This window comes from Diabrotica virgifera, chromosome 10 (assembly GCF_917563875.1).
Source record: "Diabrotica virgifera virgifera chromosome 10, PGI_DIABVI_V3a".
NCBI classification, from domain to species: Eukaryota; Metazoa; Arthropoda; class Insecta; order Coleoptera; family Chrysomelidae; genus Diabrotica; species Diabrotica virgifera.
The window spans coordinates 113,704,785-113,848,963 of record NC_065452.1 but is presented as its reverse complement, the minus strand read 5'-3'; the positions used below and the strand labels follow the sequence as shown (position 1 = coordinate 113,848,963).

General features: G+C 33.3%; 2 protein-coding genes across 2 annotated transcripts; one reads left to right on the top strand and one right to left on the bottom strand.

Annotated features, from left to right (window-relative positions):
- Positions 1-15,151: 15,151 nt before the first annotated feature.
- LOC126893342 (uncharacterized) lies at positions 15,152-17,049 on the bottom strand. Its single transcript, XM_050663404.1, has one exon. The coding sequence runs from the start codon at positions 16,787-16,789 to the stop codon at positions 15,869-15,871; it is 921 nt and encodes a 306-aa protein (XP_050519361.1). The 5' UTR covers positions 16,790-17,049; the 3' UTR covers positions 15,152-15,868.
- Positions 17,050-33,945: 16,896 nt separating this feature from the next.
- LOC114333290 (leucine-rich repeat-containing protein 1) lies at positions 33,946-101,917 on the top strand. Its single transcript, XM_028283149.2, has 7 exons — positions 33,946-34,608; positions 40,439-40,574; positions 43,273-43,562; positions 55,400-55,820; positions 80,509-80,969; positions 87,268-87,783; positions 100,355-101,917. Exons 1-7 carry the CDS (start codon positions 34,462-34,464, stop codon positions 100,538-100,540), a joined length of 2,157 nt encoding a protein of 718 aa, XP_028138950.1. The 5' UTR covers positions 33,946-34,461; the 3' UTR covers positions 100,541-101,917.
- Positions 101,918-144,179: the final 42,262 nt, after the last annotated feature.

Genomic DNA, 144,179 nt, shown 5'->3' with positions numbered 1-144,179 from the left:
TTTTCCGGCAGTAATTCCACTGCATTATCTGTAACGTCAACGTCCATTTCAACGAAATTATTTTGAAATTCTTGCAGTTGACGTTCGTTGTTTTCTGCAGAAGTAGATGGCGGTTCAATAGCTGTTATCCTCCTAGGACATTCTTGAGGTTGGATCTGGATGATTCCCCCAGAAGTAGAAGGTGATTCAGTATCTGTTTTCTCTGTAGCATATTCTTGAGGTAGGAGCTGGTTGGTTTTTCCAGAGGTGGAAGGTGATTCATTATAACTTTCCTCCCTAAGAGTTGTGTCATTTGGTTTAATTAAATATTTTTCAAAAGACCCTTTAGCTTTTTTTGCTGACTCCTCTCTTTCCTGTCTTCTTTTCTTAAACCAAGAGCCCGAGTGTTTTCCTGACATCATATCTGGAAAGAAAACAATGATTGGATTAAGCTAACTTCATTTTGAAAAAATGAAAAAATTTTGAATGTCTTTACTCAAGATATGAAATTAGGATTACACCCCCAAGAAGCAAGGACTTCTCTTAAATAAAATTACATTAATAGCCTATTATTTTAATATTATTTATAAATACATTTAAAGTAGGCCTAATTTTGAAATCAATTTGATAGAAATTAGAAGTTAAAAAATTTTACAAAAAAATCCAATGGTCATTCTTGCTTAAAAAGTCAAGTTATACTGTTTTCAACAAAAAATAATTTGTTTTGATAAATATTTGGAAGCAAAATTAGAAATGTCCAGGTGGATTTCAAAACTAATAATTCATTCAACATTCATATTGTGTAATATTAAATAAATTAAACAACCACTCAGTTCGCCCAAATCCCAGAACAGCAGCCAGCATGACCAGCACTCAGCAGCCAGTTCCTAATCAATCACATCGGCATCGTAGGCGAAACAGAGGCAAGTGTTCACAAGGGGTTTTCTTTAAGTTATGATAATTAAACAATCTCAATTTTGATTTGATTTAGGCCTATATACAACAACAATATGACAATGGCCTATATGATATGATGACTGAAAAAAATTATAAATATGAAGAGTATAAGCTACTTACTTGTTAATTCAAACTTCCTTTTGCAGTTTTGTTATCGTAAATTAACAACTACTACTACTGTCAATCAATGCACAAACAAAGTCAACAACACTGCACTACTACACTAAACTGAAAAGTGAAAATGCATAACACGCAGCGCCCTAATGACAGACTAGTACTCTTATTCTGTTCACGCTATGACTGCTGGCTTGACTGAAGTGAAGAGTGTGGGGTTGCCGCGACCACTGCGCCACTAAGTAGGCTTACGCTCAGCGAGGTTGCCAAAACGAGTAATTAATGTTAACGTTAAGTTATAGTTTTGCGTTTTCTTATTTTATAAGACAACTAAAATAAAATATCCTTCACCTTTCATTACCCAGTGATTTTTCTGTCTCTGCGAGTTACACAACTACTACATGAGAAAGTACTACGTCCCTAATTTTGCGCCCTAGGCGGATTTTGCGCCCTAGGCGGCCGCCTAGTTCGCCTATATGGACGGGCCGGCCCTGCCACAAATACATCCCTTTTTGTATATGGCAGAAAACAAAACAATTAAATTGATTCAATTGTCCTATCTTACACTGAAGCAATATATTTATAGCATAGAGAGAGATGAAAATGAAGACAATTTTGAAAATGAATTGCTAAGTATAGACCAGAAATAAGCTAAATTATTGAATTTACTGAAGTTAAGATGTTTGATAACCTTATAAAAATTTTTGTGTTAAGCTTGTCACGCACAGGGAGCTATACTATTTAGTACTATAGTAATGAGTGAAGCTGCATACACGGAACTATAATGTATATTATGGTTCCGTTTATGCAGGCTCACTCATTATTATAGTGAGCAATATGAGATGTAATATATCTATTATAGTATACCTCCTGGTCAGTAACAAGCTTTATGGGGAAATAGAAGGATCATTAATATACATGTATCACTTTTTTATTCTTTATTTAATTGTCCTTTGTATAATTTAATTTTTAAATTTAATAAATCAATGAATTTTTGTGTCTCGCTTCTGCCCTTTAATTTTCTCTGGCACGCTTGTGTTGTACCCTTTCCTCCTCTTTTTCTATCTGAAGCAATTGGGCGATGTTGAGTATTAGCGTTGTTCTTTCTTGTAATACATTCCCTAGTTTATTATTGGTAGCTTACATCTGCAACTAGATTTTTTCTTTAAGAACGCAGGATTCCATCTTCTAGATGTTTGTAATATCTGTAACTAATTTTTTTATTTAGAAAAGTGAAAGGTATCTACTAACAAATATTAAAATTAGGTTTTATTCTTGTTATTGGGATTCTTCAATTTACCATGTAAATTATCCAATCTTTAAAAATATTATGTTTTGGTATACATAGTTGGTTTATCCCTAGTTTACTATTCAATATACCAGTTGGATGGATTATAAATCTGTAGCGTTTTGACAATCATTGATATGTACATCTAGCCTAATTTTTCAGAAGAGCATTTTGAAAGTTTGAATCATGTTTTGCCAAACCGTTCTGGCCTACCTAATACAGTAGAACCCCGATTATCCGTGCTCCTCGGGACTGAAGGTGGCACTGATAATTAAAAAGCACGGATAATCCGAACATGTATTTCTTATGTATAATACATATGTATACACATACACATATGTACCTACCTACCATAAAAAGATAACAGAAAAAATAAATCTTTCATTATGAGTCTCTCTTTCGTCATATAGAGTTTCCGTCAAGTGATTTACGATATAGAAAATCATAGCACGGATAATCCCCTTCCAGATAATTGGGGTTCTACTGTAAGTTAAAAGGGGACATATCTTTTATACAAAAGATATGTGGAACCAAAGGGGGTTTTACCTTTATCACACACATACCAAACTCTACCAACTTGAAGAAATGTTACTAAATAGCATATCAAGCAAATAATCTCATTTTGGCTAAAATCAGACATAATATCAAGTTTTGCCATACCACTACAGAAATATAGTATTGAATTTAAATAAAAGTTTTCCCCACATTAACAAATTTTTACAGCATTGAACAGTTAATAGATATTAATAATTATGTATGTACATATAATAATTATGTAAACATTTTGTAGAGAAATATACCACAATTGCTAGGTATGATCGTCCAAACTCAGCTCATGGAGGCACCCTAATTCTTTCTGCAAACAATGATTTTTCTCTGGTAACAAAATATGACTTTTTGTTGAATGAAGCCTTCTTTGAATTTTCCTTAGTTTTTAATAAAAATCTTCATCTTTACATTATTTGCATCTATAGATCACCTGACTCTTCCGTGGAACTATTTTTTCAGAACCTGCTAAATTTGTTAGATGACTTGCCTCACAAAAGCAGAAAAATTCTATGCGGAGACTTCAACATAAATTATGCTGCTGCTTGTGCTACCCAAATGTTCTTGGTCAACATATTTGAATCATATGGTCGCTCAATGCACGTTAATTCTCCTACAAGGATTACAAAAACTACATCTACCATAATTGATTATATTGTCTCCGATTTCTCACCCCTTGATGTCTGCTCTACAGTTATTAATGCGGAACTATCGGATCATGAAGCAGTATATACAAAATTTAACATCTTCAGCAAACGCTCCTCGAAAACCCGACGTTTAGGTAGGATTTTTTCCGCTCGGAATTTTCATAAATTCCAAAATTTATGTTTAACTTCTGACTGGCATTTTCCTTCTACGGACGTGGACTATAATTTCAGTGATTTTTTGGAGAAGCTTGTCTGTATCTTCAATAAGGCATTTCCTTTAATTACGATTAAGCCAAAACGTCGCAAACCCTGGACTACCAAAGGTATCCGCATATCAGCAAAAATATATCACTCAATATATCACCAATTACAGAGTCACATACCTAAAACTCATCAAATCAGCTAAAAAAGCCTACTATCAAAATCGTCTGGGAAGCTCCAAAAGTGTTGCAAAAGAAACTTGGTCCATAATAAACGATCTTAGAAATAAAACCCACGCAGCTCAAACATTTGCCCTTCCAAACCCTGAAAATCTAAACGAATACTTCATTAACGTGAGTAAAAATATAACATCAACTATTCAGTCTCAACAAGATCCCATTTCCTATCTCCCTAATTCAGAAATTGTCTCGAATTCATTCTTTATAAGACCAATCTATAAATCTGAATTGATCCAAACGATCAATAGTATCAAAAGCAAATCATCTTGTAGTACTGATGGACTATCCATAAAAATCTTCTCAAATCTCACAGATAATGTGTTAGAACTCCTCGTGTCACTAATTAATGATTCCTTTGAAAACGGTAAATTTCCAGAGTGCCTAAAGACAGCCAGTATTATTCCTCTTCATAAAGGTGGCGAAAAATCTAATGCCTGCAACTATAGACCTATTGCCCTACTACCGGTACTCTCCAAAATTATTGAGAGGCTCATAAAAACACCCGTGTTGAGCTGGCCCCCCCACTTGCAAAAATTAAAAAACAAATAGCCCTGATTTATGAGCTATTTATGAGCTCTCATATTCCGCAAACTAAAAATTTTGAGCTCGTTCCACTGAGCAGGAATTTAATACCCTAGTGGGGGGGGCTGAGTCAGCCCCCCCCCCCCACTACTTAAAAATAGGAATATTGAATCGGTTTTTGCGGCAGAATTACGAGCTATTTATGAGCTCTTGAAATTATATAGTTTCGATTTTTGAGCTCATCTCCTTCACCCCCAAACAACCCTTTAATTGATTTAACTTAAGAGAAAGATGCTGAGAAAACTTAAAATATATCGTATTGCGGATATAATTCATATAGCTTATATACTCTAAGAATAAACTATTAAATCAAGAGCATTTCGATTATTGAGCTACAACCCCTTCGCAAGAAAACCACCCTATCTTCCCGGCTTAAGAGAAAGTTGTACTTAAAATGCATTAAACTAATTATTTGGCGACTACATATCATTTAATAATTTATAAGCTTCCAAATTACGCGCATTTAGATCAGTAGATTGCAATTTATTTTGTATAGTGCAGTCACTGAAGGTAAAAATCAACGATTACCTTCAATTTCGGTGAACCTTCATCGATTTTCACGAAAATTGGTCAGTAGTTAGAGGATACGTCAAGAAACAAAGGTGACATGGTACCACCTTGCGCCTTTACCCTGAGGGTGGATACCGCCCCTTCTCGGGGGTGAAAATTATTTTATAAAAAATAAATGCACAAATCAATAAAAGAACAAATTAAAAGCAAAATTTATTATATAAAGTTAATAAAATAAGTCAATACTTTTTAAGTTATTAAAGATCAAAGATTTTAATTATTTGTGAAAAAAATGCATGTTTTGAAAAGGTTTTTTGTAAATCACTGAAAAACTTTAAGTTTTTACAAAAAAGGTAATAGTAGTTTAATTCGTATAGCTTATATTCTAAGAATAAACTCTTAAATCACGCGTCTTTCGATTATAGAGCTACAACCCCTTCGCAAGAAAACGACCCCATATTCCCGGCTTAAGAGAGAGTTGTTCTTAAAATAATTTAAATTAATTATTTGGCGACTACATATCGTTTAATAATTTATGAGCTTGCAAAATATACGCATCTCAATTATTGAATTGCCATTTTCTTTCTATAGTGCAGTCACTGAAGGTAAAAATCAACTAGTACCTTCGATTTCGGTAAATCTCCATTTATTTTCACGAATTGACAATAACAACTTGGGGTTTTAGCCTGGGGTATATGTCACCCCTTCTCGGGAGTGAAAATTACTTTATTAAAAATAACCCCACAAATCGAGAGAGGGACAAAGTGTAAGCAAAATTTGTTATATAATGTGATTAAAATAAATCAATACTTTTTGAGTTATTAAAGATCAAATATTTTAATTTTTGGAAAGAAAATGCATGCTTTAGAGCGATTTTTCATAAATGACTCAAAAACTGTAAGTTTTTACAAAAAAGTTTTCATCACTAAAATTGAAGCTAATAAAAAATATAATAAATTGCTTACTTGAAAAACCCTTTAATGTTAATTTAAAGTAAGTTATTGGTAATTAAATGTATATTTTTTCCGCGACTGTTAAAATCTAAGGGTTCAAGCTTAAATAACGGGAAAGAGATGCATTTTATAACACTTAGGTACTAAATACTTGTCAAAGTACTTAGAAATACCTATGAAAAATAAGATGCAGAAAAAGTTGATAGTATCAAAATCCGCTCACCAATTTTCGTGAAAATGAATGGAGATTTACCGAAATCGAAGGTACTAGTTGATTTTTACCTTCAGTGACTGCACTATAGAAAGAAAATGGCAATTCAATAATTGAGATGCGTATATTTTGCAAGCTCATAAATTATTAAACGATATGTAGTCGCCAAATAATTAATTTAAATTATTTTAAGAACAACTCTCTCTTAAGCCGGGAATATGGGGTCGTTTTCTTGCGAAGGGGTTGTAGCTCTATAATCGAAAGACGCGTGATTTAAGAGTTTATTCTTAGAATATAAGCTATACGAATTAAACTACTATTAACTTTTTTGTAAAAACTTAAAGTTTTTCAGTGATTTACAAAAAACCTTTTCAAAACATGCATTTTTTTCACAAATAATTAAAATCTTTGATCTTTAATAACTTAAAAAGTATTGACTTATTTTATTAACTTTATATAATAAATTTTGCTTTTAATTTGTTCTTTTATTGATTTGTGCATTTATTTTTTATAAAATAATTTTCACCCCCGAGAAGGGGCGGTATCCACCCTCAGGGTAAAGGCGCAAGGTGGTACCATGTCACCTTTGTTTCTTGACGTATCCTCTAACCACTGACCAATTTTCGTGAAAATCGATGAAGGTTCACCGAAATTGAAGGTAATCGTTGATTTTTACCTTCAGTGACTGCACTATACAAAATAAATTGCAATTTACTGATCTAAATGCGCGTAATTTGGAAGCTTATAAATTATTAAATGATATGTAGTCGCCAAATAATTAGTTTAACGCATTTTAAATACAACTTTCTCTTAAGCCGGGAAGATAGGGTGGTTTTCTGGCGAAGGGGTTGTAGCTCAATAATCGAAATGCTCTTGATTTAATAGTTTATTTTTAGAGTATATAAGCTATAGGAATTATATTTGCAATACGATATATTTTAAGTTTTCTCAGCATCTTTCTCTTAAGTTAAATCAATTAAAGGGTTGTTTGGGGGTGAAGGGGATGAGCTCAAAAATCGAAACTATATAATTTCAAGAGCTCATAAATAGCTCGTAATTCTGCCGCAAAGACCGATTCAATATTCCTATTTTTAAGTAGTGGGGGGGCTGACTCAGCCCCCCCCACTAGGGTATTAAATTCCTGCTCAGTGGAACGAGCTCAAAATTTTTAGTTTGCGGAATATGAGAGCTCATAAATAGCTCATAAATCAGGGCTATTTGTTTTTTAATTTTTGCAAGTGGGGGGGGGGCAGCTCAACACGGGTCATAAAAACCCGACTTATGTCCTTTCTCTTTTATAACAATATTTTATCACAAAATCAGTTCGGCTTCTTAACTAATAAATGTACAACTGATGCCATGTTTTCTGTACTTCACGAGGTTTACCAAGCACTAAACAATAATCTTTATACTGCCACTGTTTTCTGTGACTATTCCAACGCTTTTGATTGTGTAAATCACAACATTTTGATTAAAAAACTTAATTTCTATGGAATTCGAGGTATTTCTTTGAATTGGTTCAAATCTTACTTAGATAATAGGAAACAACTGGTTAGAGCAAATGATACTGACTCTAGTCTCAAAAACATTGTATGTGGAGTACCACAAGGTTCAGTATTGGGTCCTCTACTTTTCCTTATCTTTATAAATGACATCACTAATTTAAAATGGAAAAATTTTTCTTTTTGCTGATGATACCAGTATCACTTGGAGCAACTCAACTATTGCAACTCTTCATGCAACTATAACTTCTGATCTTCTTACGATAAAAACCTGGTCTGACTCTAATTTACTCTCCTTTAACGTAGATAAAACGGTAGCATTATCATATAAAGGTGCTCTTCAACCCCTGCTTGTGAATAGCAGCCAGATCTCTACCGTTGATTCTTAAAAATTTCTTGGTATTCTTTTAGACAGCAACCTCAAATGGTCCCTTCATATCGATTTGTTAAGTAAGAAACTCGCCTCAGCCTGCTATGCCATAAGATCTGTTTCGAAGGAACTCAATTTAGCATCTTCTAAAATAACATATTTTTCTTTATTCGAGTCTCATCTTCGATATGGTCTTCCTTTTTGGGGGTCTAGTACAGCTGCCCAATTTGATGTTATTTTCAAATTACAAAAAAGAGCAATAAGATATCTGTTTGGCCTCAGAAGAACAACCCATTGCAGAAGTTACTTTAAAGATCACGAAATTTTAACCCTTCCATCTTTGTATATTTTAGAAACTGTTTGCTTAATTCGTAAACACATGCGTGTCTTTCTAGCAAGGCCTCATCATGACTACTCCACCAGAAATTCAACTTTTGATGTCTATTTACCGATCCCGTCTTCTGAGTTAGTAAAGAAATCTATACTATATTCCGCAAAAAAACTATACAACCATCTCCCTTTACAACTCAAATCTGCAACATCCTTTCTCAAGTTCCGTAAAATGACAAAAGCTCATTTATCTAAAAGACCATATTATTCAGTAGAAGAGTTTCTTAATGACTAACTAAGAAATCACAGTAATGTACAAGTAACTAAAGCGTATTTATCTATATTTGGGTGTCACATACAGCAGCTTAAACTTATTAGTTTCTTTGTTTGTGTTTTATTATATTATGTTGTATGTTCAATTTTGCAATTTATAGTAATTTTGCAATATATTGGTTTTTGCTTTTTTACTTCACTTTTTTAACTTGTTTATATTTTTTTATTGACGATTTATCTAATTTTATAAAATTGTATTTGTTATTGTTATGTATATCTTTTTCGTGACTCTATGTTAAGCTTTGTCCATAAAATTGTATAATTTTCAGTGACAATAAAGCATATTTCTTCTAACAAAATTACCACTGCATCTGTTTCATTAGCTAGCTTGTCTTTAGTTAAACTTGTCTTTATCTTCTTTACATACAAATCAACAGTTTTCCACTAATTTAAAATTGATTTACCTCTTGTCCAAGCTCTCCAGTAAACTTTTTCACCATAATCAATGTCCTCTTTCTAAAACAATATTGTTGTCTGATTAAAATATGGAAATGTATTTCTAAACCTTATGACTTTATATACTTATTTTTTAAGCTTTAATTCTTTGATTTACTTACATTTCTTTCTTCCAAAATGGAAATAAAATCACCTTGATAATGTGAATCTAATTATGTAAGGTTAGGTGTTAGGTTAAAGCAGTGATGTGGGAGAGAGGGGATATGACATAAGAGATGCTCTCGTGTTTACTAAATGGGACCACTTGATTTGACACTTTTGGGAAAGGCAATATGGCGGCGGGCAGGTTTTTTGTTATACGTGGAATATATGTTGCTAATTAATTATTAAAATTATTAATTATATATATATATATATATATATATATATATATATATATATATATATATATATATATATATATATATATATATATAATTTATTGTAGTGGTGTATCGGGTATGCGGTCTGTTATTTGAAAAAAAACTCTTTTTTTCTTTTATATCTCTATATTTCGCTGATTTTTTGTCAGCTTCATCAGGAGACAACTAAAATATGAATAAAATTTTGTATGACTATAAGATGAGAATAAACAATGAATTACTTACAGATTTAGAGTTAAAAATATTTAAAAAGGTTCTTGTACATAATATGTTCAAAACAGTACTAACAATATTAGTTAAAAGCAACTAGATCATTAGTAATGAAATATAAAAAGCAAAAATAAAAACAACTAAGAAACAATTAAAACACAATAAAATTACACATTAAAAATATACAGGATGATTTAAAATGTAATTGTAAACAGAAAAATTATTTTAACATACTAAGAATATTACAGTAGATATTGCTCAACTGTCCCGTGTCTGCCTTGTAATTTACTGCATATTTTTCTTTATTAATATGACACATTTCTAAGAACAACCTTTTCTTGTAATTATTCTCTTGCTGTAGAACCCTGACATTTGAGTAGTCAAATTGATGCCCAGTCTTTAAGTAATGGTCAACTGCTGCACATGTATTCTTCTTTTTTGTACAGTCACTTTTGTGCTGTGTAACCCTTTGTTTTAGCCATTGAGAAGTTTGGCCAACATAACAGCTCTGGCAATCCAAACAAGGCAGTTTGTAGATAACATTAGTTTTATTCACAGTTGGTGTCTTGTCTTTTACTTTAGAAAACAGTTGTCGGTTTTCTAACAAATTATATTGAACAATTTTGATGTTGGTAAATTGTTTAAATAAACTAGTCACGGAAGGGGTTAAATGTTTTATTAATGGTAGTTTTTTATATCGGATTGTTTGTACTGCACCGATATCAGAGGGACCGTCAAAAATGTCTGAGTTAAATATCAATTTTTTAAGGATATGTTTCGGGTATCCATTATTTTCGAAGATGTTTAACAGCAAATTTAAGTTTCTGTTTATGAATTTATCATCACTAATATGCCTTACCCTATTCTTCATTGCAATCACTGTATTAAACTTTTGATGAGTAGGATGATTTGAAAAAAAGTTTAAATGTCTTCCAGAGTGTGTTGGCTTTTGATACCAATCTATCAATATTTTGTTTTGTTCAGTTCTTATTAATTTTGTGTCCAGAAATGATATCGAACAATCATTTTCAATATCTAAAGTAAATTGGATATGTTTGTTAAAATTATTGAAAATGTTCAGGGTATTTTGAATTTGAGAAGTAGGAACAGAACAAATAAGATCGTCTACAAATTTTTTAATGAAGGGTAAAGGGAAAGGTAATTGTGGAATAATGTCATCCAGCAAATGGTCCAAAATTATGGTTGCTATTATGGGGCTCAGTGGACTACCCATAGGTGCTCCAAATATTTGTCGATAGAATTTATCATTAAAACTAAAATAGGTGTTCTCAAAAACATAATTCAGAAGTAATAAAAAACTATCCTTAGAAATTGTTGTATAATTTTGAATGAGATTCCATTTTGACTGTATTATATTACTGACCAGAGCTATTGGTATATTAGTAAATAACGATATGACATCCAATGAAACTAAAACATAATCCTTCGGTAGAATCAACTCTCTGATATCATTAACAAATGAAAATGTATCCTTTGCATTATAGGTGTTCACTTCGTCAAAAGCATCTTTAAGAATGTTAGCAAGAAATTTGGATAAGTCATAAGTTACCGAATTTATAGAACTTACAATAGGTCTAAGTGGTATACCTTCTTTATGGATTTTTGGTAAGCAATAAAGTTTCGGACAAGATGCATTGTATATAGTCAGTTTTTTGGCAAATTCTTGATTTATTTCTAAGTTATTCCTCATAGCTTTAATAAGTTCATTATAAGAAAATTGGATAGTAATAGCCCTAATAGCACAAGGACGTCCAATGGACGTCCATTGGACGTCCTTCACGGACTTTAGGGACGTCCTTTGGACGTCCGTTTTCGTCCGAGGAACGTCCTTTATACGTCCTATTTTGGTCCAAATGTCGCGCTACCGAACGTCCATTGGACGTCCATCTAAGGTCCGAGGGGACGTATATTGGAACTTAATCGGACGCAAATTGGACCTTAATCGGACGTCCTAGGGGACGTAAATTGGACCTTAATCGGACGTAAATTGGACCTTAATCGGACATAAATTGGACCTTAATCGGACGTCCTAGGGGACGTAAATTGGACCTTAATCGGACGTAAATTGGACCTTAATCGGACGTAAATTGGACCTTAATCGGACATAAATTGGACCTTAATAGGACGTAAATTTGACCTTAATCGGACGTAAATTGGACCTTAATCGGACGTAAATTGGACCTTAATCGGACGTAAATTGGACCTTAATCGGACGTAAATTGGACTTTAATCGGACGTAAATGGGACCTTAAGCGGACGTAAATTGTACCTTAATCGGACGTAAATTGGACCTTAATCGGACGTCCTAGGGGACGTGAATTGGACCTTAATCGGACGTCCTAGGGGACGTGAATTGGACCTTAACAGGACGTCCAATTTTGGTCCAAAGGCCAAGTTGTTAAACGTCCAATGGAGGTCCACCTAACGTCGGAGGGGACGTTCGGTGGACGTCATTTGGGCATTCATAGGATGTCCCAGTTTGGTCCAATGTCTTGCTGCTGAACATCCATCTAACGTCCTGGAAGGTCATTCGGTGGACGTCTAGCGACGATATTTAGACCTGTGGAGAATGTATTGTGGGAAATAAAAAATATATTTTTTAAGGAACTTATATTTCATCTTATATCAAATTACAATTATTGGATATTACAGTATTTACATTAAATTACAATACACTTCTCCAAGAAATTAACGCACCACCTTAAATATGGGGTATATTTGATGTCTCGTATTTCCTAAACCTGTTGTCCCATCTAAGTGATGTTTTTATAATATTATAGCCTAGGCTATAGGTTACCTCCTTAAGCTTGTCATGCTGTAATATATGTATATTATATCATATCGCTCTCTATAGTAATGTGATATAATATATATTACAGTATAGCTCCCTGTGCATGACAAGCATAAGGAGGTAACATATTCTAGGGCCTAGGCTAGAATATTATAAAAAAAATCACTTAGATGCAACAACAGGTTTAGGAAATTCGAGACATCAAAAATGCCCAATTTTTAAGGTGGTGCGTAATGGGCTGTATATACAGGGTGTAACAAAAATACAGGTCATAAATTAAATCACATTATTCTGGGACCAAAAATAGTTCAAATGAACCTAACTTACCTTGTACAAATATGCACATAAAAAGTTACAGCCCTTTGAAATTACAAAATGAAAATGGATTTTTTCGATTATATCGAAAACTATTAGCGATTTTTTATTGAAAATGGACATGTGACATGTGGCATTATTATGGCAGGAATATCTTAAAGAAAAATTATGGTGAAATTTGTGCACCCCATAAAAATTTTATGGGGGTTTTGATCCCTTAAATCCTCCCAAACTTTTGTGTATGTTCCAATTCAATTTTATTATTGTGGTACCATTAGTTAAATTCAATATTTTTGTTTCTTAGTATTTTTCAGATAAGGCAGTTTTTATCGAGTTGCGACTTCTTTTTTAATATGTCCACATAAAAATTTTATGGGGGTTTTGTTCCTTTAAACCCCCCAAATGTTGTATGTTCCAATTAAACTATTACTGAGGTACCATTAGTTAAACAGAGTGTTTTCAAAACTTTTTTGCCTCTTTGTATTTTTTCGATAAGGCACGTTTTATCGAGTCTGGCTTCTTTTTTAATATGGTTCAAAATATACCTAAAAATGTAAAGCATAAATAAGTTTGCATATTATTACCAAGTCTCCATAATCATACTTAACCATATACAAATATGTGGTGGATTTGACAAATATTCACAATATTTCGATAAAAATTGACTTTTCGAAAAAGCAATAAGAGGCAAAAAAGTTTTTAAAACGTTGTTTAAATGGTAGGTACTACAATAATAATTAAATTGAAACGTGCACAAAAGCACATTGTTTTCGATACATTGGAAAAAATCACTTTTCATTTTGTAACTTCAAATGAGTGATAAAGGCACAGAGACTTAGATCACGAGGTCACATTGAAAGGATGCCAAAAACGAGGACTCCGAAAAGGGTACTAAACTACACTATAGCTTCAAGAAAGAGAAGAGGAAGACCGGAAAATAGATGGAAGCAAGAGGTCGAAAAAGATTTGGAAAGAATGGTGTTACAGGGTCAGAAAAGAAAAATGAATAAGAGGAAGGAATGGAGAAAAATCACATATCAAGCCAGAGAAGATCTCAGTACATAAAGAAACGTGAAAATGAAGAAAAAACAAACTTTTCAAGCCATGGGCCTCTAAGGCCCTTGGTGCTATTAATATATAACTTCAAAGGGCTGTAACTTTTCTTTTGTGCACATTTGTACTAAGGTAAGTTAGGTCCAATCAAACTATTTTTGGTCCCAGGATATGTGATTAAATTTATGACCTGTATTTTTGTTACACCCTGTATATATATAAAGGTTATATTTGGTTCTTGGGACATCAAAGTATATTTTTTAGACATTCCCTGGATATAGTCACTGATGTGACATACCTCCGATTTGTTTTTTCATGAGTTTTGTAAGAGAGACTAAAAACTTTTTTATGGTTACCTCCTGTTTTCATATATTTTTTGACATGTTTTGTAGTAAATTCAACTATCTATTTACTACAAGACATGTCAAAATTTACATGTGAAAGCAGGAGATGATCCTAAAAATGGTTTTTCGTCTCCTACAAAATTCATGAAAAATCAGATAGGAGAATTTGTACATTACAATTCTCTGATGTTTGGGAAAAAGGGCTTAAGTCAGAAATGCACATCGATAATGTTTTGATGATTTCTGGACCAGAAAAATCGGCTCTTTTTATTGGTACATACAGTTTACGTCTACAACAGTTTTTTGCTGGTCCAGAAATCATCAAAACATTAGCAATGTGCAATTCTGACTTGCGCCCTTTTTGCCAAACATAAAAAAAGCAATCTGGTCATAACTGACCAATGAGCAATTTTAATTTAACCTAAATTACTAATGTTTCTTAAAATGAAGAGCTTACCCGATAGCGTCTCTTATCTAATCTAACAAGATCGTGCACTATTCTAACATACACAGCCACATCACGCACTATGCTCTGCTTTTCACTATCACCTATCACTCAAACTAGTTCAAAAGGCTTTGTCCTCTTCAATCTTCTAGTTTGCCCAGTAGTATCGAGGAGGATTTCCTCAATATTCTTGTACTTATTTAAGTTGTTTGTCGGGATTCCTGCTATCTTCTTGATGATTATATCCAGGTTCCATTCCTAGGTATTAATATTTGTTTATAAAGTAATAACTTATTATGCATGGACAATGTTGTTTCTTCCAATTAGCCAATACACTTTTTATATCTTTATTTTGGTTATATCTGGTTTTTTGTAGACCACTTTCAGCTGATTCTAAAAAAAATTAAGGTAAAAATTTGATATAAACGGATTTGCCGAAAATGGCCTATTTTTTTGGACTTAGCCTAAAAACCCAAAAAAAGGACAAATTTTAATGTTTTTGATGTGGCAAATTATAAAAAATGCATAAAAAGTATGAAAAAGACACAAAAAAATTAAAAACTGTAAATTATCTTAAAACGAGAATACAAACAACTAATAATATAGTAAATTATTTGAATAATATTTAATGTAATCGAACTATTGTAATTATCAACAGGTTTTTGATGTTATTTATTTATATTCATTAAGATGCACATCAGAAAATTACCAAAATTACAGTTATGCCCAGTACTCAAGTTGTTGTAGATATGCGCACTGTTGCCACATTTAAAATTTATTTTTACGGAACAAAGATGCAATCGCATATTTTTTGTGTCTTTTTCATACTTTTTATGCACTTTATATAATTTGCCACATAAAAATCATTAAAATTTGGCCTCTTTTTGGGTTTTTAGGCTAAGTCCAAAAAAATTACCATAAAATGACAGTACAAACAACAAATAAAATAGTGCACATCGGAAAATTACCAAAATTACAGTTATGCACAGTAGTTGAGTTGGTGTAGGTATGCGCACTGTTGCCACATTTAAAATTGATTTTTTCGGAACAAAGATGTATATCGTTAAATCAAAATAAATCAAATTCTAATATATGATAATCAACCTACCTTAGTATGCCGGCGGGTAAAGCTCCGAAGCCGCTTTGAAAAAGTGGTGCATCCTCTCCAGGCGTTTGGGATATCTCCTCTTGAAGTAAAATTCGGCAAGATATCCAACAAAGTGAGCTTCCTTGACGCCATATTTGGGGATATTACTGCGAACTTCGCGCCATAACCTCTCGATGTGATTGGTGTGTGTTCCAGTTTCGGGATCGACAAAATGTTTGGAATGATTCACAGTTTGATGATGGAATCCTTCATGGGCCAAACAATTGTAGGCTTTCCAGCAGTCGCTATATATAGTTGTACCAGGAAGGATCCAATCGCGAATTATTCCAAGCAAAGTATCGGCATCCCTTCTTTCGACAGGAATAACGAAAAAGTTCCCAGTGCTTCGCTCATATCCTCCGAAAATCCATTGGCCCCGGAAAAGTCTGCCTTTGTTAAATTTTCGCTTACCGAATTTGGCCTCATCGATTTCAATGATCGAACCAGGACCCCCTAGTTTTGTAGAGTTGTTAATAGCGAAGCTAATAAACACTTCTCTACAATAACTGTACCAGTCGACCATCGTAGTAGAAGATATCCCAAGCTCTTCTAAAGCGGCTTCCTGACGCGGTGGCCTCCAGTTCAACAAAAGGTTCACGAGAAGAAAGATTTTGTCTATCGCCAATTTGGAGTTCTCGAGAAAAGTACCCTTCCTCGCCGATATACAAAATCCGCACTTTTTAGGAGCACGTTTCTTCCTTAAGACCATTTTGTTGCACCTGAAAGTCATCTTTCCGTCCATTTTAAGGGTATTTCCGCACCGACACACTATCACGTCCTTCAACACCCCGTGATTAATGAAAAACTTTAGCACCTCGCCCTTGGTTTTCGCCATGTAGCCAGCCTCAAACACGCCGATGCTACATGGTTCAACACACGCCATTTTTGATGCTTAGTACACAAACACGGTATGAACAAGAAAGAACGAAAAGGACGCGTTGGTTAGCGTCGGTAACGCTAAGCCAACCCCCTTCTACCTCCTTAGTTAAGGGATGAAACCATCGTTGCCAAGTTTAAAATTTTCGCAGAATTATTTCCATACCATATTATTTTTGTATACCCCATATTATAAATGCAAATGCAGAAAGATGTTAAAACCAACTACAAAAAACTACATAGTGTAGTGTTTATTTTATAATTAATATTTATTGTATTAAATAAATAAATTATTATTAATGTAATATTAATTATTAATAAAATTAAAAAATTAATATATTATATATTATACAGTACAATTTTCAAAGGAGGAAGACCTAACCCTTCGGTAGTACAATTTTCAAAGGAGGAAGACCTAACCCTTCGGTCCAAACCTAACTTTCGGGTATTAGAGTGTAGAGTGTTTTGTTAATTATTAATAAAATTAAAAAAAAAATAAAGCACCTTCCGTCTTTGCACAAGAAATTATAAAAAATTTTAAATTAGGCAACATTGCAGAAATAAACTCATCAATCCATACGTAAGCGATCTGCGCATACTGTAATGGCGGCCATAATTTGAAATTGATGTGAAAATTTCACATTTTTAAATGAGATAAATACAAAAATTAAAGCCGAGCGCAGTTAATTGTTAATTTTAAAATGATAAGAAGGTAAGGCAGATACCATATATACAGTTGTCAGACTTGTGGGAGCTGTGAGTCAACACTAAATAATTACCAAAATTAAAATGAACGGTAATTTTTCTATTCTTTACAATTAAAAATCAAAATATTTACAGGTAATACATGCATAAATGATTCGTTTCATAAAGAAAATTGAAAACGGATTTTATAATACTTACATAATTGTTTAAGAGATCCAGCCATAGCCAAAACTAGCATACTAAACAGTACAGTTGAGTACAGCAAAAAAAGCCACTAATTTCCATTTTTCACCCCCTTATCGATGCATTTTTTTCCAATCAAAATTTTTACTAAATTTTTAGGTTATCTTATGATGAAAATGAAATAATTGATGACTTGATGACCAATGACCACGCGACGCTACATAGATACTCGCGCGGCAAATTTGAAAATGAACGCAAATTGAATAGTAAATGGCCTCTCTTTAGAGTATGGAAAATTTTACCCCTCCAGGAGGACATTGTACTCTTTTCATAGAATATCTTGTGGTAACTTTCCAGCCATAATTTAATCAGATGTTCACGGAATAGAACTTTGATAGTAGAATTCCTGGAATGTTTTGTTGTTAGGGGAAACTTTTATTTTATTTATTCTTGAATATTTCCTGTTGTTAAACATTGTAACCAATAATTTACAAATAAGATTTTCATTACATTACATGAAATCAAAACATGTTTTAGATATTAAACTATATAGTTTTATAATTGTAATAATTTAATATACAATTTTGAATTAAGATTTAATCTTTCGATCTAATCGATTTAAACTACAGTAAAACTTGTGTTACCGGCCCCCTGCCAACACCGGCCACCTGTACTAACGGCCAGTTTAAAAATTCCCCACACTAATTACAGTAAAACCTGTCAGTAACGGCCGCTAAAAATGAAAAAGCTATTGGCCGATATAGAAAGGTGACCGGTATTGCCAGTTTTTGTAGTCTAGATATAATTGGTTTGGGGAATTTTTAAACTGGCCGTTAGTACAGGTGGCCAGTAACACAGGTTGTACTGTATATCTAGGCTACAAAAACTGGCAATAACGACCACTTTTCTATATCGGCCAATAGTTCTTTCATTTTAGTGGCCGTTAGTGACAGGTTTGACTGTATTTCATTAACGTAAAGTTAACGCAAGTTAATATTTTATTGAATTATTTTGCTATTTGATCTCGTAATTGGTATAATGTGTCCAATATAAGCGTTCATAAAACGTCCGTATTTCGTCCAGTATGGACGTCCAAAGTCGGACGTCCAAAGGACGTCCATATTTATTCCGTCCGAAGGACGTCCATATTTATTCCTTCCGAAGGACGTCCAACATGGGACGTCCGTTTATAGTCCATGGACGTTAGGACCAAAAATGGACCTATTTTGGACGTCCAAATGACGTCGTGTGCTATTAGGGAATTGTCCGTATTTCGTCCAGTATATATACGTCCATATTTGTTCCATCCGAAGGACGTCCAACGTCGGACGTCCATTTTTATTCCGTCCGAAGAATGTCCAACGTCGGACGTCCAAAGGACGTCCATATTTATTCCTTCCGAAGGACGTCCAACGTCGGACGTCCATATTTATTCCTTCCGAAGGACGTCCAACGTCGGACGTCCAAAGGACGTCCATTTTTATTCCGTCCGAAGGACGTCCAACGTCGGACGTCCAAAGGACGTCCATATTTATTCCTTCCGAAGGACGTCCAACGTCGGACGTCCAAAGGACGTCCATTTTTATTCCGTCCGAAGGACGTCCAACGTCGGACGTCCAAAGGACGTCCATATTTATTCCTTCCGAAGGACGTCCAACATGGGACGTCCAAAGGACGTCCATTTATAGTCCATGGACGTTAGGACCAAAAATGGACCTATTTTGGACGTCCATTGGACGTCGTGTGCTATTAGGGAGTTGGATCTCTTTTCAGCTGAAGATATGTGATTTTATCATTTAATAAGCCTTCTGTTTTTTCAATATATTCGGTTTTGTCCATTGCTACTGTACACCCTCCCTTATCTGATTGTAAAATATAAAGATCTGGATGCGATTTTAAGAATTGTTGAGTTTCTTTAAATATTTTATTTAAAACACTGGAATGTTCTTTTTTGGAATGATTTAAGTAGTTCGTAACGACATTAGTAACTTTTGCTCTTAATAAGTCTTTAGATGTATCCGGTATTTCATCTATTATATTTTCTATATCACCCAAAAAACTTATGACGGTAACTTATGACTTATCCAAATTTCTTGCTAACATTCTTAAAGATGCTTTTGACGAAGTGAACACCTATAATGCAAAGGATACATTTTCATTTGTTAATGATATCAGAGAGTTGATTCTACCGAAGGATTATGTTTTAGTTTCATTGGATGTCATATCGTTATTTACTAATATACCAATAGCTCTGGTCAGTAATATAATACAGTCAAAATGGAATCTCATTCAAAATTATACAACAATTTCTAAGGATAGTTTTTTATTACTTCTGAATTATGTTTTTGAGAACACCTATTTTAGTTTTAATGATAAATTATATCGACAAATATTTGGAGCACCTATGGGTAGTCCACTGAGCCCCATAATAGCAACCATAATTTTGGACCATTTGCTGGATGACATTATTCCACAATTACCTTTCCCTTTACCCTTCATTAAAAAATTTGTAGACGATCTTATTTGTTCTGTTCCTACTTCTCAAATTCAAAATACCCTGAACATTTTCAATAATTTTAACAAACATATCCAATTTACTTTAGAGATTGAAAATGATTGTTCGATATCATTTCTGGACACAAAATTAATAAGAACTGAACAAAACAAAATATTGATAGATTGGTATCAAAAGCCAACACACTCTGGAAGACATTTAAACTTTTTTTCAAATCATCCTACTCATCAAAAGTTTAATACAGTGATTGCAATGAAGAATAGGGTAAGGCATATTAGTGATGATAAATTCATAAACAGAAACTTAAATTTGCTGTTAAACATCTTCGAAAATAATGGATACCCGAAACATATCCTTAAAAAATTGATATTTAACTCAGACATTTTTGACGGTCCCTCTGATATCGGTGCAGTACAAACAATCCGATATAAAAAACTACCATTAATAAAACATTTAACCCCTTCCGTGACTAGTTTATTTAAACAATTTACCAACATCAAAATTGTTCAATATAATTTGTTAGAAAACCGACAACTGTTTTCTAAAGTAAAAGACAAGACACCAACTGTGAATAAAACTAATGTTATCTACAAACTGCCTTGTTTGGATTGCCAGAGCTGTTATGTTGGCCAAACTTCTCAATGGCTAAAACAAAGGGTTACACAGCACAAAAGTGACTGTACAAAAAAGAAGAATACATGTGCAGCAGTTGACCATTACTTAAAGACTGGGCATCAATTTGACTACTCAAATGTCAGGGTTCTACAGCAAGAGAATAATTACAAGAAAAGGTTGTTCTTAGAAATGTGTCATATTAATAAAGAAAAATATGCAGTAAATTACAAGGCAGACACGGGACAGTTGAGCAATATCTACTGTAATATTCTTAGTATGTTAAAATAATTTTTCTGTTTACAATTACATTTTAAATCATCCTGTATATTTTTAATGTGTAATTTTATTGTGTTTTAATTGTTTCTTAGTTGTTTTTATTTTTGCTTTTTATATTTCATTACTAATGATCTAGTTGCTTTTAACTAATATTGTTAGTACTGTTTTGAACATATTATGTACAAGAACCTTTTTAAATATTTTTAACTCTAAATCTGTAAGTAATTCATTGTTTATTCTCATCTTATAGTCATACAAAATTTTATTCATATTTTAGTTGTCTCCTGATGAAGCTGACAAAAAATCAGCGAAATATAGAGATATAAAAGAAAAAAAGAGTTTTTTTTCAAATAACAGACCGCATACCCGATACACCACTACAATAAATTGTTATTTACTTTTCGGTCGATAATCCTACCAGTTATATATATATATATATATATATATATATATATATATATATATATATATATATTGTTATATTTCTATTTGATATGAAAATTAAATTTTGATAATTATAAACAAAATTCAATTTAATATAAACTATTTTCAATTTTCTCAACCACGGGCATATAAATTTAGAACAACCTGTATACAACAAATTGTTATATTTAATTTTAAGAAGTGATTAAACGAAACTCGGGACAATGCGCTTAAAATAAAACTCAAGTGAAATCGATAATAGGTCATTATCGTTGTTCGCGGAAGGTTTGATCATTAGCCGATGCTAAATAAGACTTAGTGGAAGTAGATAATAGATCATTAAATTTTGTAATTAGTAGAAAGTAATTTTAGAATGGGAATTAACTATTTTTCTTTTGAAATCCATTAAGCATATTTAGAAAGATTAAAAAATGGGTTTTGAGGAATACTGCGAATGAGAGTTGGTGGTGGAAGTTTGATTTGTTAATCTGGAAGGGATATTTAGAAAGTAGGGGAATGAATGACAAATAGAGATCAGAATGTTTTGAGCTGACATTCTCAGTTCACCAGAAAAAGGTCAGTCTCATTTGTTTGGACATGAATGTATGGGTTTTTAGTATTAAATACCACATTTAAAATTGAAGAAACATAATCAATAATATCAGAAAAGCTTCATCAAACTTAAATAGAATTGTTGCTAATAAATCATAATAGTTAAATGTTAATAAAAACTTTCAATTGAAAACCAAAAGGAAATAAGATTCCCATGTGTAAATGTTATGTTTAAGAATAATAAGATATAGCAAATATTAAGCAGTGATTGCCAGTTAAATAAAATAAACAATATTTTGATTACAATTGTAACCCTTATGTGTTATTATTTTACTCTTTTCTTTCCTATCCCGATTAGGAACCATTAAGAAATACTTAGAAGCCACGAGAGTAAGTAATTAATTTTATAATTCGCCCTGAGATTGAAAACATATTGATATGTGATCTGGTAAATTAATTAGATTATGATTAATGCATGGATTAAATTAAATGACATATAAGAATATTATCTCATATCAATAATCAAGATCACAACAACTGTCGTCCAACGTGGAGGGCATTGTAAAGTATTTCTAGTGGCAAATTTGAAGGATAGAAAGAGTAAAGCCGGTATTTGAAAATTTATATGCCTGTGGTAAAAAGTGAGATACTTACATTTGATAACATAAAATTTTAGATCTCTTTAGGTACAAATTTTACATAACTGATTTAATATTTTATTTTTACGATATTTACATTTCATATATTTATTGACAATTTATAATATTTGGGTGAGAAAAAGTCGTCTTGGTAACATACTAGTAAAATTTCATATTTGGCGGGGATAGTACTTCTTGAAAACAAATGTCTGTGACAAGAAGCCAAAGCAAAGACAACAAAAAACAAAAAGAACATTCAGACCAAGAAGATATTTTAGACACGACAATCATGGCATCAGAACAGCAAGAATTATCAGGAATAGATAAACTATTACAACTGATGCAACTCCAGTCACAAAAAATGGATGAAGCAAAAAGGACAATGGATAAAAATCAGGAAGAAACATCAAAGAAAATGGATAAAGTGGATCAAAAAATGGATGAAACACAGCAAAAAATGGATGAATCACAACAAAAAATGGAACAGAAAATGGATAAAGTGGAGCAAAAAATGGATGACAATCAACAGGAAACAAAACAAGCGATAGAAGAGAACAATAAGAAAATAGAGGAACGCATAGAAAAGTATGAAATGAAAATTAAAGATCACATGCAAAAACAAGAAATGAGAATGAAGGACCACATGAAAGAACAAGAAATGAAAATTCAAAATAAAATGAAGGAGTTAACGAATTGCCAGAAAAAAGAAATGGAAAGTTTGGAAAACAAGTTTGAAAACGCTATTCAAGCAATCAGAGAAGAAATGGAAAGAAAGATTGCGGAAATCAATATTCAACAAAATGTAGGAGAAAGAAGAGAAATGGTTATACATAGCACAGATGACGTGAAGATAAGGTTTGGCGGGGATGTAAGAAGAATACACCCAGTGCCGTTCATAAATAGCCTGAAAAAGAAAATACAACACATCGGAAATTTCGAAACAGCAAAAGAAACTATCAGAAACCATCTAAAATATGAAGCAAGCCTATGGTTCGATTGCAAAGAAGAAGAATTTGACAGTTGGCAACAATTTGAACAAAAATTTTTGAATTATTTCTGGGGAAAAGTCCAACAATTGGAAATTAACAAGGAATTGCAAAATGGGAAATACAATGATAGGATGGGTATATCAGAAAGGACATATGCATTACAAATTTACTATAACGCAAAACATTTACAATATAATTACTCATCGGAACAATTAGTCGAACTGATTGCAAGACATTTCGAAGAAACGCTGGAAGACCATATCACATTGCAAAACTACAAAGACATAGATAGTTTATGCCAATTCCTACAAATAAGAGAATCACGTTTAAGAGAAAGAAAATCAAGAAAGTCGCGAGAAGATTACAGGCCCCGAGAAACACAAGATTACAGAGATAGAAATCAAAATAGGAGGGACTATACAAGACGAGATTTTAATCCCAGAAGGGAAAACGAAAATAGAGACAACGGAAGAGGAAATTATGAACAAAGAAATAGGCAATGGAATGAGAACAGAAATCGAGAATACCAGAATAGAAACACCACACGCTCAAATCAAGAAAACAGAAATAATGGTAGACAAAATGAACAGGGATATCGAGAAAACCGAAACAGATCCGACAGACCAAGAGAAAATAGAAGAGAAGTAAATAATACCCAGACAGATGAATATGACGGACAGAGACATTATGACGAAAATATAAACAACGATGAGCAACCGGCGTCTTTTCACGACGGCGCTCACTAAAAACCAAAAATCAAACAGGAATCTTTTGTAACCCCAAGGAGTTTATTAAATTGGCAAGAAACAACGAAAAGAAAAATGGAGTTAATTTAAAATTTGTGGATGGATTTATCAACGAGAAACCAATTAAAATTATGATAGACACTGGATCTGAAATAACATTGGTCAACAGAAAACTAATAGAAGAAGTTAACTTAACAAATTTAATTTACAAAATACCTAGCGTAAATTTAGTGGGCGCAAACAAACGGACATTGGAAACTATAAATGAAGGCATACGAGTAATGGTACGACTGGGTAAGAAGATGTATGCACTACAATGTGTAATAATGCCAAACATGTCACATGACATGATAGTAGGAGTTGACGAATTGGCAGAAAAACATGTAGTGATAGATTTTAAAAATAATACGATGAATATAACAGAAGAAAAAGAAGAAGAACAGGACAAGGAACAGGAGAAACAAAATACGGACGAATCAGGTAAAGAACAAACAGTGGAAATGAATTTGGCAACGAAGCAAGGACAAAGAAAAAAAGGGAGAAAAAGTCAGAAAAAGACAAAAGAAAATGAAACCTGTGGCTCCTCAAAAGAAGAGTTGAGCCCAGAAGAAGAAAAATTGAGAGTATCAAAAGCAAAAGAAAACTGGGATTCCTCAAAAGAAGAGATGAGCTCAGGAGAAGAAGAAATAAAGCTAACAAATGAAAGCGAAAAAGATATGATCGAAACAGTGGCATTTGAAGAGGAGGCATATGAAAACGAGGATGCAGAATACACGGTAAAAGTATGTGAAAAATCTGAGGAAAAAGACAGAAGATTGATATGGAAAAAAGGGAAAAACAACATAATAGCCGACACTCTAACACAGGATGAGGACACTGAAAATAAGGAAACAATTACTCTACAGGTGGGACTAATTAGAGTAATACAAGAAGAAGGGGTATAAGACGTAGATTAAAGTAAGGAAATATACAGGGAGTTGGTTTTGCCTCGAGAAAATTTATTTAAAAATGCAGATAAATTTTATCGAATACAAGGCGGGGATTTGTTATATTTCTATTTGATATGAAAATTAAATTTTGATAATTATAAACAAAATTCAATTTAATATAAAATATTTTCAATTTTCTCAACCACGGGCATATAAATTTAGAACAACCTGTATACAACAAATTGTTATATTTAATTTTAAGAAGTGATTAAACGAAACTCGGGACAATGCGCTTAAAATAAAACTCAAGTGAAATCGATAATAGGTCATTATCGTTGTTCGCGGAAGGTTCGATCATTAGCCGATGCTAAATAAGACTTAGTGGAAGTAGATAATAGATCATTAAATTTTGTAATTAGTAGAAAGTAATTTTAGAATGGGAATTAACTATTTTTCTTTTGAAATCCATTAAGCATATTTAGAAAGATTAAAAAATGGGTTTTGAGGAATACTGCGAATGAGAGTTGGTGGTGGAAGTTTGATTTGTTAATCTGGAAGGGATATTTAGAAAGTAGGGGAATGAATGACAAATAGAGATCAGAATGTTTTGAGCTGTCGAGAAGTGAAGTCCAGTAGTAGACGGTAGTGTACGGAGAGTGAGAAAGCCGGTGTAGTTCCGTGAGTGTGGAGTATCTATCGTGGAACGAGAGGTAGGCCAGGTTGAGAGTAAAAGAACCTCCTTGAGCTAAGAGTTCCCGGTAGCTGATTGCAGTTTCGAAAAAGGTAGAACACAGCATCACGACAGAAGCAGGAAACGAGAGCTATACGAGCTAGTTTCAAAGGAGAACATTACTGGAAGCCAGGACGAGGTTGTGATTGCAGCCAAGGATAGCAGGAAACGGGTCTTGTGTGAAGACATTCTCAGTTCACCAGAAAAAGGTCAGTCTCATTTGTTTGGACATGAATGTATGGGTTTTTAGTATTAAATACCACATTTAAAATTGAAGAAACATAATCAATAATATCAGAAAAGCTTCATCAAACTTAAATAGAATTGTTGCTAATAAATCATAATAGTTAAATGTTAATAAAAACTTTCAATTGAAAACCAAAAGGAAATAAGATTCCCATGTGTAAATGTTATGTTTAAGAATAATAAGATATAGCAAATATTAAGCAGTGATTGCCAGTTAAATAAAATAAACAATATTTTGATTACAATTGTAACCCTTATGTGTTATTATTTTACTCTTTTCTTTCCTATCCCGATTAGGAACCATTAAGAAATACTTAGAAGCCACGAGAGTAAGTAATTAATTTTATAATTCGCCCTGAGATTGAAAACATATTGATATGTGATCTGGTAAATTAATTAGATTATGATTAATGCATGGATTAAATTAAATGACATATAAGAATATTATCTCATATCAATAATCAAGATCACATCAATATATATATATATATATATATATATATATATATATATATATATATATATATATATATATATATATATATATATATAATCAAACAAATGAAATATATATATACAGGGTGGTTCATCTTATTCGCCTCGGTCTCTGTACGGAAAACCACTTGATATTTTAAAAAATTTTCTTCACAGAAATATACAGGGCCTTTAATACTACAACCTAAAAATAATGTGAATTATACAGGGTGTTCCAAAAAAGAGTGGTATATCAAAGTTTTATTTTTTCTTATGGAATGCCCTATATCTGATGACATTATTGAATTGACCTTAAAAAATAAGCTATACTTTCATAAGGGTTCCCTATACCTAAATACAGGGTGTTTTGATTTATTTCGATTTTTATAGAAATGTAAGGTTTTAGAAAAAAAATAAATATCTACGAATCTAAGAAGCAGTAACAAATTCTTTCTTGGATCTTAATAATAGACTATTTAGCATACTTAAACAGATGCTCATTGCAACAAAAATTTTTACAGGGTGGTCAAAATATGAGATTGTTCTATTAACAAATTCAAGCTGTAATAACTTACTTATTTTAAATGGAACACCATGTATCTTACTAGTCTATCGCGTAGAAAATTTACTTAGCTTTCAATTTGTATTAGGGTTTCCTATACCTATCTTTTTACAGGGTGGTCAAAATATTAGATTGTTCTATTAACAAATTCAAGCTGTAATAACTTACTTATTTTAAATGGAACATCCTGTATCTTACTAGTCTATCGAGTAGAAAATTTACTTAGCTTTCAATTCTTATTAGGGTTTCCTATACCTATCTAGCTTCATTTTTTAAATATTTAAAGATTTCCTAATTTGTAAGCTTTAAAAATTAGAATTAAGTACCTATGCCGTGGTTATGTACAACACATCACCAACACCGGCAATATACTTAGATATCTTAAGCAAGATAGTTTCATTAATAAAATTCACATTTTTATCATTTAATCACACAGAGTGTTCTTATTTTAAATGACATACTCGATATCCTATTCTTTATAATGGAAGATATTTAAAATCTCTTCAATTCCATGTAACATTCTCAATACACATGTTATTCTGTAAATATAAATTCCCATGTTATTCTGTAAATACCCATTTTTACATATTTTTGTACAATATTCTCGTTTTCGTCAAAGTAGCCATTGCATTTAATTGTTTGTAATTGCGATTTAAAGATTCAAACAAAAAGTGGCGTTCTTAAATTTACTTAATAACCGTTGGGTTAAGATATGGAAAATACTTATACGGAATGAAATATAATTTAAATATCTTCCAGAATACGGCATCTAATATAGGGTATGCAGTTTAAAATAAACATATTATTCAATTTCAAATGTAGGCCAAAATCAACTAAAATAATACAACACTATGTGTGATTACATGATAACAATGAACATTTTATTATTAATGACAGTATCTTGTCTAAGTATATTGCCGGTGTTGGTGGTGTGTTGTACATAAACACGACATAGGTACTTATGTAATTCTAATTTTTAAAGCTTACAAATTAGGAAATCTTTAAATATTTAAAAAATGAAGGGAGATAGGTATAGGAAACCCTAATAAGAATTGAAAGCTAAGTAAACTTTCTACTCGATAGACTAGTAAGCTACAGGGTGTTCCATTTAAAATAAGTAAGTTATTACAGCTTGAATTTGTTAATAGAACAATCTAATATTTTGACCACCCTGTAAAAAGATAGGTATAGGAAACACTAATACAAACTGAAAGCTAAGCAAATTTTCAACGCGATAGACTAGTAAGATACAGGGTGTTCCATTTAAAATAAGTAAGTTATTACAGCTTGAATTTGTTAAAAGAACAATCTCATATTTTGACCACCCTGTAAGAAATTTTGTTGCAATAAGCATCTGTTTAAGTATGCTAAATAGTCTATTATTAAGATCCAAGAAATAGTTTGTTACTGCTTCTTAGATTCGTAGATATTTATTTTTTTCTAAAACCTTACATTTTTATAAAAATCGAAATAAATCAAAACACCCTGTATTTAGGTATAGGGAACCCTTATGAAAGTATAGCTTATTTTTTAAGGTCAATTCAATAATGTCATCAGATATAGGGCATTCCACAAGAAAAAATATAACTTTGATATACCACTCTTTTTTGGAACACCCTGTATAATTCACATTATTTTTAGGTTGTAGTATTAAAGGCCCTGTATATTTCTGTGAAGAAATTTTTTTAAAATATCAAGTGGTTTTCCGTACAGAGACCGAGGCGAATAAGATGAACCACCCTGTATATATATATATATATATATATATATATATATATATATATATATATATATATATATATATATATATCATCATCATCATCATCATAGTCATTAACATCTTAGTAGATGTGTTGTGGTTCATAATTGGGCTTCAGCAGCTCGGACAGTTTGATTGATAATATTTCTCCACTGGTCGCGGTCATCAGTTACATGTATTGCCTCAGTATACTGTTTGTTGAGAAGCTTTTTAGTAATGTCCGCCCATCGCTGTGGAGATCTTCCGCGTTGGCGTTGAGTCTGAGGCCTTCCTTGGACCACCAACCGCTCCATTTTGTGATCACTCCGATGGATATGACCAAAGAACTTTAAAATTCTAGAGTAAACGGTACTGGAGAGACGCTGATCCGGTTTAATTTCATCCAGAACCGAGACATTTGTACGGCGAGCCGTCCATGGAATTCGAAGCAGGCGTCTCCATGTCCACATTTCAAAGGCGTCTATACGTCGTCTATCTGATTCTTTGACTGTCCATGTCTCGCATACATAGTAAAATATGGAAAAGACCAGAGTTGAAACGAGTCTCTTTTTGTTTGTCATAGTAATGTGACGATCACGCCAGACCCCGTTTAGTTCACTCATTGCTGCTCTTGCTAGTTGAATGCGTCTTCTAATTTCGGGTTCACAACTGCATGTGTTGTTAACTAGAGCTCCAAGATATATCATAGATGAGACTACCTCGCATCCCGCAATAGTTTGGGTTTCAGGAAACTGTTGTTGGCGATCAATAACCATGATTTTGGTTTTGTTGTAGTTAACCATGAGTCCAAATTTAGCACTTTCTTCCTCGAGTTTTTTTAATAATTCAATAATTTCTTCTGGAGTAGAGGCTAGAAGTGTAGTGTCGTCTGCGAAACGCAAGTTAGATATCTTAACACCACCTAGGTTTACTCCTCCCTCCCAACCATCCAAGACTCTGAGCATTATGAACTCCGAATATATGTTAAATAATAAGGGAGATAAAACGCATCCTTGGCGTACTCCCTTCTCCAAAGTGCATTTGTCAGACAGGTATCCGTCCATTCGAATATATGCCAGGTTATCTTGGTACAGTTTGCTAATAAGGTGAGTCAAGTGTTTAGGTACACCCATTGTCGTCAATATGTTCCATAGTTTGTCCCATCTAACATTATCAAAGGCCTTTGTATAATCGACGAAACATATAAATATCGGGATCTGGTATTCTCTGGCTTTTTCTATGATGTTTCTTACATTAAGGATTTGTTCTCTAGTACCTCTGCCCTTTACAAATCCAGCCTGCTCAGGTGCTATTTGCCAACTTATGAAGTTTTCTAGACGCCGTTGCAGTATGTAGAGGATCACCTTACTGGCGTGTGATATTAGAGCTAATAGCCTGTAGTTGTTACAATTATTTGTTGAACCTTTCTTATGAAGAGGTATGATTATGGTCTTTCTCCAATCCTCAGGCCAAACGCCTGTGTGCCATATTTCATTACACAATCGATGTAATATTTTCACTCCACATTCCGGAAGATGCTTCAAGACGTCTGCAGTAATGAGATCATATCCTGCTGCTTTGTTAAACTTAAGTCTTTTTAAAGCGAATTCCACCTCGGAAAAAAGTATGTCAGGTTCAGATTCAAAACTAGTGTGGTGTGTCTCTGTTGAAGGAGAATGGAAAGTGGAGGTCTGGCAGTCAGGTACAAACGGGGTGTCCGCTGGCATCTGGTCCGTATTGGCGTATAACAGTGGTGTCATGGCAAAATTAGCAGTGCGGGAACGCAGTGCCGCAACGCACTGCTAATTTTTGTTTACAAAACCTAAATTATCTATTATTTTTTTTTCTTTTCTTAACCAGTGCGGGAACGGCGTTCCCACGCGTTCCCACACGATGACACCGCTGGCGTATAAAGACTTACAATACGCCCTCCAAACATCAATAACCTTGTCCAAATCCGTCTGTACATTACCTTCATCATCTTTGATAGACCAAGATTTCTGTTTGAATTTACGTGAGTAGTCTGACTTTATCAAAGAGTTCTTTGGTGTTATTTGTGTCGGCATGTAGTTGAATTTCTCTGCAGATTTTCTCTATATGCTTGTTTTTGTCTCGTCTACAAGCAGCCTGAATAGCTCTAGATAGCTGTCGGTACTGGGAATTCCTGAGAGGGTTCTCGATTCCAGCAATTTTAAGTTTCCTACGTTCTTCAACGAGGTCAAAAGTATCTGTAGACATCCACACTTTTTTTGGTCCGGTTGAGACGGCATTAGACTGTGCCTCGCAGTCAGCCAAGGTCTGTATCAAGGTATTTTTAAAAGATAACCAAATCTTTTCGGAATCATGAGTGGCGATAGTTGGTAAAATATTTTCGAATCTTTCATTACATTGGCTTTTAAATTGTTGTGTATCTTTTATTTTTGATATCCTCTTGTTTCGGATCCTAGCACATGCCTTGAATTTTTGCTTTAGCGTTGCAAAAAGAAGTTGGTGGTCAGAGCCGCAGTCAGCGCTAGGTCGTGTTTTACATTGGCTAATAGATGTTTTCCAGCGATGTGTAATCATTATGTAATCGATTTGATTTCGGTGTCGTCCGCCAGGTGAGATCCAAGTGTACAATCTTCTGGGGTGGTGCTTATCATTATTGTCAAGTCATTGTCAACGCAGAACTGGATAAGGCGGTCTCCCCTTGAATTACGTTCACCTATTCCATATCTACCCACAATATTTCGTATATGTTCGTCATCCATAGTAACACCGATTTTTGAGTTTAAATCACCCATGATGACAGCGATTTCTTTATTTGGGATATTTTGCAGATATGATTCCAGTTCGTTGAAAAAAGATTCAGTTGTATCATCATCAGCAGTTGAGGTAGGCGCACATACCTGAATCAAATGGACGATAGAGGGAGATCCATTTAGTTTTAAGGAAATTATACGATCACTGGTAGCTTGATATCCCAGTATATAAGGAGAAAGAGATTTTGAAACCCAAAAGCCAACACCATTGATACTTTTGTTAGTGTTGCCGGAAAAGCACATGAAATGTCCCAAATTAGTTATGTAGTGCCCCTCGTTACGGAAGTGAAGTTCAGAGAGCCCGGCCACAGAGATATTGGTTCGTTCCAGTTCCTTCTCCAGAATAGCTTGTTTGCCCGGTTGTAAAAGGCCACGGACATTCCATGTAGCTATGTTGTATGGTTTGCGGTTATTAAGTTTTTGTTTTTCACCAGTAGCACATTTCTCATGTAAAGCCTGATGAGTCACGTCTACATGCCCGGTAACTGATTTCACACATTCCTCCCCGGACGAGAAGATGCGCCGGGTGCCATCCGGATCGCGAAGCTCATCATCCGAGGCCTCGCAGCTATTGCTCATATCATGAACTTTCGTGGGTGAAATAAAGGGGTGGTTTCCCGTTGCCTTCCCCTTTGGTTGGGAGTGCTAATAAGGAAATTTGTTTAAACAGGGTTAGTAGGAAAGGACAATGGTATCTACTGTTTGGACTTAGTAGATACACCAAGGCTCGCGTTTGCAGGGTCGCATACCTGAAGTAGGACTATCACCTATTGGGTTTATAGACGAGTCTCTACCCGCTACCCTGAGGAAATTAGGAGTGTGTGAATGGGGAGAGGCGCAAGTTACGCAGTTTGTGTGTAGAGTGCGCGACATAATGTATATGCCACACACCCCCCGCGCAAAAAGGACCTCTTCACTCAAACACGGTCAAGAGGACTCATCCGACACTCGGGGTGTGGCTGAGATAGGTTCTTGGTAAATAAATGGGTATGGGACGAGATGGAATGTTGGATAAGGACAGCGGTCAGCTGCTCCTGCGTTCGCCTCTTACGACCATTTTATAATTATATACTTTATATAGAACAGAATATACTGCTAAAGAGTTGTTCCGCTATATTGCCTTCCCCATTTAGCCCGTGAAAGCGATCCCATCTACTTCACCTCATGTCACATCCCCTCCCTCCCACACCCATCACTGGGTTAAAGCTGATAAAAATAAACACAAATATCAGCTGTGTTCCGAATCCAAACTTACTTTTAAGCTTATCTACCGGATAACTAACTGGAACATAAATTGACGTGAAAAGACGGGTACATTTTATCTGGCGAATAAATATTTATCCTCCAGATAGCTAACTGCCAGATAGATCATATTTATTCGGAGGTGAAAAGACCGGCCCTAAATAAAGTACAAACAAGTTAGACAACTCAATACAAAAAATTTGATCAAACTAGACTGAAAGTGAGAGCACAGATTTTTAGAATTTCAAAAAAACTGCAATTGTGACGTCACTTTGACGTACTTACGGAGTTTGCTCAAGCTGTTTGATCAAATTATTTGATGGTGGGACGCGGTCTTTAGTGTTTTAGAACCGAGTACCAAGTACAAGTACCAACCAGCCACTACCAGTCCATTGAGTCATCAGGCCGCGTCTCACCATCAAATAATTTGATTAAACACTTTGAGCAAACTTGACGTACTTGAGGAAGTACGTCAAAGTGACGTCACAATTGCAGTTTTTTTGAAATTCTAAAAATCTGTGCTCTCACGCTCTCAGCCGTCAGTCTAGTTTGATCAAATTTTTTGTATTGAGTTATCTAACTTGCTTGTACTTTATTTAAAATTAAAATTTTTCATTATTATCCACAATGAACACTCAGGATGTGACGTCACTAACTGTCACTTTCAGTTTGCTCAAACCAGTTTGATCAAATTATTTGATGGTGGGACGCGGTCTTCACGTGCCATCACCACGATCACCACTAATCACCAGTCCACCCCTGACCTCTGTCACGCTGTCACTGTCAGTACAGTAGTGTGACAGTGAAAGTAGTGTCAGTGTCAGTGTCAGTTTCATTCAATCTCATTCACAATTCACATTCAATTCAGTTTGGTTTTGGGTGGTTTTTGGTTTTGCTTGTTTCTATTTTTACCGTAGAAAAAATGTCTTGTCCTATCTAATAATGAGATCGCTAATTATATTTTACAGCAGATGAATTCTCTTCTCGATAATCTGTGGTTATATAAAAAGTAGTACATTAATTGTAAATAGAGTAATAATATTGTGGTATCTAGAGTAAAGCATTGGCCTTTCAATGCTCATAGCAATAATACTGATGAAATAATGTTTCTGATTTTTGTAAATTCTGATACCCCTTTTTTGTTTAAATGGAAATTAAACATAAAGAGTCAGTGTTTGAAAAGAAAACGATTCAGTTAGAAAAATATATCCAGGAAAACTGTTTATGCTGGGACTTATTTGTTAAAATGTGAAAATTAATTCATTTAACTCGTTTTGGATTTAAAATGTGCATTTAAACACTTATTACAATAGCTATGGGGTGGATGACGTGTTGCCAATGCAAATCCAATGAGGCAAAAGTGATAGAATTGGATTTTTCAAGATGTGGAATCTCAGAAATACCAAATGAAGTGTATGCTAATTCTCCAACACTAGAAGTATTGCATTTAGAAGGAAATAAAGTAAGATATTCATTTATAAACTAGGTTAAAAATGCTATAAAAAATTCTGATTGTGATTTTAATTTCTTCTTAAATCAGGTGAGACTCATTAGTCTCTGGCACTTGGATGTAAGGCCTTTGTACCATGTTTTTTCCTTAAACTATAGCTTTTGTAGCCTCAACGAAGGCCAACAGTTTTCTTATTGGTAGTTTTAGGATCTCTTTGCAGTGAATTCCTGCTTCACATCAATCAGCACATTACAATCGCATAGTATGTGTACTAGGGTGGGCCGACAAAATTTTTTCTGGAAAATAACAACGTCTGTGGTCAAAAAAGTTGAGTTATACTAAAACACAAATTTTTAGTCCAAAATGAGTAGTTAAAAATATTTTTTTCGACTTCCACAAAGTCTCTATATTTTTTTAATATAAAAGGTCATTGTGGCAGTGGAAAAAATAAAAAATAATAATTATTTCAAATGCAGATCTTCATATTTTTTTATTATCTAATTTTTGAAACATCAAGGTTATTCATTTTGTAACTTAAAAAAATTGAAATAAAATCTGTATTGATCTGGCAGTTTGATGGATACTTTATAACGTATAGTAAACTTTATTTGCGTATTTTTCCACTAAATAATAAGTAGACAAAAATTTATTTTAGGAACCTACTTCAAAAAGTGTACCAAAATTACCCAATAACAATAAAGAAGACGTTAGTATAAACGAAGTTATCATTACCGATTATAATATATTATCATTCTTAAAATAACGTGACATTGGACATCAACACTTATGCTGCAGATTTTGCAGTGGTATAAACCCATATTTGAATCAATTAAACGGCCTGGCAATACTTAATTATTTTTATTTTTAGTGCTTTACCGACAGTTGAGTAGAAAGTAGCGTGTGATAAAATGGCTAAACTAGAGAATCGTCCAGGTGTCCAATTTTTGGCGCACCTAGTGATTTCAATAATTCGCAATTACCAACATACAAAGATGTTATCTAGTATTTTTTGTGGGTTCGTTTCGAATTGGAAAAAAATGGTGTCGATAAGAATCGACTTATTCCAGAAGCCTTGGAAATTGTAGCTCAGAAAGTAGAAACTGTTTGGATCAAGGCATCAATTCCAATCATAAGCCACCAAAGGATTATTTTTTTATTACGAAAATATCAAGGACAACGAAGGCAAATTCTTAAACCTTTCAAGGAAAGACAAAATGTTCCCAGTTACAAATCTCAATTGGAATCGTTTTTAAGTAACAGCAAAAGATTGTTTGACATAGCGACCTGTAAATATAAGGATTCTGAAACTGTTGCATGTAATTGCACAAAAAAATACTCTCATACGTTATTAATTTAATAACTTTTCTTAACAAAAATTTTTTTAAGTACCTCAACTAGAAAGAGCATTTCTTCTAGACCAAAGAACTTGCCGCAAAATGAAGATTGGTGCCCTTGATAAAGTTGAATACCAGAAAGTTTTGCAGAAAGAGAAAAAAGCATTCATAATGGCTTCGTCACATACATCAGAATCAACTAGTGTAACAGTCAATAAAAAAGTTTAATCTTCTTGTGAATCACCGACAGATGTGTGTGATAAATATGATACTGAAGATTTTGACCAGACTTCTCTATTTCATATGCAAATACTTCAAAGTTGCCCGTATTTAACTTACAATCTAGCTTATCGAATTTGCCCAGTACCTCAGAGGACATTCAACGCAATCTGAAAGAAATACCAAGATTAGCTGAAACACTTGACCGGTATTTCATTAGCGGTGCTACTAGATTTTGGTGTTATAGATCCACAAAATAAAACAAATATCATCGATAAGAACAAAATAAGAAGAGCAAGAGAAAAGAAAAGAATTGAGGTTCAGAACGATTCTATTCCATTATGTCTTCGTGGTCTTTACTTTGATGGACGAAAAGACAAGTCTTTAGTGTTCCAGGAAAATGCAAGAAAAACTGTGGTGGAAGAGCATATCACAATGTTAGAAGAACCTGGTTTTAAGTACCTGGGCCACATTTGTCCTACGTCTGGCACTGCTATTAATATAGCAAATGCAATCTTGGAGTTTTCAAAAAAATGTAATTTAGACCTCAATAACTTAGAAGTCGTTGGATGCGACGGTACTGTCACAAATACAGGCCGTAAAGGAGGCATTATAGTGTTACTGGAGAATAAAATTGGAAGGCCTCTGCAGTGGTTTGTATGTCAGCTTCAAGCCAACGAGTTGCCTCTAAGACACCTATTTGGAAAACTAGATGGCAATACCAGTGGACCAAGTGCGTTTTCGGGGCCTCTTGGAAAACGACTGCAAGTTTGTGAAACTCTTCCTGTAGTTTCATTTTCAAAAATAGATTGATCATTGGACGAATTCTGCAGCGACGATCTTAGTACAGATCAAAAATATGTGTACGATATTTGTCAAGCAGTAAAAAGGGGTGTTTGTTTAGAAAAACTTTCTAAGAGACCGCCTGGAAAAATGGTTCATTCTCGGTGGCTTATCACTGCTTCCCGTATCCTTCGGTTATATGTAGCAACCAGAAACCCCTCGGAAAATTTACAAATACTCAGCCATTTTGTAATAAAAGTGTATGCGCCCATGTGGTTTTGTATTAAGACTCAACCGTCATGCATTTATGGTGCAAGACATCTATTCAAGACAATAAGACTCTGCGACTATTTACTACCAGAATTGAAAGATCTAGTCTATAAATGTATTCAAAGAAATGGATACTTTGGGAGCCCAGAAAATATTATTTTGGCTATGTTATATGATGAACGAAAACACATAAGACAATTGGGGTTCCAAAGAATTTTGAAGAGCGGACAGTTAAATTACAATGATCAGCAACATTTAGTACCAGAATTAATTTTTGATGCTAAAGAGTACTTTGAGATTATCGACTGCCAGAAAGTTTTATGGACAGAGCCTCCTCTAACTATGAAGCTATCAAAAGACCAACTAAGAGAAGTTGTTGAAAATCCCGAAACCAGTCTTTTGGCATACGTAACAGCATACCCTTGTCACACACAAGCGGTTGAGAGGGCCGTAAAAATAGTAACAGAAGGTTCAGCTTCTGTCTGTGGAAGTGAAAAAAGAGACGGTAGACGGTTATATAAGGAACAGGCTGAAATCAAGGGAAAATTTGCCGAAATATGAATCAAAGAAAGACTTTTTTTTTAAATAATGTGATTGTTACTTTTGAAAGACATTCTGTTTTTTTTATCGTTATAGATTTATAGATAAACTATTTTTGTATTTGTATTTTTGTATTATGTGTTCAAAACAATGTTAGCTTTAGTATAAATTAATTTTTTGTATTAAAAAAAAATAAATCTACCATACAATAAAAAATATATATTTTTTTTTAAATTCTTATTTTGATACAGCGCTGTGGCAGTAAAAAAAATAGTAGTTGTCAAACAAAATACTATGATGGAATTTATCTTATATAAAACACTTTTTTTTTACTCAGGCAACCATAATAAATAAAAAAAACGAATTTGACATATATTAAATGATTGGCTTTTTTCGTAAAAATCTCATTCTTATATAGCTCTGTGGCAGTGGAAAAAAATTAAATTAATTATAAAAAAAAACACTGTGAAGTAAGTTATCTTATCATACATCTTTTCTGGGGTCAGGCAACTTAATTAAAAAAACAAAACAAAAACACATTACTCAACGGCCCACCCTAATGTGTACGGCAGTCTCTTCATCCATTTCATACTTTCTTCACCATGGTTCATTCACCTTATCTAGTTTGTATAGGTGGTTTCATAAATGGCAATGTCTAGTCACCATTTCAGTACCTAACTGTTTTAATCTGTTGTTTATTGAGGATCATCAAAATGTTGGAGAGTTTTTATCAATATTCTTGATTTTTTTTATGTCTGGATTTGCCCTTGAGTGGGTCTCCATTTCTTTTGATGATTCCTTATCAGCCATTTCTGAACCTCGCTTTTCGTAGCATCTTTTGTGTGCCACAGAAAGGTTCTGGTTTCTTCAAAGGTTTATCTCCAGCCTTGTTTTGCCAACATATCTGCTCATTCAATCCTATGCACCCCTTCATGATTCGGCACCCATATTAACCCTCATAATACCAGATTATTTTTGTGACAAATAATACAAATGGGGTTAATAGCGGCCCCAAAGCTTTCCATTAACATGTTGATGGACAGAATGTCTATAGACATATAATTTTCATTGATGTAATGTGACACAACATCTATAGACAACACTTTTTAAATATCGAGTTGTGGTAAAAAATGAGTGTCAAAAAATGTCAACTTACATCTACAGATGCATATGAATAATGTGACACAACATCCATGGTAATCGTCCACTTGTTTATAATAAATAATGTTAAAAAACTCATTGTTTCCATAAACTATAAGCCCTACAAGAAATTCAGCAATTTTCCTATTCTACTTTGCAAAATACATATAGTGTTACAAAGACAAGTGGTTATGTGAAGATCCTTACAAACAAACCGATTACACTTCTGACATCTTTGGGGATATTTTCTGTCCAATTTTCCGGGGCATTTCCAACATCTACCACTTTATAATGTTGTACACAAATGAAGTTTGACTGTCACATGCTCCCCACCTTTTTATCCGGTACTTCCCTGGTTTTGAAGGTATATATTGCTACCTACCACAGAAAGTAAGCAGCTGCTCATCGAGGGTCAAATTTTCTTAGGGAATGTATGAATCTTGTAATTTTAATAATTATAATTTAAAAAAATCCTAATCAGTGATAATTTATCTAAATCTGAATTTCTTCTGGCTTCAGCATTATCAAACCGCAGGCATTGGGAAATTGTGGTAAATCTGTTTCTGCTCCTAGTTTTATTGAATATTGGGCTTAAATCTTCTATATTCCACAAAATCCTAATTCCTTCGTTATGAGATTTGTAAGAAAATCGCTAATATCAACAATCCAACAAAATGTAGAAACTCTTTAGCATCCATATTTTCTATAAATCTTCATGCTTTAGTTGACCTTCTGCATTAGTCCATTGAATTACATGGTATACAATATTATCTCTAAAAGTAGGCAAAAACTACTGGAAATTGTGTAAATTTTTTTTTGTTAAACATGTCTTGTAGGTCCTCCTTTTTGATGCAAAACATTTGAAAGGACATGCCAAAATATTATATAATTATTGGGGTCACTGGTAACCCCTGTGGTATTACTTGTGACTTTTTAATTTTTCAGCAAAATTATGAAAGCTACAAAAAATGTACTTACTCAAACTAAACATAGAAGACACCATATTAGGAAAAGTCAATTTTTTTTTAATTGTAAGTAAAATAATTTCGGGAGAAAAACACTTTCAAGTTACACATGGGGTCTTCAGTGACCCCGTGGTATTATGAGGGTTAAAGACAATTATTGTCTTTTGACAGGTTGCTGAGGAAATAGCCAGGTGTATATTGACCTAGGCTATAATAATTATTATAATTGCATTTTTGCACAACGTACCATGAGCAGTTTTATTTCCACCAGTGAACCATGTTGACTTTTTTAACATTTTGTATTTGTGACTTTTTGTTCTCTAGATGGTATAATTGTGTTAATCTTCTCAGTGAAGATTAGTACTGTGTCATCATATATATGAGTTCACCCTCAGGATGGATTCCACAAGTATAGCCCCAGTAGTGTTTGTGGTGCTATTCAATGCATAAATCAGCCTCCAAGTATTGTATTGATTTTAATTTGAGATGTGAAACAATTTTCCTTCATCTTCATTGTTTATATTGTTGTTATTACTATGCCAGTTAAAATCCATTATGTGTATTATATAAATATAATCATTTTTTTTTCAGCTAAAGGATTTATCTCCACAGTTATTTCAGTGCATTGATTTAAGGTACCTTAATGTAAGTGATAATGAAATCCGAGCCATACCACCATTAATATCAAAATTGACCAATCTACAAGTTTTAATATTTAGTAAAAATGGTAAGTTAAATGCAATATTATTATACATTACATTATGCAGTGTTTTATTTAATATTCAAGTAACTTCTTTTTACACTATCCCTATATGTATAATCTTATTTATCAATAATTCCAGAGTGGACAATTTATGGCAAAATTGGCTGTAGTATATAATTATATTAGTATACAGGGTGATTGATTAGTAGGGTAAAGCTCAATAGCTCCGCTATAGTAATAGATAGCAATAAAAGTTAATAACAAAAATTTTAGCCACCTTTGAGCTTCACATTACAAAATTAGTTAGAATGTTACAGGGTGTTCGATAACACAGTGGCAGACCAAAGTTATGTTTTTTTAAATGGAACACCCTATATTTTATTTTAAATTCGAAATCCTGTTAACTTCTCCATCACAAAAATATAAAGGTTTGTTATGTTATACAGGGTATTTACAAAGTTATAACCAATTTTATATGAACATCGTAACAAGTTCAACTCCCTGTATAAATAAAAATAAGCGAAACAACAATGGTTTATTAATGCCATATTTTTAATGTATTGTCAAAATTTTCAAGAATGGTCGATATTGCTAATTTTCTTTATATCAAATACAGGGTGAGTCAAAACGCAAGTACATTCCTTTCTCAGTAATTTTAAATGGAACACCCTCTGTATTTTATATCACTATTGAAAAGTACCATTACCGTACTTTAATTTTTAGATAGCATTCCCTGTGTCTAAATTTATTAGTTTTCGAGATATTTTCATTTTTCAATGGACCAGTAGCGTGGCCACCCAAATCACCAGAATTAATAAACTGGACTGATTTTTTGGGGTTACGTTAATAATGAAGTTTATAAAATACCTCCAACAACAAGGGATGAGATGAAAAATAGAATAAAAAGTGTATTTCGATGTGTTAATTTACAAATGCTCCGTAGAGTAAGTAGCTCATTCAATGATCGTTTTTAGGCGTACATAAATGTGTTAGGAGATAATTTTGAACACCTTATGTAATTAAATATTAAAAATATTTTATTAAAAGTAGCTTCTAATTTTTTCAAACATGTTTTTTTGCAAAATGTATTACTGATACATTATGTTTCGTTCTTTATTTGTTACATTGTTACATTTACATACAAAAGTAGTGTTTAATTGTCGTTACAAAATATTGTATTTTGTGTTTGTGTGTTTTTTTGTAAAATTTATTACTAATTTTCTTTGTTTATTTGTTGCATTTACATAAAAAGATAGTTTTTAATTGTTTCAAAAATGTTGCATGTAGTGGTTGTGTTTTTGTTTGTAAAATGTATTACTAATAAATTATTTTTATTTCTTTATTTGCTACAGTGTTACATTGATTACCGGATTAATGATCGGTAATCTTCAATTGTCAATTCAGTCATGGCTTACTTAAAATTTAGATAAATTTAAACACCTAAAATAATTTGCTCTGAAAAATGAAAGTATGTCGAAAACTAATAAATTTGGGCATAGGGAATGTTATATAAAAATTAAAGTACGTTAATGTTACTTTTCAATAATGATATAAAATACAGGGTGTTCCATTTAACATTACTGAGAAAATAATGTACTTGCGTTTTGACTCACCCTGCATTTGATATAAAGAAAATTAGCAATATCAATAATTCTTAAAAATTTTGACGATACATAAAAAAATATAGCATTAATAAACCATTGCTGTTGTGCTTATTTTTGTTTATACAGGGAGTTGAACTTGTTACGATTTTCATACAAAATTGGTTATAACTTTGTAAATACATAACATTACAAACCTTTATATTTTTGTGATGGAGAAGTTAACATGATTTCGAATATAAAATAAAATATAGGGTGTTCCATTTAAAAAAACATAAGTTAGGTCTGTCACTTTGTTATCGAACACCCTGTAACATTCTAACTAATTTTGTAATGTGAAGCTCAAAGGTGGCTAAAATTTTTGTTATTAACTTTTATTGCTATCTATTACTATAGCGGAGCTATTGAGCTTTACCCTACTAATCAATCACCCTGTAGACATTTTTTGTGTTACAATCTGCTAAATTGTTATGTCTGGTAAAGTCAGGCTCATTTTACTCAAGAATGGAATTATCAATACAGTTCTTTTTTTTTTTTCATTTTTTAAGCAGCAACTGATTTTTTAACGAAAACAAGTAAAAACAAATACAAGAAGATTATTATTTAATTAATTATTAAAGAAAAGAATAAAATAATTGTTTAAAAATAAAATAACAAAGATGTGACATTCATAACGTTACAGTTGATATTGTCATATTAAATTATTTTGTTCTTGTGTTAAATCTGTGGACTATCTTCATCTTAAGCTATCAATATTGGGTCGTCTGTGTATTTTTTTACTTTGTCTCCTATTCTGTATCCTCTTCCTCCTCCCTAAGAAATAGCAGATGGTTTCAAGGACTAATTTTTCTGCCAAGAATTACGTTGAGTAGTTGAATTGCAGCATTTCTCCATTTCCCCTACATTTACTTTGAATACATATTTAACACAAAAAATGTATTTTTTGTGGATTCTACTATATTTAGCATTTGATTTCAGGTGTTATTTCGTTTTGTAAAGGACCTCTTTTTTTCTGAAAAGGTCTTTGATTTACAAATTTAAGAATTGATTCTAGTTGCTATATTATTATAATTTAAATTATTGTTTTTATTTATGTACTTTTAATAAAATTATTTAAACAGTTTTAGATGGTGTTCACCCAAATTTAGATAAGTTAAGTAAACTGACTATGTTGGACTTAAGTATGAATGATCTAGGTAAAGTTCCAGAAGCTGTTATGAGCCTTATTAACCTTCAACAACTTTGTTTAAATGATACAGGCATAGATTTTGTTCCTGCTAATATCGGCCGATTATCAAATTTAAGAGTGTTGGAATTAAGAGATAATAATATATCAGAATTGCCAAAATCCATTAGACGTTTGACTAATCTACAGCGACTAGATGTTAGTGATAATAACTTATCGAATTTAGTAAGTGCTATTATTTTTTATATAAATATATTTACAGTATAAATTTCTCCTAAGGTGACACAGATACACTGGACATGCATATACAGTGGAACCTCGATAACTCGTATTAATCGGGACCGCGGCCGATCCGGGTTATCGAAAATCCGGGTTAACATCCGGGAGAATATGATAAAAATTAATAACATACGGTATACTTACAGATAAACTCCGTTATAATTGAAATATCATGAAATATATATGCACAGTACACATCTAAATTACGTATAGTTGTATAGACTATAGAGTATTGTTCAATTTTTGGTAAAAAACGCATGCGTAGACAAAAAAAACACGCAAACACAAACCTATCTGAAGCACCATTACAGAACGGAAGCGAAAAATACGACTGCACTATACACATTACGGTCACAATCGGAACAATGTTATGTTATTTAAGAACAGTGGAGACTATAAGACCATTGTTTAAAAAAGAATTTTTTAAATAGTCTTTTTTCAACAATGCTAAGACAGTTTGAAATAAATAAAGGAATACAGGTGCCTGTTGTTTCTGATAATCCGAGCCAATGAACGTCGGTCTGCCGCCGTGTATTTTTACTATCGTATAGTTCAAATTACACAAATACACATCTGTCAAATATTATATTACATATTTTTATTGTTGAAATGTTTGTCCGGAATGAAAAATCGGTCCGGGTTAGCTGGACTTCCGGGTTATCGGGGGCCGACTTATCGGGGTTCCACTGTACAAGCAAACCTCTAAATTGTCACATCATGCTTGTCTTTAATCAGTATGGAAGACAACAAGTTTTGGTTACAGGACTCAGATTGGCTCAAAATAAATGCCTCCATTGTGCCCTTCTCCTCCATTGTCTTACATTTATAGTTTTCCACGGTCGTGTTTTTCAACCATCTCATTCTGGGTCTACCTTTTTTCGTCTTCCTATCGGCTTGCATTTTAATATTTTCTTTATTGATTTTGTGTCTTCTTCTCTCTGGACATATCCCAGCGATGACAGTCTCTGACTTTTAACAAATCTTATAGTATCGTACCCTTCATTCAATTCATTAATCTTGTAGTTTCTTCTGATTCTCCATGTGCCGTCTTCCTCTTGCACCGAGCCGTATACTTTTTATTCATTATACACTGCGGTGCAAAAAAATCGATCCACTAAAAATTTGGTCATTTTTGATGTTTCGAATTTCCTAAACCTGTTGTCCGATTTAAGTGATTCTTTTACCACGTTATAGCCTTATTCATTGACAATATATACAGGGTGATCAACTTCTGTGACAAAGTCCAATATGTCTGTTATTATACAATATATGAAAAAAAGTTGTTAATAAAAGTTATAGACACCTTTAATGTACACATTTTAAAATTAGTGAGAAATATACAGGGTCCTTCATAACACGGTGCCAAACCAAAGTTATGTTTTTTTAAATGGAACACCCTGTATTTTATTTAAAATCTGGTTTCTCTACATTTTTTTGATTAAAAAGATATAGCACTTGTCTAGGGTTATACTGAGTGTTTCAAAGTTATGAGCACTTTTATCAAAAAATCATACTGATTTGATCGCCCTGTATGATTCTAACAGTATAATATAAACTCATTTTTTTAATGCTTTTGACTGTCAATATTAAAGTAGTTTTGTAACAATGTATAATTTTTTTATAACTACACAAATTGTATACAGGGTAAGTCAAAATGTAAATACAAGATTTTCTTCATAATTTTAAATGGAACACCCTGTATTTTATATTATTATCGAAAAGGTCTATCACTATACTTACATATCTTTGAAATATTCCCTATACCTAAAGTTATTAGTTTTCGAGATATTTTAGTTTTATTGTTGATAACAACATGTATTGCTTAGTTATTAATAACAATACTCTAATTTATTAAAATTTATTAAAAAAACTAAATTAAATAAAAAAAATGTTCAACGTACTTCTTTTGTTATAAAAGGTGTTCTAAATGACCTTCCATAACGTCTACACAAGCCTGGAAACGAGTTTCGAAAGACCTAATGATGTTTGTAAGGATTTGTTGTGTGACACTTTGAAAGGCGTTTTGAATCCTTATTTTCATATCGTCAACTATTGTTAGAGGTGTCATATACACTACGTCTTTAATATAACCCCAGAAAAAGAAGTCAACTTCGTTTAATTCTGGTGATCTGGGTGGCCAGTGAACTGGCCCATCTCTTCCTATCCATTTTTCAGGAAATAGTTCATCGAGTTCACCGTTGACAAGTGCGTTGTGGTGAGCAGGGGCTCCGTCGTGAAGGTACCACATATGTTGGCGGATGTTTACTGGTACATTTTCAAGTAGAATAGGTAAATGATTCACTAGAAAATTTAAATAAGCCTCACCATTTACCGATTCCTCAAAGAAAAAAGGACCTATAACGTAATTGCCTATGATTCCACCCCAAACATTAAGGGGCCATCTCGTTTGACTATGTGTCTGAGCACAGTATGGATTGGTTGTGGAATAATAATGAAAATTGTGTCTGTTTACACTACCATTTTTGTGGAATGTTGCCTCGTCTCCAAAAAAAAGAAAAAATTTAAAAAAGTCTCTCTGTATAACTATTTGTTGTTGTGACTATTGACAAAATTGTACTCTTCGTTCGAAATCATTTCCAACAAGTTCCTGATGTAATTGTATATGATATGGGTGCATGTTGTTTTTCTTGAGTATGTTTTGGATAGATACATAACTAATATCTTGCTCTCTTGTAATATTTTGAATACTTGTATGAGGATTTTGTGTAACAGGCAGTAAAACATTTAATTCATTTTCATCCGTAATAATGATTTTTGTTTTTTCCTTTGCTTCATAAACAGAACCAGTACGATTCAACTGTCTAATAAATTGTCAAATGCTTTCTTATTTGGTTTTTGACGCTATAGACACCGTTTCTTATAAATTCTTGTGGCAACTAATGAGTTTTTGAAACACTCTCCTAAAATGCATATCATGTCTGTCATTTCTTCACGACTAAAATTCATTGTTAGGTAACAATTATAACAATATGACAAACAATTATAATCAATAACAAAAATAAAAACGTACAGATAATTAAAATCTTACATCTGACAGTTCTTGTGACAATTATTTCAAAGCCACCTTGAACAAGAACTTGCAGCAATTTATAGTTCCCATTTCTTTGCGGAAAATTAATTGATATCATTTTGTTAGTAAATATAAACTTGCCGTTATTGTATAGAATTTTCCATAAACTTGGAGAAAAAATGAAATGCAGTCTAATTTTAATTATCATTAACAAACTCATTGGAGGTTTCTAATATTAAGGGTAATTAATTTACTGTAATAGACGTATCTATGAGTTATCAACAATAAAACTAAAATATCTCGAAAACTAATAACTTTAGGTATGGGGAATATTTAAAAGATATGCAAGTATAATGAAAGAACTTTTCGATGGTAATATAAAATACAGGGTGTTCCATTTAAAAATATGAAGAAAATCTTTTTTTGCATTTTGACTTACCCTGTATACAATTTGTGTAGTGATAAAAAAATTGTACGTTGTTGCAAAACTACTTTAATATTGACAGTCAACAGCAGTAAGAAAATAAGTCTATATTATACTGTTAGAATCATACAGGGCGATCAAATCAGTATGATTTTTTGATAAAAGTGCTCATAACTTTGAAACACTCAGTATAACCCTAGACAAGTGTTATATCTTTTTAATCAAAGAAATGTAGAGAAACCAGATTTTAAATAAAATACAGGGTGTTCCATTTAAAAAAACATAACTTTGGTTTGGCACCGTGTTATGGAGGACCCTGTATATTTCTCACTAATTTTAAAATGTGTACATTAAAGTTGTCTATAACTTTTATTAACAACTTTTTTTCATATATTTTATAATAACAGATATATTGAACTTCGTCACATAAGTTGATCACCCTGTATATATACAATAGCACTAAAGGCCTTAGAGGCCCATGGCTTGAAAAGTTTGTTTTTTTTTCTTCATTTTCACGTTTCTTTATGTGCTGAGCTCTTCTCTGGCTTGATATGTGATTTTCCTCCATTCCTTCCTGTTATTCATTTTTCTTTTTTGGCCCCATTCTTTCTAGCCCCATTCTTTCCAAATATTTTTCGACGTCTTGCTTCCATCTATTTTTCGGCCTTCCTCTTCTCTTTCTTGAAGTTATAATGTAGTTTAGTACCCTTTTTGGAGTCCTCGTGTTTGGCATCCTTTCATTGTGACCTCGCCATCTAAGTCTCTGAGCCTTTATCACTCCTATTATATTAGGTTGGTTGTATAATTGCTTTAACTCATCATTTGATCTTCTTATCCATAAACCGTCCCTTAGTTTTCCTCCATATATCTTCCTTAGGATTTTCCTTTCCCAGATCTCCAGTAAATTTTGTTCATTTTTGTCATTGTCCATGTCTCACTGCAGTATGTTACTATTGGCTGTATAGTTGTTTTGTATAGCTGTACTTTTGCCGTTCTTGATAGAAACTTGCTTTTCAACATTACATTAAGCGCATGTACACTTCTATTGCCTGCCATTATTCTAGCTTGTATTTCTTCTTTAATGATAGGTGTACGTGATATTATTGCTCCTAGGTATGTAAATCTTTCTACCATTTCGAATTAGTATGATGTTCCTTCTTCTACTTCTACTTTAAACTTTTGTCCATTCCTAAACTGACCATCTGTCCACTCCATACATTTTGTTTTAGTTGCATTTATATACAGTCCCATTTTCTTCGCTGCTTTTACTATTCTCTGTAACATCTCCTGTAGCTCTGTTTTTCCTCTTGCCAGTAACACCACATCATCCGCAAACGCCAAAACTTGGTGTCTTCTTTGATATATGAGTCCTTCTCTATTGATTTTCGCTTCTCGAATTATTTTTTCTAGGCATAAGTTAAAGAGTAAAGATGACAGAGGATCGCCCTTGTCTTAATCCTTCGTTTACTATAAATTTTTCTGATGATTGATTGTTTATTTTGACTCTGTTTTCTGTATTCTCCAGAGTAAGATGTATCATGTTACGTAACTTTGTGCTAACTCCCAATTCCTCAAGCGCCTCTTTTAATTTCTTCCTCTTTATTCTATCGTATGCTTGTTGGAAGTCGATGAATAGTGCTATCGTTGGTAGGTTGTGTTCATAGCTTTCTGCTTGTAATTATCTGATTACGAATACTTGGTTCGTTGTGCTTCTCCCTCTTCTAAATCCGCACTGATATTCGCCTATTATATTTTCAGCTTCTTTTTCAAGTTTGTCTTTTATGGATTTTTCTAGGATTTTGTATACGGTATTTAGTAATGCTATTCCTCTGTAATTACTGCATTCTGTTTTGTCGCCTTTTTTATGTAATGGGCAGATAATTGTTTCCTTCCAGTCCTCTAGTATTTGTTCTTTTAACCATATATCTTTTATGATTTTGTGTATCCAATCATTCAGCAATTTTCCACCATATTTCATCATCTCTGCTGTTATGTTATCGCTTCCAGGGCATTTGTTGTTTTTAAGATTTTTAATTATTTCCTCGATTTGTTCTTTGGTGGGTGGATTATCTTCTATGTCTTCTAACTGTTCATTTTCTGTCTCTGCTTCTATGGATTCACTTTGGTTTGGCTTATTCTTGCCATTTAGTAATGCGTCAAAATACTCTTTCCATCTCTCTACTATTTCTGCTTCACCGCTTATATTATCTCCAGCTTTGTTTTTAACGAATATGGGTTTTTGCTGGTATCCTCTTTTCTCGTTTCTGGCACCTTGATACAGGTTTTTTATTTCTTTATTTCTGTAGGTCTCTTCTATTTCTTTTAGCTTATTATCTAAGTGTTTTCTCTTGTTTTCTCTCAAAAACCTCTTTACTTTTTGTCTTTGTTCTATATATCTATTATGCGTCTCTGTTGTTTCTTTCTTGATCATTTCCATCCTTAATGATTGTCTTAGTTCTATTTCTTTTTGGCACTCTATGTCGAACCACTCCTTCCTCTTTTTAATCTTTTGTATATTACATTCTTTTGCTGCTTTGTTCATTACTTGCTTTATGATTTCCCAGTTGTTCTCCGTTTGTTCTTCTATTTGTATCTTTTTTAGTTCTCTTTCCATTGTTTCTTCATATGTTTCTTGCTCTTTTTCATTGACAATATCGCTGTAATAATATTGTTGCTAGACAGTCAAACTGTCATTGTATACGGGGTGTACGAATCAAACTGGGTTTTTTCTCAAAGTTCGTATCACTCTCTGGACTATTTTAGCATTTATAAAGTACTGAAATTAAAATCAAACTATAGCATCAGGTTTTCTTAACATTTTGTCTTTTGATTCGTTCACTTATGTTTTATAATAAAAACTGGCCATGTCCGTAATCAGTACAGGATATTTCTAAATAAGTGCGACAAACTTTAAGGGGTAATTTTACATGAGAAAATAATGACAATTTGCTTTATAATCATATGTCCGCAAACGCTTCGTTTCCGAGATACGGGATGTTCAATTTCTTTTACAAACTGACGATTTACTTATTGCTTTAAAACCAGTTGAGATATGCAAATCAAATTTGGTGGGCTTTAAGACGTAGTTATTGCACATTTTTTGACATACAATTAAGAATTTAATATTCACCATTGGTGCGCGAAGTGGTATTATGACCGATAAAATTACACGTACGCACGCCAATGGTGAATATAAAATTCTTAATTGTATGTCAAAAAATATGCAATAACTACGTTTTAAAACCCACCAAATTTGATTTGCATATATCAACTGGTTTTAAAGCAATAAATAAATCGTCAGTTTGTAAAAAAAAGTTGAACATCCCGTATCTCGGAAACGAAGCGTTTGCGGACTTATGATTATAAAGAACTATAGGTTTGTTCGTAGAACGATCAGCAACCGTTGCCAACCGTCAGACGCAAGCGCGTTCGTAGCCTACGAACTCGAACTGTTAACTGCGCAGCGCTAACTGTTAACTGCGCATGCGTCTGATGGTTGGCAACGGTTGCTGATCGATTGGATCGTACTACGAACAAACCTATTGTCATTATTTTATCATGTAAAATTACCTCTTAAAGTTTGTCGCACTTATTTAGAAACACCCTGTACTGATGACGAACATGGCCAGTTGTTAAAGTACCTAACTTTTTTATTATCCGACATAAGCGAATGAATCGAAAGACTAAATGTTAAGAAAACCTGAGGCTATAATTGGATTTTAATTTCAGTATTTTATAAATGCAAGAATAGTCCACAGGGTGATGCGAACTTTGAGAAAAAAACACAGTTTGATTCGTACACCCGTTATACAATGACAGTTTAACTGTCTAGCAACAATATTATTACAGCGATATTGTCAATGAATGAGGCTATCACGTGGTAAAAAAATCACTTAAATCGCACAACAGGTTTAGGAAATTCACAACATCAAAGATTTTGTGAAACCAGATTTTAAATAAAATACAGGGTGTTCCATTTAAAAAAACATAACTTTGGTTTGGCACCGTGTTATGAAGGACCCTGTATATTTCTCACTAATTTTAAAATGTGTACATTAAAGGTGTCTATAACTTTTATTAACAACTTTTTTTCATATATTGTATAATAACAGACATATTGGACTTTGTCACAGAAGTTGATCACCCTGTATATATTGTCAATGAATAAGGCTATAACGTGGTAAAAGAATCACTTAAATCGGACAACAGGTTTAGGAAATTCGAAACATCAAAAATGACCAAATTTTTAGTGGATCGATTTTTTTTGCACCGCAGTGTATAATGATTTTCATTCATAATATGTTTCTAACATACAATATTAAGTTATCTTTGTCATATTCTTTAGTTACTATCTTTACAAACATTGGTCTCAATGCAATAAAAATAATTACTTTTGTTCATAATATTTTACCTATATGTGAATAGACGCTTACCAAACATTGTAGTCAAAAATATAACTTATTTTACTTTTGAGTTAATTTTTTTGCTGACAAGTTTAGTTAATATACAGGGTGTCCCAGACTAATTTATCCAGGCTATATCTCTTAACGAATAGAGGTATTCGAATGGGACAAAAACTGATCTATTCCATTTGTAACGCTTTAATACGGCGTAGAAAAAATCCTCCCCTAAAAATTCATCCCTTAGTTACCCCTAACTTTAATATTTTTAACAGCACCCTATACATTTTTTTAGAGTTTTGGATGTGGTCTTCTATCATCTATTCAACAAATTGTTTTAAAATTAAAATGGGTTCGTAAGTAATCAAGAAAATATCAGTTATTTTTTTTTTGTTAAATTAATCAAGATAGCGTCAAAAAATAGAATAGAAAAGAAATATGCTTTATTGTCGGTGAAAATTTTACAATTTTATGGTCAAAGCTTACATATGTGTAGAGTCAGAAAATAACAAAAACAAATCATCCTCTAAATATTCATTCCTTAGCTACAGCCCCTAACGCTGTACATTTTTTTTATAACTTTGAATGTGGTCTTCCATCGTCTATTCAATTTTTTTTAAATAAATGGGTTTGTAAGTAATCAAGAAAATATAAGTTTATTTTTTATTTTTGTTTAATTAATTAAGAAGCCTTAAAGTTTAAAGGAACAATAAAAATAAATGTAATATTAAGTACATACATAAAAAAATAATGTGTGTACTTTGACTTTGTACGCACGTAAGGAGTTATATTTCTATTATTATGATTTCAACGAAATAAATATATTTTAAACAGTTTAATTATTGTATTTTTATTTAAGTGTTAAACTAATTTTAATACTTAAAATAATACCAAAAATTAAAAATAACGTTAATACGTAATTTTTTATGAACTGTGCCCTCCCCGCAATTGCTTTTCCCTTGAGGAATCGTAGAAAATCTAAAAAAACATAAGATTTTGTACACAAATTAATTTTAATTTTAATAGAAGTATAACTTCTTACGTGCGTACAAAGTACACACATTCTGTTTTTTTTTTCATGTAATTTATATTACATTTATTGTTAGTGTTATTTTAAACTTTAAGGCTTTCTTGACGAATTCAACAAAAATAAAAATAGGCATCGACCGGTCCTGCATCAATAACTATAATGTTGTATTCAATGTGGGCTCCGAATATTTTTAATATTAACAAAGTTTGATATAAGTTATAAATTGTGAATCTCAGTAATATATTGAAATAAACTGTAAGTGTACAAACTCTTTACATAATATCCAGTTAAATTAGCATTAAAGTCAGCAAATTGCAATTATTTGTTATTGTTGTCAATAAACAAATCCAGTTTTACCAGCAAAATAACCGCTTTTAGTAAAGACTGATATACCTGTTTTAGCAGGTGTACAGGGTCGGACTTACTTTTCACTTAACGTCTATCGAAATGAATTCAAACATGGAATCACACAACAGTTCTACAATACAAGACCATCAAAGTCAAATAAACGCATCACAGTCATACTCTTTGGCAGCGTCGAGAGTGCAATTTCCTTTAAAGTCCCAAGCAATTATCTTTAGTGCCTTAGAAAACACCAAACTTCAAGACTACCTTCTCCCACTTGGAAATATAATTCAATCGAAAAATATAATCTCTTCTAGATTCTCGCATATGTACGTATTTATCCAATAAACAAATAGTGGATGATTTTATGAATAATCATGGTCAAATAGAAATACAAGGTGAAATTGTCAGAGCAAGAAGGTTAGTTACACCAGCGGAACGACTTGTGCTCTCCGGCGTATGTCCTTCAATACCGCACGACTTGCTAATCAATGAGTTACAAAAAATCGGCATAGTTCCTGTCACCCCCATGACATTCCTCAAAATTAGTGCTTCTATGCCTGAGTACAATCACATCCTTAGTTTTCGAAGACAAATCTATATCAGTCCTCACAGTCTAACACTACCAGAGTCATTTACTCTTGTTTTTGACAACACGATATATAGAATATTCATTTCTCAAGACAGTTTAGTTTGCTATAAATGCAAGAAGCCAGGTCACATTGCATCACAGTGCCCCGAACCACTAGCTCAACTAAACCCCAACCAAAACAATGAAGTATCGGTATGGGTGCTTGCAACAAATATATCTTCGCAAGCACCCAACGATACAAACCCTTCTCAGTGTGAACAAATGTCTATTTCTAATGTCCCGGAGATACCGAACAAAGTAGATGCATCAAATAAGAACAGTCACATAATTAATCAACCAAAACGTAACTTTGATGAAATTATTTCACATGAAGCAGATCCATCCTCAAAAGAACGTAACATTTTTCCACCACCTAAAGTCCAAGCAAAATCTAAAAAAGATAAAATTAGTTCAGCAAGCACTTCTGAACACTCATTTTCTCTCTTACTTGACCCTGCCAAAAACTTCATAGAAAATCACCCTCTACCTTTCCCTCTAAACTTTGATCAACTTAACATGCTCCTAACGAATATCACGGGATCAACAGATCCTATAGCCACGATTCAAGAATATACCACAGACCTATCAGCTTTGACCGATATGCTCTCTGAAGTTTACCCCCATTTAAAGGAAAGATCTATAAAAGGCAAATTCACGTCCTTAAGGAAAAACATTTATAAACACCTTGGTAGTGAGGCATTGGACTGGGAAAGTGACACATCTCAATTAAGTCAACATTAAGATTTAAGTTTCTACTTCAAAAGAATATTGATGGATTTTTCCATCGCCTTGCTATGCTCCAACGTCTTTCTCTAAATCCCAGCATCTATACTGCAGAGCTCTTTGGTTTGTTTAAAGCCACCAAACGTGTAAATATTAAAAACCTCCCTTGTCTAGTCCTTTCCGACTCTCTTAGCATAGTCAAAGCTATGCAAAATATATACCATAAACACCCCATTGAGAAAAGAATCAAGGCCGAACTAATGGAAGCTCAAGAAAGTTTCAGAAGAATCTACTTCCTGTGGATACCATCCCACATAGGCATAGAAGGAAATATGAACAAGCAGAATACTAGTGCGCGTAACGCTATCACTAATGATGTACCAGAAAGAGAGTGTCGGAGTGTCGCTAGCGATCTGAAAGTTCATTTCAAAAATAAAGTGTTAGTGCGTGGAATCCAATTATTGCTCCAAAGGTTTAATTGTTTACAAATTTGTAATTAGTTTTTACCAATTTTTGATTTAATATTGTTACAAATGTTACAGAAATGTCGCTAATAACCTTCGAGTGGATGCGACTTTTAAATAAAAAAAATAGGCATCTTTTCTTGATTACTTACGAACCCATTTTATTTTAAAAAAATCTGTTGAATAGACGACAGAAGACCACATCCAAAACTATAAAAAATGTACAGGTTGCTATTAAAAATATTTAAGTTAGTGGTTGTACCTAAGGGGTGAATATTTAGGGGATGGTTTTCTCTACGCCATATTAAAGTGTATTATAAATGGAATAGATGAATTTTTGTACTATTTGAAAATCTCTACTTGTTTAAGAGATATAGCCTGGACAAATTAGTGGGGGACACATAATTATTATTAACAAAAATAAAAAATAAACTGATATTTTCTTATTTTTAAAAAATCTGTTGGATAGACGATTGAAGACCACATCCAAAACTATAAAAAAAATGTACGGGGGCTATTAAGAAAATTAAAGTTAGGGGTTGTAACTAAGGGATAAAATCTTAGGGGATGATTTTTTCTACGCCAAATTAAAGCGTATTACAAATATGGAATAGATCAGTTTTTGTCCCATTCGAATATCTCTATTCGATTAAGAGATATAGCCTGGATAAATTAGTCTGGGACACCCTGTATATTTTAAAAATTTATTATTTATATTAATATCATTAATTTTAGACAGAACTATGCGAATCTCATGGAAATTTGACAGAATTATGGATTAATGGTAATAATATATCTGAACTCTCTGTAGCTATAACACACTTAAAAAAGATAAATGATTTTGATGCTTCATACAACAACTTGGAATCAATCCCAAAGGAAATAGGGCATTGGACAAAAATCACAAATTTAATTTTAAGTTTTAATAATTTAATTTCACTGCCAAAAGCTGTTGGAAATCTGAGAAATTTGCAAGTTCTTAAACTCGAGTCAAATTTGTTAGAGGAACTGCCTAGCACTGTTTGTAAATTAGTTAATTTGGAAGAACTTAATTTACAGAACAATTCTTTGATATCAATTCCTAGTGGCATAGGTCATTTACGAAAATTGGCGACTCTGATTTTGTCAGATAATAAATTACAACAGTTACCAGCAGGTGAGTTACATATTACTTCTAAGTAGCATCAATTAACACCTTGACTTCGTCACTTATCCCCAGGGGCATGTGCGTAATTTTTCAACTGTGCTGTAGTCAAATTGGTCAAACCGTCGTATCTTGCGGTAGCGATAAAAATGACCCCTGTTGAGCTGCCCCCCCCCCCACTTGCAAAAATTAAAAAACAAATAGCGGTGATGTATGAGCTATTTATGAGCTTTCATATTCCGCAAATTAAAGCTTAAATTCAGGCACCCCCCCCCCCCACTACTTAAAAATAGGGATATTGAATTGATCTTTTTATGAGCTTTCGAAGTGATATAGTTTCGATTTTTGAGTTCATCCCGTTCACCCCCAAAACAACCCTTTAATTGATTAAACTTGACACGACTACACTACTAAATACTTGCCAAAGTATTTAGAAATACCTATCAAATGAGCTCCAGAAAAAGTTGATAACATCGAAAATGCTTCAAAAAATTTTCTCCGTTAATTATTATGACATCAGGTTTATCAAAAAACTATTTGAAAGGTAATTTCAAGAGCTATAAAATTGTATTAAATTTAATCTTTTAAATCACTTATTTTTTTAAGATAAAAGGTTAAAGGCCCCCGGTTACATGGTTTTGACAGTAACATTTAGGATTGAAACGTTTCTATATCGGTTATATTATATCCTACAAAAGTAAAAATCAAGTAAAATATTTGCTAACAAAAAAGCTCTAATTTCGTTGTCTGTCATTTATAACGTGTATCGAGTATTTATGGGGTTATTATCAAAAGAAAATGTAATTTACTAAAATTTGAAAAATTCTGATTTTTTTACATCATATTTTATATTTCTTCAAAAATGTGCATTCTAAAACGGTCAAAATGTTTGAGGTCATTAGTTGCTTATACCAAAGTAAAGAAAGTCTCATAGGGATTTGTATAATCTTCGAGCTCAGCTGTAGATCTATCGCCTTTTAGTGAAACACCAAATGCAAGTAGATAATTTATTTATGTAAACTGACACTAGTTTCCCAGGAGACGTTACTTTACTGATAACGCTTCGTATGAAATTTAAACTGAGACTTCTTTTGAGACTACATGTCTCTTCAAAGTGATTCGAATGAATAAAGTTAAAGCCACATCTTACCTCGTTGAGTTGACTCTAGTGAATGAATCTAATGTATGCTCTTTCTTAGCTGCAGGATAAATTGGGTCATAGCTCACACGACTTTCAAACAAAGGTTTTTATTTAGTTAGCAAAATTAGTGTCCATTGCCAAAAATATTGTTTATGATTTGCAACAATTAAACAAAATTAGTAACCCGCACATGTGTAAATATAATAACATAGTGGTTCATGTGGTATAAATATATACTGTTTAATATCGGATTTGAATGATGAATATTTGAGATTAAACAGATTACTAAAAGTTTTTAATTTTTGTGCAAATGGCGTATGTTTTATTTTTCACTATTTCCTAAAAAATTCGAAAGGGTCGTCTTATTGAGATATATAAACGCTTAATTTTGATGATCTCAACTTCGTTCATAGCTCACGCTTTGACAAGCGTATATTAAATATATTTTATAAAATGCATCGTTTCCCGTTAATTAGGCTTGAATAATTAGATTTGAGTACTCGCCGAAAAAAATACATTAAATTACCTATAACTCACTTTGAATTAATATTAAAAGGTTTTTCAAAGCTTCAATTTTGGTAATAATAACTTTTTTGTAAAAACCTACAGTTTTTGAGTGATTTACGAAAAACCGCTTTGACACATGCATTTTTTCACGAAAAATTAAAATCTTTGATCTTTAATAACTCAAAAAGTCTTGATTTATTTTAGTAACTTTATATAACAAATTTTGATTATAATTTGTCCCTCTATCGATTTGTGGAGTTATTTTTAATAAAATAATTTTCACCCCCGAGCAGGGGTGGTATCCACCCTCAGGGTAAAAGCGCACGGTGGTACCATGTTACCTTTGTTCCTTGAGGTATCCTCTAACCACTCACCAATGTTCGTGAAAATCGATGGAGGTTCGCCGAAATCGAAGGTAATCGTTGATTTTTCCCTTCAGTAACTGCACTATACATAAGAAATTGCAATTTAATGATCTAAATGCGCGTATTTTGCGAGCTCATAAATTATTAAACGATGTGTACTCGAAAAAAATAATTAACTTAATTCATTTTAAGGACAACTCTCTCTTTAGCCGGGAAGATGTGGTGCTGTGGTGGTGACGAAGGGGCTGCAGCTCAATAATCGAAAGCGCGTGATTTAAGAGTTTATTTTATCCGCGATTCGATATATTTTAATTTTTCTCAGCATTTTTCTCTAATTTTAACCAATTAAAGGGTTGTTTGGGGTGAAGGGGATGAGCTCAAAAATCGAAATTATATCACTTCGAAAGCTCATAAATAGCTCGTATTTCTGCCGCAAAGATCGATTCAATATCCCTATTTTTAAGTAGTGGGGGGGGGGCTGACTCGGGCTGACCCGTATGCGCGCCAATGGTGAATATTAAATTCGTAATTGTATGTCAAAAAAATGTGCAATAACTACGTCTTAAAACCCACCAAATTTTATTTGCATATTTCAACCGGTTTTAAAGCAATAAATAAATCGTCAGTTTGTAAGAAAAATTTCAACATCCTCTATATCGGAAACGAAGCATTTGCGGACATACGTTTATAAAGCAAACTGTCATTATTTTTTCATGCAGAATTACCCCTTAACTTAAAAGTTTACCATACTTTTTTAAAAACACTATGTATTGATGAAAAACAAGGCTAGTTGTTAAAGTAACTAACTTTTTTATGGCCCAACATAAGCGAATGAATCAAAAAACAGAATGTTGAGAAAACATGAGGCTATAGTTGGGTTTTAATTTCAGTATTTTACAAATGCTAGAATATTCCACAGGATGATGCGAAAGAGAAAAAACACAGTTTGATTCGTACACTCGGTATACGATACAATGAAAATTTGCCTGTTTATCAACAATATTATTACAGGATATTCTTAAAGAATAAGGCTATAACATATTAAAAAATTACTTAAATCGGACAACAGGTTTAGAAAATTCGAGACATCAAAAATGACCCATTTTTAAGGTGGGCGGTTAATTTTGGCCCAGAGTGTATTTCTACGATAGTTTTTTGTATGTAGTATGTGCAAAAGTTATGCTTCTGTGTACTATAAGGAATGAAGTGCTTACATGTACACACATGCATGTGACTCACAGACAGAATAGACCATAACGTATCTCCAGGAGGATGTGACACAAGAACTAGTATATTATGTATTTAACCACCATAGTCAAGGTGTTAATATCTAAATTAATGTATTACTTGTATATTTGTATATTATTTGTATATAAGAAGCTTCTTATACACAGGGTGGGATATTAGTGCGAGGAAATCCAATTACTCAGTTGTAAGAGATACAAAAAAATATTTCGATAAAAATTGAAGTATAGATAGAACTGAAAATTGAATATAGACCAGGCTGTATCGTCGCCCCGTTAGGTAAATTATTCCGATTCGATTTTTTTGCACAAAGTTACTCAAAAAGAGGTCCTTATAATATATCCACAGGGTACCAGGCGGTACTGCGGTCGGAAAATTGTTTAAACATTTTTTTTAATTTAACAAAAATAATTTTTTTCACTTCGAACTTTATCTTAGATTTTTTGGGTTATTCTCAGCAAAAAAGGTCTCGTGTTATTTTTCTCTAAAATTGATTGTTGTCGAATTATACGCGATTTAAAATTTTAAAAATGCTAAAATAACCATTTTCAAGGGTTAATAACTCGGTATAACAAATCCACAGGGTACCGGGAGGTAAACAATTTTTTTAAACAAATTCAAAAAATCAATTTTTTGACTTCGCACAATTTTTTTTGGATTTTTTGAGTCATTCTGAGCAAAAAAAGGTCTCTTGTGATTTTTCTCTAAAATTGATTGTTGTCGAGTTATATGCGATTTAAAATTTGAAAAACGGGAAAATAACCATTTTCAAGGCTTAATAACTCGGTTAAAAACAATTCCATATTATGAAAGTCAGAATCTAACCAAATCAAAGTTTAAAGCCCCCCCCCTACATTATCCTGAAGAAATTTGTGTCATTAATTTATTACTAAGCTGTTATTTTTATTATCAATGAGCCCTAAGAGCGTATTGAGGCGGCCGTCAATGTGAGTGCATCTCTTTCGCACTCACCATTGACGGCCGCGCATAGCGCTGACTGTTAATTATTAAAAATATTTACTTATAGTTTGTTTGAACCAGGAGGAGTAAACTAAAAAGACAGATTCGATTTCCACTTCGGAAAACGTTACCAAAAATTTTGTTTTTGTTACTTGGTAAAAAACTCGTCTAATAATTTAATTTTATCGTGCTCATTCACATTAACAATTCAGACATAGGTACATAGACTACATGTAGAATAAGGCAAATAACAAAGATAGAAAAGAACAGTCATAGAGAGAATTTAAACGGGCGAGTTAATTGGGTATCGGTATGTTATACGGATGGCAAGACACCGAAGATCCACGAATATTAATAAAAGCAATAAAAGCATTCTACATGAATAACAAAGTGGCTACCAAAACGGGCAATAGAATATACGAATATACGGCATTTAAGACGACAAAGGGACTACTACAGGACTGCCCCACATCTTCTACCCTATTCAAAATATTCCTGGAAAAAACCTGAAACCATGGAAAAGGCAGTGCGAAGGAATGGGCATACCAGTAAGAAACGAATAGTGTTCCATCACATATTGGTATTCGAGGTAATGAAGAAGCAGATAAGTGTGCACGTAAAGCCGTCAGCTCAGCTGACTCTATGATCGAGAAATATGTGGTAACTAGTGATGTTCCAGGTATAATCAAATCACGAATCCTAGTGAGTGGCAAAACCAGTGGCAATTTTCAGTGTCCAATCTTCGAAATATTAAACCAAACATTAAACCTTGGAGATGTTTCCCCACCAAAAGAAAGGTCAAGTAACAATAACCCGCTTTAGATTAGGTCATACCAATCCAACACACAAGTTTCTAATCCCAAAAGAACACGAACCCAAATTGTGTGCAGTGTGACAACCAAGCTCTCGGTGAAACATATTATCACAGACTGTCCAGTTTTCTACGCAGCAAGAATCACTTCCAACCTAGAGAAAGCATTTGTGCACATTGTTCTTTCACCAATACGTTAAATTACTTAAAGTTTATTAATTTTGTAAACACCTAATATTTAATATTGTTAGTTAGTAGTACTAACCTACTAACCTTAGGCTACTAACTCGCTACTAACCTTAGGGTTGATGCGAATTTGTAAATAAAAAAAAAGTATTTACCAAAAATTAAACTCAGTATTGTAGGATAAGAACATCAGTATAAAATAAAAAAAAAGAATATATATCACCATATATATCGTCGCCTTAGTACTATAACTTGATAACTCCAAAATTGACGTTTTTAAGATAACTAGTTCACAAGATGTATTTTATTTGCCTCCATATTGTGTAAAAACCTGGTAACTCACTCCAAACGGGTTAAGTATTTATTTATGATTGAAGAAAGTTGATATAACTTAAATGCCTCTAATATTCAGTGCTTAAATTTGACACTATGAGTTATCAAGTTATTGTTTAATCGAAATAATCGTGAATGCGACATACACTGAATGCTACAACTAGCTAACTCTAGTTATCTAGTTGTAGCACGTCTTTTTCTGAAACTACTGAGCCTACCACCTAATTGCTATCTGTTGATTTGGTTCATATTAATGCAAAATTCGAGAATTGTTAGCAGATCTAGCAACCTCCATGGCGGAGGGCTAATTTTCACCAAAATAATGCTTAAAATATGAGTTTTATTAAAAAGTTCACTTAGATGCAACTTGGCACGACATGAGACATTACCAAATGTTAACATTATGGTAGTGCTAAAAGTTGATAACTTTACTTTTTCGTGTTATTTTCCATGTTGGAAAACAAATTTGCATCGTATTCCTAAATAGATCAGTAGCCAGAAAGTTAAGGAACAGTATTTTAGAGCTGCAGAGAGGATTCCGTATTTACCAACAGCATGATAGCAGCACAAATATCTTTAAAATCTTTAAACCCGTTTATCTCAGAACTATTAATTTCAAGTTATCAAGTTATAGTATTAATGCGACGATATGATGTATTATGCTGGGAAGAACGATCCGGCCCATCGCTATGGAGTCGCAATCTTGTTAGGCGGAGAAACTAATAAATCAGTGATCAGCTTCACTCCTTATTCAGAGAGAATGATAATGGTTCAGTTGAAGACGACCAGTACAACAAATTAACTTAATTCAAGTATACGCACCAACAGCTGATAAGGATGAAGAGGAGATAGAACATTTTTACATGGAGTTAGACACAATTTTAAGATCTATTAGAAAAGACGACATTACGATAGTAATGGGGGACTTTAATGCTAAAATCGGGAGAGGAAAAGTTGACGAATATGTTGGGGAATTTGGACTAGGTGTCAGAAACAAAAGAGGGGATAGACTCAGGGATTTTTGTCAAAATGAACATTTTGCAGTAATGAACACAATGTTCCAGCTACCCGACAGAAGATTGTACACTTGGAGATCTCCTACAGACAACAAAAACCGCATCATCAGAAACCAAATAGACTATATACTGGTCAAAAATAGATAAAAAAATTCAATTAAAGCAGTAAAGGCGTACCCCGGAGCAGATGTCAAGTCAGATCATAACCCGCTGATAGCAGTAATGCACTTGAAACTCAAAACGATAGTAAGACGTAAAAATAAACCATCACTTGATTACACGAAATTAATAAAAACAGAAATACATCAAAACATGATCCAACAAGTCAACTGAAATTTAACACAAGTAGAAGAAGAAATTTTAACATCAGAAGATGTCAGTGAAAAATGGAATAAAATACAGAAGGCATTGCTAAAGGCTGGGGAAGAAAATTTAAAGCCTGCAAAGACAAATAAAAAGCAGAAGTGGATGACTTCGGAAATTCTAGCATTAATGGAAGAGAGGAGAAAGCCAAAGGGAGAAATGAGCCAAAATACAAAGAGCTACAAAATAAAATTAAAGTAGAGATAAAAAAGGCCAAGGAAAAGTGGTTAACAGAACAATGCAAAGAAATAGGAGAGTATGACAGAAAATACGACAGCTTTAATATGCATAAAAAAATAAAAGAACTAACAAGTACCAAAAAGCGAGCACACTATGGGATACTTAAAGATGATAACGGTAAACTCATCGCAGACATCAAAGATAAATTAAGGTTTTGGCAGGAATACATAATGAAACTATTCCACGATGATAGAATGATACAAGAAGAACAAACAGGACCGAAAATAATGTGCGAATTAGAACAGGCAATTAGAAATGCAAAGACCGCAAAAGCAGTATGCCCAGATCAGATACCCACTGAGCTAATTAAATGCATTGACGAAGAAACACTGCATATACTTTTAGATCTGTTCAACAAGGTATATACACAGTGCCGGATTTACCACTAGGCCGACTAGGCCGCGGCCTAGGGCCGCAGCGTTTTGTAAAAAAAACTTTTTTGGTAAAAAAATTTTTATTAATTGAATTGAAATCGGTAAACAATTTTTCAAATAAGAGAATGGCTATTCTACTAAACACGTGGTACGATATTTTACAATGTTTTGACAAGAGTAACAATACATTGCAAAAACTGTTACAGACTTGAATGTGACTTGCAACATACAAATCTCTAAAGGAGTGCGCATTGAGTCTGAGAGACAACTTTGATTCCTATAAAAAAGGAGGAAAAGAGTTGTCTAAAAATGAAACCTATATTCTTGAAATAAAAAGACGCCCGAAAAGAAAAGCTCTCCTTGGCTAAGACAAAGAAGATGAATCCACTGAACCCCACTTTAATTTCAAAGAAGACCTAAAGAGTAATACATTCAATGTTGCAATTGACACGCTTTATTCAGAAATGAATGAAAGGTCCGAAGTTAATTTCAGTCGTAATGAAAAATTTGGATTTTTAAACAACTTATCGTAAATTTACAATGAAGAAATCAGGGGAAAAGTTTCTATTTTGACTAAAAATTATCGAATCGACATAGATCGTGACTTTGGAGAAGAGTGTGTACAGTTCAAAGGCTTTGTTGAAGGTATATTTGATGAAGAAAGAGAACCTCATGACAACAAGATTACCAAGCCTCCGAGGAATACCTACACTTTTGGAGTATCTGAAACTCATTCATGAAAAACAATTAACAACATTATTTCCGAATATGGACACGGCTTTGCGCATTCTACTATGCGTGATGACATCTAATGCATTTGGAGAAAGATCATTCAGCGTGTTGAAAAGAATTAAAAACTACTTGAGGAACTCGACTTCTGACGAAGATTCCAGATTGTCTAGTTTGGCTAGTTTTGTTTCAAATGCTGAGCTTTTTCAAGCCTTAGACTTTAAAAATTTGATTAAAGATTTTGCAGCCAAAAAAGCTAGAAAAGTGGGTGTTTAGAGTTTAGATATGATATTTATTATGAGTATGGAGTGGAGTGAGTGTCAATGTTAATCACTAATTTAACTTTATACAAATTATGAATTTAAGAACATGACATTGATGTTTTTCAGTTTAAGAGAATAATGAATTGAACGATCTAGAGGTTTATTTGTTGTATTCTTATGCCTGGTTGCACCAACAGAGCTTAAGCTTAAGGGGGGGGGGTATGGTTTGAAATATTTAATTTTTTTATTATTTCAAATAAAAGTGCATACTTTCAAGAATACTCTCTGCAAATTTCAAAATAATCGGAGTAAAATTACCAGAGATACAGCGTGTTGAATATCCCTACCTTCGACTCGCTTTGCCGCGACTTCGCGCCAGCACGCTTGAGCGTAGTGAGAAACGTTAAACAACTGTTCGTCTTCTCTTTTGTAGATTACTCCTCGATTCAAAAAACATATTCCAATGTGCATCTCTTTACGATTTGGCAGACAAATAAGAAGATGAAGATGCAATTGTCAAAACTTTAAACGCATTTTTCTCAAAACTGCTTTTTCAAATGCGGTGGACATTGTAACTGAAAAACTACTCGGCCGATCTACCTGATATTTTGCACATATTTTCTTTAGACATTTCATGAGGTAACAACGTCGAGATATTTTTCTTTTTTTGCCTATTTTTTGTTCAACAATAATAAATCTGTTGATTTTCACAAAATTTTTACCAAAAATTTCATTTTTTTAATTTCTGAGTGATACCAAAAATTCAAAAATCATTAAAAATAAAAAAACTCGACGTTGCGACCTCTTGAAGCTAATAAGCTAATTAAATCTTTTTGAATTTTTTGTTTCGTATGATCTAGTGACGAGTTCTGATGTCCACCGCAAAATCCATTTTTTGTGAGCTGTCTGTCAAAATTTGTCACCAATGGCTTATTTTTCAATATTTGGGACTGAATTTTTTTCTAAATATTCTTTGAATTGTACTTAATATGTTTATTTCATTTAAAAATAAAATAATTGTACCATAGCTTTGAAAAAAATTCACAAAAATGTGCTTGATATGTTGATTTCAAACCATACCCCTCCTTAAGGCGTGCATTAGAAACATATGCGTTGCACCATTGTAGCGTTTGAAAAAACTCCAACTTAACCGGCATCCCGGTTGAGCCCCCAATTTGAAGCGTTTTACATACAACTGGAGCCGGAAGGAGGCTAAAAATGAGTCGGCCTCACACGTTGGGTGCCAGTTGAAGCGTTTACATGTCTGCTCATATGGGAACAAGGAAAGACTATCTATAGAGATACTGGGGGGTAAGAATGGGGCTAAAGAAGAAGAAGCAGACACATAAAGCCTCGTTGCGGGACGGCAGCTCATTTGTTGTGCGGGAGCTAGGTCGTAGATTCGTTAGGGAGGGTGAAGGGGTGTTAAGATGACTAAACTACCATAACAATTACAAAGGGTACTTACTCTGACTAGAGGATCTTTCTACTATTTAAAAAACAGGACGCCGTTCGAAACAAATCCTCTGGTTCATATTTGGGTACTTACTAAGACATTTTCTTCTCTTATGGGGTACCAAATGGGGAGACATTCCTCTCAGATTCCTCGTTTGGGGTTATACTAGGTAACTTTATCTCAATACTGGCTTCTATGCCACATTCTTTTTCTTCTACTCTAAAACTTACACACAGTTGCATTAGAATTTAGTTAAAATTTTTCCAAAACAAGGTTACAGAAATAAAATGGTAGATACACTTACAAAACGTTTATTCAAAACTTTAAACTCTTACCAGGTTTATTCAAAATTTTACTACAAAAACAATGATTACAATTATTACAAACAAAACAATTACAATTGAACTTGTTGGGCAGTATATGTCAAATAAAATTTGACCTATTTATTTCAACACAAGATTTGACGTAGCTGTCAAATGTCATAAGTCACTGCCTTTTTTTACCATTATGAAAGCAAATTTCTTTATACAATTATTTACCAGCAATTTATCCACTTGAAATTTAGTAAAATTAAAAAAACGTATCATACCTTAAAAACAAAAAAAACTCTTCGTCACAGTCACAAACTACAGGGGAGGGGTTCATCAACAAACAGGGTCATCGAACTGAGGCAGGGGGCAGGGGGAGGACATGGCTTCTTTCTTCAATTTCAGGGCAATCACTGGAGGGTGGGGTGTGGGGTAGACATTCCATACACAAATCACAAAGGGTGCTCTTCTGGGAAATTGAAACTTTTCAGGGCAATCAACTGGAACTTGCATAGGGACAGGAACAAACAAAGACTTCTACACAATGCCGGCTTATAGAACTGCGTCACAACTCAACCAGAGTATGAGAGCACAAAATTCTACCATACAAATCCACTATGGGGCAGAAAAATCATCGTGCACTCATACTAGATCTTCTTAACTTCTAAAACGACCATTCTATGCTTATTACCGGCGAGGAACAAAAGGGGCTACGCCCTTTTTCAAGTGAGTCGGCCAGCGGGATCATACTGCTTCGAAATCTAAAACCGGACTGATCTGCGCTTCGCTCTGAAGCTACAGATAGGGAAAAGTACGACGAAGTACCGAGCAATTTTGATCCTTAGGGATGCTTACATGACAAACTCACGTCACTTTCGGTTCAACATTTCTTCTAGAAAATTCATCTACGCATCAACACTTCTTATAAATTGTAACACATTGAAATGTTGTGCAATACTTAATGGCTGTATACAGGGACGGCTTGGGATATTTTTGATGATATTCAACTTCACAAAATAAATTAAAAAAATGGACATTCTTTTTGGGAATTGGGATTTTAAATTAATGTTGGAGTTTTTTCAAACGCTACAAAGCCTCCGCGCAAAAGAGAAACCTGGATAAGATTATCCAGTTTTCGATAACAAACAGAAAAAATCCAACATGGACATCTTAGGTCTGACAGGACGACAATATCAAAATATTTTGATATTGTTGTCCTGTCACACCTAAGATGTCCATGTTGGATTTTTTTCTGTTATCGAAAACTGGATAATCTTATCCAGGTTTCTCTTTTGCGCGGAGGCTTTGTAGCGTTTGAAAAAACTCCAACATTAATTTAAAATCCCAATTCCCAAAAAGAATGTCCATTTTTTTAATTTATTTTGTGAAGTTGAATATCATCAAAAATATCCCATGCCGTCCCGCAACGAGGCTTTATGTGTCTGCTTCTTCTTCTTTAGCCCCATTCTTACCCCCCAGTATCTCTATAGATAGTCTTTCCTTGTTCCCATATGAGCAGACATGTTAAACGCTTCACCATTGAGTCTTAGATCAATTTTCAGTTTGCTAAAATGGATTGGCATGTGGATTGCATTGATAAGAATTCAAAATTATGGTGCAATGTATGTGACACTTAAATCGGCCCTATCTATAAGCTGAGCTGGGTTAAGCTGGATCTTAAGATTTGTTGGTGCAACCAGGCATTAATATTTTTATTTTTCAGTACCGTAGTCTATTACTAGTACAGTTAGTACATATTATTTTGCTTGTTCTTTTACTTATAATGTCTTTTCAACTCGGCTTTTTTAGTCTTTTGTTGTCATCTGTACTTTCTCTCTCAGTCACCATTCTTCTCAGCACCTCGTTGTTGGTCACGTGATCTGTCCAAGAGATCTTCAGCATCCTTCGAAAAACCAACATCTCAAAGGTTTCTATAAATATAGAAATTGTTGTTAGAGCTGTTTTGGAATTTTAGCCAAATTTGCAAACCGAGATTATTTAATTAGTGAATACATTTCAACCTATTTATGTCCGTATTCAAAAAGAACATTAGAGGCATTTCTATTCATTTATGTTATACATTGTATTACGAAATTGAAAAAGTAAAATTAAAATAAAAGTTTTAATTCTTACTATTATTATTAAGTCTTTGTGCTTTAATTACATAATCGTGAAGTTATCGGGGGCCGCTCGGGGTAATTTGGCCTCGGGCCGCAAGTACCCTAAATCCGGCACTGTATATACAACAGGACTAATACCCCAGGATTGGTTGCTGTCCACATTTGTAACACTATCAAAGTCAATACATGCGACAGAATGCTCCCAGTACAGAACAATTTCTTTAATAAGCCACACACTTAAGATATTCCTCAAAATAATACATGGAAGACTATACAAAAAAATAGAGGAAGATATAGATGACACCCACTTTGGTTTCAGATGAGGACTAGGAACGAGAGAGGCTCTGTTCGCTTTTAACGTTCTCGCGCAAAGACGACTAGATATGACCCAATATCTCTGTCTGCTTTATAGATTATCAAAAGGCTTTTGATAGAGTACGACATCAGAAACTCATAAAACTTTTAAAAGAGAAGAATGTGGACAGTCGAGATATACGGGTTATTGTCAATCTGTACTGGAATCAAAAAACAACGGTTAAAATCGAAAATGTCGAAACAGAGGCCATAAAAATCAAGAGGGGTGTTAGACAGGGTTGCGTGTTGTCTCCATTGTTATTCAATCTGTACAGCGAAGCTATTTTTAAGGAAGCAATATCAGAGGAAGAACAGGGTATATCAATAAACGGAAAAATCTTGAACAACATAAGATTCGCAGACGACACCGCTATTTTTGCAGACAGTCTAGATGCACTGCAACTATTAGTAAATAGATTACATCTAGTCAGTATGGGCTATGGACTACAAATGAACGTTAAGAGAACCAAGTTCATGATTATTTCTAAGCAACATACAGTAGGAAGGTTGGATATCGAGGGAAAACAAGTAGAAAGAGTGAATAACTACAAATATCTGGGAACCTGGGTAAATGAAAACAATGACTAGGATAGAGAAATCAGGACACGCATTGAAATTGCAAGACAAGCATTTATAAAAATGAAAAAGATGTTTGTTAATCGAGACCTTCCTCTGGAGCTGACGATAAGAGCCTTAAGATGCTACGTGTTCTCGACTTTGTTCTATGGAGTGGAAAGCTGGACACTAAAAGTAGAAAATATAAAGAAGTTGGAAGCCTTTGAGATGTGGTGCTATAGGATTTTGAAAATACCATGGATCCAACGAGTTACAAATGCAGAAGTGTTAAGAACTCTGCAAAAGGATTGCGAGGTGATAAAGAACATCAAAACAAGAAAGCTAGAATATTTAGGCCACATTACCAGAGGTGCGAAATATGCGATATTAAGGCCCATAATGCAAGGTAAAATAAAGGGTAAAAGATCTATAGGTAGAAGAAGAATTTCCTGGCTGAGAAACTTAAGAGAGTGGTATAGTTGCAGCTCAGTAGATCTTTTCAGAGCAGCCGCCAATAAGGTACGGATAGCTGTGATGATAGCCAACCTCCGATAGGAGTAGGAACTACAAGAAGAAGATATATCACCATGACAAAAAGTATCCTGACTTATGGGTGTGAAAATTGGATAATAAATAAGAAATCCAGGACAGCTTGTATACAGGGTGTATCAAAAATACAGGTCATAAATTAAACCACATATTCTGGGACCAAAAATAGTTCGAATGAACCTAACTTACCTTAGTACAAATATGCACACAAAAAAAGTTACAGCCCTTTGAAGTTACAAAATGAAAATCGATTTTTTCGATTATATCGAAAACTATTAGAGATTTTTTGTTGAAAATGGACAAGTGGCATTCTTATGGCAAGAACATCTTAAAGAAAGATTATAGTGAAATCTGTGCACCCCATAAAAATTTTATGGGGGTTTTGTTCCCTTAAAACCCCCCAAACTTTTGTGTCCGTTTCAAATAAATTATTATTCTGTTGCCATTAGTTAAATTAAATATTTTTAAAACTTTTTTGCCTCTTAGTATTTTTTCGATAAGGCAGTTTTTATCGAGTTGCGGCTTCTTTTTTAATATGTTCACATAAAAATTTTATGAGGGTTTTGTTCCTTTAAACCCCCCAAATGTTTGTGTACGTTCCAATTAAACTATTACTGCGGTACCATTAGTTAAACACGGTGTTTTTAAAACTTTTTTGCCTCTTTGTATTTTTTTGATAAAGCATCTTTTTTCGAGATGTGGCTTCTTTTTTAATATGGTTCAAAATATACCTAAAAATGTAAATCATAAATAAATTTTCATATTATTACCAAATCTCCATAACCGTACTTTACCATATACAAATATGTGGTGGATTTGACAAATATTCAAATATCTCGATAAAAACTGACTTTTGGAAAAAGTACTAAGAGACAAAAAAGTTTTTAAAAACTTGTGTTTAACTAATGGCGCTACAATAATAATTAAATTGAAACGTACACAACAGTTTGGGGGGTTTAAATGAACCAAACCCCCATAAAATTTTTATGGGGTGTCCAAATTTCATTATATTTTTTTCTTAAAATACTACCGCCATAACAATACCACATGTCCATTTTTAGTAAAAAATCTCTAATAGTTTTCGATATATTGGAGAAAATCGATTTTCATTTTGTAACTTCAAAGGGCTGTAACTTTTTTTCCGTGCACATTTGTACTAAAGTAAGTTATGTTCAATCGAACTATTTGAGGTCCCAGAATATGCGATTAAATTTATGACCTGTATTTTTGTTACACCCTGTATTAGTGCACCCTAATATTTATATTTGTATTTTGGAATGGGATCCGAGCTTGACATGTAACACCTTTGCCATATCCTCTATTTTTTCATACTATCACATTACATAAAGTTACATTTAAAAAATAGTTTTTTGAAACGCCAATTAAGTAAAGTTTTTTATGTTGTTGTTTTCAGCAATTTTGAAAAAATGTGAAAACGTTGAATTATCCACGTCCGTCTGTCCGTCCGTCCGTCTGTCTGTCTAAACTCAATTCCTCCGTCATTATAGCAGGTAGAATGACAAATGAGGTGTCAAATGAAAGCTTATAATCCGAGGATGGTACTAAAGGTGAGACATTTGACCTAGGCTCTCTGTCCGTCCTACCGCGAATATAACTATTCCGTCACTATGCCAAGTAGAATAACAAATGAGGTGTCGAATGAGAGCTTATAATCCAAGGATAGTACTAAAGGTGAGACATTTGACCTTGGCTGTCTGTTCGGCCAATTATACCTAGTATAATGACGGAGGAGTTAAATTCGCGATCCGACTGACCGACAGACGGACAGACAGCCTAGGTCAAATTTCTCACCTTTAGTACTATCCTTGGATTATAAGCTTTCATTTGACACCTCATTTGTCATTCTACCCGGTATAATGACGGAGGCGTGATATTCGCGGTCAGGTGGACAGACAGCCTAGGTCAAATTTCTCACCTTTAGTACCATCCTTGGATTATAAGTTTTCATTCGACACCTCATTTGTCATTCTACCTGGTATAATGACGGAGTTGTGTTTACGGACGTGGATAATTCGAAGTTTTCAATTTTTTTCAAAATTGGGTTCAATTTAAACGTTCTTATAAAATTATTCTATTATTCTTGTAGGTACATTTAACATTGATCGAAATTATGAAACAAATAAAAAAGTATGGCAACACTGTGACGCTTAACCATAAGATTCAGATGTAGGGTACATAGGGTGCATTAATATACAACCTGTCCGAAATCCAAAAACAAAATAACAGATGGAATTCCTAAGGAGAAGCTGTAGAGTAACAAGAAGAGATAGATTAAATAACAGAGATTAAGAAAATAATGGGAATGAACTCAGATATAATAGACTATATACAACAGAAGAGATTAAACTGGTACGGACAGAAGAGCAGAAAAAAATTTGGATAAACAGAATAACAGAGTGGAGCCCGATAGGAAGGAGGAAGAGAGGCAGATCCCGAAGATCTGTCAGAGATGAAGTGGATTAAGCAATGGAAAGAAGAAATCTGCAGGAAGGTGCTGGTAAAACAGAAAGAAATGAACAGAACGGTTGACGGATAGGGAACAAGGATGGTCAAGGTTTTTATTAAAAACTGTGACAGAAAATTAGCAAAGCAAGAAAATACTGGAAATATAGAAATAATCGTTGGTAAAATGAAAGTAATTACCAAAATATATAATTAAATGTTACCTAAACTAAAATATTTCAATCACCTTACCTTTTAGAAGTAGAATCTATTCTTTTAGACTCAGAAGTCGACATGAATATGAAAAGCGTTTATTAATAATGCCTTTTCGACGCGTATATAACGACCAAAGGACACCGCACACATCTTATGAAAAATATAATGTCACTCAAATTCAATAAAATTTATATGAATAGATTCGTTTCAAATTAACGGTCAATTCATATCATTGCGCAAACTCTGTATTTTCAATAATAATCAAAAATTGATATAAATAAATCTGAAATCAAATGGGTACATACATAAGTTAGAGAGAAAAAAAATATTTTAAAATACCCAAATTATCGGTACTCCACAAATCAGCGGATTAGTTTCACTAATCCGCTTAGGCCCAGCGGGGTTTAAGCTGTTTTGAATAGCACCCAGAGCAATAGTGATTGTAACTGACACATTTATGGACTCTAAAAATGTGATTTCGATAAACTTTAATTGCAATTTGCGCCGTAATTAATCATAATTAAGAGTTGGCGCAATGATAAGAATTGACCGTAAATTTAAAACGAATCTATTCGTATAAATTTTATTGAATTTTAGTGACATATTTTCCATAAGATGTGTGAGGTGTCCTTTACCAATTAATTGTCTTATTTGGCATAATTAAGAATCTATCGCACTCTATTGTATTTTTACTGTTTGTGGTACAATTTTTATACGTTTTAAAAACACTGGGAACTTTTAAAATTTAAAATAAAACTCGAATATGTAGAGACGCTCTTGAAAAGAAACCTGTAGCCACGGCCATTGCACCTTGTTCGGTCTCTCCTTGCCGGAACTTGAATGTTGTTCATTTCAATGTGATAGGTAGATGAAGCCAGATTTTTTAGGTAAGTATACAAATAAATGATGCATCATCGTGCTACCGGTGATGACCTATGGTGCAGAAACATTATCGCTCACAAAGAAAAACGCACAAAAACTAAGAGTAGCGCAGAGAAGAATGGAGCGATCAATGATAGGGGCCACTCTGCGAGACAGGATTAGAAACGAAGATCTACGAGCTAAGACCAAAGTCACAGACGTCATTGAAAGAAGCTGTAACTTAAAATGGAAATGGGCTGGACACGTTGCCAGAATGAAGGACGGAAGATGGACTCGTAAACTAGTTGAATGGAGACCAAGAGCCGATAAACGTAGCAGAGGAAGACCACCAATACGATGGCAAGATGACTTACGAAGGACAACAAAAAACTGGGTACAGCAAGCACAAGATAGAACACTTTGGAGACAAACAGGGGAGGCCTATCTCCAGCAGTGGATTGAGGGAGGCTGATGATGATACAAATAAATATACAAAATAATAATAAATTAATTTTGTTTTTAACATATTGCTACGTAATTAAAAGCATACTAAATATAAATAAAAAAATACAAAATTCTTCTTCTTAATGTTCCATCTTCTTTCGAAGGTTAGATATCGACAAGACAATTCTTATTTTACTTACAGCCGCTCTAAATACTTGTTTAGATCTCAGGCTCAACCATTCTCTTAGATTTTGTAATCAGGAGATTCGTCTTCTTTATACGACTCTTTTACCTTTCTATTCTATAACCCTGGGCTAGTGTACATCGACACTAGTTACTTGAAACAGGGTTAAAGATGTAATTGGCGCTGGAACTATCCGAAAGGATCTCCCCGGCAAGATTGCCATACGATATTATTATTATTATTACCTTTCTATTTTGCCTTCTATAATCAAACGCAGCAGACTTTAACGATGACCTCTTACTATATAATCGAAATATTCAAGCTTCTGCCTCTTGGTAAGTATAATTTCTTCCCTCTTATTAACCCTATCAAGGACTTCAATATTGCTAATTTTGTCTACGCATGACATTCGTAGCATTCTTCGATAACACCAACGCTCAAAAGCTTCCAATTTCTGAATCTCTAATTGCTTCAATACCCAGGCCTCTCAGATCCGTAGAGCAAAGTTGTAAAAACGTAGCAGCGCAACAGCCTTATCCTTAGATCCAATCTTAGGTCTCTATTATACAGGATGTTTCATTGGGAAACGGAAATACTTGAATGGTGAATAGAGGTCACTGAGGCGGTTCTAGATATACGTCACTTTATGTTCACGGTTCATTTATTGCCTCACCGATTTTTATAACCGAGTTACAGGGTGTTTTATCGATTTTGCCCATTTCTTTCTGGACCCATTACTTTAGAACCACCCGGTATATTTTTTTGATATTTGGTACACATATGTCCCATTTACTACCCAAACCATTCAAATACTAATCACAAGAAAAATCCAGGTCCGGACTAAAAAAAATTACAAATTCATTGTGACCTTGAAACAGTAAGTATATTGAAATTTTCAAAATCTGTTTTCATATTTGAAAAGAGCACAAAAACTAAGTTTAATGGTTCTCTTAAATTTTTCGGCTAGACAATTTAATGACTTTAATTTTGAAATTATATTGTTGTTTTCAAGACCTCTTACTCTACGCTAAAAAGCAGGTATTATTAACTTTTAATAATAAATAATTAAAGTTAATGAACTCATTTTAAAAATAATCAATACTTATTTACTACATTATAACGACCCATTTACTAATTACAAGAAAAATCCAGGTACGGATTAACAAAAAAACATAAAGTAATTTGGACCTTGAAACAACACCCTGTATATTGAAGTTTTCAAAATTCCTTTGCATATTTGAAAAAAAAACACACAAAAAACTGAGTTTATAGATTCGGTTTAATTTTTCGCGCAGAAAATTTAATAACTAATAATTTTGAAATTAAATCTATTGAAATTTTTTAGAACTCTTTTTTATAACTGAGATTTAAAAGCAGGTATTACTAACTTTTAATAATAAGTTAATGACTAAATACTAATTTTAAACATAATCAATAATCATTTACTACATTGGAATGACCCATTTACTAATCACAAGAAAAATCCAGGTCCGGGTTAACAAAAAAATAAATAGTAATAGTCACCACGAAAAAACAACCTGTATACTGAAATTTTCAAAAGACAATTTAATGAAACTACTTTTAAAATTATATCGAAATTCTTGTTAGAGTTCTTACAAATTTCAGCATAAATTCAAAATTACAGTCATTAAATTTTCTGCGAAAAAAATGGAAGCGAACCATGAAGCTTAGTTTTTGTGCTCTTTTCAAATGTTTAAAACGACTTTGAAAATTTGAATATACAGGGTGTTGTTTCAAGGTCACTATTACTTTATATTTTTTGTTGATCCGGACCTGGATTTTTGTTGTTATTAGTATGTGGGTCGTTCCAATGTAGTAAATAAGTATTGATTAATTTTAAATAAGTATTTAGTCATTAATTTTATTAATTTATTATGAAAATGTACTAAAGTTTTATTTTTTATAAGATGATGTGTGTTCGTTGGAGAATTAATTAACGAAACTATTGAAGGAAATGCACAAGTTTTATTTAGATGTTAACAGCTCATAATACAAAACGATACTGAATTCCAAATTAATGAATACAAAATTTCTTAAAACCTCTCACAGTCCTGGCACATATCATTGATACCTCGAAATCATCAGCGTGAGTGTTTCTAATCTCCGCTGTAGTCTAGATATGGGAATAAAAACGCACACAGTGGCGTGCTCGCCATAACACTAATACCTGCTTTTTAATCTCAGAATTCTAAAAAATTGCAATAGATTTAATCTCAAAATTAAAGTCACTAAATTTTCTGCGCAAAAAATTAAAGCCAACCTACAAACTCAGTTTTTTGTGCTCTTTTCAAATGTGCAAACTAATTTTGAAAATTTCAATATGCAGGGTGTTGTTTCAAGGCCAAAATTATTTTATGTTTTTTTGCTAATCCGGACCTGGATTTTTCGTTTCGTGTGATTAGTAAATGGGTCGTTCTAATGTATTAAATAAGTATTGATTATTTTTAAAATGAGTATTTGTTCATTAAATTTTATAGTTTATTCTTAAAAGTTAATACCTTCTTTTTAATCTAAGAGTTTTTAAAAACTAATATAATTTCAAAATTAAAGTCATTAGCTTGTCTGACCGAAAAATTTAAGCGAACCATTAAACTTAGTTTTTTGTGCTTTTTTCAAATATGCAAACAGAATTTGAAAATTTCAATATACAGCGTGTTGTTTCAAGGTCACAATGAACTTATATTTTTTTTAATCGGACCTGGATTTTTCTTGTGATTATTAATTGAATGGTTTGGGTTGTAAATGGGACATATGTGTACCAAATATCAAAAAATATACCGGGTGGTTCTAAAGTAATGGGTCCAGAAAGAAATGGGCAAAATCGATAAAACACCCTGTAACTCGGTTATAAAAATCGGTGAGGCAATAATGTGGTATATCTAGAACCGCCTCAGTGGCCTCTATTCACCATTTAAGTATTTCCGTTTCCCAATGAAACACCCTGTATAATACGTGTTTCATTTTTACAAATTTTGCCCTTACTATTTCTATACGGCTTTTAATCTTTTGTTTGTTCGGCGTTTTGACTAACCAATGTTCCTAAATATTTGTATTTGTCTACCCTTTCTATCTGGATATTATTAATATGGAATGTCTGGTTGTCTTTTTGATGTTTTGCAATGACCATGAATTTTGTTTCCCTTAAATTCATTTTAATACCTTATATTGTACACTTTTCGTTCAGCCGTTCCAGTATGTTTGTCAGACTTTGAAGAGTTGAAATAAATATGACAGTGATATCGGCATATCTTATAGTATTAGGGATTTCACCATTTATGATCATCCCATCCTTACACTCTCCTAACGCTTCTTGGAAGACGGCTTCGCTATATATATTAAATAGTCTTTCTCTAGTTCTATCCCCTCCTTGTGGAGTATTGGGCGCTTATGCGTTTCTTGACCAAAAGTGTAAGATTGATGTCTGGCCGGGACAGCGCATCTTCTTTTGTATTTATTCTCTGGATAAACTGTGTACTAGTTCCCTCTATTCTCTTCTATTTTTTGCTCTCTTTTTGACTTCACATCATCTTAGTCCAATTTTTTCGTGTTCTCTCGTCGTTGTTCTTTTCCAGCTGTTGTCTGGTCTTCCTTTCCTTCTTTTCCCGTCTGGTTGGTATTCAAGTACTTGTCTTGCTATGTTGCTTGTTGCGTTGGTCTTCCTTCAAAGTGTGGCAAATCCATTTCCATTTTTTTCTTTGACTCTAGTAGATGTTAGTTAGTTAGTTTGTTAGGTAGTTAGTATCTATATCTTTATTCCATTCATTTGTTTGTTCCAAGATAATTCTAAGGGTGCAAATGTGATCAATGATGGAACGTTTGGCACGGAAGCCTGCTTGGTTGCTTCTAAGTTTTTATCTAGTTCAGGCTTCAATCTTTCCAATATGATTTTTGTCAGCACTTTCGATGTGGCGCTGAGTAGTGTTATTGCACGCCAATTGCATCTACTCTGTTCTCCTTTTTTGGATATTTTTATAATCAATCCCTCCTTCCATTCCTTTGGTAATTCTTCGTCCGTCCATATTTTGTTTAAAAGTGTATGTAGCATTTCTACTGATTGCTCGGTGTCTGCTTTTATTAGGCCAATGGATATGTTCAGCCGTGTGATGGATGACCGAAGTTATCGTTAACGTAAAGTTATCCTGTAGTTATGTTATAATTCTCGAATTGGTGTGATGTATCATATTTAACTTAACTACTTGCGTTATTTCTTGACAGTTCTTGACTTATCTGGTATATCAACTGTCACTTTATATCGCGACGTTAAACCTCAAGTTATGAGATAACTCTGTAGTTATGTAAGGATATGTAAGGTTAGTTCATCTTTTGAATTGTTTTTAGATATAAATCAAGTGAATATTCAACGAATAACTCTGCTTCATGTTGTCCTATGATTTTGTGCGGCATGTTATTAATTTAATATCAAATATAAAGCAGTACAAAATTAAAAATATCAAAAATATTGACTTCAAATAACAATTACAAGCCCGTGGGTAATAATACGATTAAAATAATAATTAACAATAAAAAGTAAAGCTAATAATTTAAGAATAGAAGGGCAATAACATTTTAAAAATCAACTCGAGATATAATTCAATATAATTGTTGAAATTTATAAACATATGCACAGTGTTGCCAAAGAAATTTTTGTAAATGCACTGGAATGACTGAACTAGTGACTCAAAATGTACTAAACCAACACATTTTGTACAAAAACTTAAAAAAGCGTCGTTTAATGTTATTTGAAGCAAATTTCTTATATAACAAAATTGGAGGTTTTTACTTTAAGATACTTTAGTATCAAAAGTTTGGTTGTTAATTGTATCAAACTAGTACAATTGTATCAACTCGGCAACGCTGCTTTTATGGGTAACTTCGCATCCTTTCAAGCTTGTGGCATGTTCCGATCCTTTTCCGATCGATCTCTCGCGCTCACTCCAACTTGTACTATTTCTACATAAGGTTCTCTTTGTTACTTCAAACTTTGTTAGTCAAATGTTATTTCTCTTTTTTAACGCTGAAGAAATAACTATCTCATAACGGTGAAAGATCCATCACACCGAATTTACGTAAATAGTTATGGGCACGTTATCCCTGAGAAACTCAAACGTTAAAGTTAACTTCGGTCATCCATCACAGGACTGATTGTCGATTCCTGCGGCTTTGCCATTTTTTAGAAGTTTTAAGATGTTTCCAATTTCTTCTCTTGTAATTTCTGCAATATTCACTTCTAGCTCTGGTGATTCTACTGTTATTGCTTGGCTCGAAGAATCACGAATAACTCACAAATTGAAGCAATTAGGTGTAGGGAACGCTTAAGAAATAATAAAGTACCAGGGATTAACATTTCATTACAATACTAAAATACAGGGTTTTATATTTAAGAAAACTTAGAAAATACTCGTTGATGGTTTGACCAATCCTGTATACCAAAATTAAATATTTCGCCACGTTAATAATTTTGACAATAGTAGACTATATTAAAAATCGTTTGAACATAAATAATAGATTTTTTGATGTCAAATCTGTACATTTCTACAGAATGTTAATGTTGCTATAAATTAATAAACGAAAATGTAATTACTTAAACTACCTCGTATAACATGGCAAAACCTTATATTGCAAAAACGAGAACGGAGAAGAGTTAAAAAATGTAAAAATAAACAGGGTATTCCATTAAAAAAAGATAAGTTTATTCCATCCTGTTAATATGCATGGACCTATATATGGGAAAATTTCATAGTGTTGTTTTATCTCTGCTCTATGCTCCAACATTTACCTACTTAAATATTTTGTTTTAATTTCTTCCAACTGGTTAATTGGGCTTCCTCGCACCGATGCCGGGCCCTGTATATACACAAAAAATGAGGTTATCATGTTTATCTGCCAACATATTTTTTATAACTCTATCTGTGCTGCTGTCCTCAGTTAAAACGCGGTATCTACAAAAAAATTAAAAATCGAGTTTTTGCTTTATGTGGTTTCCTTGTGACCTTATTTATGCTTCTGCAATGTCTGAAAGCCGTATCATTTTATTTACTACCAAAATTAACAAATTGGAATATGCCGTATGTGCTAAATTTCAATATTTGCTTAATTAAAATGCGGTATCTACAGAGTACTCAACTAAAAAGCGGTATGTGCTAGCGATTATCATGTACCGCGTTTTAATTGAGCACAGCGTCTTTACAGCGTTTTTATCGAGACTCGTGTTGCGACCTCGTATTATGAACATTTGTGACATGTAGGTATTTTGCTTATATAATAAACAAATAGGTATAAGCTATTTATTTTTCTTTTTTGGTAACTATTCTTCCTTGTAAAACCTGTTTTTAAATAAAATGCAGATACGGCACTATTTCTTATCCAGTAATATGTCCGCTGCTCAATTAAAACGCGGTATATGACTTTTTATTTGCTGCTTTGATAAAAACATGATTTTTTTAAGAATATATTTTTAAATAATGTTCAACTATCATTAGAATATGTTTTGCGTTAAAAAGTTGTCAAAATATATAGAGTCCTGATAAAAAACTTTGAGAGCCGATTTCTCGGTTTTTAGTTGGCTGCACATACCGCATTTTATTTGAGGACGGCAGTGTGAGTGGTTAAGTTCCCTTATGATCATGATTTTTGCAGAAATTGGAAGCTGTTGCGAATTGTCAATACTCAATGTTCATAATAATCAACTTGAAAGACTGCCAGATGAGGTTGGTCATCTCCAAAATTTGACCACTCTCGGTTTGATAGGAAACAAGCTCTCTTACCTTCCAATCACAATATCGAAACTTAGAAATCTTAAAGCGCTATGGTTGACACCAAATCAAACACAACCATTGATCCATCTTCAAAATGAACAATTGTCTGATGGGCAAGTAGTACTAACTTCCATTGTATTTCCACAAACTCCCCTTAGAGAACCACATCCTGTACAGATGTCAGTGGGGAATCAGAATTGTCACATTACTTTCAGTACTGAGAGGAATGATTCTGATGTAACAGAAGCCCATTTGTCACTTAGTAGGACCCCCACTCCTCATCATAAAGAATTAAAAAGGCTGAGGGAAATTTTGAGGACCTCACATATTCCTGGAAAAAAAGTAAGTGCGATCTAAAATTAATATTTCTATCTCACTTTTTTTATTTAGTATACCGGAAAACAAAACTCCGGGTTTTTAAGTGAAAATAACAACTGGTGAATTAGATATAATAAAGAAATAAGTGAACAATATATCGAACCAACACTAGCATAATGTACTAAACTGCAGAGATTACGGTGGGTAGGGCACGTGGTCCGCATGCATGAGAATAGAATCCCCAGAAAATGGATAACTGCAAGAATACAATGAAAAACCAATAAAAATCCACAAGGAAAAAGTTTTCCTGTAGTTGGCTGTATACCATAATTCCACAAAAAATAGTAAATCCTTTATAAAAGGTATATATTTAAAATCCCTAAAAAGGGCTACATCACAATCACATAACTAGTTTTCGACTGGTTTACAGTCATCATCAGTGCTTACCTAAAATGAATATAACCTGATAAAATAATGCAAAGATTGAAATTTTGACTATGGTTAAAAACGCTGTCGGTTATACTCATGTGAAGTTTACATGCTAACCACCAAGATATAGTTTAACAAAAATATGTGGGTCAAAGCCATGTATAAGTGGTCCGTTAAGGAAACATCAGTTAAAAATGGCAATTAGAGCATGGATGTTTAAACTATTTTAAAATTATGCCCCAGGTAACATTTGAGTTGTGGTGTGACTAGATTACATGGTGAAAGTCTGGTAGCAAATGACAGTGAAATAGGTAGAGACCTCAGAACGATGACAAGACAGAAATGACAGTTCCACAGGAAGTTGAAAAATTAGCCTGTCATATTTAAAGACTATGGTTTACAATTTGTTAAAATTAGAAATGATGTAACAACACACTCCATTGTGAGAATTATCATTTGAAATTCAGTAAACTAAATGTTGTTAAAAATGTATTTGCGTATACTGTTAGTGGAGATGGATAGGCAACCCTCATTACACAAATATTAATACATATTCGATAACTGAAATCAGTAATAAAATCTTTTTGTCAAAAAACCTAAGATTTAAAAAAGCAATTTTGTGTTAATGTAAAGTTATCGAATTTATTTAACTTATTGACAGCTGTTGGGATTTGTGTAAATTTAAAAGGAATCACAATGGGGGTGGCTGAGGTGTAAAAATGTCTTAAATTAATAATCTAGGGGGATATATCATTGGAAAGCACAAGCTCAAACTAAGGCGACTAATTCCTGAAGACTTCGCAGGCTGCCCGGATCCCTAAGGGTCCAAAAACCAAAACCGTCGTAAGATGATGACAGTAGGGGTTGAGGATATGAAACGTCTGTGAGGAAGGTAATGAGAAAAGAGCATGAACGGGACCTAGAAAGAAAATTGGGCTTTTGATTTGGTTTTACTATAGATAAGTGTTAATATTGGTAATGACCGGTTGAATAGCTAGGGTGAGAATAGATATTTAGAAATATGGTGGGTTGTATGTAGATGAAAATTTATATAATGTGTATGTCTGTGGATGATGATGTCAGTAATTTATATGTATGTTGTGGATAGATAAAAGTGGTTTGATGGCTGAAGATGAAAAGGGATTATTGTGGCTTGTACCAGATGAATTATAAGTGTGAATGTGAATTAAGCAGTAGCAGGATGGTGGAGTAATATTGTAAATGTATTAAGAAAAAAGTTGTCGATGGAGTGGTTGAAAATCACGATTGAATGAAACATGTCGGTCGACACAATTCGGACTTTTTTGTTTTTCTTTGATTATTTCTAGGTCCTCGTATAAGTCTAATTTTAATAAATCTTTCTGGGATGTTGTGAAGTATAGTGATATCATCTGGTATATTCAAGGTATGATTTTTGTGTTTAAGATGTTGAGAAAAGGTAGAGTTCTCTCTTTTGGTGTGTTCAAGAAAGCGGGAAGCAAGTGACCTACAAGTTCTTCCTATGTAAGAAGCGTCACAGTCAGAACATTGTAGTCTATAGACACCACTACGATTCATGTAATTGATACTATCTTTGGTATTTGATAGAGATTGTCCTAAATTGTTGGATACTTTAAAAGAAATTTTAATGTTGTCTACTGATCTTTTGATAATATTTGAAATATCCCCAGATTCTATCTTGGTGAAAAGGTATAGAAGCATAAATAGGTTTGGTTGTCGAATCCCTAGGGAACGCAGCATGTCGTAAGACTTTAAGCTGTCTTTTATGAATGAGCTTGTCTATGATGTGTGGAGCGTAACCGTTATTAAAGGCTATTTGACGCAGTATGTTTAATTCTTTATTGTAATTGGATTGTGATAAGGGAATAGTTTCAAGGCGGTGTATGTAACTGTGAAAGGCGGCAAGTTTGTGTAACATTGGGTGGTTAGAGGATAGTGGAATGACATGGTCAGTCTGTGTTGGTTTCCTGAAGATACTAAAATCGAAGTGGTCATTTAATCTGGTAATAGTGAGGTCAAGAAAATTAATTGATTGGGATGACTCTAATTCCATGGTGAATTTAATATTGGGGTGGATTTGGTTAATTTTAGAAAGTAATAAATCAGCTGTATTTGAATTACCTGAGATGATCAATAAACAATCATCAACATAACGATTGATGATTGTTTATTGATCATCTCAGGTAACTCAAATACAGCTGATTTATTATTTTCTAAAATTAACCAAATCCACCCCAATATTGAATTCACCATGGAATTAGAGTCATTCCAATCAATTAATTTTCTTGACCAGATTAAATGACCACTTCGATTTTAGTATACACAGACTGACCATGTCATTCCACTATCCTCTAACCACCCAATGTCACACAAACTTGCCGCCTTTCACAGTTACATACACTGCCTTGAAACTATTCCCTTATCACAATCCAATTACAATAAAGAATTAAACATACTGCGTCAAATAGCCTTTAATAACGGTTACGATCCACACATCATAGACAAGCTCATTCATAAAAGACAGCTTAAAGTCTTACGACATGCTGCGTTCCCTAGGGATTCGACAACCAAACCTACTTATGCTTATATACCCTTTCACCAAGATAGAATCTGGGGATATTTAAAATATTATCAAAAGATCAGTAGACAACATCCAAATTTCTTTTAAAGTATCCAACAATTTAGGACAATCTCTATCAAATACCAAAGATAGTATCAATTACATGAATCGTAGTGGTGTCTATAGACTACATTGTTCTGACTGTGACGCTTCTTACATAGGAAGAACTTGTAGGTCACTTGCTTCCGGCTCTCTTGAACACACCAAAATAGAGAACACCTCTACCTTTTCTCAACATCTTAAACACAAAAATCATACCTTGAATATACCAGATGATGTCACTCTACTTCACAACATCCCACAGAAAGACTTCTTAAAATTAGACTTATACGAGGACCTAGAAATAATCAAAGAAAAACAAAAAAATCCGAATTGTGTCAACCGACATGTTTCATTCAATCGTGATTTTCAACCACTCCATCGACAACTTTTTTCTTAAAACATTTACAATATTACTCCACCATCCTTCTACTGCTTAGTTCACACTCACACTTAAAATTCATCTGGTACAAGCCACAATAATCCCTTTTCATCTTCAGCCATCAAACCACTTTTATCTATCCACAACATACATATAAATTACTGACATCATCATCCACAGACATACACATTATATAAATTTTCATCTACATACAACCCACCATCATATTTCTAAATATCTATTCTCACCCCAGCTATTCAACCGGTCATTACCAATATTAACACTTATCTATAGTAAAACCAAATCAAAAGCCCAATTTTCTTTCTAGGTCCCGTTCATGCTCTTTTCTCATTACCTTCCTCACAGACGTTTCATATCCCCAGCCCCTATTGTCATCATCTTACGACGGTTTTGGTTTTTGGACCCTTAGGGATCCGGGCAGCCTGCGAAGTCTTCAGGAATTAGTCGCCTTAGTTTGAGCCTGTGCTTTCCAATGATATATCCCCCTAGATTATTTAAGACATTTTTACACCTCAGCCACCCCCCATTGTCATTCCTTTTAAATTTACACAAATCCCAACAGCTGTCAATAAGTTAAATAAATTCGATAACTTTACATTAACACAAAATTGCTTTTTTAAATCTTAGGTTGTTTGACAAAAAGATTTTATTACTGATTTTAGTTATCGAATATGTATTAAAATTTGTGTAATGTGGGTTGCCTATCCATCTCCACTAACAGTATACGCAAATACATTTTAACACATTTAGTTTACTGAATTTCAAATGATAATTCTCACAATGGAGTGTGTTGTTACATCATTTCTAATTTTAACAAATTGTAAACCATAGTCTTTAAAAATGACAGACTAATTTTTCAACTTCCTGCGGAACAGTCATTTCTGTCTTGTCATCGTTCTGAGGTCTCTACCTATTTCATTGTCATTTGCTACCAGACTTTCACCATGTAATCTAGTCACACCACAGCTCAGATGTTACCTGGGGCATAATTTTAAAATAGTTTAAACACCCATGCTTTAATTGGCATTTTTAACTGATGTTTCCTTAACGGACCACTTATACAGGGCTTTGACCCACATATTTTTGTTAAACTATATCTTGGTGGTTAGCATGTAAACTTCACGTGGGTATAACCGACAGCTTTTTTAACCATAGTCAAAATTTCAATCTTTGCATTATTTTATCAGGTTATATTCATTTTAGGTAAGCACTGACGATGACTGGTAAACCAGTGGAAAACTAGTTATGTGATTGTGATGTAGCCCTTTTTAGGGATTTTAAATATATACCTTTTATAAAGGATTTACTATTTTTTGAAAAACCAATACTTCCATGTTGGAAAACAAAAAAAAAAGATGGAAAGATGAAGTAGATGAGGATGCCAATAACCTAAAAACGCGTTCATGGAAAAGAACAGCAGTAAATCGATTATTGTAGAAGCATGCTGAAGGAGACCAAGGCCCGGTTTGGCTGTAGTGCGATTGGATGGATGGATTAATTAATCCGCTCCATTATCTATAAATAAGAACCACCTTCTTATGTTTTTCATCACTATTGCCGAATTACCTAAAAGGTCATTCCGTATCGTTACTTGGACTTGTATTAGTTATTAATGAATTTAACAGCTTATTAATCCCTTAGATAAATTAATTGTAGAGTTCGATCCAAGCTATGGGGTCATAGTTCGATAAAGTATATTTTCATTTTATCTATACAGGTGTTTGGTAAAGAATGGGCCATAGCTTAACCTTAGATTTCTGAGCTTAAAATAGGTCGATTTAAGCTAACTTACCTTAGTACGAAAGTTTATAATAACCGAAATACAGGGTTAAACCCAAAGTTAAACTTTTATTTTATTTATTCTTAAAAATTTCCTGACAGGCCTGAGCTAACACGAAATTTGGTAGTCGGGGGTTTCTTGGGATGAGAAATCTAAATTCGCCACCAAACATGATATATTACACAGAGGGCGCCACATACGTCTTTCAGCGCTCATTTAATACGTTCAATTTTTTTTATCCCCCACTTTTTAAATCAAAATTGTTATTCTCTTAATATGTTTACTTAAAAAAGATATACTACATTCATTTCGCTAAACTTAACCGTTTTCGAAATAAACGCATTTTAAATCTGCGATGCAACGTAATTGTTTGCATAAACTATCATTGTAGTTACACCCGAAAAATAAACTTAAAGCCATAATAATGTCCAAAAATGTATCGCAAATTTTTTCTTATGGAATTTGCCATGCAATAACGTAAATATGAGAACTTGCACAATTATTATGGTTTTAAGTTTATTTTTCGGGTGTAACTACAACGATATTATGCAAGAAAATATGTTGTATCGCAGATTTAAAATCCGTTTATTTCGAAAACGGTCAAGTTTAGCGAGATGAATGTATTACCTTTTTTAAGTAAAAATATTAAGAGAATAAAAGTTTTTATTCACAAAGTATAAAGAGTGGGGGATAAAAAAAATTAAACGTATTAAATGAGCGCTGAAAGACGTATGTGGTGCCCTCTGGGTAATACATTATTTTTGGTGGCGAATTTAGGTTTCTCGTCCCAAAAAAACCCCGCTTACCAAATTTCGTGTTGTTAGCTATTGCCTGTCAGGAAATATTTTAAGAATAAATAAAATAAAAGTTTAATTTTGACACCCTGTATTTCGGTTATTATCAACTTTCGTACTAAGGTAAGTTAGCCTAAATGGACCTATTTTAAGCTCAGGAATCTAAGGTTGAGCTATGGTTCATTCTTTACCAAACACCCTGTATATAATTCTAGCTTATTTTGCACAATCAAACTTGAAATATTTTAATATTTTAGCCACTAAATATATCTGAAATCAAAGAAGCCAAAGTTACGAATATTTCCGGTGAACTCGCAGTTTCCCAGAATAGCCTAAATGATCATGATGTTACGGACATACCTGAAAATGTTTCAGATATAATCCGTGAAATTAGTAAAACTCCTCCGAAACAGCCACCTCCATATCATATAGCTGCTGTCTATTCGAAGAACGCTCATCTGTTTTCTCAAAATCAAAATATGAGCCCTCCTAGTCCATTGGACCAACCAAAACAGTTTAGTCAGCAGCAACCATCTAATATTCATATGCCAACTCCAAAGTTGCCGAACCATCGAAATCACATACCAGTTTTGCAAATTGCCGATACAAGCAATGACCTTAAAGATGTTAATATGATGTGTGAAGAAGATTTGAATCAGTCGAAACAGATGGTGAAGTGGCCTTTTGGAAAGCACAAGGTTTGTCAGGTTTTAGAAGTTGAGATGCCTGAATCATTTTTACCCAAAGATATTCGTATTGTAGGTCAGAGTAATGTAAGTATTATTGTATTTGTATTGGAAAAAGACTGTATGACTTGTACACACTTCGAAAATGTAGGTCAAACTGGCAACAAGTGTATGTTCTCAAAAAAAAATTGATAAGATGTAAAATTATTTAATAAAATCAGCTAAGCACCTTCAGCGCGTCACATGCCATCTTCAGAGCTTCCTATAAAGAACATTACTTAAAGATTTTTTACATAATTGCAATGATTATTTAATAATTACACCAATTAGTATGGAGCTATTACACGGGGAATGCTCCTAGACGCTTTAGTTTCTTATTTTTTTTTGTAATTCTGGACAAACTAAACTAATTGAATTAAATATTTTTACTTGTTCTAAAAGTACATGACGCTTTTCTATAAAGTTTGACAATCATTTCAATTTTTTTTTACAATAATTGGTTAATGATTAAAAACTTACGTCTTATAGATTATAGAAGGTTATAAATGTCTCACGCAAGAGCAATACACTTATTGACACAAAACATTAAAAAATATTATAGGGCCTAACTAATTGGTTAGGTAACATAACCTGTTAACCAATCGGGTAGATGTCTCTTCCTGAGTGGCGTTTTCCTATCCATCGATTCATCACTACAATCTATATCCGAATCAGAGAAATTTGTAAGACCAGTTGACTCCTGATTTTCAGTATCAATTGAATAATCATGAGTAATAGTAACTGATTCATCAATTACAGACTCATCACCAACATTTTGGTTAAATTCCTCAATAAAAGGCGTTGATTCTATTATAACCTCAGGTTGAGTTGAAACTGAATTCCTTCCATACAATACGTGTTCAAAAAATACAACATCTCTGCATTCTTCTACTTTTCCTCTACAATTGGGGTCAGCTAATCTATAGCCCTTAGTATGTTCGCAATACCGTACCATAATCAGGGATTTCGATTTAACATTAAATTTTTCTTTAAAATTCTTAGGTATATGAGCATAAGCTTTATATCCAAATACTTTTAAGTGACTCAAATCAACTTTGGAACCAGTCCATAATTCTTCAAGAAGAGTACCATTAACAGCTGTAGTAGGGCTACGATTTTTTAAATATATTGCAGTAGACACTGCTTCTCCCCAATAAGCTTTAGGTAAACCAGAATCAGTGAGCAAAGCCATAGCTTTTTCTACGACCGTGCTATTGGCACGCTCCAGTACACCATTTTGTTCAGGAGTGTATGGCACTGTAGTTTTATGTATTATTCCTGAATCCTTAAACAGAGTTCTAAACTGAGCATTACAAAATTCTAAACCGTTATCGCTCCTGTAGCATTTTATTTTAAGCCACGTTTGATTTTCAACGAGTCTTTTAAATTCTTGAAACTTGGAAAAAGTTTCACTTTTACACTTGAGTAAATATCCAAAAGTTTTACGAGTATACTCATCAGTCAACATAAAAACAAATCTTGCCCCTCCCCAGCTTTTTTCTGACATGGGACCTACCACATCTCCATGCACTAACTCTAGCTTGGAGGTAGCAGGTCTAGCTTGACATTTTGAAAAACTCTTTCTGGTCTTCTTTGCTTCTATACATGTAGTACAGGGAAGCATTTCAATATTTTGGTAATCAATACCACTAGCCATACTAGTTAACAAATTCAGACTCTTTGTGCACAAGTGTCCTAAGCGCTTATTCCACAGAGAAACATTATAACAGACATTAAATTGTTGTCAATACTATTGTTACAACTATTAACTGTTTCTTTAGATGTACTAGGGAAATTCTCATTTTCAGAAGTTTCTGTATCAGAAATAGTGTCCAACTTATAAATTCCCCCAAATTCAGAACCTGTCAATTTTACAGTCCCCTTAATATTAACTTTGTCCTGGTCATACACATCAAAACCTTTTTGATTAAACATAATTATATGACCTTTAGATGCTAATTAACTTGCTGATAACAAATTTGCAGCCGCATTGGGTGCATACATAACATTAGTTATTGTACCAGAACTAACACAATTATTGTGTGAATTAACTATACTAAACTTACATTCAAGATGCAGTAGAAATAAACAAACCAAGACACGTTAAATCCTAGTAGGAGCACGCCCGAATCATAATTTACAATGTATAAACTTTGAAAATTATGCTTTGGGATTTACAATGTATATACAAATATAAGTACATTGTAAATTATGATTCGGGAGTGCTCCTAGTAGTTAAAATAGGTAGATTTAAGCTAACTTACCTTAGTCCGAAAGTTGATAATAACAGAAGTACAGGGTGTCAAAGTTAAACTTTTATTTTATTTATTTTTGAATATTTCCTGACAGGCATTTGACAACAACACGAAATTTTGTAAGTGATGCTGGTACTGTATACCCTACTAAATTATGTTAAACAAACATTTCTGGCTACTACCAGAGGCGTACGACGGGGGAACGTGAATGGTTGACCTTTCCCAAATTCTACGCCACTGGCGATATTTCTATTTTAGCACAATTTTTAGATTCTTCAATAGTTTCCGTGCAAATAATATACTCTTCATTCGTAACGATAAAGTTATTAGTTTTCGAGATATTTGAAGCTAAAAACGAAGGAGCATAATACATTAATAAAAATAAGTGTGCTTTTCATTTTTAACTTCAAATATCTCGAAAACTAATGACTTTATCATTACGAATGAAGAGTAGGTATATTATTTGCATAGAAAGTACTGGAAAATCTAAAAATTATGCTAAAATAGCAGTTTCATCAGTGGCGTAGAATTTGAGAAGGGTCAACCATTCACTTTCCCCTGTTGTACGCCTCTGATAGTAGCCAGAATCGATTATTTAACATAATTTAGTAGGGTGTACAGTGCCTACCTTTCTGCCAAGTATGACATGGATATGTCAAATTATTTTAAAGTATTCTTTTTTTTTAATAATTTATTCTGTATTTAAAACTTTAAGAACTATGTGTGCCCGGTACTATAAAACTATTTGACATATCCTTATGATACTTGGCAGAAAGTGTAGGTACTGTACACCCTACTAAATTATGTTAAATAATCGTTTCTGGCTACTACCAGAGGCGTACGTACCAGAGGAAAAGTGAATGGTTGACCCTTCCGAAATTCTACGCCACTGATGAAACTGCTATTTTAGCATAATTTTTAGATTCTCCAATAGTTTCTATGCAAATAATATACTCTTCATTCGTAACGATAAAGTCATTAGTTTTCAAAATATTTGAAGTTAAAAATGAAAAGGCACACTTATTTTGATTAATGTATTACGCTCCTTCGTTTTTAGCTTCAAATATCTCGAAAACTAATGGCTTTATCGTTATTACCGAAGAGTATGTTATTTACATAGAAAGTATTGGAGAATAAAAACATTTCACTAAAATAGCAATTCCGCCAGTGGCGTAGAATTTGGGAAGGGTCAACCATTCATGTTCCCCCGTCGTACGCCTCTGGTAGTAGCCAGAAACGTTTGTTTAACATAATTTAGTAGGGTGGACAGTACCAGCACCTTCGTATTGTTGTCCCATGTATGTAGGAAATATTCAAAAATAAATAAAATAAAAGTTTAACTTTGACACTTTGTATTTCGATTATTATCAACTTTTGTACTAAGGTAAGTTAGCTTAAATCGACATATTTTAACCTCAGGAATCTAAGGTTAAGCTATGGCCCATTCTTTACCGAACACCCTGTACAATGTAAATTATGATTTGGGAGTGCTCCTAGTAGCATTTAACGTGTCTTGGTTTGTTTATTTCTACTGCATCTTGATTGTAAATTTAGTATAAATCAATTGGAATATTTCCAACTCCCGTGGAAAATAATGTGCCCTTATCAGCTGTACAGAATTTAGAATTTTTATTTGGATCAAAATCTACCATCCAATCTCTATTATTAGACACATGTCTACTAGCACAACTATCAAGAGAACTTACAAACATAGTAGTAGGAGTAAATAAAACATTATTAGTTTCACCATGATTCTCCTTGGATTGGTCCTTACCAGTTAGTGGTTTGGAATTAGGTTTCCAATTTTTGGAATTCCTCATGGGACATTTAGGACGGATATGGCCTTTGTCTCCGCAGCCGTGACAAGTGGGGATGAATTCGTATTGGATTGAAGAAAAGATTCCTTGATAAAATTATTTTTTGTAAACAAAGCTTTATCCTCACCATTTTCTTTTTACTTCTCACGATCAGTAATATCATTCAACAAGGAAATGACTTCTTCACATTTAATAACTGTATGTGTTGCACACTATCCATTAACAACCTGTTCTTCAGTGTCAGGAAGTCCACATAACATCAATGTCCCAACTTCGCTATCATCAATCACTATATTTAATTCTGCAAGTTCTTGAACAATATTAAGTATTCCAGATTTATAATCACTAATGGAAGAAAAATCTTCTAACTTTACACGATATAACTTCCTTTTTAGAAACATTTGCCTACATAAACCGGCACTTTGATACGCCTTTTTTAAGTTATCCCAACCTTCTTTCGAGATAGTGGATTTTCTTGGATAAGCTAAGCAAGTTGGTTTCACCGATAAACTTAGTTTGGCTAACGCTGTTTGGTCTTTATCTGGATCTTTATCATTTCCAATAATACAATTCCATAGACCATAATCTATCAAAAACATTTTCATTTGAAGCCAAGATGTCCAAAAGTTCTACTCTTAACGGCATTTTTCGGAATTATACTTTTCGTAGGCGGCGGTGAATAGTTCTCGTTTCAACTTTTTCTTGTTCAGACATTTCGTCGAGTAAAATAATTCAATGGAACAGCAGCAAAAACGCCTATCTTAGATACCACAAAATATACGCACCACGTGAAAAGGTTAAATACATAAATAAATTAATTAAAAATAAAAAAATGACTTGTTATTTGAGGAAGGTGGAAAAACCATATGTATAACATGGGAGTAAAGTGCCTTTTCCTCCCTTGAATGTTTACTGCCCTCCGCTACGCGTCGGGCAGTAAACTTCATTCTCGGGAGGAAAAGTAGCACTTTCCTCCCTTGTTATACAAATAGCTATTAACAATTTTTGTTTTCTTTCACTTTTGTAGCACAGTGGAAATATATGTAGCGTAAACTGGTCACATAACCTATTAGGATTTTATTTTAATATATAAAATAAAATCAGAAATGGTGTTTTATAAGTTTAATAAAAAAACTTCTACATGACAATTATTTAACTAACAACTGTCAGACACATAGTGTACATTGAACTTAAAACTATGCTAAACCTTACTTACAGTTTAAACATTAATATCTACTTTTTCCAACAATTTGTTTTGTGTCGAGAATTACTCTTCCATGAGGCATTTATACCCTTCTATAAGACGTAAGTTTTTAATCATTGCGATTATGTAAAAAATCTTTAAGTAATGTTCTTTATGGAAGCTCTGAAGATGGCATGTGACATGCTGAAGGTACTTAGTTGATTTTAATAAATACTTTTACACACTATCTATTTTTTTTGAGAACATATACCTGTTGCCAGTATGGCCTATATTTATTGTATATAGTATTATTTATAAATTACGAATTAAATAGAAGTTCTTTAATATCACAATTCTCAACATTCACTGTCCAACTGAAGAAATGGACCTAGAAGAAAAAGAAATGTTTTATCAGCATCTAGACACCGCATACAATCAGTCACCAAAAAATTCCATAAAGATAATAATCGGGAACATGATTGCTAAGATTGGAAAATAAACCGAATACATGGGAACAATAGGTAGGCATAGTCTCCACGAGAGAACTAATGAAAATGGAAGCCTACTAAAAGACTTCGCTGCTAGCAAGGGAATGAACATCAGCTCAACCTGATTCCCTAAACGAGACATCCACAAGGCCACATGGCTCTCACTGAATGTTTAAACAACCAACCAGATAGACCATATTTTAATAGACAGAAGAGCGGCAACAAACATAATAGAAACAAGAGCCAGGAGGGGAGCGGTATGCGGCTCGCATCACTTTCTTCTACAAATAAAATTTAGATGCCGTATAAATGAGCCAGAGAAGAACAAACACACAAAAACAGAAAAATTAAACCTGGACAACCTGAAAAATCCGGAAAAAGAAAAGCGAGAACAGAGAGAGTAAACAATAAAAGAAGAATGGAATAAGATTAAAAGAATATCATGGGAAACGGCTACAAGAGTAATAGGAATTAAAAAACATCGAAGAAAAGAGCTTTAGTTTGATGAAGAATGTAAACAAGCAATAGACAAAAGAAATTAACTATACGCGCAGTACACTCAAAGAACACGAGAATGGCGTGAAAAATTTGAAGACAACGAAGAAAGGCGGACAAAATATGCAGAAGAAAGAAGAGGAAATACGAAAAGGACCAAATATGCTAAGAATGGAGGAAGATTTCAATCGGGGTGATGCTACAGGAGCATATAAAGTTCTGAGACAACTCAGAGAGAGCTATAAATCACCCACTAATCTTTTAGTGAATCTTTTGGTGAATCGAGAAATACTGAAAGACAAATTATCAGTGACGACGCAGCAATAAACGTAGGTTGGAAAAACTATTTCAAGTATCTGCTAACAGAGCAAGCACAAACGAACACAGCCCATGTAGTACCTGATGTCGAGATAGCAGATCAGAACCAAAATAATAAACTAACAAACCCACCCACAAGACAAGAGATATTTGAAGCCATTAAAGCATTGAAAGATAATAAAGCCCCAGGGATTGACAACATAGCAGCTGAAATTCTCAAAATTGGAGGACACACTGATAGATAGATTGATAAGAGACGTATGGAACACAGAAGAAATTCCAGGAGACTGGAAAATAGCAATTACATGCCCAGTCCACAAGAAGGGAGATAAACTCAGCTACAAAAATTATAGAGGCATATCCTTACTCTGTGTGAGTTATAAGGTGTTTACGTGGACCATAAACGGAAGATTAAGCCACTTCACAGAACAAATCATAGGTGAAGACCAGGACGATCTACTATTGACCAGCTGTTCAACGTGAAACAAATAAAGCCTGGGAGCACGACATAGATATCTACCAAATCTTTGTAGATTTTCGAAAAGCCTATGATTACATAGGGATAAAATATTATGTAATTATTCAAGAATTTGGTATACCAAGGAAATTGGTAAAGTTAATTCAAGCCACCATGACTCACAGAAACGCAGGTACGAGTTAGAAATGAATTGATAGATCCCTTCCAGATAACTAAAGGGCTAAAATAGGGAGATGTGTTGTACCCGACTCTGTTTAATATATGTATATGTTACCGGCCAAACCCGATTTCAGAACAAACTAGTTTGGGTTCTAAGCGCGTTAGGATAAACTAGTATGGCCTAGGCCAAACTAGTTTATCCTGATATAAATACACACTTCAGGCCAAACTAGTTTCGGCTAGATTTCGGAGGTTTCGTTAGATGCAGCTGCAATAAAAACTGCTCCACAAATAGATGTAACTGCAAGAAGACCATGATACTCTGCAATTCGAAGTGCCAAAAAAGTTCTTCATGTAAACATAAATAATGATTTTAATAATTGAGCTATAATTATTGATTTTATAAAAAATACTTATTATTTGTTTCAATATTATTGTCAACGTAGATAAAACTGAAGCCCTAATACAAGCAAGGAACCAACGTAACTTGCAAAATTTAACAATAGAGGGCGCTAACATAAGTAGTAAAACAGTTCAAGTACCTGGGTGTATAGATAACGGAGCACACTTAGGGAAGTAAAGTTTAAAATATATAAAACCATCATACGACCAATATGGCGTAGAAACATGGATCATTGAAAAGACAATAAACCTTATTAATACTTTTGAAAGAAACATGCGGGCAACGTTGGTTTGGCTAGATAAACAAGTTCGAAAATTTACTCTGAACAAATCGCGAAAATACTTAAAACGGAGGTGCAAATAAAATCTAAACACCATACCAAATAGCATCTAAAGACAACGGCGAAGTGTACATCAAAATTCGGAGTGAAACAAACATTTTTAAGTGAATAAAACCGGCAGAGTAACTGCAAGTAAAAAAAACAAGGTTAGATATAAATAAACAGAACAATTAATTGAATTCGATAAGAAGGTAACCGTTAAACAATTTTTAGCGGTGTTGCCAAATCTGAAAAAGAACTGGGAAATAGGGAAGGAAGAAATAACTTTTTTTTAAATAGGCCAGTCTGAGAAGGGCAAGAATCTCCGCGAAGTCGATTCGGATTTTTGCACTTACCGCATACATAGCCAAAATTATACGTGTGTAAAAATATACTTTAGTATCCAATTAACTACGATTGAACACAAACTTTGTGGAAATTCTCCCTAAACCCACAATCAAATAGTAACAACATGGAAGAATTCATAAAAGATTTGCGAAAAAAATTGGACAGAATGGAAGCAAGCGATACGAGGATAGAACAAAAATTGGATGAAATCCAAGAAGAGCTTAAAGAATTAAGAAATCAAAACCAGGAGCTCAAAAGAGAAAATATGCTACTAAAGCAAGAAATAAACCAACAGAGAGATAGAATGGAGAAAATTGAGAGAGAGATGAAGAGGAAAAACTTAATTATATACGGACTTAAAGAAACAGAAAATAAAGATACCCAAATGTTGTCAAACAAAGTGCAGGAAGTCATGAACAAAATAGAAGTACATTGCAGAGCAGACCAAGAGACAACAGAAATTAGAAGATTCGGCGGTAAAACTAACAACTCGGAAAGACCGGTCCTTGTTGAGCGAACAAGTGGAAGTAAAAAAATGGAAATCCTAAAGGCAAGCGGGAAATTAAAAGGAACAAAATGGTTCGTGAATGAGGATTACCCAAAAACCATCTTAGAACAAAGAAAAATACTTTTAAAGCACATGAAAGAAGCAAGAACAAAAGGATATAATGCGAAGATTAAATATGACAAGCTAATAATAAACGGAGATGAATACGGAATAGAAGAAGTCAAAACATGGAATACTCCAACGGATGAACGAAGAAAGGAAAATATTACACAAACTCCCATAGATAAAACTAGAGCCAGAACAATGAGTGATAGATCCCCACACAGGGAAAATGACCAAAGAGAAAAAATGATGAAAGTAACCCATCCAGCAAAAAACTAAGATTAAAACCAGAACAACATACGGAGACAGGAAAGGACATGGAACAACCAGTACTATGAAAGAGCAAACAACGAGGATAATTAATAACAAGGAAGAAAAAAAAATGAAAACAAATGTCAAACGAGAATAGGTACATGGAATATTACCTCGATAACAGGAAAGGAACGTGAATTAACAGAGGAAATGGAAAGATTTGAGCTGCAGTTGATAGGAATAAGCGAGACGAAAAAAGTAGGAAATGGAATTGTCGATATCGGAGGGCAGCACATACTATACTATTCCGGAGTCCAGATAGGACAAAGGGCAAAAGAAGTCGTGGGAATAGTTGTAACGAAAGAAATGAATAGAAGAATAACCAAATTCAAACCAGTATCATCCAGAACCATATACATAAAAATAGAGTTAGAAGAAGAAGAATGTTACATAATACAGGTATATGCACCGGTAGAAGGAACAGAGCATGAAAAAACAGAACTATTCTATGATGAGATACAAGAGGAAAGCAAAAACATCATTTTACTAGGAGACTGGAATGCAAGAATAGGAAATGACGAAAATATGACATTAGGCTGCTTGGGAAGGTATGGAGAAGAGACGATAAACAGGAATGGTAGAAGAATGATAAGTTTCTGCCAAATAAATGACTTGTTAATAGGTAATTCTTTCTGGTATCAACCGAGAAACGAAAAATATACATACGGAGCAGAAGAAAGAAATGCGAGAAGCAGAATTGATTACATAGTATATCCTCGAGACGCAGACCTAACGATACAGAATATAAAAACAGAGAACGAATCCGAACTCGGTACCCAACACAGACTAGTGACAGCAGAGATAAACATAAAACTAATGGAAATTAGTTTACAAGAATAGCAATACATAAGATGAAAAATATGGAAGTGAGGAAGTTATACCAAAGAGAGACAGATAAAATACTGGAACAGCATGAAAACAATGAGGAAATATGGAATATGGAAGAGAGATGGAAAAAATTGAGAGACACGTTACGGAACACTGCAAAACAAGTATGTGGAATAAGAAAGAATGGGAAGAATAATAAAAAAACTGGATGGTGGAATAAGGAAATAAAGCAAGCAGTAAAAAAGAAGAAAGAAATGTGGAAGCGATTCATAAACACAAATGAAGAGCAAGACAGAGACAAATACAGAAGACAGAGAAATATAGTGAAAGAACTAGTAAAAGATGCGAAGAAGAAGAGCTGGAAGGAATTCGGTGAAGAATTGAACGAAGGTTTTGGGAATAACAATAAACAGTTTTGGAATAAAATAAGAAGCATGAAAGGAGGAAAAAGGAAACAAATAAGAGGGATTAGAAATGAGCGAAATGAATTGAAAACAAACATACAGGACATACTAACCATATGGAATAAGCACTATAAAGAAAAATTCGAGGCAAGCAACTAACAAAATGAGGACAGAGGACAGCAGGAAAGAGAAGAGGATAGGGACAATCGAGTGGACGAAAGTCATATCGAAGAAGGATTGGCAAGAATAAAGATTGGAAAAGCGGGAGGTGCAGATGACATAGATCCGGAGATAATGAAGTACGTGGGAGAACGAGGCAAGTTTTGGCCACTGGAAATAATGAGGGAAGCATGGAGAACAGAAAAGATACCGAAAGACTGGGAAGAAAATTTATTGATACCAATACACAAGAAAGGAGATGAAGCGGAATGTGATAACTATAGGGCTATATGCTTATCATCAGTGGCATATAAATTCTACACCGGGATAATAGAAAGGAAGCTCAGGAAAGAACTGGAAGGAAAACTAGAAGAAGAACAAACGGCTTTTAGGAAGGAAAGAGGAACAACAGATAATATATACATACTGAGAAATATAATTGAAAGGAAAAACGAAATAGGAGAAGACTTATATATTACGTTTATAGATTTTGATTGCTTAAAGCTGCTTTTGATTCTATAAATAGAGAAGTAATATGGTCAGTAATGGAAGACCTGCAAATCCCGTAAAAGATAGTAAGCATGGTAAAAAGTACATATAGAAACGTACTTGCTAAGGTACAAATAAACGGAAACAGATCTCCAATAATAAACCTAAGGAGAGGAATAAAACAAAGGGACAGTCTCAGCCCAGTTTCGTTTATATTAGTAATGGATAGAGTAATGAAGAGCGCTAAAAGAAAGTCAAGGCAATTACAGTCAACAATAGGGTACAGGAATTTAGTACCAGTGAGAATGGAGTGATTACTATATGCAGATAACCTAGTAATAATAGCAGACAATAAAGAGAAAATGCAAAAATTAATCGATATCTGGGTGGAAGAAATAGAAAATTTGAAAATGGAATAAATAAACCAAACGATATTTAGGTGCAAAAACGAAATAATAGAAACAGTCTCGACGTTTGAATACCTGGGAGTAATAATATCAGAGGATGGAAAGCTAGATCAAGAAATCTCATACAGGGCGAAAAAAGCAAATAAGATCTACTATGCACTAAATAAAACAATATTTGGAAAGCAAGAAATAGATAAAGAAATAAAACTGAAGGTATACAATGCAATATCTGTACCAACTTTAATATATGCAAGTGAGACATGGGTAAACAATGCAAAAATAGACAGTACAATAAACGCAGCGGAGATAAAGCAGCTGAGAAAAATAGCAGGAAAAACGAAATTGGACAGAATAAGAAATGAAGATATTAGACAAAGACTGAAACAGGAATCGATAATAACCAAGATCCAGAAAAGAAAATTTAAATGGTATGGACACATTAACAGAATGGATCAAGGAAGACTACCAAAGCAAGTGATGGAATCAAAAAGATATGGTAAAAGAAGGAAAGGGAGGCCAAGGAAGAGATGGATCGATTAGATTATAGAAATTGGACAGAAAAAGGAAAAACACTTCAACAAATGAAAGAGTTAACAAAGAACCGCAAGAAATGAAAGATATGGATAGAAGATGAATAAAACCTCCGACGCACCTTAGGGACATAAGGAGTTTCGAGAAAGAAGAAGAAGAAGAAAGAAACATATTAAGGAGGATATTGGCGACCATGGTATATGGAGAATAAGGTTCAACCACGAGTTCTACCAATATTAGAAATAATCCTGTACAGCAAATTATGCAAAAATACAAAGGTTGCGCTGGGCAGGTCACCCTATAAGAATGGATAACGACAGAACACCTAATAGAACGCTTAGCAGAACTATGGTGGGACATAGGCCGGTAGGAAGACCAAGGAAGAGGTTGATAGACGAAATGAGAACCGATGCTAAAGAGATGTTGAGGGTGGACAACTGGAGGAGAGCAACCAGAGACAGAGATACTTAAAGGCGGATGCTGGGGAAGCCAGGGCCCGACTTGGGCTGTAGCGCCGTAGTAGAGAGATAGTATTATTTATGTTTTGATTAAATGTATATTATGCCAGTTATTTATTAGTGTCTGTATACATTTTTATAAAAATGTTATGTTTTAGGGTTTGTTTATAGATCATGTCAATCCCCAAAGTCAAGTCTTCCAAAAAATTTGCGTTGGCGATAAAATACTAGCCATTGATGAGATAGATTATACTATTATAGAACCAGTAATAGCCTATCAAGATGCATGCCAAAGACTGAATAATTTAAAAATTATAACTGTCTCCAGAAATCCACTACTCTAGTTACAAAATAAAATGTTAAGCCTTTTTTATATTCATATATGTCATATACGAATGCCCTTACCTAATACTTACTCTTCAGCATCTGATATTTGCACAAATTCTTCTTTCTTATTCACTAGATGTTCTTTGCTCTCTATATATAATCTCAGTTAATTAATTTTTATTGTTGGCATTTTATTACCAATTCATATAGCCTAAGTTTTATTTTGATTCTTGGACAATATCGGTGTCATTGTAGAGTTCTTTTAATTCGAGGTTGGTTCTGATCCTATACTGGTTTGTGTTAATGTCGTGATGAGGTCCGAAAATTTTTCTAAGTATTTTTCGTTCAAAACGTCTGAGCTTTTCTTCGTTTGATTTGGTCATGGTCCACGTTTCGCAACCATATGTTAGTACAGGTCTGACGATGGATTTATAGATTTTGATCTTGGAACTTCTTGTAAGATTTTTTGATTTTATAAGCTTATCCAGTGCGAATAAACAGCGATTTGCTGATTGGATTCTGTCTTTTATTTCTTCAGTAACATTGTTGTCAGCTGTCCTTTATTCTTTTTGCTACCACTTTATCTTGGAGCTACTCTACTTGGTATTTTTCCATTGTTTTCCTGGTTTTCCTTTTCTTGGTTCTTTTTGGAATATCTTGTAAGTTTGACTATTGTCAATATATCGTCACTGTTGACATCTGCTCCTCTGTAGCTTCTACAATCAGTCACGGATCTGTTGTATTTTCTTTCATTAAGAACATGATCTTTTGGAATCATGTGTAGAAGAGCTTCTTAAAACCATTAGGCTTTCAAGTGCACCGGGAGAATTAAATAGAATTCTTAAATTGACAAACACAACATCCTATCAAGAATAAGTTCATACAATATGTAGACAGTTCTATCGAAGAATCGAAGTTTCTCGATATCCGTACTCTCATCTAGAGTTGAACCGCTCTGTGGCTCTTGGAGCTTCTCAGTCTTAGGGCGCGACCATACTGCACGCTGGTTTCCGAAGTCAGCGCTGAGTCTTTGTGCAAATAATCCTTCGTATTTAAACGGGCCTGTCCAAAGTGCACCTGCGCGCTGTTATTAGGATTATTCAGACACGGACTCGGCTTTCTGACTCGGAAACCAGCGTGCACTATGGACGCGCCCTAACGCTGTAAAATATAATACAGTATCTCCCATGCCTTATACAGGGTGTTTCATTGGGAAACGGAAATACGTTAACGGTGAATAGAGGTCACTGAGCCGGTTCTAGATATACTACATTTTTTGCCTTGCCGACTTTTATAACGAAGTTACAGGGTGTTTTATCGATTTTGCCCATTTCTTTCCTAAGCTATAACTTTAGAACTACCCTGTATATTTTTTTGATATTTGGTACACGTATGTTTCAATCAAAACCCAAACGACCGACATACTAACCATAAGAAAAATCCAGGTCCGTATTAACAAAAAATTAAAAAGTAATTGTGACCTTAAAACAACACCCTGTATATTCAAATTTTGAAAATCTGTTTGCATATTTGAAAAGAGCACAAAAAAGTAAGTTTAATGGTTCGTTTCAATTTTTCGGCCAGACAATTTTATGACTTTAATTTTGGAATTATATTGAATTTTTTAAGAACTCTGACATTAAAAAGCAGGCATTATTAACTTTTAGTTATAAATTATTAAAGTTAATGAATAAATACTCATTTTAAAAATAATCAATACTTATTTACCACATTGGAACGACCCAATTACTAATGACAAGAAAAATCCAGGTCCGGATTAACAAAAAAATATAAAGTAATTGTGACCTTGAACCAACACCCTGTATATTGAAATTTTGAAAATTTGTCTGCGCATTTTAAAAGTTTTAATTTTTTCGCCGATGATTTAATTACATCAATTTTGAAATTATATTGAAATTTTAAAGAACTCTTAGATTAAAAACCAAGTTCAATATGTAGTATTAACTTTTAATAATTTAAGGTTAATGAATCAATACTTATTTTAAAAATACTAAATACTTATTTACTACGCTGGCTTCATGGATTCTCTGGATTTGTAGCTGTATGCACATGATTAAAAATTAGAATTGCGAGAATTGGGATATTTTAATAATTTGGTAAAGAATTAAAAAACAGAGATAATAAAAAAATTCGTTTAAACAATTCAACAATTTAACATATATTAAAAATATTTGAACTATAACAGTTGCTCAAACTGTCCGCCATTTTGTTCGATGCATTTCCTTGCTCGTTTTAAAAGATTTCGAATCGATTTTCTAATTACATTGGGATTGTTCTTCATTTTTCTGGCATCTTCTTGTGACCTTGGCAGAATTAATCAATACGATTTCAAAATTGCCGTAATTAAATGATCTGCGCAAAAATTTGACATGCACCTTTTAACGCAGTTTTTGATGCTTTTAAAGTACGCAAACAAATTTTCAAAATTTCAATATACAGGGTGTTGTTTCAAGGTCACAATTACTTTATATTTTTTTGTTAATCCGGACCTGGATTTTTCTTGTAATTAGTAATTGGGTCGTTCCAATGTGGTAAATAAGTATTGATTATTTTTAAAATAAATATTTATTCTTTAACTTTAATAATTTATAACTAAAAGTTAATAATATCTGCTTTTTAATATCGGAGTTCTTAAAAAATCAATATAATTTCAAAATTAAAGTTATAAAATATTTTTAAGATTTGAATATACAGGCTGTTGTTTTAAGGTCACAATTACTTTATAATTTTTTGTTAATCCGGACCTGGATTTTTCTTATGGTTAGTATGTCGGTCGTTTTGGTTTTGAATGAGACATATGTGTATCAAATATCAAAAAAATATACAGGGTGGTTCTAAAGTTATGGCTTAGGAAAGAAATGGGCAAAATCGATAAAACACCCTGTAACGTGGTTATAAAAGTCGGTAGGGCACAAAATGTAGTATATCTAGAACCGGCTCGGTAACCTCTATTCACCATTAAAGTATTTCCGTTTCCCAATGAACACCCTATATACCCACAATATTAGAGTTTTTAGGATGGTAATCTTAAATTACCGAACTGATCATTCTTTTAAAGAAAAAAAATTGTAAATCACATTACATTAGTGAAAATAAAAAAGGCTGTGGTATTAAATTTATATATTTGTCAGTAACTGTGAAACCATTTTTGATCTCTATATGTATTAGAGGAGCTGGAGAGTGTTTATAGGTCAAAATACTTATTCGGAGCAAATTGTGTAATTGATTGTGGTACATTAAAACTCTGACCGTCGGGTAGATGCAAATATGATTTTTGTACTGTATATTTTCATTATTTTTATGTGTCGGTATACAATTCTACAGAATACCAATTAAAAAGTAGTGAAAAGTTTATATAGATCAATTCCAGTTTACTCGGTAATGCTGCGAAGCCATTATGATTGTTTTTTTTTTAATGTTGAATGGGTTGCGTATGTGAGTTCATTTTAAATGAAGTAAAGAAACACAGCCTTACTCACAATCATTTAATAATACTTCGACGACCGGTTTCGATCTCTACAATATACAGATCATCTTCAGTGGACCGATTCTATAAAAGCGAAACAATTACGTTCGTTATCGGACGGTTTGCTATTCTTTAAGCTCATTCGGGAAGAATCAGAGCAGCCGATCACGAAGCCGTTTACAAAGCGAAAGCGATAAATTTTGGCTTGCGTTTCGTTTCGCTTTCGATAGTGATTTGTTCGATCGTGTTCACGTGGTACACAAGCGCAAGCGCTAATTCTTTGTTGATAATGACAGAGAACAACGACATAATGAATTCGTGATGCTCTTACACCATCTTCCATAAGTTTCTGTAGCTCATCAAAAAGGAATCGAACTACATAGTTCTTTGCTTAAGCGAAAAATATTAATAATCTGTTAAACCAAATGGGTCACTTCTATCTCGAAGGAACTTGCTCTCCTCTCGCGTTAATCACAGTTGGTTTCTTCGCTCGAGTTCCATATAGAACAAATTGCACCGGCAACATTTTTATTAAAATATAATAAAAATATAGTTATTGAAGGAATTAAGTCTATCAAAATTGTAGTTATAAGGTTATATACGGCATGTAACTCTCGTTACTCTTCTTCTTTCTTTACTTATTATTTTTACTTCCTGAACATATATTTGCAATGTTGCCATACTTATTTATTCAGACGTCGTTTAAACTCGTATATTATTGTATGTCGCTATGATAACGAAGTGAAAGCGAAAACTAACCTTATAGAATATGAACATAAATCAACTTCGCTATCGTTTAGCTTAGCTTTCGCGATAATAACGAAAATTATAAAATTCGCCTACTGGTCGGCGTTACAAGTGATTAAATGCTTCAATTAAAGAAAGCCAGAGTTAGAACATTGTCTGGTTGTATCAAAATGCTAATAGAAAGCCAAAATTTTGAAAGGTATGTAAATGTTGACATTTCAGAACAACAAACTGATACATACGTATGCACACTACACATATGAGCGAACAGGTACTCATAAGCACGCATACGTACATAGATGTATGCGGGTTATGACTATTTGGTAAATTAAGTTAAATTTTAAAAAAAAATTTAAAATTTTTTTAAATTTTGATGTACTTACATGCCGTTACAAAAGATGCTTTGTAAGTTCGTCAATAACATGTTTAAACGTCCAGATTATGCTAGTAGAATAGCTAGGTGAAGGACTGGGTAAGCGGACATGCTTCGTAGGTCAAAACACAGTGAATTGGAATGGATCCTGAAGGCAGATGTGTGATGTGAAACAGAGATAGATGTATTAGTTATGAGAAAGACAACGTTCGGATGGGAACGTTGTCTTTCTCATAACTAATACATCTATCTCTGTTTCACATCACACATCTGCCTTCAGGATCCATTCCAATTCACTGTGTTTTGACCTACGAAGCATGTCCGCTTATCCAGTCCTTCCCCTAGCTATTCTACTAGCATAATCTGGACGTTTAAACATGTTATTGACGAACTTACAAAGCATCCCTTGTAACGGCATGTTAGTAGATCAAAATTTAACTTAACAAATAGTCATAAACCGCATACATCTATGTACGTATACGTGCTTATGACTTATGAGTACCTGTTCGCTCATATGTGTGCATACGTATGTATCAGTTTGTTGTTCTGAAATGTCAACATTTACATACCTTTCAAAATTTTGGCTTTCTATTTGCTTTTTGATACAACCAGACAATGTTCTAACTCTGGCTTTCTTTAATTGTAGCATTTAATCACTTCTAACGTCGACCTGAAGATGATCTGTATATTGTAGAGATCGAAACCGGTCGTCGAAGTAAATTAAATTATTGTAAGTCTGTGTTTCTTTACTTCATGTTTTTTTGAAGTTATACTTCTTTAGGCGCGATTGAGAGTAAAATTGTTCATAAATCTGCGCGCATGCACACACAGACAGTATGGCGTTTAGTTGCTAATCTTTCAAATTATGTATCAGCGCAAATAAGCCATTAAAATAATATATTAGTGTTTTTTAGTAAATGTATTATTTATTATAATTTTGTGTCTTTGGATTTGTCTTCCTTGGGCGTAAAATAATAAAATATCTATTTTTATATTTCACTTGTCACCGTGATGTGTAATTACGTATATCTGAAACGTTAGTAACATGCGCCTTGATGGCCTGGTTGGCAGAGCATTGGACCAGAGATCGAGAGATCGCGAGATTGCGGGTTCAAATCCCGGACGATTCTTATATTTTTTTTAATAATTGGCATTGTTTAATTTTTGGTAATTATTGTTAATTTTTTGTATTGTAACTGTTAAGTATATTTATTTCGTTGAAATTATAATAATAGAAGTATAACTTCTTACGTGCGTACAAAGTACACACACATTCTTTTTTCTTTATGGAAAACTCATAAGTGATATTGTTTGTCCTGATATTTTTACTAATCGGCGAAAGTGATTTTGAAAATAAACTGTGTATACCCTCGGTTCTCCACATATTTTTTAACTTGAAAGAATCGGATTAAATAAGGAATTGTAACATTTAATGAATTGAAATTTTGATTTGATTTATTGAATTGAAATTTTGAAAAGTAATAACTTTTGTGTAATCAAAAGCGTAAAAATATGAACCTTGCTTGTTTTATTCCTGGATATTACTGAAGTTTCTAATTATTTCATGGTTTTCCAGCTTTACAAAATGTGGTAGTTTAGTGTTCAATGTGCCGATTTTCATTGGGATAACCATTAAGTTAGTTTTTTCTTGACATGTGTTTTACGTTGAAAGTTTTGTTCTGATATGCGGACGTTAATAATAGGTCTTTTTAATCATATTCAAAAATTAAACATCAAAGCTCCAAGCCGTCAAGAAGCATATATCAGTATAAGGGTATGATCCTGTATTTATCTCTTAAGATTTAGTTTAAACCTCGGTAGTAACACAGTTGCTGGCAAATTTATAATTTCTCTAATGTAACCAGTATTGATATCTATAGAATAGCAACTCATATACACTTCTACAAGAAATTAACGCACCACCTTAAAAATTGGCCATTTTTAACGTCTTGAATTTCCTAAACCTGTTGTCCGATTTTAAGTGATCTTTTAACATGTTATAGCCTTATTCTTTAACAATATCTCTGTAATAATATGGTTGCTAGACAGGTAAATTGTCATTGTATACCTGGTGTACCAATCAAACTGATTTTTTCTCAAAGTTCTTGTCACCCTGTGGAATATTCTAGCATTTATAAAATACAGTAAAACCTCGATAGAACGGACCTCTATTTAACGGACTTCGGATATAACGGACAAAAAATCCGATCAAATGAAAAAAAAATTGAATGCAAAAAAATATGAAAAATCGAATTCTGGAAGAAAAATTAGCAAGGAAAGGATCTCGGCACTAGTTTGTACTCAAGCCAATGGACCGCATGGATTGACTGTTATAATTATTGGCAAATCTCGTAAATCCATGAAGAGTTGTCAAAGATATAATCTGCCCGTTTCATATTATCGCTCTAATAAGGCATGGTTCACCACAGATATTTTCAAAAATTGGTTTTTTTAAGAATTTGTACCTGCAGTGTACTCTGCTCTTAAGTAGTTTTACGCTAATGACGTCGACTTTGCAAAGTAACAAGACACTTACTCAACATACACACTACACATGACACTAATACTCATGTTGTGACTGGCTGAATGACAAAGTCCATGCCATAAAAAAAACTTCATTTTTTTGTTAATTGCCATTTTTGACTTGGGGTCATTCCCCCCCCCTCTTGGTCATCCGTGTAACAAAAAAAGGTTGGTCATCGGAAGGTTAATTTCAGTATTTTATAAATGCTAGAATATTCCGCAGAGTGACAAGAACTTTGAGAAAAAATCAGTTTGATTGGTACACCCGGTATACAATGACAATTTAACTGTCTATAGTGTTTGTCACTATGAGAAGTCCGTACAGGTTCTTACGAAGCGCAACGATGGCAGTTCGCAGCTTCAGCTGGCTTTGAGTATCGTGCGTCTTAAGGTACGTATAGATATGCGCGCAGCGCACTTCGCGCCGTGAGTGCGTCGCGCGTTTGTGGCGCCGACAGAAGTTGGATCGTGATGCTCCGTGTGCGCGACGTTTGTGCGCTACTTGAAAACACGTACTAATCTAACGAACGCGCCACGAACGCTCAGCGCACACACGGTGCAAAATGCGCGGCGCGCATATCTATACGTACCTTTAGAAAGCATCTAGCGAAGTGGACCGGTTAAATTCTTGTATTTAAAAATCACCTCTGGTGTCCGTACCAATTATGTGGCACCACAGTTCCTTTACTTCTCATTTGAAAAGCATTGCCGTATACAAGCCGCACTGACAATTCAGAGTGACTAACGCTATAGCAACAATATTATTACAGCGACATTGTTAAAGAATAAGGCTATAACACGTTAAAAAAATTACTTAAATCGGACAACAGGTTTAAGAAATTCGATTAATTTCTTGGAGAAGTGTAGTTTCTCTTTATATCTACATCGTTTTTAGGCTATTTATTGTTCTCTATTGTATATATTCATATATACATTATTATAACACATAAGTATTAATATAACACGACTGACAACTTTTTGAAAATTTAACATTTATTGTGTGATATTTTAATAATTAAATAAAACTAATTTTGTAATACTACAAGAAACTCTAATACAGGGATTATGTTATTATTCAATACTGAGCATAGAGCAAACCTTAGCGTACAGAAGAACTTTGGGTTTTATTAACAATATTTCGATTTTTAAGCATATCACCTTATGATATGCTAGATATGTTTCTTCAAGAATATCGTCTAGTATTATTATCTTGTTTTCCTTTATTTTGTATATAACCTGTGCATTTATTTTTGTTGTGGCTACTGCACATCTCTGCTGCGATTGTTCTGCTGGTTTAATATCGTATTCTGCGCTTAACAAAATTTCTTCTTCCAGTACATGCTCAAATAATTTCCGTGCGCTACTGTTTTATTTTCTCTTGACTTATTGCTCTTAACTTTTTTTATTTATTTTTGTTCATCTCGTTCATTTACCTCCTTGTATTAGGGTTGTTAAAATTCATTTAAGTTTACTTTTCTCTCATTTTATAACCGTAGAATTAGATAAAGTTATTGATTTGTTAAATGCATAAAATATATTATATGATAGCTGTTTATATATACAAACAAAATTATTTGCACTTGACATTTTAAATTTTATATAGGTATATATTTGTGTTATGTCTTCCAGTTATTGTGCAATACTTAAATTTTTCTGTTTGGCATAGCTCTATCAATTTATCAGATAAAGTTATCCATTCGTGTTCTATATTTAGGTTTTTCAGATTTCATGTAATGGTGGAATAAAATTAATAGTCCAGGGAAGTAAAATTTTTCTCAGGACTTTGAATAATCCAGATAACTTTTTTAGTTACTGTAGATCTATACAAAGAAATCCTACCTGTTTCCTGTCAAGAGTTGGGAGCCGTTTTTATTTATTAACAATCTGGTGCAAGAATCGTGCTTTTATCGATTTTTTGCACCCCATTCAAAAGCTAAATGATTGATAATTAACTATTTAGATGGGAAATAAGCCACATTAAATAAAAAAAAAAAATTATTTACGTTTCGACTCCCAAATCGGGTGACGTCAAAATACAAAATACTACTAAAGTAAACGTTTAATTTAGTAGTATTTTGATAACGACACCCGATTTGGGCGTCGAAACGTTAATAATTTTTTTTTCAATTTAATTGTGGCTTATTTCCCATCTAAATAGTTAATTATAAAAATGCCACAAGGAAATAGCTTCAGAACAACACTAAAGAATTGACATAAAATTACCAGATTAGATTTTATAGGATATTGAAAAAGCTTCAAAATGGCGATTTTTGAAAATTAAAACTTAATTTGTTGCTTCGCAAACTGCAAAATAGGGCAAAAGCGTTATTTGTTAATAACTATTATTAAAATTAACCTAGAACTTTGGTGTTTCAGCCAAAGTTGGGTATTAACCTTAAGAATCCTTAATCAGCCAATCACTCCTTAACAAACCCTCGGATTTTGAGACTGATTTTAGACCGAGCAGTATCGTCGCCCCCGCTAGCGAAATTATTCCGATTCGATTTTTTTGCACAAACTTACCCAAAAAGAGGTCCTTATAACATATCCACAGGGTGCCGGGCGGTGCCGTGGTCGAAAAATTGTTTAAACAAATTCACAAAAATAATTTTTTCATTTTGACCAATTTTTTTTGAGATAATTTGGGTCATTCTGAGCAAAAAAGGTCTCTTGTGATTTTTCTATAAAATTGATTGTTGTCGAGTTATATGCGATTAAAAATTTGAAAAATGCGAAAATTGCCATTTTCATGGCTTAATAACTCGATTAAAAATTATTATCATAAGATTCAATAAGTAACCAAATCAAGTTGCAACCCCCTTCTTTAAGGTCCTGAAGAGATTTTTGTCATTATTTTATTACAAAGCTGTTATTTTTAATTATTAACAATTAGCGCTATAGTCCGTATGTATCGTCGCCCCCGTTAGTGAAATTATTCCGTTTCGATTTTTGCATAAACTTACTCAAAAAGAGGTTCTTATAACATATCCACAGGGTGCCGGGCGTTGCCGTAGTCGAAAAATTGTTTAAACAATTTTTTTTAAACAAATTCACAAAAATAATTTTTCATTTCGAACAAATTTTTCATTTTCATTTTTTTAAGATAATTTGGGATATTCTGAGCAAAAAAGGTCTCTTGTGATTTTTCTCTAAAATTGATTGTTGTCGAGTTATACGCGATTTAAAATTTGAAAAATGCGAAAATGGCCATATAACTCGGAAACAATCAATTTTAGAAAAAATCACAAAAGACCTTTTTTGCCCAGAATAATCCAAATTATCTAAAAAAAAAATCGTTCGCAATGAAAAAATTATTTTTGTGAATTTGTTTAAACAATTTTTCGACCACGACACCGCCCGGCACCCTGTGGATGTGTTATAAGGACCTCTTTTTGAGAAAGTGTGTGCAAAAAAGTCTAATCGAAATAGTTTCGCTAACGGGGGCGACGATACAGTTGGACTATAGCGCTAATTTTTAATAATTAAAAATAGCAGCTTTGTAATAAAATAATGACAAAAATCTCTTCAGGACCTTGAAGAAGGGGTTTGAAACTTGATTTGGTCGCTTTTTGAATTTCATAATAATAATTTTTAATCGAGTTATTAAGACTTGAAAATGGCCATTTTCGCATTTTTCAAATTTTTAATCGCATATAACTCGACAACAATCAATTTTAGAGAAAAATGACAAGAGACCTTTTTTGCTCAGAATGACCAAGTTATCTGAAAAAATATCGATCGAAATGAAAATATTATTTTTGTGAATTTGTTTAAAAAAAATTGTTTAAAAAATTTTTCGACCACGGCACCGCCCGCCACCCTGTGGATATGTTATAAGGACCTCTTTTTGAGTAAGTTAGTGCAAAGAAATAGAATCGGAATAATTTCGCTAGCGGGGGCGACGATACTGCCCGGTCTATTTATCAATTAGTTTAAAAGTTATTCTATTTGTTTATCCCAGAGATCTTTTTTTACGATAACGTAAGACAGAAAATGATCGAGATGGCATTTCTGCAAGTGCCAAATGAAAGTAGAAGACTTCACTACTATTCAATTTGTTAAAAAAAGATAAAACAATTACACAGCCCAACAAAAAAAAATTTTGTCTTGCTGCCGAAAAAAATCAACTGATTTTAGTTCATTCATCTGTGCTGATTCCAAAAATACAAACCTTTTCTTTGTATCAGCTCTAGTTTTCGAGATATAACATACTTATCAAATACTTAAATATTCTTACATTTCTGTATATTCCACCACTATAATTGCAATATGTTTAAAAACAAATTCTAAGACAAATGGGCAAATGAACAAAAGGGCCTATTTTGGTGTTCATGTAGGAGATCAAGATAAATCCTGAGCTCCACATGTAGTGTGCAAAACTTGTATTGAAAACTTGCGACAGTGAACGAAAGGACAACGAAAATGTTTAAATTTAGTTTTCACTGGTATGGAGGGAACCAAAAAATCATTTTGACGATTGCTATTTCTGTCTTGTGAATATAAAGGGCATTAATCGTAACAATCGACATACGTGAACATATCCTAACCTGGATTCAGCAATAAGACCAATTCCACATCAGCTTAAGCAGATACCCATTCCAATATTTAACAGTCTACCTGTGTTACCAGAGGATAATGCCGAAACGTTATTTGACGAACTGCAGACTAATAGATTTGAAGAAGACAACAGTGATTTTCAAGGGGATTCAACACGTCCTGAGTGCTTTACTCAGGAAGAGCTAAGCGATATTATCAGAAATTTGAACCTTCCAAAGGATTCTTCCGAGTTGCTTACCAGACTAAAAGAAAAGAATGTTCTTCACCCAGACACCAAAATAACATACTACCGTAATAGAGATTTGCCTTTTTTTCTCAGTAAGATGATATGGTTTTTAAAGGACTGTTAGAAAAAATGGGTGTATCGGAGTATACACCAGATCACTGGCGTCTTTTTATCGACAGTTCCAAACGAAGTTTAAGGTGTGTCCTTCTACATAATGGCAACAAATATGGAAGTATACCAATTGGGCATTAGAGTGGAATAAATGCTCAACAATTTTAACACACACGGTTGTCATATGAGTATTAAAATTCATTACCTCCACAGCCACCTAGACCGTTTCCCAGAAAATCTTCACCAAGATATCAAAACGATGGAAGAGGAGTATCAGGGAGATGGGGCTATCACATGATGGCGGATTACTGCTGGAGTCTTCAAAGGGACCGTCCTTTTAAAGCATTTGCAAGAAAATCATATAAAAGGAAGTTTTTAGGTGACACCGAATAACACATTGTTGTTGCGACGCTGCCGGTTAGGTTAAGTTTTTTGGCAGATTATGTGTGATGATTTTTGTAAGTACATTATTTTACAATAAATATTTTACTTTTTATTCGTATTTGGTTTATTTCATGGGTAGCAGCACTACATATGTAGGTGGTGCTGCGTTAAATTACCCTATATGTTAGAAATGTGATCTGTTGTCGTATTTTCTGAAAACGATCTGATGGAACAAATCTAGTGGCATTTTTGGATTCAGCAGACCCAAATTACCTAGAAACAGTAAAAAAATTTCCGGCAGCAAACTGTGTGTTTACCAGTGTTATCAATTATAGTAGAAAATTCTAATGAATAATTATTGTTAAAATATTGCATATTTGTAATATACACAAAAAGTACATGAAAAGTACAAGAATTTAAAAAAATCCAAATCCAAATCCATTAATATTTTTAAACGCTTGAATTTTTAGTTCCCTCTCAACATAGTCCAAATAATTTTCATTTCGGCCTCATTTTTAGCAGTCAGAGCCAAATAAGTTTAAACTTATCCCTACCTTGTACGTAATCGTTATAGAATAACTTTGTTTTGTGTTTAAATTCGTGTAAAATTGTCAGCTTTTTAAATATGGATAAATATTTCGTACACGAATAATAGCATATAATTTATTCTAATTGATTATATGTAAAAAAATAACATTAATTTTGCAAAACGATTTTTGATTATAAAAAAGAATGTGTGTGTACTTTGTACGCACGTAAGAAGTTATACTTCTATTATATGATTTCAACGAAATAAATATACTTTATATAAATAAATAAAAGTTTATTTGTATTTTATTTAATTAATAAACTAATTTTGATATTACCACTTTCAAAAAAATTTTTATTAAAAAAACACCCAAAATTAAAAAAAAAGGATAATCGTCCGTGTCAGGATTTGAACCCGGGACCTTCGCGTTATGTAGTCGAATGCTCTACCAATAACCCATTAGGATTTTGTTTTTACGGCTTCTGGGACGTAATTACAAACGACGGTGACAAATAGATCAAGTGAAGTATTACATATAAAAATGTTTAAAATACTTATTATCTTACTCCCAAGGAAGACAAATCCAAAGACACAAAAATTATAATAAATATATTTACTAAAAACACTAATATATTATTTTCAAACCTTAGTTGCGCTGATACATACATAAATTGGATGATTTGGCAACTAACAACATACTGTCGGTGTGCGCATGCGCCAGGGAATGTAAAAATTCACCCTCGTGCCTAAAGAAGTATAACTTCAAAAATGATTTTAACTCCTTTTTAAATAATACATATTGATAGTTTATCTCTTAAACTTTCATTGATTTAATATGCGTGGAATTACCATATTTTCATTATTTTCTGACTAATGTTATTGCAAAAAAGGGTCTCTGGGATAAACAAATTGAATAAAATTTAAACTAATTGATGGATTGTTCTGAAATTTTGAGGGTTTGTTAAGTACTCCAATACCCAACTTAGGGTGAAATATCAAAGTGATAGGTTAATTTTAATAATAGTCATTAACAAATAACGAGTTTGCCTTATTTTGCAGTTTGCGAAGCAACAATTTGACTTTATAAAATCGGCATTTGAATCTTTTTCAATGTTCTTAAAAATCAAATTTTGTAATCTTATGTCAGCTATTTAATGAGGTGCAAAAAATCGAAAAAATCGCGATTTTTGCACTAAATTGTTAATAATTAAAAAACGGTTTCAAACTCTTAGCAGGAAACAGATAGGTTTTCTTTTTATAGGTCTACAACAACTAAAAAAGCTGTTAAATACCTGAATTATTCAAAGTGCCGAAAAGGTCTTTTTTTGCTTATTTCCCTGGAGTATAAACAAATTACTGCACCATATCGTGTATTGATTCTAAATAGATACTTCAATCCCAAACAGGTAAATTTAAGAAATGTTTGCAGAGCAATGTTAAGTTAAATTTTTTAAATGAGGGGAACGAAACAAACGATTTAGTGCCTTAAGTTCAGCTTTTATAACAGCAAGACTTGTAAACATTTTTTATTGTTGTAAATAATTTAGCTAGGTATTAGAATATAATCTTTTTTTTATATCAAAACGTGTTGCATTAGTGTTTAGTTTTTCTATGGTAAATTATGAAACTCAAAATTATTTATATTATCATTGTTCAAATCTGTTACTATTGTGTCATACCAAAATACTAGTTCTTACTTGTTGAGCACATAAGAATGATTTTAAGACTATTTTTGTGAAAAACATGTAAGATGTTTCACCAAGTACGATTCTCTTGATTATTTCTTGTCTACCAGACCTTTGATTATTTCTTGTCTTGTAGACCAGAATATCGTTTTGTTGTTAGACCTTCTGCTACGTTTATTTGCGTAGTTGCATTGTCTTATATGTATTTTAGGAGTATTAAATACCTGGAATCAATCCTTGCCTTATCCATTCCTTCTAATACGGCCCAGAGTTCTATGGAATCTAATGTCTTATTGTAATCCACAAATGTCAAATGAAGAGGTTCATTGTATTCGTTACACTTTTTGATAAGTGTCCGTATTGTCTGTAGGTGTTCTATGGTACTGTAATTTTTCCAAAATCCCGCTTGTTCAACAGGCTGGTAACTATCGAACTTATCCTTGCGTTGTTCATTATTTCTAGTACGGCCCACAATTGTTATCCACAAATGAAGCGGTTCATTTTATTATTTATATTTTTCGGCAAGTCCACGAATTGTTTGTAGGTGTTCTATGGTACTACAACCTTTGCGAAATCCCGCTTGTTCAACAGGCTAGTAACTATCGAACTTATATGATAGTCTGTTGGTAATTATTTTGGTAAGCAGTTTGTACAGATGTGGTAACAGGCAGTAGCGTACTGATAGATCAGCGGGCCCTGGTTCCAGTTGGGATGCGGGCCCCCGCTCAAAACGTTAAATATAAATCATCATAAAATCATTATATCATAAATTATATAATAAAATATATCATAAAAACTCAAGCTAATCTATAGTCCATTTGCTCACGGTTTTTGCTGTAAATTTTAAAGAACTGCTCGGATTGAGATAAAATTTGGCATACACATATTAACATGTCAAACAAAAAAAGGATACCTATTGTGCCGATGCGCGCTTCTGCGCTAGGGGTGTTTCACCCCTTCTCGGTTGAAAAACATACGTTTAAGATAAGTCCGGAATTGGATAAACTGGAAATTCTAAGCAACCTTTAAGTTCTATAGAGTTTTTCACTAAGTCAATACTTTTCAAGTTATTTGTGAGTGAATATGTTAATTTTTCAAAAAAAAAAACACGTTTTGAGACGGTTTCTCGCAAATACCTCAAGAAGTAAGTATGTTATCAAAAAAAGTATTTTTAGTAAAAAAAAAGCTTATAAAAAAGTGAAAAATATGTTGTATATACGAAGTCTTTCAACCCAGTACGTCATGCAATGTAGGTTCTTATTCGTCAACTTCCAAATCGAACATTTCAACGTGAAATACCCAAAAATGAAGCACTTTTCGAGAAAAAGTCATCACATTTAAAGTTTTTTAAAAAACTATATTTTTGTCATTTTTTAGTTTCTAGCATCAATATTCAATATTAACTATGTAACGCTCAAAATAAAGTTGGACACTTTTTTTTGTAAAAAAATCGTAAAAATCACACCCTAATTAGCATCTCAAATGAAATTTCACAAGTTACTTGATTTATGTATTGCTTATATGATCTGTAAGTTTTACCGCTTCAAAGTGCTCATTTTTGAAAACAATTTGGTTTTAAATTAAAAAAAAATTATAATTTTTAAATTTTTTTTTTTCAAAATTACTAATTATTGGTGATACCAAGAATCTCAACTAGTATACAAAATTTAGGTTTTGCTATTGTGAATATTTTGCACTTTTTGTTTTCCTGAAGACAAAAATTGGTTATAAGATATTATGCCTGTTCAAAATTTGCATACACTCGTGATTAGTGACTCGTTTAAGCCCATTTGACTGCATCCTTTTCAAAAATAAGCACATTGAACCAACGAATCTTACATATCTTATAAACAATAAGTAAAGTAATTTTTTGTGAAGCGGTAACGATTAATATCTTTTTGGATGCTAACTAGAAGGTGATTTTCGCGATTTTTTTACCAACCAAAAAAAAGGTACCAACATTATTTTGATCGAAATTTACTTACTTTTGATGTTAGAAACTTAAAAAAAACAGTAGACTATTAAAACAGTAAATTAATATTATTCCTATCGTTTTTTATACTGACATGACTGATTACTTTACGCCAGCCGCACAGTATTCAAAATTGGTCAAAACGTGATCGAAACTAAATTTGTTTAAACTGTAAAAGTGATCCGGCTGAAAACTTGGAATATTTGAGGTATTATACCGTATAGCGAGTATATTATAACAGGGGTCCTTTTTTTTAAGTTTTCATCCCTTCATTAGGGGGTGAATTACTTAAAAAATATCGTTATACAGGGTGTTTCATTAAGAATGTCCAATTTGATTTGTAGATTCTACACCTCAAAATATTAGGATTTAACCCAAATCACTTAAATAAAATGTGGCTCGTTACAGGGTGTTTTATTTAAAAATTTAAAAAATATTTTTGCTCATTGGTTTAAAACTATTTGACGTATCCTTTTCATACTTGGCAAAAACTGTGGGTACTTACGCCCTATAAAATTATGTTAAACAATCGTTTCTGCCTATTACCAGAGCGTACGACAGGGGACAGTGAATGGTTGAGCCTTCCCAAATTCTACGCTACTGGCGGAAATGCCATTTTAGCACAATTTTTCGATTCTACAATACTATCTATGTAAATAACATACACTTCATTCGCAACGATAAAGTCATCAGTTTTCGAGATATTTGAAGTTAAACATGTAACGGCACAGATATTTAATTAATGTATTGTGCCGCTTAATTCTAAACTTCAAGTATCTCTATTACCAATGATTTTATCGTTAAGACTGAAGAGTATATTATTCATTGTTAATGATAAAATCATAAGTTTTCTCGAAATATTTTAAAATTAAGCGACACAATACATTATTCAAAATATCTGTGCCGTTACTTGTTTAAGTTCAAATACCTCGAAAACGGATAATTTTATCGTTGGGTATGAGGAGTATGTTATTTACATGGCGAGTATTGGAGAATCGAAAAATTGCGCTAAAATGGAAATTCCGCCAGTGGAGTAGGAATTGGAAAGGGTCAACCCCTCACTGTCCCCTATCTCGTACGCCTCTGGGACTAACTAGAAACGGATATTTAACATAATTTCATAGGGTGTATAGTACCTACACTGTCTGTCAAGTATGAGAAGGATACGTTGAATAGTTTTAAAATACTGAGCATAGTTTTTAAATTTTTAAATAACACACTCTGTAACTCTGTAAGGAGCCATATTTTATTTAAGTGATTTTGGTTGAATCTTAATATTTCGAGGTCTAGCATCTACAACTCAGACATTGGACATTCTTAATGAAACACCCTGTATATATATTTTTAACAGTGTTATGAGTGGTAAGAAATACTCAATACTTTTAGAAAAAAAAACGCAATATTATTGGTACACCCGGTATACAATGACATCTTACCCGTCTAGCAACAATATTATTACGGAGATATTGTTAAAGAATAAGGCTATAACATATTAAATAACTTAAATCGGACAAGAGGTTTAGGAAATTCGAGACATCAAAAATGTCCCATTTTACAGGTGGTGCGTTAATTTTGCTGCTTAGTGTATTAATATACACGGATTATGCGACATATTATGACGGAAGCTCGAAACAAATGAGAAGCGTTGAAAAACCCTGTAACGTATCTGCGCGTAGAGCTAACAATTTTTGATGAATTCGCGCACATTTACATTTACTCTAATATAACTTCAATAAATTGTTAATATAGCTATTTATAAAACTAATGTACAATATATTCTCTATTAAGCAAAAACACTACTTCATCAAAACTAAAATCTCTTTTCGCAACCCCAACAAATATCATGTGTTTGACATGCATACATGTAAACAATACGTACGAATGCAATTAATTCAGACTAAACGCGCGCAGCGCTCGATGCAATGCGCCATGTACTCAGTTGCGCAGTTTTCCGCAGTTTGTGTTATATATTTTTTTATTCCTTACATTGTAATCTTTCATCTAGTGAAGGATTTAACGTGGCACAAGATGGCACAATAAACGAAATGCGCTGTCAAACATTAATTTTATCAAAAATTGTATAGGTTTTTAGACAGCCGATTATATCAAAATTTTAATCACCTTTCCGTGAAGCTAACTATATCATTTTAATCTTTAAAGTATGTATTTTTATCTCCAATAATTACTTTTACATTAGCTATCCACATAAATGAAGTAATAATCAAAGTAAAAGGCATATTCTGAGGATTTAAATTTGATGTATAAAATTATATTGAATTTTGTACTTTTGATCATTAATACATCTGGCCCTAACAAACTTAAAAAATCAATTTTTGCTGAAAAGTTGCATCATGAGTAGTACAAACAAACCCCTTAATTTCGGCATTCTCAGATTTATTTAATTTTTTGACTTTCGATCACGTTTCCTTCAATTTTGAACACTGTGAGCCGTTTTTATAAATAATAAAACTCAAAAATTTTCTACATCCAAATCTCCAGTCATAATTAAAAACCTTAATATCGGAAAACTAACACATCTTTTAAAAAATGAACAGTGGAATGAAATTTATATCAACCAAATAGATTCTCAAATTGCATATATGATACATTTATAAATAAGTTAAATAATTACATACAAACCTTTAGGGAGATAAAACGCTTAAATAAAAAAAAATATCAAAAAAACCTTGGATAACGGTGGGGTTGATATCTTTTATCAAACGACGAGATTTTCTTAAACAGAAATTAGTGTCTATATATTACAGGGTCTTGTTATCCTTACCACTATTGTCTATATTTAGAATTTAATTTCAATAATTTTTAAGAAGTACCTACCTACCTATACAGTGCTAGTCAAAAGTCCGTACCCCCTCGTATCTTTTGAACGGTTATACCTATAATAGTGAAATTTGGACGGAGGAAATAAACGGACATACGCTTCTTAACTAGTCATGTCAGGTGACGTAATAGTGACAGATGACTTTACAGCGCCACTGTGACAGATAATTTTAAATGGGACCTTATGGCAAGTCTTTTGAAAGGTATTGAAAATACCTATTCGGTCATACTAACTTTGTTTGAGTTTAAGCTAATTTTGATGAATAAATGAAATAAATATAAAATTGTAGTTTTGCATTTAATTAATAAAAATTCAAAATTCCGCCTATGATTACTTGTCAAAAAGGTTGACGTTGACGTAAAAACTACTAGAGAATTGAAAAACGTCAAATTTTTTGACAAAAAAACCATAGGCGGACATTGCATTTTTATTAATTAACCTTCGGAGTACGGAGATTATTTGACTTACTTAGATTACGAAGATGGGTCAAGCGTGACCCATTCTCATTTTATTTATAAGGATGTTTTAAATAGTCAGTATTAATAAACAGTATCCTTAATTCAACAAAAAACAAACAAACATAACCATTATAATCCTAAATTATTGTATTTAAATTTTTTAAGATGGTTTCCCATGGGTATATACTAGTTCGCTCCGGCGGCCAGATTTTAATACCTTACAGAAAACGGGCATAGGTAAATTCGCTCCGGCCATATATTTGAATACGTATACCCGTAAACAGAGACGGCTGCGATTTACGTGTACCTACAAACATATTAAAAATATTTTTCGAAATCCGAAGACCGGGTCAGGACTGACCCGGCATCATAGATGTTACGTAGAGGAAAAACTGTAATTTGCATGTTCACGAATTATATACGAAAAAATAGACTGAAACAAATAAGGAGAACTTACGATCAATCGGATTTGTAAAAAAATTATTTCATAAAATATTAAGAAATAAGTGAATTTCGGGTCACGCTTGACCCAGTCTTCGTACTCCGAAGGTTAAATGCGAAACTACAATATTATATTTATTTAATTTATTCACCAAAAACAAAATCAACTTAAACCCAAAAAAATTAGTATGACTGAATAGGTATTTTGAATACCGTTCAAACGAGGTATCACTTGCCATAAGGTCCCATTTAAAATTATCGGTCACAGTGGCTCTGTAACGTCATCTGTCACTATTACGTCACCTGTCATGACTAGTTAAGAAGCTTATGTCCGTTTACTTCCTCCCTCCAAATTTCACTATTATAGGTATAACCGTTCAAAAGATACGAGGGGGGTACGGACTTTTGACTAGCACTGTATAAAAGTACAGGCTGAATGATGACGCTTCTATAAACACGAGTATCGAGCCTATTGTATTGGGATTATTTTTATAAGCCAGTATAAAACTTGCAATGCATATTTGCAACTTTGTAGTTTACCTACCTACATCTTATTCATGAATCTTGCTAATATAAAAAATACAAGTCTTTGAGTTATCACGTGTAGGCAGGCCCTGGCGGTTAGCTTTTACAAGTGTTGAAATATGGGCTTTGGAAAGCAGGTAAACCTTACAACAGTATTGTATCCTGTATTTCAATAAATATTGTTTTCAAATTTTTTGAGGAATAGGTATTTTTCGTTTTTATTTATACCTACCTACACAAAAATTAAAATCTATTAAGCAGTTACATTTCCTATGTGTGTACTTGTGTAGTTCAAAATGAACTCTAATCAAATTAGAAACAAAAGAAGTACATTAGAAACAAAAGAAGAAAACATGCTCAGTACGCCACTGGTAACAGGCATATCGGTGTGTAATTTTCGAATTTGTGTTTGTATCATTTGTTGTGTAGTAAACAATAGCACCGCAAAAGAGATACCTGCTCTTCCAGATTTTAACTGCCTTCATATGTAGTAGTTTGACCGTCAGCTGTAATCATCTCTTTTGTTATTCTGTCATCTCCAAGAGTTTCTTAATTTTTCATATGTTTTAAAGGCTTTTAACTGCCTCATTAGTAATTTTTGGTAGTGTTTCAAATCATACGTGTAGTATTCTTCATTCCATATTGCGATTTTCGGGTTTTGCTACGCTGGGCGAGTATAATTCTGTGCAGTAATTTTCAACAGTATGTATTATCTGATGGTCTCGTTTATAGTGATTCAATTTTTCTTTTGTCTGGTGTATTTGCTGTCTTGTTGATGTTGGGTATTTGCTTTATAGAACTTTTAACACTGTTATGCTCTTGTGTTTCTCTACAATATTTTCTATTTTTCGGTATTGTTGTCCCTGATGTCTTGTCTTATTATTGTCTTATTAAGTTCCTTATATTTTAGTGATTTTCGTTCCATAAAACTTCTAATAACCTGTTGTGTTTCTGTCTTTAATTTATTATTTTTTGGTTTCGGCTTTGTATCAGTTTTTTTATCACATGATTATACTCGGTTCTTATCGTTTCATGAAGTTATGCTCATAGTAATATATCCATTTGGAATGGTTTTTGAATATCGGACAGATAAAATTTAAAATTAGAAAGTACTTCATAGTATAAAAGACATACAGTAGAGCGTCGATAATCCGAACTAATTGGTATATGGGTAGTTCGGATTATCAAATTGTTCGGATTATCGAACATATGTTCAATATACATACAAAGCTCATAAACATAGTACATCTGTACATATACGTACGTTTTAGTTACAAGGAATGAAACACCTGCATAATAAACAAATATATTGTATGCATTTCTGCATAAACAAAACAAAAATCCGCGGTCATATGTTGCCCATATTGTCATATTAAATCCAAAAATTCAGTCCTCGATCATATTTTTTCATTTTATAATTTTTTTTGCGTTCGGATTAGCGATCGTTCGGATTACCAGGGTTCGGATTATCGACGCTCTACTGTACTTCATTAAAAAAGTTACTAATGAAAAATTATATATATATATATATATATATATATATATATATATATATATATATATATAATGTTCATGAACTCCTAAGTGGAGCATAGAGCTTCAGTGAAAAAGCGCCATCGAGTTCTATTTTGAGCTAAGGCCTTCACCTCATTACAAGACTTTCCTTAACCTTTTATCTCGTCCATGATGGATCTCCTCCAAGTTTGTGCTGGGCGACCTCTTTTTCCTTGGGGATTCCACTCTAGGGCAGTCTTTGAAAAACTGGAACTATTTTTTCGGAGTGTGTGACCGATCCAACCGCACTTTCTAGAGTTTATTTCATTTTCTACCCTCTTTTGTTGGGTCAGGTGTAGTAGATCTTCGTTTCTGATGATCTTTGTCCAGAAAATACGAACTATTCTTCGTAGATATTTGTTAACGAAGACCTGCAGTTTGTCTGTAAGCGGGCTCGTACACCAAAGCAGTCCTACAGAAATCGCATATAACATACATTGCGAAAAGATATAACGCGGCTAAATAATCTCATATTTTTAAAGCCTTCATAGAAATTTACCTGTTGGCTTGTCACGCACGGAGAGCTAATTAATTATTAATCATTTCTAATTAATAAATTAAAAACACATTTTAATTCCAACATCCAGGAAAACGGAAACTGAGGAGACCGATAAATACATGGAAGAAAACAATTATTAAATAAGTAGAAAACGTAACCTGGAAAGAAGTCCGAGAAAAAGCACAAGATCGGCAAAAATGGAGAGTCGAGGCCCCGTCTCACCATCAAATAATTGACAGTTATTTGATCAAACTTGACAGTTAGTGACACAAAGTGACAGTTAGTATGTATAGTTTGTGTCACTAGTCAAGTTTGACTGTCAAGTTTGATCAAATAACTGTCAATTATTTGATGGTGAGACGGGGCCTTGACAGTAGATGCCCTATGTTCCAGTGGGAACGAAGAGGATAAATTAATTTCGTTGGACAAAATAATTAAAATTATTAACAAACGAAAGGTTCAAAAGTCCGAAGGTAACATCTCGGAAACATATATTTCCTATCTAGTTCAAAAATGGTGCGCCGATGGTTATTCTTTCGAAAATTTCCACTATCCACTATTTAACTGTTCCAGGAAATATGAATTTTTCAAAAAATACTGTGCCGACTGTGCAAATGTGCTCCAATTTTGATGACGACCGAAGTTGCTAAAGAACTTTTAGCAACGGATAGGAAACTTGAAGAGAAATCTGGAGCAAAAATATTTACACGTATCATATGTTCCGATGAAGACAATATGACAGCTGACGTATTGGTCAAAAACAAGAGCTTGCTCAAGTATTTCAAGGTAATGAAACATACATATCTAAAGGGTGCTTTTCAAAACAATTTAGATCAAATTGTAGTTGGAATATTGGATTTTTTAACTGGCGAAAATGGTAGAGTCTCATTTTGGGGAAACCTGTCATATTTTTCGTGAAATATCTTAGTTTGGTTGATGTAGAAAACTACTATTTTAAATTTGTGGAGATATTCCTTTGCGACAATGAACCCTTAGCAAACTTTTTAACAGTCTCTGGTCTTTCTAAGTTCCAAAACGTTCTACTTGAACTCAAATGTAACATCTACAAGAGCCAAATCTTCATGGACAAACTAAAGTATCTCTACGCTTGCAGGTTTTTCGTAAACATGATCATAAGCGAGCTAAAACCCGACAGCTTGTGGAGATTCTTTTTTATAAGGGACGTGATAAATACATTCTTTATAGGAAATATATGTTTTTAAGATGTTACCTTCGGACTTTTGAATCTTTCGTTTGTTAATAATTTTAATTATTTTTTCCAACGAATTTACTTATCCTCTTCGTTCCCACTGGAATATAGGACATCTACTGTCACTCTCCATTTTTGCTGATCTTGTGCTTTTTCTCTGGCTTCTTTCCAGGTTAGGCCGACGTTTTCTGCTTCTTTAATAATTGTTTTCTTCAATGTATTTATCGGTCTCCTCTGTTTCCGTTTTCCTGGAGGTTGGAATTAAAATGTGAAAATTGTTGGTAAACATTTATTAATTAGAAATGATTAATAATTAATTAGCTCTCTATGCGTGACAAGGTAAATTTTTATGAAGGCTTTAAAAATGTGAGATTATTTAGCCGCGTCCGTATTATAAAGGTGGCCGTTAATACCAGGTCATAAATAAGGGAATCTACATATAATTGCTTTGGAGAATTTTTAAACTGGTCGTTAGTACAGGTGGCTGTTAACACAGGTTTTACTGTATTATACATGGCTTACAAAATCTACTGATTTCTACTAATTTTTTGAAAGCAAAACTACTGAATAAATAAAAACTGACCTGGCAACCCTGCTTTAAAGGCACGTTCAAAATCAACAAAAACCATCTATAGGGGTGTGTTCCATTCAACCGATTGTTCCATTATTACCCTCACAGTATTAATATGGTCTAATGAAAATACTTCACTGAACAATGAACGATATTCATTTTCGTTTTCTGTTCTACTTCGATTGATAACTTACTTTGTTTTTCGGTAGATGGCTCTAGTACATCCGTGACATTTCGTTCTTTGCAATTTGGAAAGGCCCAAAGTATGAGACTTGGGGAAATCGGAGAGAAGAAGATATGGGACTACTGATGAGGAGGAAAAAACCTCCGAAACCGGTATAGACTCTTCCTGCACTCTCCGATTTAACCAGAGTATTATGCAGCTGCTGCATTTTCGTGTTGCAAAGAAATTGAAAATGTTTATAGATGAAAATGCTTATAATTAAATTCACCTCTTTTTATTTTATCAAACCTGTTCATATTACTATCTACCGCTATGGCTTATTTTCCTCTTTCCATGGTACTCTCAGGAATACTAAATTGAGCATTTTGCCTGTTTGTGGTCTTCCGGTTAATTTTCTGTAGTACTTTTTTTACTACCCTTTTAATTATTACGGGCCCATCATTATTACCATTTTCTCAGTGTCTTTTTCACTTAGAATGATTGATCTTTGGCAACATTGTATTTTGAGTTGACTTATTCACATAAAAATTGTCAATGATTTTACTGAATTTACCTCATAATTATTTTTTGCATTTCTAACAGGCTGTGAATTTTTCTAAAGATGTAAAACTTTAGTTCAATAGATTATACTTTTAAGCTGTATTTATTTTTTGAACAGTCAAATAACACTCTAGTATACTAGAGTCTGATTATTGTAATCCATAACTTATTAATGTATAAAATATAGCTTTTCTTAATTTCAAATAAAGTGTTTTAATTTCCGTATTTTTGAAATAATTACATATATTTTTCCATAGCAAATTATATATTATATCCAAAGCAAATTAGTAATGGAGGAAATTAAAGAGTATTTGACATAAATTATGGCAGGTTTTAAAGATAATATCAAGGAAATGCGAGAGCTTTTCAGTGATAGCGGGAAATGATGAAAATACTCAAAGAAGAAAATAAAACAATGAAGGAAGAAATTCAGGAACTAAATAAGAGAGTAATGAGTTTAGAAAAAGCCAATGAAACGATGGAACAACTAGAGAAAAACAGCAAGAGAAATAACATAGTGATAAGCGGACTTAAAATGGAAGAGAATAAAGAAAAGCAAAAAGAGGTAATTAAAACTTTTATCAAGGACACTTTAAAGATCGAATCAAACATCACGAAGGTAACGAAGATAAACGAAAGTATGTGCATCGCAGAAATATCAAACTACGAAAAGAAGACCGAAATAATGCGAAATAAATACAAATTAAAAAGAAATCTCAGGTAGTCCTGTTTACATAAAAAATGACCTAACAAAACAAGAGAGGAAAGTGCAAAAACTGCTTACGGAAAAAGCAAATGAAAAAAGGCGTTTAAACAAAAACGTAAAGATTGGATACCAGAAAATCACAATCAATGGGAAGACTTTTAAGTGGAATAATGAAACAAATGACAGAAGAAATTAAAAAGAAAGTTTTTTCAAAAAACTGAAAGTACAAAAGGAAGGAAATAAGATGACGACCAGGCAATGGAAAGGGGAAAGAAATAAGATAAATAATTAGAATAAGGTACAATTGGAAGAAAAGGAAATTTTAGTAAATCAATGGTAAAAAATAAAACAGTTTGGAAACTAAGGACATGGAACGTTAGAGGTATTAATGGTATGGAAAAGGAATTGGAAATATAATTCGAAAAAGAAAATATGGAAGTACTAGGGATAATAGAAACAAAAGGAAAAGGGTGCACAACATTAGAAAACGAACACATTAATATATAGCGGAGTACAAGAAAACAACAGGGCAGCTGCTGGTGTTGGATGTATTATTCACAAGAAAATAGCAAAAAACATATGAATAGGATGTAATATCTGAGATAATCATGCCAGTTGAAATAAGGAACGGGGATAACTGGATTAATACATTTATTATTGTTTCTTATGGACCAAACGAAGACAGTGTGAATAAAGAAAAGTATTGGGAACCGCTAACACAAACCAGAGATGGAGGGTATATCTCCTAGGCGATTTTAATGCTAGAGTAGGCTGTGCGAACCCAAGGTATAAGGAGATATTAGGACCACACGGAGAAAAAGCAATAGACTTTTGCACAATAAATAATATGATCATAACAAAACTCCTGGTTCAAACATAAAGAGATACATACTTATACAAGAGAGGTACCAACGAGAAATCAGTAATCGATTACGTCATAATAGATAGAGAAAATATGAAAAATGTTCTAGACACAAAAGTTGGAAGGGGTCCAGAGATTGGTAGTGATCATTTTATGGTAATATAAAAAATATGAGATGTAAATGAAAGAAAAATAGAGAATTAGAATAGGAGTATGCAAAAAATTGAACGTGAAACAATAAGAAGTTACAAATTAAATGACAAACGAGTACCTAACACATTCAAAGAATTAGTCGAACAAAAATTAGGGACTACCTTCAATAGAAAGAAGAGATAAAACCGTAGAGCATTCCTGGGTTATATACAAGGAGGCAATCTTAGAAGCGGCAAAGGAAGCTTGTGGAACCTGTAGAACCGTCAAAAACAAGAAACAAACATCTTGGTGGACAGAGAATGTGAAAAATGGTATTAAAAAAGAAAACCGATTGGAAAATACTTGACCAATAGGAACGAAATTAATTACGAGGAGTACAAGAAAAAAGGAACTAGTTGCAGAGGCAAAAAAAGTAAGCTGGACAGAATTTCGAGAGAAAATGGAACAAAATAGCAAAGAAAACCAAAAGCTGTTATAAAATCCTTAAATCGTTCAGGCAGGATACAAAAGAAACAAATACATTTATTAGAGATTCAGAAGGAAAAGTGTTAACCGAAAACAAAGAAATAATGAGCAGATGGAAAGAGCATTTTCAAGAACTTCTGGAAGTAACACATTTAGTATTGGAGGAGGAAGTAGGAAACATGCAACAGGGAGAAACTGATGAGATAAAATTAGAAGAGTTAGAGGATGCTATTTAATGGCTAAAAAAGGAAAAGCTCCTAGGTTCGATAGAATAACGAACGAAATGCTGAAGCACATGGGAGATAAAGGAAATTAAGTACTCCTGGAGATTTTTAATGAAATATGGAAGACAGAGATAATTCCGAAAGATTAGGAAATGGCGCTGATTTTTCCCATTTACAAGAAAGAGGACAAAAAATGTTGCAGTAATTATAGAGGAATTTCTTTACTATGCACGTCTATGAAAGCCTTCGAAAAACTAATTGAGAGACGACTGTATAAGAAAATTGAAAGTTAGCTGCACTAAGCGCAAAGTGGATTCCGTAAACGAAGAACCACGGATTCACACTGAAGCAAATAATAGTAAAAGTTAACCAACAAAACCAGAATGAGTCTGGCATTTATAGATTTGGAGTTTGGAGAAGGCTTTTGATAAGGTGAAGAGAGATAAACATATGCGTAACCGGGGGGGGGGTTTGTTGTTAACCCCCCCCCCCCCAATGGGGACCTACTTTGAGCTCTATACGCTTAACAATATAATGTGTTGTTGACAAATCAAGCCATTTTAAAGTTGTAACCTCGCCCCCTTAGGATCATTCTGGTCACGCCGTTGCTTTGGAAGCAGTAGAAAGACTCAGTGATGTGTTGAAAAACAAAAAGGTACCAATACATCTAAAGAAAATGGTATTCAACCAACAGTCCAATAAATTGAGAACGACTCAGGGCGATCGAACGAACTATGCTAGGAGTATCTCTGAGGGAACATATACGAAATGAGGACGTGCGAAGCAGGATGAAGGTGGAAAATGTAATTGAAAGAATTGCGCAAATGAAATGGAACTGAGTAGGACACGTGGCACGACAAAACATCGAAAGGTGGACGAGAAACATTGTACATTGGAGACAACGCTAGCACAGTCGTAGTAGAGGAAGACCATTAAAACGATGGCTAGACGACATTAAAAGCAAATATGGAAAGAAACTGGCACCAAATAGTACAAAACAGAGAAGAATTGAGAACTCATGGGAAGGCCTTTGTCCAGGAGTGGATGCAAACAGGCTGAAGAAGAAGATATTAACTTGGTTTGATTAGTTTATCCTAGAGAAATCATAGTCATTATATTCCATCCATACCTAGCTTCTTATAACATTTTTTCTAATATTTTTTATATCTAACCTCCAATGTCAGAACATGTGTTTTGATATTTTAGTTTTAAATATATCTTTTTAATTTACATATTATGCATGTTTAGTAATCAAAATTTTAACTATTCCCCTCATCTTAATTCCATTTAATTTACCCCTTGCCATCTGCTACTGTATAAATACTTTTTGGCAAAGGGTACCTTTTCTTCTTGATGTCAAAACTTATACACGCATTGTTATTCTAGTTTTTGGGAATAGAATAAACCTTTCTCCCTCCGGGAGCCTCCAACATCAAGGCATTCACACCGGTGATGGAACATAAGGCGAAGGCAACATAACAAGATGACACCCAAACTGCAACGACCACCATCTCCAACTGCAGGGGCCTAGGGCCGAAGATCCGCTCAGGCCTACAAGAAGTCTACAGCAGTACCATACGACATCAAGAAGTTACCATCAGCTACCAAAAGCCATAAGTATAATCCAGAATTGTTAGTTGTTGGCAAGAATTTGAATATATTTGTTAATGCAATCTACTAAGTCATATTTTTATTATATCTTTATGAACAATAAACATGATTAGTTAAAAATACTGTTTTGTTTGCTTCCATTCCAAACTTTCATAGTTCATTTCTAAGATTAGGACAAGACGAACACACACCTGAGTGACTAAGCTAAGCTAAGGGTATAACGATGGCTATCTTAGATGATTGAGGTAATATTTTCGAATATTATTTCAATTAGCTGGGGTAGTCCATCGCTTACTCGTTTCACTGGCTCAATTCTGCCAAGAGACCGATTTTATTGTCACGAATACTTATTATGATCTGCCGACCAGGAGACTCTATACATGGAAATCACCAGCAGACAACCAACATAACGTCATCAGAAACCAAATTGACTACCTTCTCATCTGCAAACGATACCGAAATTCCATAAAATCAGTAAAATCATGCCCTGGAGCTGATGTGAGATCAGATCACAATCCAGTTGTAGGAAGGTTTAGAATTAATCTAAAGAAGCCTGTGGTTAAAACTAAAGTAGAGACGATACAAGTATCTCGTTTGAGAGATCCATCAACAAAAGAGCAAGTCACACTAAAAATTAAAGAAGAGCTCACCAAAATATAAATTATTCCTACTGAAGATGTGAACAAGAAATGGCACATGTTAAAAGATGCTCTTATCCGCACATGTAAGACAACACTAACACCTAAACTCAGTGCCGGATTTACCACTAGGCCGACTAGGCCGCGGCCTAGGGCCGCAATCAAAAGGGGGCCGCAGCGTTTTGTAAAAAAAACTTTTTTTTTAATTTATTTTAATTTAATTTAAATTTTTCTATTCTTAATATTTTTATTTTTGAGTACCGTAGCCTATTACTATTACAATTCATATTATTTTGCTTGTTCTTTTACTTATAATGTCTTTTCAACTCGGCTTTTTTAGTCTTTTTTTGTCACCTGTACTTTTCCCCATCGAATGAAACAAATATTATTTAACTTTAACAATTAACTGCAATCCTAATTTTAGCCCAGTAAATGACTGATTTGGAGTGTATTTTTCAGGGGCAACTCCAAATTGCATGAAAATTTGGAATTAGGTTCTACTTACCCTCCACTTCAAAATTGAATTTGTGCCGTTGGTTGCTTTTACTTGGGGGGTGACAGTCACCCCTTCTTGGAGGTGAAAAAACGCGTGTTTAAAATAAGCCCGAAAATGGATAAATTGACTAATTCTAAGCAACTTTCGGTCTATAGAATTTTTTATGTAAGTCAATGCTGTTCGAGTTCTTTGCGATTGAAAATGTTTATTTTTCGACAAAAAATCTACGTTTTCAGACAGTTTTTCGCAAATAACTAAAAAAATAAATATTTTATCGAAAAAAATATTCTTAGCAAAAGTGTAGATTATAAAAAAAACACCAGCTAAATACGGGGAAATTTTCATGATTTTTTTTACCAAAAAAACTTTATTTTGAGCGTAACTCGCTTATTATTAACGCTAGAAACTTTTGTAAAAGTTAAAATAAAGCTTTTTTTAAACACCTTTTTAAAACTTATATTGGATTTAAATAAAAGTGTTTAATTTTTTGGTTATTTCACGATGAAATATTCGATTTGGAATTGGACGAATAAAAACGTATTTTTCATGAGCTACAAATTTGCTTTTGATGGATCTATACACTTCACGACTACACAACTCTTTTCGTTTTTTTCTAAGCTACACTTTTGCTAAAAATAGTTTTTTTGATAAAATATTTACTTTTTGAGTTCTTTGCGAAAAACCGTGTGAAAACGTAGTTTTTTGTCGAAAAATAAACATTTTCAATCGCAAATAACTCGAAAAGTTTTGACTTACATAAAAACTCTATACTGTCGAATCCGCTTATTAGAATACCATTTATATGAATATCCCGCTTAAAGGAATAAAAATTTGAGGTCCCGGAACGTTACTATATATTAGCCACCAATGATCGGTTATTAGAATATAGAAATACTTTTGGCATGGCACGAAGGCTGTTCCAATAAGCGGATTCAACTGTATAATGAAAGTTGCTTATAATCAGTCAATTTATCCATTTCCGGTCTTATCTTAGCTACTGCCTTAAAAATTAAAATGGCCATGATAATTGCCAGCCGTAGCGGAGATGGCACCTGAAGAAGAAGAAGGTCTTATCTTGAACATATGTTTTTTCACCCCCGAGAAGGGGCTACTGTCACCCCCCAAGTAAAAGCAACCAACGGCATAAATTCAACTTTGAAGTGGAGGGTAAGTAGAACCTAAATCCAAATCTTCATGCAATTCGGAGTTGCCCCTAAAAATTCCACGGTATCGGGTATCACCGTATTTCCCGTTCATTTACTGGGCTATTTAGGTATAATATAATAATTTTCTTCTTCTTCTTCTTCTTTTTATATAGACATTACTCTGTCTGTTTTTCAATGTGCCTCCAGTAAGTTGTCATTCCATCTTTTTCGTTGTCTTCCCACTGATCGTCTTCCTATTGGGGAACCGTCTCTCGTCGTCCTTACTACTCTATTTGTTGTCATTCGGCTTATGTGGTCGTTCCATTCTACTCTTCTGCTTTTCACCCAGTTATTAATGTTGTCCACCTTGCATCTCCTTCGTATATCTGCACTTCTAGCTCTATCCCACAGCGTCTTACCATCGATTTTTCGCAATGTTTTCATCTCTGCTGTTTCTAACATTCTTTTTGTACTTTCTGTATCAGGTCGTGTTTCTGCCGCAAATATGTCATTATTGGTCTGATGACTGTTTTGTAAATTCTGCCTTTCACTTCTTTTCCGATGTTTTTATTTCTCCATATTGTTTCATTCAGGCAACCTGCGGCTCTGTTTGCTTTATTCACCTGATCTTCCACTTCTGTTTCGAGCTTTCCGTAGCTGCATAGTGTGATGCCTAGATATTTAAACTCCATGACTTGTTCTATTATTTGAACCTCCAGCTCTAATTCACACCTAATAATTTTAGCAATATTAATATTTTTACAAATAGCTGCTGGTTGCTAACTTTTTGAGTTAGGCATATATTTTCTATAAATTATAGAAATTTTTGTTGAAGCTGTTTTGGAATTTTAGCCAAATTTGTAAACCAAGAATATTCAATTACTGAATAAAACTTTTCAGCCGACTTATATACCGTATTAAAATAATAAACAGTAGTGGCATTTCTCTTCATTTATGTTATGCTATCGTGAAGTTATCGGGGCCGCTCGGGGTAATTTGGCCTAGGGCCGCAAATATCCTAAATCCGGCACTGCCTAAACTAATTAAGAATAAGAATGAATGGATGACCCAGGAGATTCTAGATCTCATGGAAGCAAGGCGATCTTATAAAACCAAAGACAAAAACATGTATAATATTATACACACAGAAATAAGGAGAAAGATCAGAGAGGCAAAGGAAAGATGGTATAGTGACAGATGCGCAGAGATTGAACAGTTGGTAGAGAAACATGATAACTTAAACCTTCATAAGAAAATTAGAGAAATAACAGGCACTAATATTAAGAAAAAATCAAACATACTGCTGGATAAAAATGGCAAAATAATTATAGACGTCGGTGAAAGGCTTAAAAGATGGCAGGAATATATTCAAGAGCTATTTAAAGACGAACGGACTGAGATAGTACTAGAGCAGGAAAAGTTCAACAACGGCCCAGACATAACAGAAGATGAGGTATTAGAGGCGATAAAGCGAACAAAGAACAACAAGGCAACAGGTCCTGACCAAATACCTGTAGACATAATACGGTTAATAGAAGAACAACAAATTGGAATATTGGTCGACTTATTTAATACAATATACAGTACAGAAATCATTCCCAGAGATTGGCTGCTGTCAACGTTCATAACACTGCCAAAAAACCAAATGCAAAAGAATGCCGAGACCACCGGATAATAAGTTTAATGAGTCATACACTCAAAATATTTTTAAAAATTATACACCGGAGAAGGGAGAATACATAACAAACTTGAGCAGGACATAAGCGACACGCAATTTGGATTTAGAAATGCAATGGGAACGAGGGAAGCCCTGCTCGCTGTAAATGTACTTGTGCAAAGGTGCATGGATGTTAATCAGCCAGTATATAAATATGTGTTTCTTGGATTACAACAAAGCCTTCGATAAGGTCAGACATAACCGCCTTATCGAATTACTTGAAAAGAAAAACTTAGATATGAGGGACATCAGGATCATTAGTGCTATCTATTATAATCAGATCGCTGTGGTAAAAGAGAACAACGCCTTTTTAAATGAAATACAGATTGAGAGGGGCGTCAGACAAGGCTGTGTCCTGTCTCCTACTTTGTTCAATTTGTATTCAGAGGAAATAATCCAGGAAGCACTAGAAGACCTAACCACGGGAATAAAAGTAAATGGCCGACCAATCAATAATATACGGTTTGCCGACGACACTATTTTATTAGCCGAATGTCTTGAGGATTTACAACAAATGGTTGATAGTGTGGTAGAAGTCAGCCAAGAAAACGGACTGTCCCTAAACACAAAAAAGACACAATTTATGGTAATCACAAAAGCTCAACAGCGCCAAGAAAGCATAACAATACATGGAGAACAAATTAAAAAGGTTGAAAAATATAAATATTTGGGTACAATAATTAATGAAACTAATGATTTACACAAAAGAGATTAAAGCAAGAATAGGACAGGCAAGAAATGCTTTCAACAAACTGAAAAAAGTACTCTGTAGCAGGGACATTACAATTTCTTTAAAGATAAGACTTCTGAGATGCCGTGTTCTCCGTATTAATCTATGGGTTGGAGGCTTGGACATTAAAGAAGGATGTTTCGGACAGATTAGAAGCCTTCGAGTTATGGGCCTACAGAAGAATATTAAGAATAAGTTGGGTGGATAGAGTAACGAATATCGAGGTGTTGAGAAGAATGGGAAAAGATAAAGAGGTTTTAAATACAATTAAAGTCAGAAAACTGCAATATCTGGGACATGTTATGAGGGGCGAGCGTTATAACTTGTTACAATTAATAATACAAGGAAGAATACAGGGTAGAAGGAGTCGCGGAAGAAGACGCATCTGCTGGTTAAACAATTTGAGAGCTTGGTTTAATTGCACTTCTGCTGATATCTTTAGAGCAGCGGTATTGAAAGTGCGAATTGCCGTGATGGTTGCCAACCTTCTTAGAGGAGATGGCACATGAAGAAGAAGAAGAAGAGAAATCATACTTCACTGAAATTTAGATGCATTCATTGCTGACTAATCAGGCGTTATGTCACTTTTAAAACTCAATTAAAATTTATTTATAAATGAGAAAAACACTTTGTGTTCCTTAGATATTTTTGATGTGTGTACCTACTACCATTTACTGTTAATAACTCATTTCAAATTTTAATTTAGTGGTGGAATGGCTTGAGTACTTCGTAGAAAAATACAAACAGTTTTTTGCTGCATACCGTGAGGTGATAACACCGATTTTAACGTATACGCAATTTTCTTTGCGCATCACACTACCATTGCTTGTCAAAATAATTTTAAAAGAAGTTCATATGTATCAAACGTGAATAGTGTATTTCGAGTTCGGCGTCATTTCAAGGTGCATTATTCAAAATGTAGAGAATTAATGGAATTGGTAAGTTTTTAATCAAATAATAAGTAATAATAGGGTATAGAAATAATAATAATAATACATCGTTTTTATTTAAAATATTCAAATACAGGGACATGCATGTGTAGGTATTACATTATTTCTTTTATAGAAAAACCTGGCTGAATTGTTGGATTATGAACTTGTTCCTATTGTTTTACTGCCATTTTAAGTTGTATTTGTAAATTATATTACAGGGTATTATTCTTAAAAACGACTAAATGAGATATATTTTTACTTAATTCGATACATTTTTTAATCTATATATTATTATGACATATACTTATTAGGTGTTGCCGCATGTTCAGGTGGGTTCATTTCTTTGATGCTTCTTTATCGCTATAAGCAATTTTGCTCGTTTTTCTTCTGATGTAGAATCTTCGGTCCTGTTTCGATCTCTCTGCGTATTTCATGTAATTCCTCTCAGTATTCTCATCTTTGCTGTTTTTACCACCCAGTTTTTTCGTTGTGATTATATCGGGTCGTGTTTTTATGCATACTTCATTATGACCTTTTTAGACTTTACAAACTAGTGATTCATCTCAGTATTAATATGCCCGTTTTGCCATAAGTATAGTGATAATAAGGCGCCCTGTCGGTTTACTTCGCTTTTTGTACTTTCTGCAAGTCTCCATAGCTTGACAATTTTACTCTTTCTGCTTCCGCTTCATCAAGCTTATTTTTGTAGGGCGTCCTTTCTTACTTATGCTTTTCTTCTTAGGGTGCCTGTCCGTTCCGAACGTTGGCGATCATTCTGGCTATGATGACTTTGTTGGTTGCTATACGGAATAGTTGTGTTGAGGTCTTTCTATACCATACTCTCAGGTTAGCAAGCCAGGATATTCTTCTTCGTTCTGGGGCCCTTTTTCCTTCAATTTTTCTTTGTAAAATGCATTAGAGTAGCTCGTATCTGCCTTGATTTCTCATTATATGTCCCAAGTACTGCAGCTTACGGCCCTTCACGATGTTGACTAAATCTGCGGTTGTGTTCATCCTCCGTAGTACTTCTTCATTGGTGACTTTGTCTGTCCATGGTATCTTCTGTACAACCATAGCTCAAAAGCCGATAGAATTTCTGCCTTCAATGTCCACGTTTCTACTCCGTATGGAAGCACTGATTACACGTAACATTTGAGGAACCTTATTTTTGTTTTTAGAGTGAGGTAATGGCTCTTGAACACAGAGCTCATAGTCAAGAATGCACTTTTGCACGACTCATTGATTATAGTTCCCAAATAGTTGTATTGTGAGACACGTTCAATTCTCATTTGGTTCACATACAAATTTGCTCCAGTTATGTTTTGCTTACTGATGATCATTAGCTTGGTTTTGCTGGTGTTTATATCTAAGTCTTTCTACCTTTGGGTGTAAGGCTGATGGAGTTGAGTTCGGCATTGTAGTCTCCATGCTTTCCGACCGTGTTTTAGTTTTCTTGCATTTTCCAATGTCAATCCTTTCTTCTCGACTTCTTTTCTTATTTCATATACCCACATAACTCAAGTCTTCCTCTTTTGTTTTTCCCCTTCGCTCTCGTTTCGAACCCTCGTTTTGTTAGTTTCTCGTTCGATATTCTACACACGTGCCCGAACCACCTAAGTTGTCCCTCTACTATTTTTTCATTGATTGGTTCTAGTTTTAGGTTTTGTCCGATTGTTTTGTTTCGATGTATTTTGTCCGTTCTCTTTCTGTTTGCTATTTTCCTCAGGAACCTCATTTCCATAGCATTGACTCTGGATTTTTGTCTCCCCGTCAATGTCCATGTTTTTACCTTCTTCGGTATCTCTTTTTTCCCAAAAACGTTGTTTTCATAGTGTTAAATAAACTTCCTGTTCGTCCCATTCTATCGTTTATTTCCATGTATGGTTTAACATTTGATTCAATTATTGCTCCTAGAGTATTTAAAATATTCCACTTGCTCTAGTTGTTTTCCGTCTATTCTATTGCGTGTAATCTTCTTCGTATTTGAAATTATCATTGTTTTTGTTTTCTCTCTATTAATTTTCATATTTATCTTTGATAGTTCTTCTAGAATTTCAAGATTGTTTTGTAAGTCTTCTCTGTTTTCTGCTGTCAGTAGATACCATATCGCCTGCAAATAGTAGCTCCGATAGTTGAATCTGTTTCATTTGCCAGTATCCTAATGTTAGTTCTCTCATTCTTCTCTTTGCTTTCTTTATTGCTTCATCCAGTACCACTGAGAATAGCAGTGAACTCAACACATATCCCTGTTTGACGCCTTGACTTGTAGTAAATTCTCTGGATTCCTCGTTATTGGTTCTCACTGTATTTGTATTATTTTTGTACATATCTTTTATTACTTCTATTATGTATCTGTCGACTGCCCTTTCTTTTAGTGTCTTCCATATGTCCTTTCTTCGAATTATGTCAAACGTCTTTTCCAGGTCGATGAAGCATATACAGGGTGTTTGGCAAAGAATGGGCCATAGCTTAACCTTAGATTCCTGAAGATAAAATAGTTCGATTTAAGCTAACTTACCTTAGTACAAAAGTTGATAATAACCAAAATACAGGGCCTCAAAGTTAAATTTTTATTTTATTTATTCTTGAATATTTCCTGACAGGCATGGGATAACAACACGAAATTTGGTAAGCGCGTTTTTTTAGGATGAGAAATCTACATTTGCCACCAAAAATAATATATTACCCAGAGGGCGCCACATACGTCTTTCAGTGCTCATTTAATACGTTCAGTTTTTTTATCACCCACTCTACATACCTTTTTAATCAAAATTTTTATTATCTTAATATTTTTACTTAAAAATTATATACTATATTCATCTCACTAAACTCAACAGTTTTCGAGATAAACGCATTTTCAATCTGCGATACAACATATTTTTGTGCATAATATCATTGTAGTTAGACCCGAAAAATAAACTTGAAACCATAATAATTGTGCCAGTTCTCATATTTATGTCATTGCATCGCAAATTCCGTTTTAAGTTATTTTTCGGGTGTAACTACAGTGATAGCAATAAATGATGTTGCATCGCATATTTAAAATGCGTTTATCTCAAAAACGGTTAAGTTTAATGAGATGAATGTAGTATACCTTTTTTAAGTAAAAATAATAAGAGAATAAAAGTTTTGATTCAAGAAGTATGTAGAGTGGGTGATAAAAAAAAATTAAACCTATTTAATGAGCGCTGAAAGGCGTATGCGGCGCCCTCTGGGCAATACATCATTTTTGGTGGCGAATTTAGATTTCTCATTCCAAAAAGCCACCGCTTACCAAATGTCGTGTTATTATTTATACCCATACCTGTTAGGAAATGTTCAAGAATAAATAAAATAAAAGTTTAACTTTGACACCCTGTATTTCGGTTATTATCAACTTTTGTACTAAGATATTAAACTTCGACCTATTTTAACCTCACGAATCTAAGGTTAAGCTATGGCCCATTCTTTACCAAACACCCTATAATTATTTACCTATCTCTCTAATTGATTACCTTCTCACTTACTTATTGTGCATATTAGGTCTTGCGTTCTTCTGTCCTTTCTGAATCCACACTGTGTATCTTCCATAGTTGTTTCTATTTGGATTTTTATTCTTGTTTACATTATTCTTGCGAATAATCTTCCCAGGAATACTTGATATGGTGATACCTCGGTAATTATTACAGTTTCTCTTGTCTCCCTTTTTGTGTATTGATAATATAATGTCTTTCTTCCAGTCCTTTGGTATTTCTGCTCTATTTATGATATCATTCATTAGTTCTTTCATGTTGTCCATTTCTTCTATTCCCATGAATTTTATCATTTCCGGGGTGATATGATCCTTGCCTGGTGCTTTGCCGAATTTTACTCTTTCTATTGATTTCTCTAATTCCTCTTTTGTTATGGATTCCACTTGTTGTTCTTCATTCATTTCTTGAATCTCCACTGTGTTGTCCATGTCTGCATGTGTTAGCTCTTTAAAATGTTTTCTCCATCTTTCCATTATTTGTTTTTTTTTCTGTTAGTACGTGTCTATTCTTGTCTTTTATATTCAGCTTCGTGTGCTCTTGCTTTTGTCTGAGTTGCTTTAATGCGCCGTAGAAGAGTTTTTGGTTTTCCCTTTAAATTTTTGTCCAAACCTCTTCCATGACCTTTCCTTTGCTGCTTTCACCGCTATTTTAACTTTTAACCTCTTTCCTTTTTTCTTTGTATGCCTCGTAATCTTCTGGGTGCTTTGTGCTTAGGTATCTCTTCCATTTGTCTTTTTTGTTCTTTATTTTCTCTCGTATTTCGTCCGTCCACCATTCCGTTCCCCTCATGTTAATATTTGCTATTTTTGTCTTCCCGCAAATTTACTCAACTGCTTTGATCATTCAGAGCTATTCAGAAGAGCAGCAAGCAAAGTTAGGATAGCCATACTGATCGCCAACATCCGGAACGGATAGGCACCTTAAGAAGAAGAAGCTTTGATCATACTGGTTTTTAGATATTCCCATTTTTCTTCTATATTTGTATTTTTGCCCTACCTTTTAAAGTATTGTATTATCTAATTTTTCTTGGAATTTCTTTTTATATCTTTCCTCTTTTAATTTATAACTTTTTATTTTTTCGTTTACTATCTTTCTTCTCTTTTCTTCTTTTTCCTCTGTTATTCTCATTTTCAATATTACTAGATGATGATCACTGCCAATCTCTGAGGCTCTTTTCACTTTCGTGTCTTGTACTCTTTTCCATTTGTTGCTGCTTACCAAAAAGTAATCTAAGATTGATTTTTCGTTTCTGCGGTCTTGTACTCTCGTGTATTTGTGTACTTCTTTATGTTTAAATCTTGTATTTGTTATAACTAGTTTGTTCTCCATACATATAGTATTTCTATTATTCTTTCACCATTTCTGTTTAGTATTTCTTCCCCCTCTTTTCCCATGCACTCTTCTATTCCGCTGTTTTTGTTTCCGACTCTACCGTTTAGATCTTCCATTACAATTATGTTTTCTTCCCCATTATCAATTTGCATTTGAATCGCCTCGAAAAATTTATCTTTCTCTTCCTTTCTTCTATCTTCATTTACTCCGTAGGCTGGTCTTCATTATTGTCCATATTTCCTCGTCCATCAGTTTCAATTTCACCGATAATATTCTCTGGTTAACATATGTGTCTTCTATAACGTGTTGTAGTCTATTTTGTGCAATTATTATCGCAATCCCTTCTTTTGCTCTCTCCTTTGTATCCGCTCCTACCCAAAGTAACCAATATCCTTTGTGTATTTTCTTAAGACCTTTTCCTTTCATCTTCGTTTCCGTTATTACTAGTATTTCTATTATTTGTCTTATTATTTCTTCTACTAGTTTTTCCTCTTTGATGCTTCTCACATTTCATGCTCCCATTTTTATCTCTCCTTTTTTCTGCAATCGATTTTTCACCTTCTTCTTATTTTCATCCTTGTTTACATTTGCATCATCGTTTTCCCTATCGCTATTCCTATTCATTGCCTTGGTTGTCATTGTTGTGGGTCGGGTCTCATTATTTACTATTACTTTTTTGAAGTCCTTTCCCCGATATTTCTGGGGAATTTCCCCGATATGGAAATCTTAAATACCATCAAAACAAGAAAATTAGAATATCTCGGACATATTACACGTGGAGATAGATACAACTTGCTCCAATTAATTATGCAGGGAAAGATTCAAGGAAAAAGAAGCATAGGGAGACGCAGAATATCGTGGCTGCGCAACCTGAGAGAATGGTACGGATGTACATCGAATGAACTTTTCAGAGCAGCCGTCTCTAAAATTCGAAAAGCTATGAATGAGTGCCGACCTCCGTCGCGGAGATGCACTTAAAGAAGAAGATACATCCTTTCTTCGGACTCTGTCAAACTGCTTTTCCGGTCGATGAAGCATATATGTATTATTCTTATTGATTACCTTCTCACTTACTTGTCTTATTGTGAATATTAGCTCTTGCGTACTTCTGTCCTTCCCGAATCCACACTGTGTATCTTCCATAGTTGTCCTACTATTTTTTTAATTCCCAACTCTGGTTGTCTTAATTTGTTTGGTAAACTTTTTGAATCATTCTTTCTAGATGTCCTAACTACTTTTACCGTTTACTTTTAGAAACTTTTGCCGTTTTTGTTTGTAATTTTTTCTTTTTTTTTTCATTCATGAAGAGAAACAATTTTTAAATATTTTTTTGATTTATTTCTTGTTTCTAGCCCGTTTCCTCGTTCACATCCAGACTGAATTATTTAAAATTTGAAAAAATTGACGAAACTCGTAATTAAGTCAATTATGAAATAAGTAAAATAATGTTGTTCTGAAGCTATTTTCTTGTGGCATTTTTACAATTTTAACTATTTAGAATGGGAAATAAGCCACAATATTATTAAAAAATGATTTTTTATTAACGTTTCGACGCCCAAATCGGGTGCCGTTGTCAAAATACAAAATACTATTAACATAAACAAAAATGTTGTTGCTTAGTAAAAAAAATTCTTCTAATAATTTATTTAATTTGACTCATTTATATCGGCAATTCAGAAACATATGATACATTTTAAAGTAGAAGACTTTAAAATGATATTGCCAATATTTATGAGTTGCGTTCCTGGGACGACTTTACTGAAAGATAGTTCATTCGATTACATGAAATCAACCCCAACTCAAGAATATCCGTCACAAAAAAATCATAGCATGTGATCTGTCTTTAAAAAGACAACCACATGCAACGGTGACATTAAAATTCTCGCGTTAGAGATCTCATAGTAAATCAGGAGGGAAAACCAGGAAAAACCTCGTGATACTATCCCGACATCGTAAGTATTTGGTCTTACATTTAATTTACTCTCAAAATTAATACCAAATTCTGACTTTACTATAATTTTGTTTACATTATAAATAATATCAATAATACATGGATATATAAGTAATACTAAAATATAAAATATGTACTAACTCGACTATTGCCTTAGGTACTAATTGTGGTATTTTCTTTCTATTGACTTCCTCTTTCAGTATGGGTATCCACATCCTACTGCATTCCACCGAGGAATTTGCGACACAATTGGTTTCGTTTAGCATAATTAGATCCGCTTCTTTGATTTTTCTCTTTTTACTATCTGTTTCTTTCAGGACTATACTTGAATCTCTCCACTGAACTCTATGTTCATTATCCCATGCGTGTTGACATATTTGAGATCTATCAAATTCTCTATTTTTAATATAAGATTGATGTTCACTTATTCTAACGTTTAATGGTCTTGATGTTTCACCTATATAAAACTGTTCGCATTCACAAGGTATTTTATAAATACAATTCTTTGTCCTTTCTTGTTCATTGTTAGGTTTAGTTTTAGATAGAATAGATCTCAATGTGTTGGTTGTTTTGAATGTTGTTGAAATGTTCAATTTATTTCCTATTATTTTAAGTTTCTCGGATAGTCCTTTTATGTATGGTATTGATATTTTCCTTCGTATTATTTCTTGTGAATGTTGTAGGATCCCGTTCTATGTTGTTCTGTTCCATTCGATCCAATCTTGACAATTCCTTATTTATAACCGATAAAGGATAATCATTTTTTAATAAAACAGATGTTAAGAATTGTTTTTCTTCCAAAAATGAATTTTCGTTAGAACAAGTAATTTTGGCTCTATCATATAAGGATTTTATGATTCCCTTTTTAACGTTGATGTTGTGATTTGATTTGTAATTGAGATATCTCATAGATCAGAATTGTTGGATACATTCCTGAATATTATAAACGATCAAGAAGAGACAATAAAATTTACAATGGAAAAGGAATATAATAACACCCTGCCTTTCCTCGATGTTTTAATCTCAAAGAAGGATACTGGATATGAGACTCAAGTGTATAGAAAACCAACACATACCAACAGATATCTCAAGTACAAATCAAATCACAACATCAACGTTAAAAAGGGAATCATAAAATCCTTATATGATAGAGCCAAAATTACTTGTTCTAACGAAAATTCATTTTTAGAAGAAAAACAATTCTTAACATATGTTTTATTAAAAAATGATTATTCTTTATCGTTTATAAATAAGGAATTGTCAAGATTGGATCGAATGGAACAGAACAACATAGAACGGGATCCTACAACTTGAGATATCTGTTGGTATGTGTTGGTTTTCTATACACTTGAGTCTCATATCCAGTATCCTTCTTTGAGATTAAAACATCGAGGAAAGGCAGGGTGTTATTATATTCCTTTTCCATTGTAAATTTTATTGTCTCTTCTTGATCGTTTATAATATTCAGGAATGTATCCAACAATTCTGATCTATGAGATATCTCAATTACAAATCAAATCACAACATCAACGTTAAAAAGGGAATCATAAAATCCTTATATGATAGAGCCAAAATTACTTGTTCTAACGAAAATTCATTTTTGGAAGAAAAACAATTCTTAACATCTGTTTTATTAAAAAATGATTATCCTTTATCGTTTATAAATAAGGAATTGTCAAGATTGGATCGAATGGAACAGAACAACATAGAACGGGATCCTACAACATTCACAAGAAATAATACGAAGGAAAATATCAATACCATACA

Excerpts from the sequence above, each read along its gene's own strand:
- LOC126893342 (XM_050663404.1), bottom strand. The coding sequence starts at position 16,789 with ATGGCGTGTGTTGAACCATGTAGCATCGGCGTGTTTGAGGCTGGCTAC.
- LOC114333290 (XM_028283149.2), top strand. The coding sequence starts at position 34,462 with ATGGGGTGGATGACGTGTTGCCAATGCAAATCCAATGAGGCAAAAGTG. Across the intron at positions 80,970-87,267 it reads CACATATTCCTGGAAAAAAA|CCACTAAATATATCTGAAAT; the intron begins GTAAGTGCGATC and ends TTAATATTTTAG. Across the intron at positions 87,784-100,354 it reads GTATTGTAGGTCAGAGTAAT|GGTTTGTTTATAGATCATGT; the intron begins GTAAGTATTATT and ends GTTATGTTTTAG.